Below are 144,179 nucleotides of genomic sequence, written 5' to 3'. Positions count from 1 at the left end.
ACCGCAGAGGTGATCAAATACCACCAAAAGAAAGCTCTATTTGTGGGGAAAAAAGGAAGCCAATTTTGTTTGGGAGCCACGTCGCACGACCGCGCAATTGTCTGTTAAACCGACGCAGTGCCGAATCGCAAAACCTGGCCTGGGCATTTAGCTGCAAAATGGTCCGGGGCTTAAGTGGTTAACAGATACACTCACAGAATCGGCTGTGTTAGATGAACCAACAGTCAGCCTTGACACCGAGATACTGGCATTGTCTTAAAACGTATTACCAGTCAAGGGTAAATAATCTGTGAGTAGGGATAGAGGGTGGTTTAATGCAGCATTCCAGCAACACATATAACCGTAAACAATACAGTACATGTGGGGCTGGCCCTTCCCGTGCCCCTGATTGTAATTTAGGCATCCTTGCCCCCTATTTTTTGGGCTGCACAGCGCTGCTCTTCCTGTGTCTCTCCTTGACCGGAAGTGTGGCTATTGACGGAGGCCCGGGTTGACTTGCTTACCCTAAGGGCTCCGCCTCTGCTGCCGCTGCATTGGCCGGTCGCCTGAAGAAGCGTTCCTAGACGCGTAACATGTAGCGACAGCAGAGGCGGAGCCCTTAGGTTAAGCAGGTCACCCCGGGCCTCCGCCAATTGCCACACTTCCGGTCAAGGAGAGACACAGGAAGAGCGGTGCTTAAGTGACTTGGTAACTGGTCGCGGGCCATAATAAGTGGAGCGGACGGAAGACAGATCCGTGTCCACTCTGTATGTGCAGAGCGGACACGGACATGGGCACAGCCCACTCTACTCTGTGGGCCCTCCCATCTGATCCAACCAAATGGGAGGGGACGGATCCCCCTTCTGTTTTTTGTTTTTGTGTGGATTGGAGGTAGGTGGGTGCAAATGGACACAAGTCCGTTTACATCTGCCACTCCATAGGGACGAATGGAGGGTCCACGTGGGTTGAACCAATTATGTAAAAGGGGACTAAGGCCTCGTACACACGACCGGATCTATCCGCTGGGATTGATCCGCGGATCAGTTCCAGCAGACAAATCTGGTCGTGTGTAGGCCCGAGCGGACATTTTTCGGCGGAGATTTCTCCAGCCGACGGATTTCCAGCGGATAAAAATTTCTTAGCATGCTAAGAAATCTATCCGCTGGAATCCTGTCCAGCTGACTGATCCGGTCGTCTGTACAGAATCACCGGATCAGTCCCTCCGTTCCCCTCCCTCGCTTGTGTCGTAATGATTCGACGCATGCGTGGAAGTAGTTGCCTTCCAGGGTCGCGCACGTCGCCGCGTCATCGTGTGTACGGGGCCTGAGGCTGCTTCCACACTGATGTGCGGCAGTTTTCCTGCACTGCGGGTGCAGCACAGTGGCTTTCCTGCAGGTTAGCTGTACTTTGCCATCAATGTCTATTATATTCTGCAGGTGTGGCGCACTTTCTGAAAGCGCACCAAACCTGCAGTTTTTTGTGATGAAGTAAAACAACGTTTTTCATCATGAAAAAAAACGTCGTTTTTCTAACTTCATCATAAAAAACGACGTTGCCCACACACCATCGTTTTCTGAAAATACTCTAGCAAAGCGCGGTTATGTACAACACGTACAACGGCACTCTGTTCCATTCAAGCTCCCGTCTCATAACTTGCTTCTGAGCATGCGCGGGTTTAAAACGTAGTTTTAGCCCACTTAGCCCACACACGATCATTTTTTATGACACAAAAAACGACATTTTGAAAAACGACATAAAAAATTTAAGCATGTTCGAATTATTTTTTGGTCTTTTTTTTTTAAGACAAAAAACGATGTGAAGCCCACACACGATCATTTTAAATGACGTTTTTAAAAACGTTGTTTTATTTCATCACAAAAAAAACGACCGTGTGTACGCGGCATGAGTGCAGGTAACCCGAAGGTAAACTGCGCTGCACCTGTGGATCGGTTTGAAAGCAGCCCAGTAACCACTGCAGAACAGATATGCCCATATATACACTGGCCCAGATTCAAGAAGCAATTGCGCCTGCGTAACCAATGCAATTGCTTACTTGCGCCGGCGTAACGAATGCTCCTGATTCAGGAACCTCGTTACGTCGACTGCAGCCTAAGATATGCGTGGCATACGGCCCTTATGCCCGCATATCTTAGGCTGCATTCTTGAGATGGCCGCTAGGTGGCGTTCCCGTTGTGCTCAGCGTATAGTATGCAAATTGCATACTAACGCCGATTCACTACGGTACGCGCGCCCTGTGTACGCAGTTTACGTTGTTTGCGTACGGCGTGTTTAGCGTAAGGTTGCCCCTTTCTAATAGCAGGGGCAGCCAATGCTAAAGTATACCCGTCGTTCCCGCGTCGCGAAATTTGAAAATGTACGTTGTTTGCGTAAGTGAATCGTGAATGGCGCTGGACGCCATTCACGTTCACTTTGAAGCAAATGATGTCCTTGCGACGTCATTTACCGCAATGCACGTTGGGAAAGTTTCCCGACGGAGCATGCGCCCTACGCTCGGCGCGGCAACGCGCCTAATTTAAATGATTCCCGCCCCCTACGGGATCATTTAAATTGCGCACGCTTACGCCGGGCATTTTGCCGGAGCGCACACGCAATTTACGGAGCTACTGCTCCGTGAATTGCGGGTAGCGCAGAAAATTTGCGGGGGCGCAGGGCAAAAACGGTGCCCTGCGCCTACGTAAAAAAAGCGCAAGACTACCTGAATCTGGGCCACTGCTTTTAGTAATAAACTTACCTTTAATAACAGTCTTCCATTTAGGTATCGCCAGCTTTCGCAGTCCCAGGTAGAGAGCATTTGGTATCACTTTGCTTGTAAAAGGAGCCGGCACTATACAGAAAGCATCGTCATATGTGGCTCTGCTGCCTCCGCAGCCGCTTGCTTCCTCTACCGCTGGCTTCATTTAAAACGCTGATGCTCAAGGATGGCGGGTTGTTAACCCGCGATCTGGGCTTGAGAACCTGCTATCCCAAAGAAGGAGGTCGCGGGCCACATCAGAAGGCTCTGCGGGCCACATGTGGCCCCCGGGCCACTGGTTGGGCACCCCTGCTTTAAAGGTTTGATAAAACTGCAATAATTGCTATTGAAGGTATACATAGAAAAGATGATATTAAAGTGGAGTTCCACCCTAAAAAAAAAATACACCAAAATCCTGCAAAAAAAAAAAAAAAAATAGTTTTACTTACCAGATAGGGCAGTTGCTATGCGGAAGTTCCTAACCTGCCTCTTCCCATACCGCGGCAGGTCTTACTCCTCGTCTGATCCCACGTTGTCTTTTGGGGAATGGGGCGTGCTGCCTTCTGGGAACTGTGTGTATCCCAGAAAGCAGCCGCCCATTCACAGAAGTGCTGTGTGACTCGCGCATGTGCAGTAGGAAACGGGCAGTGAAGCCGCAAGGCTCCACTGCCTGTTTCCCTCAGTAAGGAGGTATGCTCAGTATGGAGGTGCCGGGAGCTGCCAGGATCGATCGATCGGCCTCGGGGGAGCCAACACCGCGGGCGCTTAGGACAGGTAAGTGTCATTATTAAAAGTCAGCAGCTACAGTGTTAGCTACAGTGTTTGTAGCTGCTGACTTTAAAAAAAAAATTGCGGGTAGAACCCCACTTTAAAAATCAAACAGTACCACTGGTGACATCTGGGTGGAGAAGGGTTAAAACCACCATGTTGGGACCTTTTCCATGTTTGACCAGCAAGCCAATGGGATGGTTTTAACACTTCTCCACCCAGATGTCACCAGGGCCGCATTCCAGGCCTCGGACGGCAGTGGGTGCAGGGGCGGCACTGTGGCTGAGAGGAGAGGACACTTTCACCGCTTTCACTTTCATTTTGGGGGCTCCCCCCTGTCATGTCACGGATGGTGAGAGGAGAGAAAACTTAGGGAAGAGGAGGTGAGCACCCCCCGCTTCTCAATGCAATTTCTCAGTGTCCTGCCAAAAAAGTCCCCTGGCGGATAATGTCCTCCCTGTACTGCGGGGGCGGCATTGAAGGACCCGGCCTTGGGGTGGCAAAGGGAGTAAATCCGGGCCTGGATGTCACCAGTGGTACTGTTTGATTTTTAATATCATCTTTTCTATATATACTTTCAATACTAATTATTGCAGTTTTATCAAATATTCTTTGTTTGTTTGGCCCACAGTGCAATAAACATGTTCCTTCAATTAACTAATGTAGCACTACCCCCGAAGGAGCTGCTGGTTAGTTTTGGGTGGCATGTTACCTCTTTTCCTCCGCCGTCTAGGGTATACGATGAGAGCGGAGAAGAATTGCAATGCCCACACTTTAGATGTCTTTTTCTGTGCTTTATTACCCAACAGGGTAAACTAGTAAAAATAGTAGTAGCTGAAGAGGTAGAAGAGATAAGAAGCAGTAGGTTCAGGCATATAACTTGGTTCGGAAACAATCCTGCTTCCAGCAATAAACTTTCGTTGCCACTCTAGCCAGAGCGGGTATTGTCTCACCAGCCTAGCAGCCAGAGTGTCACACGGAACTTTTAGCAAAGTCTCTGCCACAGACCTTCCCAAAGATGGAGATATTCTCGGTCCAGAATCCTTCTTAACACAGGATTAAGCACCCGGATCTCTCTTGAATAAACTTGGGTAAATTCAGAACTGACAGGCGACCATCATCCAGCCTCTCAGTAATGGTGCATCCTTCGATGAAGTCTAAGGCCTCTCCTGAGATACCAGCCTCGTGCTCGGTATTCCCCCAGACAGGTTCTTCATCGGGCGGCTTCCTCCCTCAGGACGGACAGCACAGGACCACTCAGCAACTGTAGACCCAGTCTAGCTACTAGGCCTACAAGGTAGATTACTGCAACGGACCAACGTGGTTCTGGAGCCAGGAACACTCGAACACGCACCCTCGGCCATGAGGGCCACACACGGGGGGTGGTGGGACAACAGACCCGCAATCAACGACCGCAAACCAACGATGTCCGCCCCCCAAGCACTCTCCCCCAGCATGCACAGCAAGGCGACCAACCCCCACCGACTGGCCACCGAGAAAAAACACCCATCACACCCCGACCCGACCGCCGCCACCCCTGGCCTGGGATGGCACAGGCACCCCAGGCAGCAACAGCGGCCACTCACAGTACAGCCATGGCTGGAACAGAGGCCCAAATTTGGACAAAATAACATTGTCAGAGGTAACTAAATCTCTGACCACCCTCTAAATTTGAAGCAGCACCAGCTATGAAAGTAGCAGGGCGCTACACTAATGTTTTCCATATGTAGGTTTTGGATTTAACTCATAGAGCTCTGCTCCGAATCATTTTTTTCCCTGTTTATCCAGTGTTCCAGTGGTTAGGGCTGTACTGGTTTTTAGTCCATCAAACCTTGTAAGTTTATGACACCTCTATACATGGCTTTTAGTGCTTAAGGACTTTGCTGTTGTTTCTGTATGTTCTAGGAAGCATCTAGGAAGCAGGCACATTAATGATGCAGGTGTGTGCTGCGTTCATCTTAGAGCCAGGCTTAGCATTCAGGGCCCCACCCTCCCGAGGGGGTCAGTGTGTGAAGGGAGAGACTATGGGCCAGATTCTTAAAAGGCTTACGACGGCGCAACGCCATTTGCGCCGTCGTAAGTCCTAATCTGGCCCGGCCTATCTATGCGACTGATTCTTAGAATCAGTTACGCATAGATATCCCTTAGATCTGACAAGCGTAAGGCTCTTACGCTGTCAGATCTTAAATGCAATTTTTTTCCCACCGCTAGGTGTCGCCTCGTCGTTTTCCCCGTCATCTATGCAAATTAGCTATTTACGCCGATTCCCGAACGTACGCGCGGACGACGCAGTAAATTTACGACGTTTCCGTAAGCGTAAACTTGCCCCTGCTATATGAGGGGCAAGTTTACGTAGGTCCGTCGTATGCCATGTTAAGTATGGCGTCGAGTCAGCGTCGTCTTTTTCCGTCGTTTACGTTGTTTTCATAAGTCGTTCGCGAATACGACTTTACATCAATGACGCTCACGTCGGCGATATTGACGTTTTCCGTCGTGAGCTGGAGCAATCGCACTGGGCTATTTTTATGCCCGGCGCATGCACAGTTCGATCATCGCAGAGCGCGCTTAATTTAAATACAAGCCGCCCCCTTTGAATTACGCGGCCTTATGGCGGGCCATTTACACTACGCCGCCGCAAATTACGGAGCAAGTGCTTGGAGAATACGGCACTTGCTCAAGTAATTTGCGGAGCCGTAGTGTAAATGCCTTACGCTACGCCGCCGCGGATTCTACCAGAATCTGGCCCATAGAGACTGATATGCACCATATTGTCCAGGACAGGACAGGTTGAGGCACGAGGCTGAGAGAGAGACAGTCTGGGCCAGACGTAGCAGCTTGGACACTGCACAAAAGACACAGAGCTGAGGTACAGCGGGTGTGCACGAGCACTGGATGTGTTTGATGGTCAGGAAGATCAAAACTACTAAAATTGGAGGAAGTCAGTTGTATACGCTCAATCCAGGTGACTTCACTTTCAACACTGCTCACCTCTGCACCTCCTGTTCCCATCTTCCAGCACTGCTTACCTCTGCACCTCCTGTACCCATCTTCCAGCACTGCTCACCTCTACACCTCCTGTACCCATCTTCCTGCACTGCTCACCTCTGCACCTCCTGTACCCATCTTCCAGCACTGCTCACCTCTACACCTCCTGTACCCACCTTCCAGCACTGCTTACCTCTGCATCTCCTGTTCCCATCTTCCAGCACTGCTCACCTCTGCACCTCCTGTATCCATCTTCCAGCACTGCTCACCTCTGCATCTCCTGTTCCCATCTTCCAGCACTGCTCATCTCTGCACCTCCTGTACCCATCTTCCAGCACTGCTCATCTCTGCACCTCCTGTACCCATCTTCCAGCACTGCTCACCTCTGCACCTCCTGTTCCCATCTTCCAGCACTGCTCACCTCTGCACCTCCTGTACCCATCTGCCAGCACTGCTCACCTCTGCACCTCCTGTTCCCATCTTCCAGCACTGCTTACCTCTGCATCTCCTGTTCCCATCTTCCAGCACTGCTCACCTCTGCACCTCCTGTATCCATCTTCCAGCACTGCTCACCTCTGCATCTCCTGTTCCCATCTTCCAGCACTGCTCATCTCTGCACCTCCTGTACCCATCTTCCAGCACTGCTCATCTCTGCACCTCCTGTACCCATCTTCCAGCACTGCTCACCTCTGCACCTCCTGTTCCCATCTTCCAGCACTGCTCACCTCTGCACCTCCTGTACCCATCTTCCAGCACTGCTCACCTCTGCACCTCCTGTTCCCATCTTCCAGCACTGCTCACCTCTGCACCTCCTGTACCCATCTTCCAGCACTGCTCACCTCTGCACCTCCTGTACCCATCTTCCAGCACTGCTCACCTCTACACCTCCTGGTCTCATCTTCCAGCACTGCTCACCTCTGCACCCCCTGTACCCATCTTCCAGTGCTGCTCACCTCTGCACCTCCTGTACCCATCTTCCAGCACTGCTCACCTCTGCACCTCCTGTATCCATCTTCCAGCACTGCTCACCTCTGCATCTCCTGTTTCCATCTTCCAGCACTGCTGACCTCTGCACCTCCTGTTCCCATCTTCCAGCACTGCTCACCTCTGCACCTCCTGTACCCATCTTCCAGCACTGCTCACCTCTGCACCTCCTGTTCCCATCTTCCAGCACTGCTCACCTCTGCACCTCCTGTACCCATCTTCCAGCACTGCTCACCTCTGCACCTCCTGTACCCATCTTCCAGCACCGCTCACCTCTGCACCTCCTGCACCCATCTTCCAGCACTGCTCACCTCTGCACCTCCTGTACCCATCTTCCAGCACCGCTCACCTCTGCACCTCCTGTACCCCTCTTCCAGCACTTCTCACCCCTGCACCTCCTGTACCCATCTTTCAGCACTGCTCACCTCTGCACCTCCTGTTCCCATCTTCCAGCACTGCTCACCTCTGCACCTCCTGTTCCCATCTTCCAGCACTGCTCACCTCTGCACCTCCTGTTCCCATCTTCCAGCACTGCTCACCTCTGCACCTCCTGTTCCCATCTTCCAGCATTGCTCACCTCTGCACCTCCTGTTCCCATCTTCCAGCGCTGCTCACCTCAGCACCTCCTGTACCCATCTTCCAGCACTGCTCACCTCTGCACCTCCTGTTCCCATCTTCCAGCACTGCTCACCTCTGCACCTCCTGTTCCCATCTTCCAGCACCGCTCACCTCAACACCTCCTGTTCCCATCTTCCAGCACTGCTCACCTCTGCACCTCCTGCACCCATCTTCCAGCACTGCTCACCTCTGCACCTCCTGTACCCATCTTCCAGCACTGCTCACCTCTGCACCTCCTGTACCCATCTTCCAGCACTTCTCACCTCTGCACCTCCTGTTCCCATCTTCCAGCACTGCTCACCTCTGCACCTCCTGTTCCCATCTTCCAGCACTGCTCACCTCTGCACCACCTGTACCCATCTTCCAGCACCGCTCACCTCTGCACCTCCTGCACCCATCTTCCAGCACTGCTCACCTCTACACCTCCTGTACCCATCTTCCAGCACCGCTCACCTCTGCACCTCCTGTACCCATCTTCCAGCACCGCTCACCTCTGCACCTCCTGTACCCATCTTCCAGCACCGCTCACCTCTGCACCTCCTGTACCCATCTTCCAGCACCGCTCACCTCTGCACCTCCTGCACCCATCTTCCAGCACTGCTCACCTCTACACCTCCTGTACCCATCTTCCAGCACTGCTCACCTCTGCACCTCCTGCACCCCTCTTACAGCACTGCTCACCTCTGCACCCCCAGGGCCTTGGGCAATAGAGATTTCCAAATTTAGAAAAGTTACCAAGTTTACCAGATATCATTATCAGTTTACTGATTGTAATTTATGTTTTCTGCAATTTCCTTTTAACTTTTAGTCATTATTGATTTCAATGAAATTGTTAGTTTTGTGGGATGTGGCCAAATTGGGATTTCAGAACTGTTATGTGTAGTTTGAAAACCTCTCAATATCTTGCAGTCCTGACATTGAAGAGTATAGAAGCGTCTTGGCGATGATCATTGCTGTAAATGAGTTAAATGAGAACCCCTATTTTCTGCCCAATATTACCCTGGGCTATCGTATATTTAGTACATGTAATGATCCAATGAAAACTTTGGGATATGCCGTAAAGATATTGTCTGGAGAAAAAGAAGCTCCTAACTATTACTGTAAAGGACATGGAGATGTAGCTGCTTTTATTGGTGACACCACATTCAGTTCAAATCAGGCGTTGGCCCGGTTACTCAGTCTGTATCGGTATACACAGGTAAGTGATCACTTCAGTATATTATATATGGAACATCAAGGGTCCAATAGATGGCTTAGTACAGTCTAGGTCAGTGGTTCTCAACCTTCTAGTGCCGTGACCCCTTGATAAAATGTCCCAAGTTGTGGGGACCCCTAACAGTAAAATTATTTGAGTAGCGTGGGTTGTCAGCACCCAAGGCAAGACAAGTAATTTGCGCCCCTAACCCACGGACATTTAGCGCTTCCTGATCTCTTCCTCTCATACATTATTAAAACCTCTTATGGTACATTTTAGGATGTACCACTCTTTGTTCTCCTTTTTTTCCCTTTCATCTCTCTCATTCCTAATTTCTTGTCCCCCCCCCCCCCCATCCCTCTCTCTAGCCGTCTTTCTTGTTCTTTCTCTCCCCTTTTCTTTGTTCCTCCCCCTCTTTTCCTCTTCCTTCCATGTATTCAATATTTTATTTATTCTCTTACTCCTTGGTGGGGGGATGGGGGGAATGGGATGAGAGGCAGTGCTGGTGGGGGGAATGGGATCAGTGGCAGTGCTGGTGGGGGGAATGGAATCAGTGGCAGTGCTGGTGGGGGAATGGAATCAGTGGCAGTGCTGGTGTGGGGTGGTATTAGTGGCAGTGCTGGTGGGGGGAATGGGATCAGTGGCAGTGCTGGTGGGGAGAATGGGATCAGTGGCAGTGCTGGTGAGGGGTGGGATCAGTGGCAGTGCTGGTGAGGGGTGGGATCAGTGGCAGTGCTGGTGAGGGGTGGGAACAGTGGCAGTGCTGGTGAGGGGTGGGATCAGTGGCAGTGCTGGTGGGGGGTGGGATGAGTGGCAGTGTTGGGGGAAGTTCTGATCAGCCAACTTAGGTTTTCTTGATTAAGGTCATCTGATCTGAGAGCTGTAGTGGGGACTTTTAATGGGCAACTATAATCACAGGTAGTGTTACTCACTGTGTCTCCGACTTGGTGGTGTCTCGTAGCCAGGGCAGGACTGGGACAAAAATTTGGCCCTGGACTTCATCCAGACTGGCCCACTTTGACAGGTCTCTCCCATGGCGGCCGGACAACTCCCGCACCCCCCCGCCCACCCAAGCCCCCTCACCCCCTTCACCAGCCACTAGCCGTTCTACTTTATTAGAGTAGAACAGCTGGTACTGGTACTCTTATAGGCAGTACCAGTGGGGAAGCTAGACATTATTTCACTCGGGGCAAAGAATCAGTTCGGTGCCCCCCCTTATGGGACAAGATTAGGCAGAAGTGAGAAACTCCCAGGCCATAGCTGTTGAGTCAGCTGTCTGTTCCCTCCCCCATGCTCCTCTGTCCTCCCCCCAATCCTCTGGTCCTCCCCCTGCTTCTCTGTTTCCCCAGGTGAGCGCTGCGGGGAGGGAGAGGAGGTGAGTGCTGCGGGACGGGAGAGACAGTGGAGCGGAGGGGGGCGGCAGTCCGCTGTCACTGAAGCCGACCCACTGAGCCATCGGCCCACCGGGAAACTCCCTGTAGTCCCAATGGTTAGTCCATCCCTGCTCGTAGCAGTGACACCTATGATGAAATCAGGAGATAGGGTCTCCTCCAGTCCCTAACACTTCACATTCCTCACCAGTCAGCTGACCTCTAGTCTCTGCCCCCCAGCCATGCTGCCGTGAACTGAATGGGTGGCTGCGGGCTCCAGGAACGGCAGCAAAAAGGCGGGCAGGGCGGTGTGGGCTTCAGGAACAGGCCAGGTGACCCCTGGCAAATCATCATTCGACCCCCAAGGGGGTCCCGACCCCCAGGTTGAGAACCACTCGTCTAGGTGGATATTTTGTTGCTTTCCTTTTCTAGAATGAGTGCAGGTCAAAACAGAAATCTGAATATTTCAGGTCCACAGAATATTATAACTTGGGGAATTATTCAGTGATCATTATCCACAAATCCCACTGGCTCCCAGTACTTTACTCAATCATTTTATTTGCTTGAATGAGAAAGCAATCCAGGCGGCTTGAACTCACCATGTTCCTTTGATAGGCTCTTAGAAATATCTTCTGGTGTTTTGGATCCAGTGACCAGAATATTACCCCAACAACCAGGAGCTGGAAGAAAACAAGCTGTGCCATGTGTTTAAGTCTCATTTAAGTGGATGCTTTTAAACTGGCCAGCTGTTCTGTCTCTCCAATCTAAGCATTAAGAGCCGGTTCACACTGGGGCGACCTGTCAGGTGACTCAGCCGCCTGACAAGTCGCGGTCCACAGTAGTTAATGGAACCGTTCTAATAGGAGCGACGCAAGTCGCTCCGACTTAGAAAAAGGTTCCTGTATGACTTTGAGGACGACTCGGGGTGACCTGCATTGACTTCAATACTGAAGTCATTTTGCAAGTTGCCTCTCAAGTCGCCTTGAGATCGCCTTCCCGAGTCGCCCCCAAAGTCGTGCCGCCTGTGTGTGAACCGGCTCTAAGGCTCCATGCACACTGGGCTTAAATAAACGTCTGTTCTTTTTGGAGTAAAAAACGTTCATGTAGAGCATTTTTTGTACAACGTTTAGACGAGTTTAGGAGAGTTTTAATTTTTTTCTGCCAGTGAGCTCCAATCAGAAACGCGAATGAGAAGGTTTTTTTTTTCCTGCCTCTAAACGTTGTTCTAAAAAATATGCCTGTAAATGTCCTAATGTGTATGGACACAAAGGATAACATTGAGTTTCTTCTACAGGCAGAACACAAAACTCCTGTAGAAGCAACGTTTTTTATTCCAGTGTGCATGGAGCCTGAAAGTGTGATCTCTGTAACTTACAGTTAGTTGTGTTGAGATGTCGATAACCCCAATCTTATTTGGATAAACAGACAGTGACTCGATCCAGACGACACCTTGTTGATCTTGTGAAGTTTAATCCATAAACTGTAAGGATCTTACAACAATGAGCATCGGATAGGTCAAAAAATCATAATGTGATGCAGTCCACATGTGCTGAGATGCATTACTGGGAAAAGGGGGTGGGGCTAACTATACAGGATAAGCTCAGATACAGGAAGGGGAGGAACCAGGGACAGAATAATACATATAACATTTAATGGCATATCACAAAGCATGTGAAACATGACACCAGCACTGTATGTATCTGGACACCTGCCAACAGTACTGTTTTATAGTTGGACGATCTGTACAGGAAATTGTTTAGCTCTATAGAGTAGTCAGTGACTACCTTCACAATTAAGTATCCTCACCAGGTGCCACCATCACTTCCAATTTGGACACTCACAATCAGTGGCGTCTCCAGCTTTCATATTTAGGGGGGGCACATGGGGGGACAGGGACAAAAGTAGGGGGGCCAACTATAAAATGCAATTATATATATATATATATATATATATATATATATATATATATATATATCCTGGGGCCATTTACTACGATCCCATTATGGGCCCTTTCACATGTTCTGCAGTGAGCTCCCTTCCTACTATACTGGGGCCCACCAGGGTGGCAGAAAACAAGAGATATATGTCACCAGCACACCAAGAAAATATAAGGGTCCAAAGCAGTGGGAGAACTATCATTGTTGCAAAGGTTGTCTTGCCACCGGGCCCTGGTGTTCTGCCACAGTGGGAATCCCCAGCTGTCCTGTCCCTGCTATTTACAGCGCTGGTCTGGCATCTGTCTCCTTGGCAGCGGCGGCAGTCTATTAGGACCTAGTGCTGGTGACATTATGGGTGCATGCAGGGGAAGGCTGGCACTATTGGTTAAAGAGAGCCGAGCCCCCAGCTGGTCACCTAGCAGCAGTAATGCTGTATAACCTTCTCTGTTGACATGCTGATCGGCATGTGATCCAGGTGATGCTCCCAGTCAGATCTAATAAACACAGTATTTATTAGCATCAAGAGTACAACCACATAAATATAATCAACCGTATGATCAGCAGCCATGTGGGCTCTATGCCTGTAAAGTGTGGGCTTTGATCAATAAAATCTCTGATATTTATGACTAGGATTTGACTAAGAGCATCACCTGGATTGCATCCCGATCAGCATATCAGAGAAGGGTCCACTGCTGCTAAGCAACCTGCAGGGAGCTCAACTGTCTACAACCAATAGAGATGGGCTCGGGTGTGTTTGAAATCCCACATCCCCGATTACGCCAGGAAGCCGACACTCCACAGTGCTAATCAATGTATGGGCTGCCTAAGAGCTAAGACCAGCCATAGACAGTTTAAATCTCAGCTGGTTCAGCAGAAACTGGCTGAGATTTGAACCATTAATGAGCAGATTCTCTTATAATTATCACTAGTGGTTGCTGTATAGCCACTGGTGATAATCACTGTTTGTCGGGAGAATATAATTGCTGGGCAGGAGGGATATTCCCCTGTCACCACTGTCTGTTGATGGGGGAATCATGCAAGTTTCTTTCCTGCAATCTGTGGATGCAGGAAAGAAATTTGCACCGTATATTATCTGCCTAACTGAAAGTGAAAGTAAATTGTGAATGTTTTGAAAGAACAGGAGAGGGGGAGGGAGACAGATGGGGGGAGAGAGAAGGGATGGAGATAATGTAGTTCAGTGATTACAGTGTACTGCAGTCTGCAGTGCATACACTTAAACACGGTCCAGGCTAGAATATCTGGTTGTGTGAGCGCTCGCATTATGCAGTGATGGCGAGCAGAGGGAGGGGGAGGAACCCCCCAGCAGAGCTGACTGGGGACGCTCTCCCTCTCGGGGAGCAAAATACAAAAATTGCAAAAAAATTTTTTTGGGGGGGGCACATGGTGGGGCACAGCATGATGTTGGGGGGGTCAGGGCCCCCTCTGGCCCCCCCCTAGGGACGCCCCTGCTCACAATCAATGGTTTATGTAGTTCAACCAATAAAAAAAAACACATAGGCCGGGATTCAGAAAGGACTTACGACGATGTATCTCCAGATACGCCGTCGTAAGTCTAAATGTGCGCCGTCGTATCTATACGCTTATTCAGGAAAGCAGACACGCCTGAATTTTGGCAAGATACGACCAAAGTAATTCTCCTACGCCGTCGTATCTTGGGTGCATATTTACTTATTTGCAAATATGTAAATGAGCTAGATACGCCAATTCACGAACGTACTGGCGCCCGTCGCAGTAAGCTACACCATTAATGTAAGGTGTACGTCCGGCGTAAGTTTACCCCTCATAAGGCAGGGGTAAGTCATGTTAAGGTATGGACGTCGGAAACGTCGGAACAGCCGTCGTATTTTACGTTGTTTACGTAAGTCGTATGTGAATGGGGCTGGGCGTAGGTTACGTTCACGTTGCATGAATAGACCCGGCGTATCTTAGGGAGTAAATTCAAAGTGATTCTGAGCATGCGCACGCAAGCGCCGTTCGTTCGGCCATGCATTTACATGGGGCCATGCTTCATTATAATACAACACGCCCACTGCCTTGCTACTTTGAATTACGCTGGCTTACGCCGGCCCATTTACGTTACGCCGGTGTAAATATGGGGGCAAGTGCTTTGTGAATGCTCAGCTTGCCTCTCAATGTTACGTCATCGTAGCGCATATGAGATGCGCTACGCCTATCTAAATATGCGCCGATCTCTCTGAATCCCGGCCATAAATCGGAAATCTCCATATACACTAACCTATACCCACAGTTGATCCAGAGGAAGTTAAAAAACAATAAAGCATGATCCACTTCACTCCAGTGGGGGGGAAAAATCCTTCCTAATGCCCCAGGAGACAATTACTCCCTGGATTAATTACCCCTGGTGTTGTTACCTCTAAAAATGAGTATCCAGTTATATTCTGTGCATTTAGGAATGCATCCAGCTATTTTAGACCAATTTACTGAGCTGGCCAGAACTAGTTCTTGAGGGAGTCTATTCCACATTTATATAGATCCTAATGCGAAGAAGCCTTTCCATGTGTGAAGGTCAAATCTCTCTTCTACCAGATGTAAGGCGTGTCCTTTGTATTCTGTAATGACCTGAAAGACACAATACAGCTGACCAGAGTTAGAATGTGTAAAATGAGCTACCAGTGATGTGAGCATAGCCATACATTTCCCTGTTATATGCACACATAATGACATCTCTAGGTTTGCAGCCTCGCTTTTTTAACATGCAATGGTGTTTGAGCACACTATGTAAGTTTTTGTCACATTGTAAAATGTGTTGGTGGTGTTGGGTAATCTTCCTGACTTTGTTGGATAAATCAATTAAATGACAGAAAAAAGGGACTCTGCCTGTCTAAACATTTCTAGGTAAAGTAGTTGTGGATTTATGATGGGCTTTGGCAAGCACCATATCAAATACATGAGCAGGGTATTTGCAGTTAAGAATTTGTGTGCATCTCACAGGCCACAGGATCAGAACAGTTTTGCAGAATTCTCTAAAAAAGTCAACTAAAGCCTCGTACACACAATCAGTCCATCCGATGAGAACGGTCCGAAGGACCGTTGTCATCGGTTAAGGAAAAAAGGGATCACCGTTTATTAGATTTTAAATGTATTAATATTTATTATGAATTAAAGGTTTCTGAAGCATTGATTTAAACATGGTAGCTTTTAAGGACAAGGTCAGTATAGGATGACAGAACAGCTGTTATAGCGTAGGCCACATCTATTCTTGAAACTCCTACGTCAAGAAAGAGGTTGGAGATGTTACTTAAAAATACATAAATGGGTGTTAACGATCATCACAACCTTCCATGGAGATAATCTATATATGAATTATCCTAAGTTTGGCTTTTAAATCAGTATATAAGAACACGTGGTGAGTGTAGTGAGCTAGGAACTTCAGGGTCACCCGACCCGACGGAAGCCTCAGGGTCATTGGACTCTGCAGAGAGATGGGGGTTGGAACCCAACCTGTTAGGAGGGACCCTCTCCCAGGAGAAAGATCAAACCATCGTAACATCTATTTGATCCTTCTGTAACTTTCTGAGATGCCTCTGCCATTGATGTTCTTACCAGCTGTAATGATGTAAGCATAGACTGTCTGTTTGCTGTCATATCTTTGGAAAAATAAACATTGTATAATGAAGGGAACCTATGTCTGTATTTTGGGAACCAAGAACGCCTGGAGAAGGAGAGTTTGAAATATCGCATGACACATGTTAGAGGAATATGTCCCCTCTGTCCTCTGTGTTCTATCTCTCTCATCTCTCCCCCTTCCCCCTACATTCAACACCGCTCCAGGTGGAACTTTGCAGACTGATGGTCCGTCGTGCGTACACACCATCAGTTAAAAAACGATCGTGTCAGAACGTGGTGACGTAAAACACAAGGACATGCTAAAAAAAATGAAGTTCAATGCTTCCAAGCATGCGTCGACTTGATTCTGAGCATGTGCGGGTTTTTAACCGATGGTTTTCCATACTAACGATCGGTTTTGACCTATCGGTTACTAGTCCATCGGTTCAATTTTAAAGCAAGTTCTCATTTTTTTGACCGAAGGTTAAATAACCTATGGGGCCTACACACGATCGGTTTGGACTGATGAAAACAGTCCTTCAGACGTGTGTACGAGGCCTAATTGTCAGGGACACAATGACTAAATCTAATGGATAGAAAAACTATTCAAAAAAGAAATAAATGTCATCTTTATATCTCCACTAGGGATGAGTGAATCTGCACAGGTTAAATTTCTTGAGTTTTCTGAATCCTGTTAGTGTTACTAAACCCAAAAATATGAAAATAGTTTATCCTCCCCCCCTGCAGTGCCCACAGCTTATAAAACTTTGGTTTACATTAAAATACTGCCACTATATACATCACATAATAAACTACAGAGTTTGCCTGATTGCTGAGTATTCAGGTAGGAGGAGATTTCTACTAAAGCCTCATGCTGCTATGAGAGGCCGATGATCCATCAATCAAGATTTGTTAACCACTTCCCGACCTCCTCATGTACATTTACGTCGGCAGAATGGCACGGACAGGCACAATCACGTACCTGTACGTCCTCTGCTAGACGTGGGTGGGGGGTCCGATCGGGACCCCCCCGGTACATGCGGAGGTCGGGTCCGCTCGGGGAGCGATCCGGGACGACGGCGCGGCTATTTGTTTATAGCCGCTCCGTCGCGATCGCTCCCCGGAGCTGAAGAACGGGGAGAGCCGTGTGTAAACACGGCTTCCCCGTGCTTCACTGTGGCGGCGCATCGATCGGGTGATCCCCTTTATAGGGGAGACTCGATCGATGACGTCATTCCTACAGCCACACCCCCCCTACACTAGTAAACACATACACAGTGATCCCTAAATGTTACAGCGCCCCCTGTGTTTAACTCCCAAACTGCAACTGTCATTTTCACAATAAACAATGCAATTTAAATGCATTTTTTGCTGTGAAAATTACAATGGTCCCAAAAATGTGTCAAAATTGTCCGATGTCGCAGTCACGAAAAAAATCGCTGATCGCCGCCATTACTAGTAAAAAAAATAAAAAAAAATAAAAATGCAAAAATACGATCCCCCTATTTTGTAAACGCTATAAATTTTGCGCAAACCAACCGATAAACGATTATTACGTGTTTTTTTTAACAAAAATAGGTAGAAGAATACGTATCGGCCTAAACTGAGGAAAAAAAAAATTTATATATGTTTTTGGGGGATATTTATTACAGCAAAAAGTAAAAAATATTGCATTTTTTTTTCAAAATTGTCGCTGTATTTTTGTTTATAGCGCAAAAAATTAAAACCGCAGAGGTGATCAAATACCACCAAAAGAAAGCTCTATTTGTGGGGGAAAAAGGACGCCAATTTTGTTTGGGAGCCACGTCGCACGACCGCGCAATTGTCTGTTAAAGCGACGCAGTCCCGAACTGTAAAAACCCCTTGGGTCTTTAGCCAGCATATTGGTCCGGGGCTTAAGTGGTTAATATCTCCTAAACTTGCAGGAGTGACGTAATCACGCCCCTGGGCACTCATGTGGCTGGAGGCCACAAACCTGTAAGGAAGACGATGCATACTAGGACATTTTGAAATGAATTTCTGTCAGTAGATTTGAGATACTTAGAAGTGACAAATTCGTCACCCCTGACAGAAATTTTGAGGTCTAAAAAATGAATCTCCCCACAATTTGCCTCATGGCTGAGGTAGATCCCCCTATTATTGGTATTCAGTGAGCACATGAATTCCAAAAGGTCCGCCTCACTGCCATCCCACATTCTGTCTCCAAGCATTATTTAACACACAATGGAGACCCCAGTAACGCTATATGTTTTGGGATAAACAAATATAGCCCCCATTGGAGGGGTATCATTTATAAGCTTGAGATGTCTTGGATCTATAGGATTAAATCCTACGTTCCACATGGGTTGAACGTTGATGTAGATATCAACGCATGCATTGATAATTCCTAATCGATATTATATGTGGTCAAAGGGCTTTGTAAACTTGATCTGAGTCGCAGGTATAATTTTACATCTTCCATATTTTTACAATTAAGCTATTAAGATCCAATAGTGGGTCTTTATTCACCATCTGGAGTCCAGGTAATATTTGGTACCACCACTAGGGTTCGCTCCATAGTGGTACCCCTTAATCACCTCAACCCCGTAAGAATTTACCACCTTTCTGACCAGAGCACTTTTTGCAATTTGGCACAGTTTAACGCTGTATAGTTCTGGGCATTACTGCAAGTTTAACGCCATATAGTTCTGTGCATTATGCCAAGTTTAACGCTGTATATTTCATTGCATTATTGCAAGTTTAACGCCATATAGTTCTGTGCAAGTTTAACGCCATATATTTAATCGCGTTACTTCACGTTAAACACCATAAAACTCAGTGCATTACTGCAAGTTTTTAACGCTGTATAGTACTTTCCATTACTGCAAGTTTAACGCCATATAGTTCTGTGCGTTATGCCAAGTTTAACTCTGTAAATTTCATTGCGTTACTGCAAGTTTAACGCCATATATTTAATTGCGTTAGTGCAAGTTTTTAACGCTGTATAGTTCTTTCCATTACTGCAAGTTTAACGCCATATAGTTCTGTGCGTTATGCCAAGTTTAACGCTGTATATTTCATTGCGTTACTGCAAGTTTAACGACATATATTTCATTGCGTTAGTGCAAGTTTAACGCCATATAGTTCTGTTCATTGCCGCAAGTTTAACACCATATAGTTCTGTAGATTCTTGCAAGTTTAACGCTGTATAGTTCTGTGCGTTACTGCAATATTATAGTGTATCCGTGGAGTGTGTCTGTGTCATGAATACTCAAAATAAAGTACATTAAACACCATTGATTAAATTTCATCCACGTTCACATTTACACATCTTTATTACCTTTGTTTAATAAGCACCCCCCCCCCCACTCCCCCATCATGTCTGGGAGGACAGCAAGGAGAGGCAGATGTTCCCTTGGCACTAAAAGGGGGCCAGCAGCGTATGTGTCCATAGGAAAAGGTGGACATGGTCAGTCCTCAGGCAGGTCATAATTTCCTCTGTTTAGTGATGTTGCCCGTGATATACAGCCACATCATGCAGAAAAGGTGGTGGACTGGCTTACTAAACCGTGGCAAAAGCTGCCTCCTTGTCCACAGCTCTGCCTGGGAAACACAGATAGTGCTGATCTGTGAGAGCAAGGAGGATATTACATGTAAGGCAGCTGTTGCCTGGGAGCCTCATAAACCTCTGTCCATTGAAACAATTACTGTGGCTCCACCAAAAGCCCATGAAGTTAGAATTAAGATTCTTGCCTCTGGTATTTGTGGATCAGACAGCAGTGTACTGAAAGAAATTATTCCTTCCAAATTTCCAGTGATTTTGGGCCATGAAGCAGTTGGAATTGTTGAAAGTATTGGGGCGGGAGTAACTTGTGTAAAACCAGGTGACAAAGTAATCCCACTTTTTGTGCCCCAGTGTGGATCTTGTAGAGCCTGTAAAAGTTCAAATAGCAACTTCTGTGAAAAAAATGATCTTCACTCCTGGGTTCAACGCATGAGTGTGTTCTGGCTAAGGACTACCCATTGTTTCCATCTGGTGTGGAAGAACCTAGCTGGGGAACGGAGGTTATCTATCAGATTCAGTACTACATGTGATTTATTAATTGGTGTTCGGTAAGCAGAATATTTACTTGAGGTGGAGGTGCTTCAATCAGCTGTCTTACACTTATTGTGGATTTTCTTTCCAACACAACTCGGTGCTTATATGAAGATTTGTTACGTTTTATCATCTTCTAGCTGATCACAGCTATATGGACTATATATATTTTTGTGCACTATCTCACTTTGTATTTTTTAGCACATAAGCACTTTTTTTCTTGTGATGTGTATAATGTTTACCTTATCATGTCAGTAATGATTTACACACACTTACCATATTAGCAGCGCAGCAGTTATTCTCTTTACACTCTATATTATTTGTTCATCTAACACTTTTTTTTGCTGCAGCAGCCGCACACATTAATATATTTTTTGACATCACGTCATTATTTATTATATTCATAGACCTGCGCTGTATTCCTCACATATATTCCTGATATAGCCCCAGCATCAGGCATGAAGGAGTAAACACAGCGTCAGCCACTTGCTCCTTGACGATGCACAGCCATTACTCGATTCAGATGTTGGTTCTGAGTCTGAGGTTGAGGAAGGCAGGGACATAAGCCTACAGAGAGAGAACACTGGTACACAAATTGGCAGTTATGTTCCCCCAGCCGCAGCATATTGCTAAGTTGTCTCCAGTGGTAATGATGAGGATGGAGGAGATGATGATGATGAGGTCACTGACACAACTTGGGTGCCAGATAGAGCATAGGAGGAAAGTGAGGGGGAGGCACAACCCCAACGAGACAGCCATTATGGAAGAGTACAGAACAGCCACCCTATTCCATCACATTGTGGAGCTGTTATCTAACGGCCCACTTCCAACAGCTCAGCTGCCTGGGCCTTTTTTAGTATATGTTCAGCCGATCGCACTGTTGCTGTTTGCAAACTTTGTCTAAAGCGCATCAAGCATGCCAAATACACAAACCATTTGGGTTCCACATGCTTGATAAGGCATTTAACCTTCCACCACTCAGCCCATTGGCAACAGCACCTAAAAGCCACACAAAAGGGGCACAAATCTGTCCCTCCTCCTTACTCACCTCAGTCTATCCCTGCTATACCTCATGACCTCTCAGCAGCCTCCACTGACAGGGACGATGGTATAGCACAGGGTGTCCCAGGTAGTTGCAGCACATCTGCCAGCAGCACACCACCAGCTGTAGACTATAGCCTGTAATACTGCAGATGCACATGCAGAAGAGGACCGTCAACGTGTACCTGTGTGAGTATGGGACAACGGCAGGCTCAGGCTGGCTTGGCTTTTTTCCCTACACCAATGGCTGCTCATAAAGGATGCATGCACTGTACTGTCACCATTTGAGGAGGCTGCAAGGATGGTGAGCTGTGACAATGCATGCATCAGTAACACAATCCCTGTTGAGTTCCTGCTGGAGCAGGCTCTGTGTGGCATTATGGACAGGGCACTCGAGGCTGAGCAGTGGGAGGAAGAGGAGGACTTCCTTTCCTCTCAAGGCCCACTTTATGCAGACACCATTATTCCTATGCCACAGAACACACAAGAGGAGAGAGAGGAGGAGGAGGAGGATTCCGGCAGTTTTTGAGGCATTGAAGCAGAAGAAGACATACATCAAACAGTAAGATATGGTTTTCCTTCAGCAGAACCCTTGGGAGTAGTATGTGGTTAGGAGGAGGCAGTTCCAGATACTCTAATCCTCAGTGATCCCGAGGACTCTGCTTCTCATGCCTCGCAGATTTGCAGTGCATGGGCTCCCTTATTCTTCAAAGCCTGCAAAAGGAATATGTGCTGTAAAGGTGAAGGAGAAATATTGGGGCGCGGTTCACACTGATATGACAATCGCTCAGACTTTGGAGAATTTGTTGCATAGAAGTTGGTCCCCATTCTGTGCAATGGAACCACTCAAATCAGTACAACTACTTTTGGTCTGACTTTGTTACGACTTGCATTGACTTCTGTTACAGAAGTCGCATGCAAGTCATGCCAACTTTTCACTGCTGTCCGACTTCAAAGGCCCTCAAAAGCCATATGACTTTGAAGTCAGGTGCAGTGTGAACCCAGCCTTAAAGGGGTTGTAAAGGTTCATTTTTTATTTTCTAAATAGGTTCCTTTAAGCTAGTGCATTGTTGGTTCACTTACCTTTTCCTTCCATTACCCTTCTAAATGATTTTTTTTTCCTTGTCTGAATTTCTCACTTCCTGTTTCTCCTCAGTAAGCTTTCCACCATCATCCGAGCTGTTCTGGCTGGGGGTTAGTCAGCTAGAACAGATTACTGAGGAGGAACAGGAAGTGAGAAATTTAGACAAAGAAAACAAAGAAAAAAAACATTGAGAAGGGAAATCGAAGGAACAATGCACTAGCTTAAAGGAACCTATTTAGAAAATAAAAAACAAACCTTTACAACCCCTTTAAAGACTGGATACGAGGCTGGAGAAGGTAAGTAGGCATTGTGTGCTGTCATAGACTTAGATCTCTGTGATAAGAATTCTGACAAGATAAGAAAGAAAGAAATGACCAGATAAGATTGTGTGACATTTATATATTACATTTCTCATATTTTTATGTGAATAATAACATCTTATCCAGTAGACATGTGCATTTGTTTTTTGTCCGAATGCATTTTCGTCCGAACAAACAAAAACGAACGCACATAATACGAAAACTGAAAGATACGACATAAACAAATGCTTTATTTTCGTTTTTTCGCCGGTCGAACGTGCCTAACCTTAAATCTATTAGTCCAAGATTATTCTACATTATAGAGAGAAAAGATTCAACATTATAGCGAGAAAAGATTCGACATTATAGAGAGAAAAGATTTGACATTATAGAGAGAAAAGATTTGACATTATAGAGAGGAAAGATTTAACATTATAGAGAGGAAAGATACGACATTATAGAGAGAAAAGATTTGACATTATAGAGAGGAAAGATTTTCTGCTAGAATTGGGTGGGGCAAGTAAAATAAAAATAATGATGATGATGAATGTTATTGGCTCTATTAGTCCAAGATTATTCTACATTATAGAGAGAAAAGATTCGACACAGAGAGAAAAGATTCAACATTATAGAGAGAAAAGATTTGACATCATAGAGAGAAAAGATTTGACATTATAAAGAGAAAAGATTCGACATTATAGAGAGAAAAGATTTGACATAGAGAGAAAAGATTCGACATTATAGAGAGAAAAGATTCAATGTTATATAGAGAGAAAAGATTCAACATTATAGAGAGGAAAGATACGACATTATAGAGAGGAAAGATTCAACATTATAGAGAGGAAAGATACGACATTATAGAGAGAAAAGATTCAACATTATAGAGAGGAAAGATTCGCTGCTGGAATTGGGTGGGGGAAGTAAAATAAATATAATGATGATGATGAATGTTATTGGCTCTATTAGTCCAAGATTATTCTACATTATAGAGAGAAAAAAATTGACATTATAGAGAGAAAAGATTTGACAAAGAGAGAAAAGATTAGACATTATAGAGAGAAAAGATTTGACAAAGAGAGAAAAGATTAGACATTATAGAGAGAAAAGATTCAAAATTATAGAGATATGAAGATTCGACATTATAGAGAGAAAAGATTCGACATTATAGAGAGGAAAGATTTGATATTATAGAGAGAAAAGATTCGACATAGAGAGAGGAAAGATATGACATTATAGAGAGAAAAGATTCGACATAGAGAGAAAATATTCAACATTATAGAGAGAAAAGATTCAACATTATAGAGAGGAAAGATTCAACATTATAGAGAGAAAAGATTCAACATTATAGAGAAGAAAGATAGGACATTATAGAGAGAAAAGATTCGACATTATAGAGAGAAAAGATTCGACATTATAGAGAGAAAAGATTCGACATTATAGAGAGAAAAGATTCGACATTATAGAGAGAAAAGATTTGACATTATAGAGAGAAAAGATTCGACATTATAGAGAGAAAAGATTTGACATTATAGAGAGATAAGATCGCTGCTGGAATTGGGTGGGGGAAGTTAAATAAAAATAATGATGGTGATGAATGTTATTGGCTGATTGTAACCAAAGAGGAGGAGCAGTAAAATAGCTAGAACTAACTTGACATTTTAACATGAACAACGAAGATTCAGCAAAGCATCGAAAAACGTCAAATCTGTCATTGAAGGCTTATTGTGTCTGTTGATAGTTCTAAGAAGATTCGACGGAGCAGCTAAACTGTACAACACCACAATCATACATTTCCGGTCAAATGCTCGGCCCATAGGCTATAGAAAAATTCTATTGTTGGTTGACTAGTAATAATAATTAATAAATATAATTATTACTAGTGTCATACAACATTAGAATTCTACTATAGCTTGTAGGCGGAACATTGAACCGGAAAAGTATGATTGTGGCGTCGTACAGTTTCGCTGCTCCGTCGAATCTTCTTTGAACATTCGACAGGCAGTTAGACACCATAAGCCGTCGAAGACAGATTCAACCTTAATTCGTTGGGATTTTCGGACTAATGCAATTTCCAACGAAAAACTAAATGAATAAAAATGATTTTCGGGAGTAACTAAATACATTTAATTTTTCGGACGAAAACGAAAATCCAAAACAAAATATTTCAGAGTGCACATGTCTATTATGCAGATCTGTTATCAAACCATTCACACTCCCCTGAGTGATGGGAAAATGCATCCAACTTTCTTCCGTATGACACCAGACAACCGGGCCCGTTATGCAGCTATTTTTAAATTATTGCAGCATTTAGGGTGGAATTGGGTTGGAATATTATCCTCGGATGATGACAGCGGGGTTGAGGAGTCCCAAGAACTGAGTAAGATGATGAGCCAACATGGGATCTGCACAGAATATATCATTCCACTCATTAGGAATATTAAAACAGATATTCAGAAACTTAGGATCATTTGTGAATCCACATCTAAAGTTGTCATAGTGTGTGGAACTTACACATACTTATTTTTTGAGCTTGTTTCTCGTATACGCTCTGTTACAGAAAATATCACATTTATTTTTCCACCATCGTGGAGTAGAATATTTGCTCTGTATGACATTGACCATTCAATAATCAACTGCAGCTTCATATTTTTATGGTCATCAGTAGCGATGGTAAACTATGATGATTATGGTCACGGCAACATCTCTAGCTGCTTATATGACCCGATACTGGAAGATATTTGGATTGTATGGTTTTGGTGCCGATCCCCAAACCAATACAAAAATGTACTTTTTGAACAAATTCTTGAGAAGTCTTTACCTCCTTGTCCAGATTTAACAGATTGGTCATCCATATTTAATATTCCTACACCTATACCTTCTTATGCATACATGGCTGTACATTTTCTGGCCAGTGCTGTACATGACATGTACATGATGAAGAATAAACCTGAACAAGATAGATTCCAGCACATAGTAAGTAGTATAATAAGTGTTTATATTGCTATGATCCTATCCTATATTATATAAGGATTATGTGAATGAGGTGAGATCACTCGTAATATCCGGGAGATCAGGAAAACGGCAATCACTTTTTCTGGGAATTTTTTATTTTACTAATTGCTTTTTATACACCATGTTAGAAGACACATTCAAATAGTCCAGATTCACGTGTACTTTATATGCATTATATATATTTATTATACAGTATATTCTTCATGACAGTGTTTATAGTTTTGTAGCTGCTCTATGGTGAACTCTATGTCTTTTCTCTGAATAAAGCGTCCTGTTTGCAGAAAAGCAGTAGTTAAAACATGTAGACTGTACACCTATCCGTAATTCTACACAGTATTCCTACTGCGATTTCTCCTGTGAGATCCATCCTCCAGTACACACATTAGATCTGATCACCGGAACACAGAATGATCTCCCTGGTGAGATCCCACCTCCAGTACACACATTAGATCTGATCACCGGAACACAGATTTATCTCTCCAGGTGTCCCGTACCTGGTTATGGAGCCCAACGTGCAGGGAGCGGCCTCTCGTAAGCCTCCGACTCAGGAACCCCTGGTAGAGTGGACAGAGGGTCAAGAGTCCGGAGGGGCACAAGTGCCTGATGGTAAGCTGGGTAGCGGACCAGAAGTGGCAGCAGGCAGGTGTAAGCAGGTCCAGGTGGAGTACCAGCAGCAGGCAGAAGCGGAGGTGTGGCACTTGTGGGCACAGGAATCAGGCAGGCGTGTAAGCCGGGCAAAGCACCGGTAAGAGGTTCGGACAGTAACAGAGCCGGGGGTTGAGCAGAGGCGGTAGTCAGACGAAGCCGGGGTCAAAGGCAGGTTGCAGACAAGGAGGGTCACAGGAAGCTGGGTCAGGTAAACAGGAGATCAAACAGGTAACAGGTGCAGATTCTCAGGGTAAACGCTGTAGACTGGTCAGCAAGATGGAGAAGCACCAGGCTGTTTAAATAGCGTCCTTTGGCGGCAAACGCTCCCACCGCGCGCGCGCTTCCGCTGCGCGCACCAGGCACATTGATGCACGCATGCGCGCGCAAACGCGCGCCAGCGCTCATGCGTCGGGGCAAGATTTCGCTGCTGCTACTATTGGTAGCAAGACTTCTGGATCGTCTTTCGTGACATTGCCCCCCCTCTACGGGCAGCCTCCGGAAACCCAACTGGGCCAACTTCCTTGGGTGAGTTCTCTTAAAAGCCAGGATCAGTCTTTCTGCATGAATATTGGTCTCTGGCTCCCAGGAATTCTCTTCCGGGCCATAGCCCTTCCATTTCACCAGGTATTGGACCTGGTTACGTCTCTTCCTACAATCCAGAATGGATTCCACTTCGAATTCTTCTTTACCGTTAATAAGTACCGGTTTAGGAGGACCGGTATTCCGGTTGATGAAGGGATCCGGGACAGTGGTTCTGAGCAATGCCACGTGAAAAACTGGGTGAATCCGATAGGAGGCAGGTAGCTTCAACTCGTAGGCCACTTCGTTGATCTTCCTGAGTATCGGGAAGGGACCCACAAACTTGGGACCTAGTTTCTTGCATGGACAAGCCAATTTTAAATTTAAGGTGGACAACCAAACTTGGTCTCCTGGTGCAAGGTCAAGTTCCCCCCTCCTCCTCCTGTCAAACACCTCCTTATTGCGTTCTTGGGTCTTTGCCATTGTCTCCTGAAGTAACTTATTATTAGTAGAGAAGAAGTCCAGAGTTTCTTGGACAGCCGGTACTGAGCATTCTGGTATGTTATCGGATAGGAACAGAGGGTGAAAACCATAGTTAGCAAAGAATGGAGACTGCTTGGTAGCGGAATGGACAGAGTTATTGTAGGCAAATTCTGCAAGGGGCAATAGAGAGGCCCAATCGTCCTGAGCAAAACTAGAGAAGCAGCGCAGATATTGCTCCAGCGTCTGGTTAGTGCGCTCGGTCTGACCGTTGGACTGCGGATGGTATGCGGATGAGAAGGACAGACCAATTTCCAGGGCTCCACAGAGTGCTTTCCAAAATCTTGAGGTGAATTGCACCCCCCGGTCAGACACAACATTTGCGGGTACACCATGGAGTCTCACTATCTCCTTGATAAAGATTGTTGCCGTCTCAGAAGCGGAAGGTGTTCCTATCATAGGTAGAAAGTGGGCCATCTTGGTCAGTCTATCCACCACCACGAAGATGGTGGTGTAATCTTCTGATGGCGGTAGCTCGACAATAAAATCCATGGATATTATCCTCCATGGTTTCTCTGGAACAGGCAATGGTTTTAGTAACCCCCAAGCTCTGGTTCTACTGCCCTTGTTTTGGATACAGGTGGTGCAAGATTCCACATAGCTTCTGCAGTCCCGAAGTAACTGTGGCCACCAGAAGGTACGCTGGAGGAGGTCTGACGTCTTGTGTATCCCGAAGTGTCCGGCTAATTTGTGGTCGTGACAGGATTTGAGAACCGCTACCCGTAGTTGCTGGGGCACAAAGTTCCTATCCTTATTCCACAACAGTTCGTCTTTTAGCTGTAAAGCTGGATCCGATGATAGAGGGAAATCTGAGGAAGCCTGTTTAATCTGGGACAGGAGGTCCTCCTGTAGCATGAGGAAATTGCCGGGAGCTAGGATGGTGTCTGGAGATGAAGAGGCTTCAGGCCCATTAAACATCCGGGAAAGTGCGTCCGGTTTAGTGTTCTTAGATCCAGGTCTATAGGTGATATGAAAGGAAAACCTGGTGAAAAAGAGTGCCCACCGGGCCTTCCGTGGCTTCAGTCCTTTAGCAACCTTCAGGTACTCTAAATTTTTATGATCTGTATAGATCAAAATAGGAAGTGTCGCGCCCTCTAGGAGGTACCACCACTCCTCAAGGGTGGCTTTAATTGCCAAAAGCTCTCTGTCTCCGACATCGTAGTTTCTCTCAGCTTCCGATAATTTGCGTGAGAAGAACGCAACTGGATGTAATAAGGACTTGGGTCCCTGTCTCTGAGAAAGCACCGCTCCGACAGCTACCTCGGAGGCATCAACTTCCAGGATGTAAGGTAAGGCCGGGTCGGGGTGTTTCAGGATAGAGGCCGAGATGAACAGACCCTTCAGAGTAGCAAAAGCAGCTTGGGCTTCAAGGGACCACTGGAACCGAGTACCCTGTTTGGTCAGACTTGTGATGGGAGCGATGATGGAGGAAAATGAACTTGCGGTAAAAATTTGCAAAACCCACAAAGCGTTGAACCACTTTCTTGTCGGTGGGAGCAGGCCAGTCCTTAATAGCTGTGACCTTTTGGGGGTCCATTCTGACGCCTTCTACTGAAATTATTAGTCCTAGGACAAATTCGCATTTTTCGGCTTTGGCGTATAGGCTGTGTTGGCGGAGTCGGGCTAATACCTTTTGGACATGCTTCTGATGGTCTGACAGAGAGGAAGAGAAGATCAAGATGTCGTCTAAGTAGATTATAACGAACAAGTCAAGGTAGTCTCTGAATATGTTGTTTACAAAATGTTGAAACGTGGCCGGGGCGTTGCAAAGGCCGAAGGGCATAACTAGATACTCAAAATGTCCGAATCGAGTGCGGAACGCAGTTTTCCACTCGTCGCCATCTCTAATACGGACAAGGTTGTAGGCCCCGCGGAGGTCAAGCTTGGTGAAAATAACAGCGGTTCCAAGTCTCTGGAACAGTTCGGGAACCAAAGGAAGTGGGTACCTATTTTTGATCGTGATTTTGTTCACATCCCGGTAGTCTACGCAGGGGCGTAGAGAATGGTCCTTTTTCTCCACTAAAAATATTCCAGCTCCAGCGGGGGATGTGGAAGGTCGTATGAAGCCCTTTTCTAGATTTTCATCTATATAAGACTTAAGGGTGCCTAGTTCCAGTTCGGTTAACGGAAATATTTTCCCAAATGGGATTTCTGCCCGGGGGAGAAGTTCAATTGGGCAGTCATAGGGCCTATGTGGTGGTAAAGTCTTGGCGCCCTTTTGACTAAACACGCCCAAGAAGTTATGGTATGACTCCGGGACTAACTGGCGGCTTTCGGTTTCGGTCTCCAGGCATAGCAAAGGGGAAGAAGAGGCTGCAGATTCTTGGAGACAATGTTGGTGGCAATAGGAAGAAGAGAAGTGGATCTTTCCAGACTCCCATTCAATCTGAGGGTTATGAACCCTCAACCAGGGCATGCCCAAAATGATGGGAAACATTGGGGATTCAATAATGTCCAGGCATAGTAACTCCCAATGGTTGTTGAGGATGAGGGCGTAGAACGGAACCGTCTCTTGAGTAACAGGGCCAGATCTAATGGCGGATCCATCGGCTAGATGGACGGCGAGTTCCTGATGCCTGGGTCGAAGAGGAACTCCATGTCTGATGGCAAAGGATGCGTCCATGAAACCGCTGCAGGCACCTGAATCAATGATAGCGGGGGCCCGGACGTTCCTTCCTGGGAGCTGCAGAGAAATGGAAATAGCCAGGTGAGTATTATTGTTACACAAAGTGGAAGAGAGAGCAGATGGGAGGATTGAAGACTTACGGAAATTGGCGGGGCAAGTCCTTACGTAATGTCCGGATTCCCCGCAGTACAGGCAAAGGTTATTGGCTCGGCGCCGTTGGCACTCTTCCGGGGTCAGTGATGGCCGAAATACGCCCAGTTGCATGGGCTCTGAGGTATCGGCAGAGGCTGGTACAGGATTTGGAGGAGGCGGATAAGGAGAATTTGATACTCGTGGCATCATCCATACTGGGCGTGCGGGGCCGGATGTGCGCTCAGCCCGCCATTCCCTTAAACGTCTGTCGATCTGAACCGATAGGAGAATTAAGGCTTCCAGTGTTGCGGGGATGCCCACTCGGGCCAGTTCATCTTTTAGTGGTTCTGACAGACCCATACGGAACTGGTGGCGCAGGGCAGCATCATTCCAGTTAGTATCGGAACTCCATTGTCTGAATTCTGCCACATAGTCCTCCACTGCCCTGCGCCCCTGTTGCAGCGCGCACAAAGCTGCTTCTGCGGAGGCCGCTAACTGGGTATCCTCATAGATGAGGTCCATGGCCTGGAAGAATGTACTCAGCAGGTTAAGGCTTTCTTCCTTACGTTCCAGGAGACGGTGTGCCCAAGTTTGGGGCTCGCTGGATAGCAGGGAAATGACGAAGCCCACTTTTGTGGATTCCAGTGAAAAAGTCCTGGGTTGCAGGGCAAAGAACAGTTGGCAGGCATTGCGAAAGGCCCTGTACTCGCTGCGGTCCCCAGAAAATCTTTCTGGAGTGGGGACCCTGGGTTCTGGTGGCAACATTACTACTGATGGAGAAGCGGAGGATCCGGATGCTGCGGGGCTGCCGCAGCCAGGGTCTGGACACGTCCTTCCAGACGGGTATATCCCTCCTGCAGGTTCCTTACGGCAGCGGTGAGGCCATCCAGATGGCGGCATAAGTCCTCCATGGGAGACGCTCCCTGCGTGGGCTCAGACATGGCTGACCAGTACTGTCACGTACCTGGTTATGGAGCCCAACGTGCAGGGAGCGGCCTCTCGTAAGCCTCCGACTCAGGAACCCCTGGTAGAGTGGACAGAGGGTCAAGAGTCCGGAGGGGCACAAGTGCCTGATGGTAAGCTGGGTAGCGGACCGGAAGTGGCAGCAGGCAGGTGTAAGCAGGTCCAGGTGGAGTACCAGCAGCAGGCAGAAGCGGAGGTGTGGCACTTGTGGGCACAGGCGTGCACAGGCAGGCGTGTAAGCTGGGCAAAGCACCGGTAAGAGGTTCAGGAACCAGGGCAAGTCCAGAGAGTAGTCAAAAGTCCAAGCTGGGTCGGTATCACAGGCGGACAGTAACAGAGCCGGGGGTTGAGCAGAGGCGGTAGTCAGACAAAGCCGGGGTCAAAGGCAGGTTGCAGACAAGGAGGGTCACAGAAAGCCGGGTCAGGTAAACAGGAGATCAAACAGGTAACAGGTGCAGATTCTCAGGGTAAACGCTGTAGACTGGTCAGCAAGATGGAGAAGCACCACGCTGTTTAAATAGCGTCCTTTGGCGCCAAACGCTCCCACCGCACGCCACGCACGACGCCGCGCACGCCACGCACGCCGCCGCGCACACCAGGCACATTGATGCGCGCATGCGCGCTCAAACACGCGCCAACGCGCATGCGTCGGGGCAAGATTTCCCTGCTGCTACTATTGGTAGCAAGACTTCTGGATCGTCTTTCGTGACACCAGGTGAGATCCCTCCTCCAGTACACACATTAGATCTGACCACCAGCACACAGATTGATCTCCCCGGTGAGATCCCTCCTCCAGTACACACATTAGATCTGACCACCAGCACACAGATTGTTCTCCCCGGTGAGATCCCACCTCCAGTACACACATTAGATCTGACCACCGGAACATAGATTTATCTCTCCAGGTGAGATCCCTTCTCCAGTACACACATTAGATCTGACCACCGGAACACAGATTTATCTCTCCCGGTGAGATCCCTCCTCCAGTACACACATTAGATCTGATCACCGGAACATAGATTTATCTCTCCCGGTGAGATCCCACCTCCAGTACACACATTAGATCTGACCACCAGCACCCAGATTGTTCTCCCCGGTGAGATCCGTCCTCCAGTACACACATTAGATCTTATCACCAGAACACAGATTTATCTTCCCGGTGAGATCCCACCTCCAGTACACACATTAGATCTGACCACCAGCACCCAGATTGTTCTCCCCGGTGAGATCCGTCCTCCAGTACACACATTAGATCTTATCACCAGAACACAGATTTATCTTCCCCGGTGAGATCCCTCCTCCAGTACACACATTAGATCTGACCACCAGCACCCAGATTGTTCTCCCCGGTGAGATCCGTCCTCCAGTACACACATTAGATCTTATCACCAGAACACAGATTTATCTTCCCCGGTGAGATCCCTCCTCCAGTACACACATTAGATCTGACCACCAGCACACAGATTTATCTTCCCCAGTGAGATCCCTCCTCCAGTACACACATTAGATCTGATCACCGGAACACAGATTTATCTCTCCCGGTGAGATCCCTCCTCCAGTACACACATTAGATCTGATCACCAGAACACAGATTTATCTTCCCCGGTGAGATCCCACCTCCAGTACACACATTAGATCTGATGACCAGAACACAGATTTATCTTCCCCGGTGAGATCCCTCCTCCAGTACACATATTAGATCTGACCACCAGCACACAGATTGATCTTCCCCGGTGAGATCCCTCCTCCAGGATACACTGATTGGTCTTTCCATAATGAGAGCCCACCCCCCACACACACCTCCAGTACAAATACTTTGGTCTTCTCATGTATGTTTTCCACAGCTTATGATCTCCAGTTCCCCCATTATATGCTCCTCACTGTGTACCCACAATCCACCACAATATTTGTCCATGTCTTCCCCATAGAAATTGCTCAATGAGAAGGTACACAAAGTCTAGGGGCTTAGCACCAGTCTATGCCCCCCTCCGCCCCTCTGCAGAAAGAAAGTTTCGTATTGCTTTTTCTTGGAAGGCTTTTATTCCTTCTGGCCGACTTCAATGTAATCTGTTAGCTTTCATAAAGAAAAAATATTACTGTATATGTTTTAATAAAGTTTAAATAACAATTTTAAATGCTAATATTAGTTTAATGACAGGCCCCTTGCTACAATGACTTTGCTGAAAACATTGGTGGAACAATGTCCCCAGAATGTGTTGTTAGAATTCCTTGGAAGGTCATCCAGTACAGACAATCCATCACCTAGTATTGGACAGAGAAGCATTTCAAGCTGATAAGATGTTCCATACTTTCTTGTAATACGTGTGGCTTGTGCAAATTCTTAATGAGTAATGTGTAAAATGTTGAGTTTTATGGAGGTCCTGTGTGACAATTGCTTTGGAAGCTTGTGCTTCTGTAAGGATGGGTGGTCCTGATCCACTGTCTATGCCAGATCTCCAGGGCCAAGCTAATCTAGTCTGTAAATGACTCCAATGTCCTCACGAGATGTAAAACCATAAAAGGTTTTATTTTTCTCTTAAATTGCAGGAAAGTAGAAGGATGAAGCCGGAAACTGTAATGATGGAATACTACACAATGGAATTTCTATAATGGATGTTTTTTTTAATGATATTTTAATAATTTTTTTTGCAGCAATCCTTCGACTTTTTTCTATATACAGTTGCAAGAAAGAGTATGTGAACCCTTTTGGAATGATATGGATTTCTGCACAAATTGGTCATAAAATGTGATCTGATCTTCATCTAAGTCACAACAATAGACAATCACAGTCTGCTTTAACTAATAACACGCAAAGATTTAAATGTTACCATGTTTTTATTGAACACACCATGTAAACATTCACAGTGCAGGTGGAATTAGTATGTGAACCCCTAGACTAATGACATCTCCAAGAGCTAATTGGAGTGAGGTGTCAGCCAACTGAAGTCCAATCAATGAGATGAGATTGGAGGTGTTGATTACAGCTGCCCTGTCCTATAAAAAACACGCACCAGTTCTGGGTTTGCTTTTCACAAGAAGCATTGCCTGATGTGAATGATGCCTCGCACAAAAGAGCTCTCAGAAGACCTACGATTAAGAATTGTTGACTTGCATAAAGCTTGAAAGGGTTATAAAAGTATCTCCAAAAGCCTTGCTGTTCATCAGTCCATGGTAAGACAAATTGTCTATAAATGGAGAAAGTTCAGCACTGCTGCTACTCTCCCTAGGAGTGGCCATCCTGTAAAGATGACTGCAAGAGCACAGCGCAGACTGCTCAATGAGGTGAAGAAGAATCCTAGAGAGTCAGCTAAAGACTTACAAAAGACTCCCTGTTAGCAAATCTACGATATGTAAAACACTAAACAAGAATGGATTTCATGGGAGGATAGCACAGAGGAATCCACTGCTGTCCAAAAAAAAACATTGCTGCACATTTACAGTTTGCACAAGAGCACCTGGATGTTCCACAGCAGTACTGGCAAAATATTTTGTGGACAGATGAAACCAAAGTTGAGTTGTTTGGAAGAAGCACACAACACTATGTGTGGAGAAAAAGAGGCACAGCACACCAACATCAAAACCTCACCCCAACTGTGAAGTATGGTGGTGGGGGGGCATCATGGTTTGGGGCTGCTTTGCTGCGTCAGGGCCTGGACGGATTGCTATCATCAAAGGAAAAATGAATTCCCAAGTTTATCAAGACATTTTGCAGGAGAACTTAAGGCCATCTGTCCACCAGCTGAAGCTCAACAGAAGATGGGTGTTGCAACAGGACAACGACCCAAAGCATAGAAGTAAATCAACAACAGAATGGCTTAAACAGCAGAAAATATACACCTTCTGGAGTGGCCCAGTCAGAGTCCTGACCTCAACCCGATTGAGATGCTGTGGCATGACCTCAAGAAAATGATTCGCACCAGACATCCCAAGAATATTACTGAACTGAAACAGTTCTGTAAAGAGGAATGGTCAAGAATTACTCCTGACCATTGTGCACGTCTGATCTGCAACTACAGGAAACGTTTGGTTGAAGTTATTGCTGCCAAAGGAGGTTCAACCAGTTATTAAATCCAAGGGTTCACATGCTTTTCCACCTGCACTGTGAATGTTTACATGGTGTGTTCAATAAAAACATGGTAACATTTAATTCTTTGGCTTTCTAGAAAGCCATCTAGTACATTAAATCTCATAACTGTATTTTTTGCAGCAGACTTTTATTTCAGAACTCTTATAACTGTATATAATAATGTGTGTATTTCTGTCTTCCATAAAAAGCTGCACAAATATGTGAGAAATATTGAATATGAGCCCCACGAGGGATACAAGATCCACTTTAATGAGAAGTTAGAAATGCAAATTAATCTTTATTTAGAAAGCTGGTTTTATCAAGATGATACAAGTTTTTCGCCTATCACAATTTCCGTTATCCAAGGCCCAGACTATGTGCCTAAAACATTTCCCAATATGAGTCATCCTCGCCTCTGGAAAACCGGCAAAGTAAGAAATGACTTGATGTTTTCTCTTTATATTGTTTGCTGAGGAGGTCCATCATTTGGATCTATATAGCCGGATTCACGTAGAGCGGCGCATCTTTAGACCGGCTTAGCGCATCTCATTTGCGCTACGCCAACGTAAATCAGTGAGGCAAGAACAGTATTCACAAAGCACTCGCTCCCAAACTTGCGCCCGCCTAATTCAAAGTAGGAAGGTAGTGGGCGTGATCTATTAAAATAAGCCGTGACCCATGTAAATGAAGGGGCGAACGAACGGCGCATGCGCGCGCATGCTCAGAATCACGTCACATATACTCCCTAAGATACGACGGCTCAATGCGTATGCTTACGGACGTACGCCTTACGTAAACGGCGTAGATTACTGCGACGGGAGTAAGTACGTTCGTGAATCGGCGTATCTTGCTCATTTACATATTCAACGCGTAAATCAATGGAAGCGCCCCTTGCGGCCAGCGTAAATATGCGCATAAGATACGATGGCGTAGGAGACTTACGTCGGTCGGATGGAGCCAAAATTCAGGCATATCTTATTTCAAGAATCAGGCGCAGAGATACGATGGCGCATCCATGAACTTATGCGGCGTATCAGAAGAGTCCTTCCTGAATCCGGCTAAACAGGATTTTTATCCGTGTTTTAAGATATAATAGCAAATGTGGAGGTTCATGAAAAGGGTCATTTTTGGAGTCGGTGAAGGTTGTTGATTGCGGCAATTATGTGCGTGTGGAGAATTTCTTATACGATGTGTATTTTCTATTTTGTGTATTTATGTGTTATGGAATAAAGTTGGCATAGAAGGTAATGGGGGTCGTAAATCTTTAATAATTATATCCCATGTCACATCTATCAAAGAAACACAGCAGCACTGAAATCAAGAGATTGTCAGTAATACAGCCAATGGGGCCCTCAAGAAGTTCAGAATATCTTCACAACATGTCCTTAGTCCTTTTTTAAATATAAAAAAGGAAATATAAATGAAAGAAAATAAATTTAAATGGGTGCCTCTTTGTGTTGTCCATGTCTGAGGTTGGACTTGATGGACTTTTGTCTTTTTTAAACCTTCTATGTAACTATGTATAATGTTGCTGGTCATCATAAGTCTTGTAGGAACCTGCAGAACTCCTAGAGGTGTCTTCTGAGTAAATCCTGCCTGATCTAATGTGACCATACAGGAATACTTTGCGACTTAGGCCCTGTACAGATGACCGAACATGTCTGCTGAAACTGGTCCGCGGACCAGTTTCAGCAGACATGTTCGGTTGTCTGTACAGCCGAGCGGACAGGATTCCAGCGTACATTTGCCCGCCGGGCCTTTTTCGAGCGGGCAAATATTTCTAAACATGTTTAGAAACATGCCTGCTGGAATCCTGTCCGTCGGACATGTTCGGTCGTCTGTACAGACCTACCGTACATGTCCGAGCGGCCGCCATCCCTCGCATGCGTCAAATTACTTTGACGCATGCGTGGAAGCATTGAACTGCCAGGGCCGCGCACGTCGCCGCGTCATCGTCGCGGCGACGGCGCGGCCTCGTCGCCACGTATCGAGTACGTATCTGTATGATGGTGTGTACAGCCATCATACAGAAATCTCCGGGCAGACATGTACGCTGAAAACGGTCCGGCGGACCGGTTTCATCGTACATGTTTGCCCGTCTGTATGAGGCCTCAGTGACAGATAACATAAGTGACATTATTAGGTGTGATTTACTAAAACTGGAATTTAGTGCAGCTGTACATGGAAGGCTGTCATGTGCCTGGGTGATTTTGAACCTAGATCTGGTTTTGGTCCTGCAGCTTTTCTCACACTGCCATGGTAAGATCGGAGTCTTTGCAGCATATACTGTTCTTAGTGATTCTGATCCTTGGACTCTTTAGCTCTTTAGCTGACCCAGACTGCCTGACTATGCTAACGCCTCAACCCTCAGACTAAGCGCCACTTCAGACTCTACCCTTCTACAGGTACCTTACAGTAACCAATCAGCTTTTAACTTCAGCTTGTTCAATTAAGCTTAGACAAAAAACCTGGAAGATGATTGCAAAATCTTGTGCAGTTCTGCATAGAAACCACTTTCCATTTTAGTAAATCAACACCATTGTATTCAGTGACATCAGTTATTATTATTATACAGGATTTATAAAGTGCTAACCGTTTGTGCAGCTCTTTACAACATGGGGAGTCAACTAACTCTCAGACTACCCTCTAAATTTAAAGCAGTGCCGGCTAGAAAGTAGCAGACCGCTACACAATCTAGAATGACAGTTCATGGGAGATTCTGAGCAGTGACTGGTGCTATTATGGGATAGATTGAGATACAGTGACCCCAGACACTTGTGAGAGCCAACCTGTCATGAACCTAGTGCCACCAACACTAATTTCCCCTCTAATTGCAGACTGAAGGAAAGCCACGACATTGCACCACAGTTTCGCTTTATTTCCTCCACCATGCACAACTAACTTCACATCTCTGGTGCCTTCCGGCCGATCACCGCATATTATGCCAGCCCACCTCCTTTGAGCAGATCTGCCTAGATGGACAACTGCTGTTGCACTCCTTATCTTATTTTTTATGCTCTTTTAATTGACTCAAGCGGTACACCGGAACTCTCTTTCTTACATCAATGGGAATGGGATCTCAACATCTCCTTTTTGCAGGATCAGAAGGAGAAAATCATTTGCTTCTCCCATTAAGCTTTCCTGGCCAGTAGATACCAGGAGGGGGTCTATAAGATCCTTACATGGTGGTATACAACTCCAGCAAAACTGAACCATGTGTTTCCCTGAGGGGACTCTTCTTCATATCTTCTAGGAGTGCCCAAAATTAAAGGACTTCTGGGATGAAGAGTAAAGGACTTCTCTCCTCGACTACTACAACTCCCTTCTCATTGGATTACCTTTACATACACTACCCCCCCCCTTCAGTCCATAATGAATGCTGCTCTAAGACTTATCCACCTTACCAACCATTCAGTGTCCTCCACCCCTCTCTGCCAATCCCTCCATTGGCTTCCACTCACCCAACAAATAAAATTCAAAGTACTAACAATAATTTACAAAGCCATCCATAATGCTGCCCCAGCTACATCACTAACATAGTCCCAAAATACCAACCAAGTCGCTCTCTTCAGTCCTCCCACGACCTCCTGCTCTCTAGCTCCCTTGTCACTTCCTCCCATGGAACTCCCTACTCCAATCTGTCGGGCTGTCCCCTAATCTATCCATCTTTAGACAATCCTTGAAAACCCTTCTCTTTAAAGAAGCCCATCCTGCTTCTAATTAACACTGTTTTACTTCCTCCATCAGCTCATCCTCCACAGCTATTACCTTTTGTATTAATTGACCCTCCCTTTTTAGATTGTAAGCTCTAATGATCAGGGCCCTCTGATTCCTCTTGTACCAAATTGTAATGTAACTGTAATGTCTGCCTTCATTTTGTGTTAGCGCTGCGCAAACTGTTGGCACTATATAAATAAAAAATAAGGTAGAAAATGTGATTCAGACACTAACGGCAATGACTCTTAACAAAAAGCCGACTGTCGGGGGCGTGGTGACCGGACTCCAAGATGGATGCTTAAACCTGGAGCTCCGCTTGTTCTGAGATAACTGCAGCCACCAGAGCCCACCGGCACCCCACACACCACCATACGAGCCCTGAACCTCCGCTGCCTGGACCGGAGATGACCAGGAACCGCCACACGCACCCGGACCAGCTGAACAGCATAGAGGCAGCGGATCACCTCCTAACACAACCCGCCAGGCTGCGGCGCCCAGCGAATCCTCCTCCAGGACATCCAGCCCCACAATGCAGAGCCCGGCCAAATCCAGGCCATGGAGAGACTCCACAGCTAGGCCCCGGATGGATCCCAGCATGGAGGGGAGCGGGCTGCACTCTGACACTGATAACCAGCACACCCAGGGAGGAGACCCGATCTCAGAATTCCCCACGGCAGACAGACCAGTGTCTGTTACTGTCTTGAAGGACATGCTCCTCTCTCTCAGAACCTCCCTACAAAATGGCATGTTTAGAGGGATCACTGAATGCCAAAAAGAAGTACAGGCCATGTGGCACAGGGTTCACAATATAGAATCCAAAATGAAAGAACACACATCTGCATACAATCTGATGGTGGAGGCCCACACAGGGGGAGGATATAGCTTGGATCAAGGACAAATTAGCAGACCTTGAGGACAGATCCAGGAGGAATAACCTCAAACTGAGGAGGGTCCCCGAATCTGTCCCCCCTAATCAGCTCCTATAATTTGCCCAGACTCTGTTCTCCACTTTGCTGCCAGAGGTGACGGCTCAGGATCTCCTCATCGACAGAATCCACAGAGTCCCCAAACCCTCGTTCCTCCCTGAGGAGGTTCCCAGATATATACTGATGAGGGTACATTTTTACCACATCAAGGATCGCATCTTACAAGCGTCACACATGCCAGGGAACATTCCACCACAATACTGCCTGACTTGTCCCGGCACACTCTACAACGCCGACGCAACCTACTGACGATTACTAAAGCTTTGCAGAACCATAACATACCACACAAGTGGAAGTACCCGGCTACCCTTTCCATCACCCATAACGGAGTCACCATTTCAGTCTCCAAACTGGTGCAAGGGCTGGGAGCCTTGCGCCAATGGGGTATACTCCCCGATCAAGTCACTCAACCACACCAACCCGTGGGCTTGCAACTAATGAAAAATGAATGGCAGGTGGTATCCCACAAGAGATCTGGTAAGAAAAAAAACAGTGGAGCTCAATAACCATGCACCAATATCACCCACGATTATCTCAGGCGTACAAGGTATTACTGTTGGATACTCTTCTACACCCTTCACTTGCATTAACAGCTACGACTGCACGAGGATCAGTTTTAGGATCCATTTATTGTGATGAACCTATCCGTTTTTGTTCTTTTACCCCTGTTTTTTTTTTTTTTGTTCTCTGTGTTCATTTTCTCGACATACACAGCTGCGATCGATGCAAACTGTCTTCCACCACTGAGGAAGATAAACAACAGCTGATGACTAGGGTTGAGCTTTACAGTTCGGGTTCGGTACGGACTTTGTTTTTTTTTTGCTCTCGAACCCGAACCCGAATAATTGGAAAAAGTTTGGGTTCGGGTTCGGAGTTCGGCTATTTTATGGCGCGCTGCATGGCAGCCAATCGCTATTTGTTATACTAGAGTTACTAGGAAGCCATCACAGCCATGCTTACTAATGGCATGGCTGTGATTGGCCAGTGCAGCATGTGACCCAGCATGTGACCAGCCTCTATATTAGATAGAGGCACACAGCACAGATCGTCACTCTGCTTTAGTGTTGATAGGAGAGGTTGCTGCCTAGCTGCTTTAGGGAACAGTGTCAGAGAGGTGTATTCCTGCTTTCAGAAATCTAAACAAGGCACTTCTTATTTTCTTGGAGATCTGACATCATCTATGGTTTTATGGCTCGCACTCTGCTTTAGCTATGGTAGGGACAGAGCTCCTGTTTATTGAGGGACAGTGTCAGAGAGGTGTATCCTGCTTCAGAAATCTAAACAAGCACTCTTATTTCTGTGACATCTGTTTCATATAGTTTAGGAATTTTGTTCAGCTATAGGGACCAGCAATCTCTAGGTGACTTTTCAACAGTACTGCACTGCCACCACCTGTGCACCTGTGATATACTGTGTGTGTCCAGTACATAGTTCAGGGACAGGTTCCAGAAATGTTCCTATAGGGACAGCAATCTATAGGGTGACTCTGTATATTTCAACAGCACTGCACCTGCCACACCTGTGCACCTGTGATATACTGTGTGTGGTCCAGTACATAGTTCAGGACAGGTTCCAAATTTTTCCTATAGGGTACAGCAATCTATAGGTGACTCTGTATATTTCAACAGCACTGCACCTGCCACCACCTGTGCACCTGTGATATACTGTGTGTGTCCAGTACATAGTTCAGGGACAGGTTCCAGAAATTTTCCTATAGGGACAGCAATCTATAGGTTTACTCCTGTATATTTCAACAGCACTGTACCTGCCATCACCTGTGCACCTGTGATATACTGTGTGTTGTCCAGTACATAGTTCAGGGACAGGATCCAGAAATGTTCCTATAGGGACAGCAATCTATAGGTGACTCTGTATAATTTAACAGCACTGCACCTGCCACCACTGTGCACCTGTGATATACTGTGTGTGTCCAGTACATAGTTTCAGGGACAGGTTCCAGAAATTTTCCTATAGGACAACAATCTATAGGTGACTCTGTATATTTCAACAGCACTGCACCTGCCACCCCCTGTGCACCTGTGATATACTGGTGTGTGTCCAGTACATAGGTTCAGGGACAGGGTCCAAAAAGTTTCCTATAGGGACAGCAATCTATAGGTGACTCTGTATATTTCAACAGCACTGCACCTGCCACCACCTGTGCACCTGTGATATACTGTGTGTGTCCAGTACATAGTTCAGGGACAGGTTCCAGAAATGTTCCTATAGGGACAGCAATCTATAGGTGACTCTGTATATTTTAACAGCACTGCACCTGCCACCACCTGTGCACCTGTGATATACTGTGTGTGTCCAGTACATAGTTCAGGGACAGGTTCCAGAAATTGTCCTATAGGGACAGCAATCTATAGGTGACTCTGTATATTTCAACAGCACTGCACCTGCACCACCTGTGCACCTGTGATATACTGTGTGTGTCCAGTACATAGTTCAGGGACAGGTTCCAGAAATTGTCCTATAGGGACAGCAATCTATAGGTGACTCTGTATATTTCAACAGCACTGCACCTGCCACCACCTGTGCACATCTGATATACTGTGTGTGTCCAGTACATAGTTGAGGGACAGGTTCCAGATATTTGCTATAGGGACAGCAATCTATGGTGACTCTCTGCCTATTTCACCAGCACTCTACCTGTCCCCTGTGATATACTTTCTGTGCAGTACATTGTTTAGGGCTGGGTTCCTGCTTCTTGCTATAGGTAGAGAAATATATAGGTGAATCTCTGCCTATTTCACCAGCACTCTACCTGTCCCCTGTGATATACTGTCTGTGCAGTACATTGTTTAGGGCTGGGTTCCTGCTTCTTGCTATAGGTAGAGAAATATATAGGTGAATCTCTGCCTATTTCACCAGCACTCTACCTGTCCCCTGTGATATACTGTCTGTGCAGTACATTGTTTAGGGCTGGGTTCCTGCTATTTGCTATAGGTAGAGAATATATAGGTGAATCTCTGCCTATTTCACCAGCACTCTACCTGTCCCCTGTGATATACTGTCTGTGCAGTACATTGTTTAGGGCTGGGTTCCTGCTTCTTGCTATAGGTAGAGAAATATATAGGTGAATCTCTGCCTATTACACTTGCCATGCTGTTCCCGACAAAATGATTTTTTTAATGTTATTTTGAGTTATTTCCCTATCCACATTTTTTTCAGAGTACTTGCCTTGCTCTTCCTGACATTTTGCTGCCATTGCAGCCTCCAGCCCTTTCCCTTAGTTTTTTAGAGACATTTTTGTAGTCAAAAATCCGGGTCCCCATTGACTTCAATGGGGTTCGGGTTCGGGTAAAAGTTTGGTTTGGGTCCCGAACCCGAACTTTTTTTTCAAAGTTCGGGTTCGGGTCCGAACCCGAACATTCAGGTGTCTGCTCAACTCTACTGATGACCCCTCACAATGCCGACGCACCAGTGGAACCCCCTATGGAACTGTAAGTACATGCACCGCTTCACCATACTTCAAACTGCAACTCCAATAAAATGACAATTAAAGTCTTATCCATAAACGCCCGGGGACTGAATCACCCAGCTAAACGATTCTCCTTGTGGAAGGAGGCTGGCGTGCAAAAAGCTGACATTTTGTGTGTGCAGGAAACACATTTCCAACTACACAAAGCACCACAATGCTCGCACAAAGATTACCCGTTCGTCTACATGGCTTGCACGCCTAACAACAAAAAAGGGGGGTCCTATTGGTCATCAAGACCTGTCTCTCATTCCAACCCAAGGACATTGCTCTTGATAAAGGAGGCAGATATGTAATTGTCACGGGTGACATCAATTCCAGACCGTACGCGATTGTTTCGGTGTACGCCCCAAACTCACACCAAATTTGCTTCCTCAAGAAAGTCTTTGCCAAAGCACAGGCTATGAAATATGGCAACCTCCTGAATTGCGTAGACTTTAACATAACGACAGATCCACTTCTGGATACATCCTTAGGCAAAGCCAAGGGATCCTTATCCTTGCAGTCGGTGCTACACAACGAGGAACTCTTTGACGCATGGAGATGTCTCCACGCTAACGAACAAGATTACATCTTCCTCTCTACTAGGCATGGCTCATATTCTCATATTCTCACATAGATATGTTCTTAACGGACCTAATGCTGGGCATACGCTTTCTTTTATTGTAACTGCGGATGGAGAAGTCTCCCCCTACAGCGCTGCAGGCACTGATGTATGTATTCTGACAGCAGCAGCACCCTGCTGCTGTCAGAATACACAGATCAGTGCTGTAGATGATTGGCGTTCCTGCAAAGCAAACATTAACAGTTAACAATAACACACAGTAATAATATAACATTAACTCAATGAAACAAAATCTTTTTTTTTTTTATTATTTACTGCGGCTGGTCGGCAAGCGGTTAAAGTGGAGGTTCACCCTAAAAACGATGTTTTAACATTAGAGCCAGCATATTAAGGGCATATACTTTTGGCAGTTTTTTTTTTCTCCGTACTTACCTTTATATTCTGATTTGGTCCAGGGCTTCCGCGTTCTGATGACTCCGGGACTGGACGTTCCTATCCCTGCCTCAGGGTTCCGATGACTACGGGACTGGGCGTTCCTATCCTTCGGTTCGATGATTGACGGCTTGAGAAACAGGTGACCTGTCGCACAATGCACGTCACCAGATTTCCGGAAATAGCCGAGCTGCGAGTCGGCACTATACGGCGCCTGCGCCCGCCGCGTAGAGCTGACTGCGCAGGCGCCGTATAGTCCCGACTTGCAGCTCGGCTATTTCCGACATCTGGTGACGCGCGTTGTGCGACAGGTCACCTGTTTCACAAGCCGTCAATCATCCAACAGAAGGATAGGAACGCCCAGTCCTGCAGTCATTGGAACCCGGAGCCCTGGACAAACACAGAATATAAAGGTATGTACAGAGAAAAAAAAAACGCCGAATGTAAATGCCCTTACTATTCTGGCTCTAATGTGTGTAAAATTAATTTTTTTTTTGTTTGGATGAACCCCCGCTTTAAGTTCAACTTCTCTATTTAAATGGATACCCCCCTTTTTCTCCAGTTACAATATTCTTAAAATGACCTTTCTCACCTATTTCACATATTAAAGAGAACTCTGCTAATTACTTTACACCTCAGAGGGATTATTATGATTTCTTCACATCTTAAAGGGACTTCATCCTTCAATATGTGGGCCCCAATTAGGCCGGCAGAAGAACCCAATACATAGTTTAGTTGTGTCGCATTGTTCCTTTGCTGTACTAACTCATTTATTAGAAGTTTTGGTGAACTGTGGACTTTGCCTGCCATACTATTCTTTGATCTTAATACAACCTAATCCTTTATTTTTTAAGTGTGTGCGTATTTTTCTTTGTGTGACAGTCGGGGAACTACCTAGCCGAGTTACTTTGCATCAAGGTTAGTGAACCCAAATATTCTGGCGGCTCATGCGGGGTAGTGCTACACAAAAATAAGAAAATTATTTCTGAAAACACCAAAGCACTACCCCTGAAACTAAAACCTTCTATTTTATCAAGGGAAGCCAGGCACTGAAAAAGTGTAACCTAAAATAGAGGCCCTATCAACATATAATGGAAATCAATAACCACCCCCAAATGAATGAAAACCCCAAATAACTGCCCTCTGAACGGATCTGCAGAATCACCTTGAACCCATGGGAGAGGAAAACCGATCCTCATTCCTATTTGTAACACTTAGGCCCCGTACACACGACCAAACATGTATGCTGAAACTGGTCCGCGGACCAGTTTTCAGCATACTGTTTGGTCGTGTGTAGGCGCGAGCGGGCCGAATTCAGCAAACATTTGCCCGCCGGCCTTTTCCCAGCAGACAAATATTCCTGGACGTGTTTTAAAACCGTCCGCTGGAATCCTGCCCGCTCGGACATGTACGGTCGTCAGTACAGACCTACCGTACATGTCCGAGCGCCCGCCGTCCCTCGCATGCGTCGAAGTCATTCGACGCATGCGTGGAAGCCTTTAAATGGCAGGCCCGCCCACGTCGCCGCGGCATCAACGCGGCAACGACGCGGACACGCCCCGCGTATTGTTTACCGCGCGGACTTCTGTACGATGGTTAGTACAGCCATCGTACAGAAGCCCTCTGGCAGACATGTACGGTGAAAACGGTCCGACGGACCGGTTTCATCGTACATGTTTGCCCGTTAGTACCCGGCCTTAGATTGTATAGTCTTGTATGTGGACATTTAACCACTTCCCGACCGACGCAACCGCCGATTTACCGCCAGCAGAATGGCACGGGCAGGCAAATGGATGTACCTGTACGTCCCTTTTAAATTTGTATTTCTGATCGCTGTATAAATGGTCCCAAAATAGTTTGAAAACTGTCCGATGTATCCGTCATAATGTCGCAGTCCCGATAAAAATAGCAGATCGCCGCATTACTAGAAAGAAAAAATAATATTAATAAAAATGCCATAAATCTATCCCCTATTTTGTAAACGCTATAACTTTTGGGCAAACCAATCAATATACGCTTATTGCAATTTTACCAAAAATATGTCGAGGAATATGTATCGGGCTAAATGAAGGAAAAAATAAATAAAAATGGGGTATTTATTATAGCAAAAAGCAAAAAATATATATTTTTTTCAAAATTGTCGCTCTTTTTTTGTTTATAGCGCAAAAAAATAAAAACCACAGAGGTGATCAAATACCACCGAAAGAAAGCTCTATTTGTTGGGAAAAAAGGACATTAATTTTGTTTGGGTACAACGTTGCACGAAAGCGATGCAGTGCCGAATCGCAAAAAATGCTCTGGTCAGGAAGGGGGTAAAATCTTCCGGGGCTGAAGTGGTTAAATAATAATAATGATAATATTAGACGACATCAATTTTATGACGAAACATACAACGGGAAGGTGATGTGCTGACGTATGACGTGACGATCCGAGTGGAACGGGCGTTCGAGTAAGCCCGGCCGGCTTTACAAGTTTTTATGCTCTATTCATCTGTTTTTCTGACATCAGAGTCAGCAGCTGGTCCATACAAAGGCCCTGGCTAGGGTGTATAGCCACAAGCTCATAACACTTGGCTTCTGGTAAGCCTTCAATTTACTAGGTGATCTGGTGGTGGTGGCACTCATTTCAGTGACAATTATATTTGTTTATGTTTGTTTTGCAATACTTCACTATGCATACCTATTTTTTGACACACATAACCTGCTGACGATCCATTTGGAGGTTCCCTCAACTGGTTCCTACCCGGTGCAGACTTCTTAAAGGCCCAGACTGGCGTTTACAGTCGCAGGCTCGTTATGCTTGCCTTCTGGTAAGCCTCCATCTTCTAAGGTGTTATCTTTGGTGGTGGTTGTTTATACTGGTTATTGGACCTCCAATCAACTTGGACTGGTTTCAACACATGATTTGTTTTCACAAAATCTTTTCAATTGGGAGCATAGCTGCAAACCTTATTGGCTTGCCTTTGCCACTTGAACTTTATTTTCACTATTGGACTTTTTTACATTTCTTTAAAAGGGGGATTTTGTTTACACATTGGGCCAAATCCACAGCCAGCGGCGGAAATTACGTTTTTCAAAACTTATGTCATTTAAGTTACGGCGCCCTAAGTTGGTGTCGTAAGTGCCGTATCCACAGCGCATTTGCGCACAAAATAGCGCTTACGTAACTTAAATTCCGAGGCGTAAGGCGGGGTTATTGCAAGTGGGAAGGAAGTGGGCGTGCTTCATTGTAATGAGCCGTGACCCCATGCAAATGAAGGGCCAGCCGTACTGCGCATGCACGCACAAATCTGCTGCTCACTGGGCATGTGCAGAACTTTGCTCGGCGCAATCAGTGAGATAGGTAAAAGGCCAAGCATACTTAGTTTGAGGATCGCCCTGTGTGTAAATAGCCCCAGTCAAACACACTTCCCTTGCAAAAGTATTTCCCTGTGTTCCCTTCCTAGAGCAAGTTGCTTCTGCTCTGAACGTTTGTCAGTGTTTGTTGGTGAGTTGTGTGTGATAGAGAAGTTTTGGAGGAGTATTAGATTGTAGTTGGTGTTTGTTTCTGATAAGTGTATTTTTTGTTTGATTGTTTCTGCTAAGTGTTTTTTTTTTTTTTTCTGCTTGGATTTTGTGTTTGTTTTGTGTGTGTTTGTTTTTGACTTTGTACTAGCTGTCTGCTTGTGTGTGTATTTTTGTTTGTTTGTTGTGTGTGTATTTTTGTTTGTTTGTTGTGTGTGTATTTTTGTTTGTTTGTCCTGTGAGTTTCTTGTTGCTGAGTGGTGTCTGTGATGGCACCCAAGCGCAGGAAGCTTAATTTTACACATGTGGAGAAGCAAATCCTTGCTAGGTCCATCGTCCTATATGGGCGCTATTACATGGGCCTGAGAGCCGGAACACTCCCCGGCCCAAAGGAAGAAGATATACCAAAAAATTACAGATCAGATAAATGCGGCGGGGGGGGGGAGACGAGGACCCCCGCTGGCATCCAGAAAAAGATTAATGATCTGAGGAGCGTGGTCCGCAATAAGGTGGCAAAGCTCACTGCCCATAGGAGGGGCACTGGAGGAGGGGGACCATGCCCCATCCGGCTGACTGAGGAGAATGGGCAGTGGCCCGGTGTTTCCAGCCAGAGCAGGTGGTGGGCCTGCGTGGCTTTGACTCTGATGTTCCTGTGAGGCCAGGTAAGTTTTTGTTTTTCTATCTGGTGATTAGCATGTGTGGGTGGGGGAAGGGAAGATGTGCCAAGTGTGTGGATCCTCAAACCTGTGATTGTTTGGTGTCCTCCACAGATGACCAGGAGATTGCTGGCCCATCAGGCCAGGAGGATGCTGGGCCCAAGCTGCTGAGGAGACCCCAGGGGAGGGGAGTGGCCAAACCTCCCCTCATGAGGAGGATGAGGGGGGAGGAGGATGAGGGGGAGGAAGATGAGGGGGAGGAGGATGAGGGGGTGGAAGAAGAAAATCTGCAGCTTGGCAGGGAAATCCTTCTGGCCTCTGAGCTAATGACATTTGAGGATACCCTTGAGGCTACCCCAGAGCCTACCCCAGAGGCTACCCCCAGAGGCTGGCAGCAGTCAGCCACCATCAGGGGTAGCCCCTCCCACTCCTCCCCCAACAGGCTGCAAACCACAAGGGTCACTCTCTCCCCTCCTCCAGAGCCACAAGCCTCAGGGGCAGGCAGGATGGCGACCCAGGAGACCAGGGGGGTGTTTGAGCGTCTGCCGGCCAGTCTGCAGAAGGACAATGCCCGGCAGACCCGCACTCTGGGTGAGATTCAAAAAAATCTGACCAAGATGGAGCACAGCCTGGGTGCAATGAGGGAGTCACTCGGTGATGTGGCCACAAACTCTTTGGGGGTCATCACATGTTTGTGGGACCTGAAGACCGCCACAACAGGTGTGGCCCAGGAGTTGACTGCCCTGACCCAGGCAAGATCCTCCAGTTGGCCGTGCCCGTGCCCTTGGGCAGCCCAGACGGAGCACTCGCCGCCGGAATTAATTAGCAGGGGTACTTTTGATTTTTTTTTTATGATTTTGTTTATTATACTGTACTTATGATTTGGTTTATGTGTGTGAATGATGTGTGAATGTGGGGGGGTGGCATTCCTGATAAAATAAGGGTGTCACCCTCAGTTTTGGTGGAGAAGGGATCCCCAGGACCAGGGAGAAGTGATCCCAGGTTCCTGAATGGTGTATGAATGCACAGTGACATAATTGGAGCCGTGGCGTGGCGTTACTGCTCCCAAGTACCAAAGGGGGGGGGGGGGGGGTACTTGGATCTAATCCAATTTGATGTGCATGTGATGTGTCTGTGCTAGGGACCACAGTGGTGTGCATTCATGCATTCTCATTGTGACATTATTCATGTGCGTTTACTGTGAAAAGAAACATTCTCATTGTGACATTATTCATGTGCGTTTACTGTGAAAAGATACATTCTCATTGTGACATTATTCATGTGCGTTTACTGTGAAAAGATGCCTTCTGCGAGGCGTCTCCTGGCTGCTGTGCCCTCAGCAGACCGGGTAGAGTGGGTTAGGGGGGGGATTGCCTGGGTCAGCACGTATGTCAATCTCCAGTCCCCTTCTCATGGCAAAGTTGTGCAGAATACAACATGCACCGATGATCTGGCACACAAAGTCTGGGGAATACAACAATGTACCCCCAGACTTATCCAGGCATCTGAAGCGGGACTTCAGCAGCCCAAATGTGCGTTCCACAACTGCCCGGGTGCGTATGTGAGCCTCGTTGTAGCGTTGCTCTCCTGGGGTTTGGGGTTCCTGAATGGGGTCATCATATGTGGTCCCAGGGCATATCCAGAGTCACCTGGAAGGGAAAAGACAGGAGGATATTAGTCATGCATGTGCCCCTCGTGATGTCTGCATCATGGGGGGGGGGACATACCTGACACCCATGTCACTCACCAATCAGCCAGCTGTCTCCATACATGTTCAGTTCCAAATCTCTGGAGATTTTGGTCTGCCGGAATATATAGCTGTCATGGCAGGATCCAGGGAATTTTGCACAGACGTGCCAGATGAGGCCATGGGCATCTACGATTACCTGGACATTTATGGAATGCCAGTGCTTCTGATTCCGGAACAGGTGCTCTGTCTCATGGGGGGGCTGTAGTGCCACATGGGTACAATCAATGGCCCCGATGGTCCGTGGGAATCGGGCAATGTGGTAAAAGTCCGTCATGGTTTGCAATCGCTGGTCCTCCTGGGTGGGTTTTTGAAATTGATTGGCCATGCATCTCAGTATTGCCAGGGACTACTTGATGGACACACCTGCTCATGGAGGATTGTGCCATCCCAGCCAGACCTCCACATGTGCGTTGGAAAGACCCAGTGGCAAGGAAATGGAGTGTTGCCATTACTTTGATGAGAGGTGGCAGGGCATGGGATCGTTGGGTTGGGGTGGTGAGATCATCCTGCAGGATTCGGGTTAATTCAAGGATGGCTTCCCAGTTAAAACGGAAGTTGCCATAGACCTCAGAAGCAGGCATGCCAAAGAGATCTCGGCGTGGGCGGTATACCCTCTCCTGTGCCCTCCTCCTTCTTTGCGCCTCTAAAGTAGCGAGTGCCGTTAGGATCATGGCTGGGCCGGGCAATGTTGCAAGACAGATTGAAGTCCAGCAAATATGTGTGCTCAGCTCTTCCTCAATGCTGTTGCTTCAGCAGACCTTTACACAGCATGTGTAAAATTAGGGCTGCTTTTATAACGTGTAAATTTGCGCAGGGAAACTAACAGGTGCGCACAGGGCGTAATCTATGGCGCACACACTTAATTATGTGGATCGCCCTATCTCCCTCATTTGCATCTTTGCCTATCAAAAACAGCGGCGTGACTAGCGTAATTTGCGTCCGAGGATGCGCCGGTGTAATAATTTTAGGTAGGACGGAAAATCCGGATTTTAATGCGTAACTCGTTTTGAGGATCGGGCGCAAAGACACGCGCGGAGTAAAATTAGAAATCTCAAGTTAAGTCGGCGCATCTGCTTTGTGGATTTGGCCCAATGTTCCTTAATAAATTTCTTAGTAGTTTAGTATCGTTATTACTTAATCACAGCGCAACTCCATTTCCCATTTCAATGATAATATCTGATTTCAGGTTCCGGTATCTCGGTGCTCAGATCCTTGTCTACCTGGCAGCAGAAAAAATGTTGGATCATCAAAGCATAAATGCTGCTATGAGTGCGTCTCGTGTCCAGAAGGAGAGATCGCCAACATTTCTGGTACAGTTTGTATTCGTTAGTAAATTATTGTTGGACTGGTCGGAAGTTACCGCTGTAGTAAGTGTGTGTCAGGAAAAAAATATATGAAGTACCTCTCCGTAATGTGTGCACATTTCCTCATGTTTTATCACTTAAAAGACCCTGTAAGTTCAGAAAGATGTTTAAAAAGGAAAAAATTGTGCTAACCACGTGATAAACTGTCGAAAAGGGGCAGAGTTAAATGATGCCCCCCTCTGAAAAAAGTTCTGCGGTCTCCCATGAAGACACCCAATACTGGGGAAGAAACAACACCTCAGTCCTATCAACCACATTGCTAAAAAAATTTAAAACAGTAAAATATAAAAAACTTTATTTTTCTCCAGATATAAAGAGTGTCCTCTTGTCCTCTGTAATGACCTGAAAGTGAACAACTCAACACCAAGGTACCGTATTTTCCGGCGTATAGGACGACCCCCTATTTTTCCAGGAAAAATTTTGGTTTTGGGATATACTCACCATATAAGACTACCCCCTTCCTACTAGTCTTTCTGGAAGCTGAGGGGTAGCCAGAACAACCGCTGACAGGAACAACCAGTGACAGAAACAGGCTTTTTTCAGATCTCACTGTGCCATTCCATTCCATTACATGCCTCACTGTACCATTCCATTACATGCCCCACTGTGCCATTCCATTACATGCCTCACTGTGCCATTCCATTACATGCCTCACTGTGCCATTCCATTACATGCCCCACTGTGCCATTCCATGCCCCCACTGTGCATTCCATGCCTCCACTGTGCCATTCCATGCCCCCACTGTGCCATTCCATGCCTCCACTGTGCCATTCCATGCCCCCACTGTGCCATTCCATGCCTCCACTGTGCCATTCCATGCCCCCACTGTGACATTCCATGCCTCCACTGTCCATCACATGCCTCCACTGTGCCGGCCAAGATGATCTCCCTACCTTACTTTTTTGCTGCGGACATCCATGTTTCAGGCTGCGGGCATCCATGATTCAAAAGCCACGCCTCCTCCTCAGACTGTTCCGTGATAGGCGGAACACTAATTTTCCCAGCGGGGCCTCTGTTCAGTGTTCCGCCTATCACGGACGTCCTCTCGTCCGAGGATGAGAAGGAATCCGTGATAGGCGGAACACTGAACAGAGGCCCTGCTGGGAAAATAAGTGTTCCGCCTATCACGGAACAGTCTGAGGAGGAGGCGCGGCTTTTAAATCATGGATGCCTGCAGCCTGAAACATGGATGTCCGCAGCCTGCCGGAGACAGATCCGGCGTATAAGACGACCCCCGACTTTGGATGCATTTTTTTGCATCCAAAAGGTTGTTTTATACGCTGGCAAATATGGTAACTATATGGACCCCTTATGCATTTATATTCATATCCCACCTAACCACTTCAATACAGGGCACCTTTACCCCTTTTCTGCCCAGGACAATTTTCAGCTTTCAGTGCTGTCGACACTGATTTATTTCTTATTAAATATTTTCTTCTTTTTTTTTTTTTTACAATTTTTATTGAACACACTGACCAGAGTAGAGTGTTACCATGATAATATTGTACTACTCTGGGGAAATGTTCAGGATTTTTTTTTTTATACATTATGATTGGCTTATAAACCCAAAAGTACTGAATAGTGGCCCTGCCTATTAGTACAGCCTAGCGCTTATGCCACGTACACACGATCGGTTCGTCCGATGAAAACGGACCGATGGATTTTTTCATCAGATATCCGATGAAGCTGAATTTCATCAGTCTTGCCTACACACCATCAGTTAAAAATCCGTTTGTGTCAGAACGCGGTGACGTAAAACACAACGACGTGCTGAGAAAAAGGAAGTTCAATGCTTCCGAGCATGCGTCGACTTGATTCTGAGCATGCGTGGATTTTTAACTGATGGACTTGCCCACAGACGATTTTTTTTTCTATCGGTTTTTTAACCATCAGATAATTTTAAAACAGGTTCTAAGTTTTTTCACCGATGGGACAAAAAAAAAAACGATGGGGTCCACACACGATCGGTTCGTCCGATGAAAACGGTCCATTGGACCGTTTTCATCAGACGAACCGGTCGTGTGTACGCGGCATTAGGAATATGCTACAAAGGTATCTTATCACAACTGGTCAGATGTCAATATCAAAACAAAGCAGCTGCACACGTCACTTCCGGTTTGGTTGATGGGGAGTCCCGCTCTGACGCGTTTCGTCATTTCCTGACTTCGTCTGACGGTGTCACCATAGACGGTGGAAACGGATGTGTAAATTAATGCTTTTTGGGATCTGGTGAGTGGATCACCTGAAGGGGACTTATCCCCCCACGTGGTGAACATCCCTTGGTGAAAGGAGCACTTATCATAAGACCATTGAACAATCACACTGTCATTGCATGTGGACTCTACATGGGAGTTTTTAATATTTCTGCGTTTTTTTGGATATGATTGGCTTATACCAGTGAATTTAATTAGTATAAGCAACCCTTTTAATTGATTCATCCAGGTTGCATTTTTGTGATTGGCTGCCCCAGGCCAATTTTCAGCTTTCAGCACTGTTGCATTGTGAATGACGATTACATGGAAATGCAACACTGTACCCATATGAAATTTGTATAATTTTTTCCATAGATTTCTTTTGGTGGCATTTTTTTTTTTTTTTAAAGCAAAAAAAGCCTGAATTTGTTTTTTTAAATCCTTTTTTCTTTAATTTCTTTTAAAATGTTGCAAATAAATAATCTTTCTCCGTGAATTTAGGCCAATGTATTGTGCTACATGAAAAAAGGAAGGGTTCCCCAGTGGGGTTTTTAGGCAGCAAAAATTATATAAACAATTATAAAGACGTACCAATTTGTTGTAAAAAAGTAAAAAAATGTATTTAATAAGTACAAAGTCGTAAAATAATGAACTCTGGTACAGTTTATGCTGAGGACACATACATATGAGAATATAGCACCAAAATTACATGACACTGATCAACATGAATGGCTGATCTTCAGGTCAAGTTGCTCCTGACGCGTTTCGACCCCCACATATGGGTCTTCTTCGGAGGAAAGGGTATATGATGCAAACTATAACAGAGAGTAAATATATGGTAATAAAATACATAGATACATAGTACAATTTAAGTAGAAAATTAATTTAAAGTATATAGTTATCAACTCACAGATTGTGTTTCTCAGTTCTATTTGGACCAGAGTAAGGTTATAATCCTGAGGATCCCTAGTTACTTTTCTCCATACGGGTGGTTAGCACCCCCAAAAAGGCCTCAACGATGCCCCACAAGAGTGGCCTGCAGGGACCCACAGTATAACTGGGAAAAAATCCAAAAGTCCAGTCAGAGAGTGCGGGCCGGACAGGTGGAGGGGGAGCCCAGCAAAGCAATTGCCAGAGTGATGCCTATTAAGAAATTCAAATATAAAGTAGTTTTAATACCAAAAACTATATGTTTAAAGTATAAAGATTGATTGACTTGTTGTACAAGTAGATGGCGCTAGACATGCACATTATGCTCATTATAATGATGCATATATAAAATGGGACTGTGATATGTCATAGGAATTTTAAATTAATATAAATATGCACAGGATATTTTAAATGTTATATGAAATCATGAATTAAGATTAATAACAATATCAAAATTATATAGAATGGTGAATTCAAAGAGAATTATATGTGTGACAGGGCGATAAAGATTACAATATAGGACTAATAGTGGGTTGAGGTGCCAAAAAATATATGATAATTATAATTGAATAGTGAAAGATATATATAATTAGTATAATATAGTGAATATAAATAGTTAATTCGTTGAATAAAAAAAAAAAAAAAAAAAAAAAATAATAATAATAGTGTGTAATGGATGGGTGTGAGTAAGCATGTGCTAAAATAATTAAATTCATGTGAGAATAATTGTATATAATGTGATAAAATAGTAAGAATATTGGGATTAGTGCCAATGGGGTGAATAATGTTAGAAAAAGACAATGTAAAGGATAGTAAAAAATACCTTATTAAATGTTTAGAATATGAGTATGGAAGCGATCTCCAGAGAGAGCAAGAAAAAGCGTATCTGGAGGGGAAATATTATTGTTGATTAGATTTAGTAGGCATAGGAAGGATAACTTTGTGCAGGATTTGAAAGTGCAGCCTTACCCTATGTGTGGTGTGTCCAGCATAGTATTAAGATAGGATCACAGGCAGGTGTCAGGTATACACCCAGTCTATTTAAATATGTGCATGTCAGGTGTCAAGGATTTGGCAATCACTAATTGGCAAATGAATGCTTTGCTTGGGACATCCCCTCCCACATCTAGAAGTCCGCCCCCCCTATCCCAGCTGGAGCAAAGAATTAAGGTCAGATGACCCTCCCAGCTGTGGGTTCCTCAGCGTCAGTGAAGAAAAAAAAAAAAAAAAAAAGAAAAAAAAAAAAAAAAAAAAAAAAAAAAAATATATAAACCCCCAGCCCTCTGCTGCGGTCGCGAGTGCCGCAGCAGCGTCACAAGCGCGCGCAATGCGCATGCACGCGCGGGACGCCCACGGCACCAGGGAACGTCACTGACGCCGTCAGTGGGGAGGAAACATCTCCACAGTGGCGAGAGTGTCGCCATCTTGTGGAGGGTAAAGAGAACACAGAGCCCTGAGTCTCCCCCTCCCCACTGAGAGGCCATAGAGGGAGCATGATAAAGAGGTACCTAGCGGGGAAGCGCCACCCAGCGGAGCTGTAACAAGGTCCTACAGGATAAAAGGATTAAACAAAAGATAAATAATAAAAATTGGTATATATAAAGGTGGAATATAAGTAATGCTAGAAATGGACATATATATGCCCATTAGAGCAAAAAGTGTATATATAATTGTTTATAACCAAGCAAACAATTGATAACAATAAATACCAAAAGGTATATATGGAACCCATGTTGGATATATGGTTATAGAGATTTCATGAGTATTTGGCAGTGCAGCAGTGGGTAGATACGCAATATGCTTAAATATTTTGTTACGGGCATTTGTCAAACCCGCATGAACAAAAACAAGCAAATGCTAAGTACAGCCACACAGTGCCAATGCTCATATATTATACTTTCCTATGTCCATAGGGGGGATAGAATAGGTGTTTAACCACCGGAAAATTATGTAAATGAAGGACGGACACAAAGGGGGTAGGGAAAGTGCTGCTCACCCCTGTAAAGGTAATGAAAAAAGGAAGGGTTCCCCAGTGGGGTTTTTAGGCAGCAAAAATTATATAAACAATTATAAAGACGTACCAATTTGTTGTAAAAAAGTAAAAAAATGTATTTAATAAGTACAAAGTCGTAAAATAATGAACTCTGGTACAGTTTATGCTGAGGACACATACATATGAGAATATAGCACCAAAATTACATGACACTGATCAACATGAATGGCTGATCTTCAGGTCAAGTTGCTCCTGACGCGTTTCGACCCCCACATATGGGTCTTCTTCGGAGGAAAGGGTATATGATGCAAACTATAACAGAGAGTAAATATATGGTAATAAAATACATAGATACATAGTACAATTTAAGTAGAAAATTAATTTAAAGTATATAGTTATCAACTCACAGATTGTGTTTCTCAGTTCTATTTGGACCAGAGTAAGGTTATAATCCTGAGGATCCCTAGTTACTTTTCTCCATACGGGTGGTTAGCACCCCCAAAAAGGCCTCAACGATGCCCCACAAGAGTGGCCTGCAGGGACCCACAGTATAACTGGGAAAAAATCTAACATTATTCACCCCATTGGCACTAATCCCAATATTCTTACTATTTTATCACATTATATCACATTATTATCACATTATATACAATTATTCTCACATGAATTTAATTATTTTAGCACATGCTTACTCACACCCATCCATTACACACTATTATTATTATTTTTTTTTTTTTTTTTATTTTTATTCAACGAATTAACTATTTATATTCACTATATTATACTAATTATATATATCTTTCACTATTCAATTATAATTATCATATATTTTTTGGCACCTCAACCCACTATTAGTCCTATATTGTAATCTTTATCGCCCTGTCACACATATAATTCTCTTTGAATTCACCATTCTATATAATTTTGATATTGTTATTAATCTTAATTCATGATTTCATATAACATTTAAAATATCCTGTGCATATTTATATTAATTTAAAATTCCTATGACATATCACAGTCCCATTTTATATATGCATCATTATAATGAGCATAATGTGCATGTCTAGCGCCATCTACTTGTACAACAAGTCAATCAATCTTTATACTTTAAACATATAGTTTTTGGTATTAAAACTACTTTATATTTGAATTTCTTAATAGGCATCACTCTGGCAATTGCTTTGCTGGGCTCCCCCTCCACCTGTCCGGCCCGCACTCTCTGACTGGACTTTTGGATTTTTTCCCAGTTATACTGTGGGTCCCTGCAGGCCACTCTTGTGGGGCATCGTTGAGGCCTTTTTGGGGGTGCTAACCACCCGTATGGAGAAAAGTAACTAGGGATCCTCAGGATTATAACCTTACTCTGGTCCAAATAGAACTGAGAAACACAATCTGTGAGTTGATAACTATATACTTTAAATTAATTTTCTACTTAAATTGTACTATGTATCTATGTATTTTATTACCATATATTTACTCTCTGTTATAGTTTGCATCATATACCCTTTCCTCCGAAGAAGACCCATATGTGGGGGTCGAAACGCGTCAGGAGCAACTTGACCTGAAGATCAGCCATTCATGTTGATCAGTGTCATGTAATTTTGGTGCTATATTCTCATATGTATGTGTCCTCAGCATAAACTGTACCAGAGTTCATTATTTTACGACTTTGTACTTATTAAATACATTTTTTTACTTTTTTACAACAAATTGGTACGTCTTTATAATTGTTTATATAATTTTTGCTGCCTAAAAACCCCACTGGGGAACCCTTCCTTTTTTCATTACCTTTACAGGGGTGAGCAGCACTTTCCCTACCCCCTTTGTGTCCGTCCTTCATTTACATAATTTTCCGGTGGTTAAACACCTATTCTATCCCCCCTATGGACATAGGAAAGTATAATATATGAGCATTGGCACTGTGTGGCTGTACTTAGCATTTGCTTGTTTTTGTTCATGCGGGTTTGACAAATGCCCGTAACAAAATATTTAAGCATATTGCGTATCTACCCACTGCTGCACTGCCAAATACTCATGAAATCTCTATAACCATATATCCAACATGGGTTCCATATATACCTTTTGGTATTTATTGTTATCAATTGTTTGCTTGGTTATAAACAATTATATATACACTTTTTGCTCTAATGGGCATATATATGTCCATTTCTAGCATTACTTATATTCCACCTTTATATATACCAATTTTTATTATTTATCTTTTGTTTAATCCTTTTATCCTGTAGGACCTTGTTACAGCTCCGCTGGGTGGCGCTTCCCCGCTAGGTACCTCTTTATCATGCTCCCTCTATGGCCTCTCAGTGGGGAGGGGGAGACTCAGGGCTCTGTGTTCTCTTTACCCTCCACAAGATGGCGACACTCTCGCCACTGTGGAGATGTTTCCTCCCCACTGACGGCGTCAGTGACGTTCCCTGGTGCCGTGGGCGTCCCGCGCGTGCATGCGCATTGCGCGCGCTTGTGACGCTGCTGCGGCACTCGCGACCGCAGCAGAGGGCTGGGGGTTTATATATTTTTTTTTTTTTTTTCTTTTTTTTTTTTTTTTTTTTTTTTTTTTTTCTTCACTGACGCTGAGGAACCCACAGCTGGGAGGGTCATCTGACCTTAATTCTTTGCTCCAGCTGGGATAGGGGGGGCGGACTTCTAGATGTGGGAGGGGATGTCCCAAGCAAAGCATTCATTTGCCAATTAGTGATTGCCAAATCCTTGACACCTGACATGCACATATTTAAATAGACTGGGTGTATACCTGACACCTGCCTGTGATCCTATCTTAATACTATGCTGGACACACCACACATAGGGTAAGGCTGCACTTTCAAATCCTGCACAAAGTTATCCTTCCTATGCCTACTAAATCTAATCAACAATAATATTTCCCCTCCAGATACGCTTTTTCTTGCTCTCTCTGGAGATCGCTTCCATACTCATATTCTAAACATTTAATAAGGTATTTTTTACTATCCTTTACATTGTCTTTTTCTAACATTATTCACCCCATTGGCACTAATCCCAATATTCTTACTATTTTATCACATTATATACAATTATTCTCACATGAATTTAATTATTTTAGCACATGCTTACTCACACCCATCCATTACACACTATTATTATTATTTTTTTTTTTTTTTTTTTTTTTTTATTCAACGAATTAACTATTTATATTCACTATATTATACTAATTATATATATCTTTCACTATTCAATTATAATTATCATATATTTTTTGGCACCTCAACCCACTATTAGTCCTATATTGTAATCTTTATCGCCCTGTCACACATATAATTCTCTTTGAATTCACCATTCTATATAATTTTGATATTGTTATTAATCTTAATTCATGATTTCATATAACATTTAAAATATCCTGTGCATATTTATATTAATTTAAAATTCCTATGACATATCACAGTCCCATTTTATATATGCATCATTATAATGAGCATAATGTGCATGTCTAGCGCCATCTACTTGTACAACAAGTCAATCAATCTTTATACTTTAAACATATAGTTTTTGGTATTAAAACTACTTTATATTTGAATTTCTTAATAGGCATCACTCTGGCAATTGCTTTGCTGGGCTCCCCCTCCACCTGTCCGGCCCGCACTCTCTGACTGGACTTTTGGATTTTTTCCCAGTTATACTGTGGGTCCCTGCAGGCCACTCTTGTGGGGCATCGTTGAGGCCTTTTTGGGGGTGCTAACCACCCGTATGGAGAAAAGTAACTAGGGATCCTCAGGATTATAACCTTACTCTGGTCCAAATAGAACTGAGAAACACAATCTGTGAGTTGATAACTATATACTTTAAATTAATTTTCTACTTAAATTGTACTATGTATCTATGTATTTTATTACCATATATTTACTCTCTGTTATAGTTTGCATCATATACCCTTTCCTCCGAAGAAGACCCATATGTGGGGGTCGAAACGCGTCAGGAGCAACTTGACCTGAAGATCAGCCATTCATGTTGATCAGTGTCATGTAATTTTGGTGCTATATTCTCATATGTATGTGTCCTCAGCATAAACTGTACCAGAGTTCATTATTTTACGACTTTGTACTTATTAAATACATTTTTTTACTTTTTTACAACAAATTGGTACGTCTTTATAATTGTTTATATAATTTTTGCTGCCTAAAAACCCCACTGGGGAACCCTTCCTTTTTTCATTACCTTTACAGGGGTGAGCAGCACTTTCCCTACCCCCTTTGTGTCCGTCCTTCATTTACATAATTTTCCGGTGGTTAAACACCTATTCTATCCCCCCTATGGACATAGGAAAGTATAATATATGAGCATTGGCACTGTGTGGCTGTACTTAGCATTTGCTTGTTTTTGTTCATGCGGGTTTGACAAATGCCCGTAACAAAATATTTAAGCATATTGCGTATCTACCCACTGCTGCACTGCCAAATACTCATGAAATCTCTATAACCATATATCCAACATGGGTTCCATATATACCTTTTGGTATTTATTGTTATCAATTGTTTGCTTGGTTATAAACAATTATATATACACTTTTTGCTCTAATGGGCATATATATGTCCATTTCTAGCATTACTTATATTCCACCTTTATATATACCAATTTTTATTATTTATCTTTTGTTTAATCCTTTTATCCTGTAGGACCTTGTTACAGCTCCGCTGGGTGGCGCTTCCCCGCTAGGTACCTCTTTATCATGCTCCCTCTATGGCCTCTCAGTGGGGAGGGGGAGACTCAGGGCTCTGTGTTCTCTTTACCCTCCACAAGATGGCGACACTCTCGCCACTGTGGAGATGTTTCCTCCCCACTGACGGCGTCAGTGACGTTCCCTGGTGCCGTGGGCGTCCCGCGCGTGCATGCGCATTGCGCGCGCTTGTGACGCTGCTGCGGCACTCGCGACCGCAGCAGAGGGCTGGGGGTTTATATATTTTTTTTTTTTTTTCTTTTTTTTTTTTTTTTTTTTTTTTTTTTTTCTTCACTGACGCTGAGGAACCCACAGCTGGGAGGGTCATCTGACCTTAATTCTTTGCTCCAGCTGGGATAGGGGGGGCGGACTTCTAGATGTGGGAGGGGATGTCCCAAGCAAAGCATTCATTTGCCAATTAGTGATTGCCAAATCCTTGACACCTGACATGCACATATTTAAATAGACTGGGTGTATACCTGACACCTGCCTGTGATCCTATCTTAATACTATGCTGGACACACCACACATAGGGTAAGGCTGCACTTTCAAATCCTGCACAAAGTTATCCTTCCTATGCCTACTAAATCTAATCAACAATAATATTTCCCCTCCAGATACGCTTTTTCTTGCTCTCTCTGGAGATCGCTTCCATACTCATATTCTAAACATTTAATAAGGTATTTTTTACTATCCTTTACATTGTCTTTTTCTAACATTATTCACCCCATTGGCACTAATCCCAATATTCTTACTATTTTATCACATTATATACAATTATTCTCACATGAATTTAATTATTTTAGCACATGCTTACTCACACCCATCCATTACACACTATTATTATTATTTTTTTTTTTTTTTTATTCAACGAATTAACTATTTATATTCACTATATTATACTAATTATATATATCTTTCACTATTCAATTATAATTATCATATATTTTTTGGCACCTCAACCCACTATTAGTCCTATATTGTAATCTTTATCGCCCTGTCACACATATAATTCTCTTTGAATTCACCATTCTATATAATTTTGATATTGTTATTAATCTTAATTCATGATTTCATATAACATTTAAAATATCCTGTGCATATTTATATTAATTTAAAATTCCTATGACATATCACAGTCCCATTTTATATATGCATCATTATAATGAGCATAATGTGCATGTCTAGCGCCATCTACTTGTACAACAAGTCAATCAATCTTTATACTTTAAACATATAGTTTTTGGTATTAAAACTACTTTATATTTGAATTTCTTAATAGGCATCACTCTGGCAATTGCTTTGCTGGGCTCCCCCTCCACCTGTCCGGCCCGCACTCTCTGACTGGACTTTTGGATTTTTTCCCAGTTATACTGTGGGTCCCTGCAGGCCACTCTTGTGGGGCATCGTTGAGGCCTTTTTGGGGGTGCTAACCACCCGTATGGAGAAAAGTAACTAGGGATCCTCAGGATTATAACCTTACTCTGGTCCAAATAGAACTGAGAAACACAATCTGTGAGTTGATAACTATATACTTTAAATTAATTTTCTACTTAAATTGTACTATGTATCTATGTATTTTATTACCATATATTTACTCTCTGTTATAGTTTGCATCATATACCCTTTCCTCCGAAGAAGACCCATATGTGGGGGTCGAAACGCGTCAGGAGCAACTTGACCTGAAGATCAGCCATTCATGTTGATCAGTGTCATGTAATTTTGGTGCTATATTCTCATATGTATGTGTCCTCAGCATAAACTGTACCAGAGTTCATTATTTTACGACTTTGTACTTATTAAATACATTTTTTTACTTTTTTACAACAAATTGGTACGTCTTTATAATTGTTTATATAATTTTTGCTGCCTAAAAACCCCACTGGGGAACCCTTCCTTTTTTCATTACCTTTACAGGGGTGAGCAGCACTTTCCCTACCCCCTTTGTGTCCGTCCTTCATTTACATGTATTGTGCTACATTTCCTTGGTGAAAAGAACCCAAATCAGTGTATCTTATTTAGTTTGTAGGAAAGTTAAAAAAGCCCACAAACGATGTTATATGCAGCATATATATGAAAATTGATCAATCCCGATCTACTGACGGCCTATCTCATTTCCTGAGGCCCAAAAATTCTAGGAAAGTACAAATACCCCCAAATGATCCCTTTTTGGAAAGTAGACATTATGATTTATTTAGTAAGATTCGTGGCAAGTTTTTTGAAGTTGGAATTTTTTGTTGCAATTGTTTGGAAAATAAGGAAAAAAAACAAAAAAAAATATGTAAAAAATGTAATTGTGAGGAAAAAAAGTCACCAGTGCATCATATATCTGTTGTGTCGGTGACCAGGGACACTGATTTATTTTTTATTACACATTTTCTTCTCTTTTTTTTACAATTTTGTTTTAACACACTGGGCCAGATTCATCAAGAGATACGACGGCGGATCTCCTGATCCGCCGTCGTATCTCTGAGATCCGACGATCGGATCTATGCGACTGATTCATAAGAATCAGTTCCGCATAGATCTCCCTTAGATCCGACTGGTGTAAGTGACTTACACCGTCGGATCTTAGGCTGCAATCTCCCGCCGGCCGCTAGGTGTCGCCTCGGTCTTTTACGCGTCGGATATGCAAATGAGGAGAACCGCCGATTCAGTAACGAACGCCCGCCCGTCGCTTTTTTTTCACGTCGTTTGCGTTCAGCTTTTTCCGGCCCATAGTTACCCCTGCTGTAGCAGGGGTAATTGCGCCGTTTCCTATGTTTAGTATGGCCGTCTTTCCCGCGCCGAGTTTTACATTTTAACGTCGTTTGCGTACGTCGATTCAGAATTCGGCCCGACGCAGGTTACGCTCACGCCAAAACCACTGACGTCCTAGCGACGTCAGTGTGAGCAATGCACGCTGGGAAATTTAGCCGGCGGCGCATGCGCATTTAATTCGGCGCAGGGACGCGCCTGATTTAAATACTACACTCCCCCTGGCCGCGGAATTTGAATTCCGCCGGGGGAGTTACGATCCGCCGGTGCAAGTTTCGAGGTAAGTGCTTTGTGAATACAGCACTAGCCTCGCAAAAGTGCACCGGCGGATCGTAAATCACATAGATTACGCGGATCTAAAGATCCGCTAATCTATGTGAATCTGGACCACTGTCACCAGAGTGATACAGTGTAACCATGATATTTTTGTACTACTCTGGGGAAGTGATCAGGATTTTATTTTGTTTTCACATTCTGATTGCTTATGCCAGTGAATTGAACTGGTATAAGCAATCCTTTTAACTGAATGAAACTGATTTGTGATTAGCTGCGATTGGTCCTGTCTGTACCTTTGATAACTGTGACCAATCACAGCTAGCAAAATAATTGTACACAATGGATGGCAGGAATCAATGCCATTCATTGTTTAAAATTGTCATGTGATCTGTTGTGATTGATCACAGTGATCACATGGTACTGGCAGCAGGCCGCTACTCATCAGATTGTGGCACCGTGCGGGCGTGCGGCGCATGCACGGTGCATTCCAGGAGGAAGTCCGTCCATCTGGAATGATGAAGGTCCTGCCCAGCCATCATTTGACAATAGACTGGACAGGAAGTGGTTAATCTGCTCTTCTCAATAGAGAATAAACTTGGTTCAGCTAATCTTTCCTCATAGCTGAGCTCCTCCATGCCTCAGTTTGGTTGCCTGTGTATTTTACTAGTTTTAAAGGGGTTGTGATGGTATTTTTTTTTAATAACAAACATGTTATATTTACCTCCACTGTGCAGCTTGTTTTGCACAGAGTGACCCCGCGCCTGGTCTTCTGGGGTCCCTCAGCAGCTGTCTCGGCTCCTCCCCGCAAGAACCAACCCCCTTTATGCGAGCTCTCTCCCATGGGGATAGTTCTTGCGGGCTCGCTCCCGTGATACAGCTGGCGGCCATAGCCACAGACTGTATCACTCGGCCCCACCCCCCGGCATGGCGCTTTATTGGAGGTGATTGACAGCAGCGCGAGCCAATGGCTGCACTGCTTTCCATCAACCAATGAATGAGCCGAGAACCCAGCCAAGAAGCCAGCGCGTTCACGGCGTGGGACTTTCGAGGGGTCAGGTAAGTAAACAAGGGGGCTGGGGGCCGCTAATCCTCGCATGTGCCTTTACAACCCCTTTAAAAATGATATATTGGCTTTGCATGTTGTTATTAAATCGATGATCCACCAGAACACCCAGATCCTTCTCCTCCATTGATTCCTCCAGCTGTTCTCCTCCTAGTACTGTATCTATGATGCATGAATATTCCTAGCCCCCAAGTGTAGAACTTTACATGTTTACAACATCAAACATAATTTGCCACATAGTTGCCCAATTATCTAATGCTTTGAGGTTGGCTTCCCAATCCCTCCACTGGCTTCTGATTGCCCAGAAAATAAAATTTATGCCAACAAAAAAATGGCAATAACATATAAGGCCATCCACAACTCTGCCCCAAGCTACATCATCAATCTTGTCTCACCAAAATTGTCATCTCCTCTGCTCCCATGACCTCCTGCTCCCATACTCATCTCCAGGATTTCTCCAGAGCCTCTCCCATACTCTGGAACTCTCTATCTCCATCTGTCTGACTATCTCCTTCTCTAGTCACCTTTAGGTGATCCCTGAAAATTCACCTCTTCTGGGAAGAGTATCCCACCTCCACCTAACAACTGAACTTTTACTTCTTCCATCAGTTCCTCCCTCACAGTTATTCGTTTTTGTTCCACTTGTCCCAAACTATTCGATTTTAAGCTCTTATGAGTAGGTCCCTCATAACCCTAAACTGTACTGTCTCCCTTTATATCAGTGGTTCTCAACCTTTTTAGTGCCGTGACCTTTGATAAAATTTCCCAAGTTCTGGGGACCCCTAACAGTAAAATTATTTTTGTAGCGTGGGTTGTCGGCACCCAAACCAAGACACGTCATTTGTGCCCCCTTACCCACAGACATTTAGCGCTCCCTGAGTCCCTTCCACTCGCACAGTATTAAAACCCGCTTATGGTACATTTTAGGATTAGGATTTAGGATCTTATGACTAAGGCCTTATAGGCTGAAACATGTCAACTGTTCTCATTTGCATTTGTTCATTGTGGCTTTTTTTAAAGAGCAACGACCGGAGTGCAGATCATTTTTCCTCATTACTATACTCAGCCAGCGACTGTGGATCAAGCACCTGGGAGCTCTGCTATCTATGTGGTGTATGGGTAGTAGCACTGACTTTTCTGTTTATACATTTTAGGATGTACCACTCTTTCTCTTTGTCCTTTTTCTTTGTTCCTCCTCCTTTTCGTCTCCCTTCCATGTATTCTCTACTTTTATTTATTCTCTTACTCCTTGGTGGGGGAATAGGATGAGTGGCAGTGCTGGGGGGAGTTCTGATCAGCCAACTTAGGTTCTCTTGGATCAAGGTCATCTGCTGATCTGAGAACTGTAGTGGGGACTTTTAATGACAACTATATTCACAGGTAGTGTTACTCACTGTGTCTCCAACTATGTGGTGTCTTGCAGCAGTGACACCTTTGCCAAAATCAGGAGATAGGATCTCCTCCAGACCCTCCCACTTCACATTCCTCACCAGTCAGCTGACCTCTAGACTCTGTCCCCCAGCCATGCCGTGAATTGAATGGGCGGCTCCAGTTACAACCCTGCTGGGTGGCAGTAAAAAGGCTGGGAGAGCAGTGCAGGCTTCAGGAATAGCCTAGGGTTTGGTGACCCCTGGCAAATCCTCATTTGACCCCAAAGGGAGTCCCGACCCCCAGGTTGAGAACCACTGCTTTATATTGTAAAACGCTGCACTAGACACAACACAAGACAATTTATTTCCTCAGAAGCTCTGACCCAGATACTCATTGTGTTTGTATTCTTCTTCCTGCAGACAGTGAAAACTGCGTAAAATGTCCTGATGATGAATGGCCAAATGAGAAGAAGGATCGGTGTGTTCCAAAATTTGTGGAATTTCTCTCCTATACGGATGATCCAATTGTTGCAGCATTTTCAACTGTCTCCATCCTCTCTTGTCTTCTGACTGGTTTAATATTGGGGATATTTATACATTACCGGGACACCCCCATTGTTAAAGCTAATAACCGGAACCTGAGCTATCTTCTCCTGGTCTCCATCATGCTGAGCTTCCTCTGTGTCTTCTTGTTCCTCGGACGTCCAGTAGATGTGACCTGCATGCTGCGTGTAACCTCTTTTGGACTCATCTTCTCAGTTGCTGTCTCTTCTCTACTTGCCAAAAGTATCATGGTGTGTATTGCTTTTAAAGCCACCAAACCTGGGAGTCCCTGGAGGAAATGGATGGGAGGCAAACTGCCCAATTGTATCATTTGTGTCTTCTCACTGGTTCAAGTAATAATCTGTGTCTCTTGGATGTCTATTTCTCCCCCCTTCCAGGATCAGGACACTCACTCTTATCAGGGAAAGATCATCATTCAGTGTAATGAGGGTTCAGTTATCGGCTTCTACTCTGTCCTGGGATATATGGGGCTTCTGGCAGCTGTGAGCTTCATTATAGCTTTTTTAGCCAGGACATTACCGGACAGTTTTAATGAGGCCAAGTACATCACCTTCAGCATGCTGGTGTTCTGCAGTGTCTGGATTGCCATGATCCCGGCCTATCTGAGCACCAGAGGGAAATACATGGTGGCTGTGGAGGTCTTTGCTATAATGGCATCAAGTACTGGACTTCTTGGCTGTATATTTTTCTACAAATGTTACATAATTCTGTTCAGACCTGACCTGAATACAAAAATAGTTATCCGCTAATATTTATGGAGGAACACTGGGTTACCAGAAGTTATATCTTTATCTCTATTATTGTTAATTTTAGTATTTTGTGAGCTTATTCAGAATGAAGATTGTTACCACTAAACTTTTAATAATTACCTCTCCGGTAGATGGTGAGTCTAATTTTCGTTCTTTTGAAGAACTAAGGACACCGCCAGTATCTGACACTTTGAGTTTGATGGAAACCTCGTCCCCTGCTGGGTGTAGTGGTTCCTCCCACCGACTGTTACATCACTACAGAACAAAGTCGTCACTTAGTAAGGAGGAACCACAGAGTCCAGAGGGGAACAAAACCATCACAAAGTGTCAGATACCAGCACCACCCATCACTCTTGAAGATGGTAAAACAACTCACTCACCTTCCAGGAAGGTAAATACTATTCATGTTCTTTTATAAGCTGCTTGTAATTGTCATTTTTTGTGTCAGTGTCACTTGGATTAATATAGCTGGATACATCTGCATACAATAATAAATATAACTTATTTGGCTTGGGGTATTCCATAATAATTTGTAACATTAGTTGAAGTTGATGAGATCATGTTCTCAGTAAGTTCACATTTTAAGTGGTAAGTTGTCTTCATTTTCTTTCCAATAGTTTTTATTGACTTTATAAAACAGTAGAGGGGTACAGAAGGATGAAGCCGTACAAATTACAGCACTACAGAACAAAGTAGTCACTTAGTGAGGAGGAACCTCGGAGCCCAGAGGAAAACAAAACCATCACAAAGTGTCAGATACCAGCACCATCCATCACTCTTCAAGATGGAAAAAAATCTTACTCACCTACCAGAAAAGTAAATATTAAACATGTTTGTAACAGCAATCCAAGGATGCAAGGGGTTAACGTTGTTTAGGATATTCCATTCCCGAACACCAAGGCAGCTACTGACAATCCAGTCAGGCGAACAAGACCCATAAGAATAATTCTCCCTCAATAATGAGACAACACTCTGTCTTGAGGTTTAAGCAGGACTGACAATCTTTATTGAAAAACTAAAAATGTTATACACCAAAAGAGTAAGTTCTTACATTCTCCTCATTTTACTCTGAAAATACAACTTTGACCAGACCTAATTTACATGAGTTAATTAACTAATCCCCCTTACAGCAGCTGAGTGAGTGAGTGAATGCGAACTGAATCGCCTCAAGGCACTTGGCATTCATTTTCCTTCTATATACCCTTCTGAAAAGATGGGTCTTGAGTTTTTTCTCTTCCGTTTGTATATGAGATGGTAATGCGTTCCAAAGTCGAGGTCCTTGGACTGCAAATCTTCGTTTTCCTTTGCTCTTGTAGCGGGCCTGGGGGATTTGTAGTAGATTTTGGTTAGCTGATCAGAAAACGCGATTGGGGTTGTGGTATTTTATTTTCTCACATAGATATTGGGGGGCGATGCCTTGTACACATTTGTGTGTCAGGCAGAGGGCCTTGAATGTGATTCGGTCCTTGACGGGCAGCCAATGGAGGGACCTCAGGGTGGGGGAAATTGATTCCCAGGGTTTTTTAGCCTGTTACCAGTCGGCTGCCGTGTTCTGGACGACTTGCAGACGGGCAATCTGGTATTTTGGGAGACCTAGGTATAGGGAGTTAGCATATTCGAGCTTGGAGTTTATTAGTGTTCCTACTACTACTGCGGTGTCTTTTTTCGGAATGAGGGGCACGAGTCTTCTTAGTAGACGCAGGAGATGGTGAGACCCGCTGACTACTGACCCAATTTGAGCAGCCATTGTCTGATGACATTAGCTGATGACTCAGAGACCTGACCTTTAGGCTAGACTTGGTGTCTGTGTCAGAAGACACAATCAACATTATCACAAATACACCTTCACACAATTGCAGGGTTCCTTACCACAAGTAACAATGAAAAGATCTTTAGAAGTTAGTCTGGATTCATTAACATTACATAGGCAGACAGGTGGTGGAAGTTGAAAATTGACCTGTTGAGTTCAGAATCAACAAACAGTAAATAGTCTTTACAGATATCCTGGAGTATTGTGGATACATATTACTGTCCCATTTTAGGTAGTCCAAGATATATTTTCTCAGTCACCCTGTGCCCCTATTAGAGACACAGGGTACATTTTAGACATAAGAGGTGCATGAGGAGCTGAAGCAAGCGTATCTCATACTTTCTAAAGCCCTGTACACACGATCGGTTTGTCTGATGAAAACAGACCGATGGACTGTTTTCATCGGTCAAACCGATCGTGTGTGGGCCCCATCGGTTTGTTTTCCATCGGTGAAGAAAAATAGAACATGTTTTAAATTTTTCCTATAGATAAAAAACCGATAGAAAAAAACGATCGTCTGTGTGGAAGTCCATCGGTCAAAAATCTACGCATGCTCAGAATCAAGTCGACGCATGCTCGGAAGCATTGAACTTAATTTTTCTCAGCACGTCGTAGTGTTTTACGTCACTGCGCTTGGACACAGTCGGATTTTTGACCGATGGTGTGGAGGCAAGACTGATAAAAGTCAGCTTCATCGGATATCTGACGAAAAAATCTATTGGATTAGATTCCATCAGATATCCGATCGTGTGTACAGGGCTTCAGGGATTCTGGGTTCCATGGGCCCTCCCGTTACAATGTTCTTTTATAAGCTGCATATATTGTCATGTTTTGTGTGTCAGTGTCACTTGAATTAATATAGCTGGATACATCTGCATACAATAATAAATATAATTTATTCGGCTTGGGGTATTCCATAATAATTGTTAATATTAGTTGAAGTTGATGAGTCGTGTTCTCAGTAGCAATTCTGTCCTTTACTGGCAACTAGTGAAGAGTTCTCAACGAAGGTGAGATTGATTCCCATGTTTTTTTCCCAGTCACAAGTCTGGCAGCCTTATTTTGAACGACTTGCAGACGAGAGATTTGGTACTTTGGGAGTCCGAGGTAAAGGGCATTTGCATAGTCCAGTCTGAAGTTCACAATTGTTCCCACCACGACTGCTACGTCTTCTTTGGGAATAAATGGAATAAGTCTGCGTAGTAGGCGCAACAGATGGTGAGATCCGCTGACTACTGACCCTATTTGTGCATCCATTGTCATGTAGGTGTCGAAGATGACCCCGAGACTTTTGACTTTGGAGCTAGGGTGATGATTTGGCCCAGAATGGGCGGGGGTGTCCAGGTTGGTGCCAGTTGACTCTTGCGGCTGGTGTGAAACATGAGAAGTTCTGTTTTAGAGCTATTGAGTTTAAGATAACTCTTAGTCATCCAGTTTTCTATCAAAGAGAGACATTTCTCTAAACTGAGATGATGATCCTTTTTGTTGCAGATGTGGAAATACAATTGCGTATCGTCTGCATATGAGGTGATAAAGTAGTTGTTGGCTACTGATGATTTCAAAGAGAGGGCGAAGATAGATGTTGAAAAGCACCGGCGACAGGGGGGACCCTTGGGGGACTCCACATGACACCGTGCGTTTTTCAGACGTGAAAGATCCCAGTTTCACTGTTTGTGATCGGTTTTCTAGAAAGGAGGAAAACCATGGTAAATCACCTTCTGCGACTCTGGCTACCTCAGCCAGCCGCGTCAGTAACAGTTTATGGTCTACCGTGTCAAAGGCTGCGCTTAGGTCCAGCAGAACCAGGAGACAGGATTCTCCTTCGTCTGCGGCCTCAAGAGCGTCGTCCCATATTTTAAGTAATGCTGTTTCCGTCCCGTGACTGGGACGGAAACCTGATTGAAATGGATCGAGTAGATTATGGGTATCTAGATGCTGTTGCAGCTGTTGTACCACTACTTTTTAGAATTAGTAGACTGGAAATAAGCTTACAGCCAGTAGTGTTGGTATACAAATGTCTTCATCCTGGGGATGTAGGAGAAAAGGGGGAAGGGGGTATACTGTAGGTGTTGTGGACATTTTATGAAGATGTATTTAATATGTATTGTCATAGTGTCACCCAGTGTTAGTACTCCTGCAGCCCGCTCTAAAGATCTGACTGGGCAGACTGACACTGGTTGAGTCCCGTCTGGTAGTGGAAACCTTCCCGGGGTTGGAGAGAGGTATTTGCAAAGAGGGAATATGTCTGCCAGAGAAAGGGCCCCTGTGTGTCAGCACAGACATTCATCTGGAGGGGATATGTTCACTCTGCAAGGATATTATCGGTTATAGGAGAATGTACGCTCTTGTCTCTACTGTGTCTGATCAGCACAGGTCAAGATTTGTAGCATACACCTGCCTCCCATCCCCAGGAACGGTAGTATAATCCGGGTTTGCGTTGTTCACTGAAATAACGCAAAATAAGGATTCCTATCAGCGGTAATACGGGAGCTTATGAATTGTCATGGTCAGGGAGATCGTCCATGTTGAAAGCCAGGTGGCTTATTTTGTTAAAAACATACAGACACGCTAAAAACGACATTCAGAGGCAGTTGAGAAGGAAGGGTTTCACCATGTCAGATATGCCCAGTGTCGTGGCCACATCCCTGGGTTGAATAGAACAAGAAAGGATCCCCCTAGAGTGGGACTTTAAAAGCCACAGACACTGGTGTGTATCAAAAAAATATATATCGTTTATTAATACATATAGGGATAAAAAACAAGCGTTTGGTACAATGTAAATGTGACAAAAAAAAACATAAAACAAAGTATAACAATTCATAAAATTTACAATGTTACTCTCGGATAGATGATGGTCCCAAATTTCTGACGCATTTCCAGTTTCACACCTTTGTCAGGGGTATATAGGATGGGGAACAGTGTAGTCATAAATTGTTTCGCTCGGTTAGAGTAATATCACAGAGAATGTGGCAAAGGCAGTTGTCAAAAAACGAAATTCTAGAGGACGCCAGCCCAAAAGTATAGCCCATATATATGTGGGTATATTCCTGTATGTGGCGTTTCTCCTCTTGGGAAGCCTGTTCAAAGGCAGTTGGACACTTTTTCAACTGCCCCTGAACTCATTCAATGGTATCTTATGTGTACATGTACACAGGTTTGTTTACTGTTGTTTTTAGACAGTTACGTTTTATAGGCCTTTTTTGAAGGCAAAAAAATCAGATGCCGAAAGTTTCCGATGTTTCAGATGCCAAAGGAACACTTTGAAAACATATCAGATCTCAACGGGCAAAAATCTCATGCTCAATATCTATACTGATATGGACTGGGTAATGTGTTAGGAATGAAAGGATGGCACATCATTTGATGGAAATGAAAATGATCCACCTACAGAGGGCTGAATTCAAAGACATCCCGAAAATCAAAGTGAAAAAATTATGCAACAAGCTCGTCCATTTTGATGAAATTTCATTGCAACAACTCAAAATGGTCCTCAGTAGTTTGTATGGCACCACAAGTGCTTGTATGCATGCCTGACAACATCAGGGCATGCTCCTAATGAGACGGCAGATGGTATGCTGGGGTATTTCCTCCCAGATCTGGACCAGGGCATCACTGAGCTCCTGAACAGACTGAGGTGCAACCTGGCGGCACCAGATAGACCGAAACATAATGTCCCAGAGGTGTTCTTTTGGATTTGGGTCAGGAGAGCGTGGGGGCCATTCAATGGTATCAATTTCTTCATCCTCCAGGAACTGGCTGCATGCTCTCGCCACATGAGGCTGGGCATTGTCGTGCACCAGGAGGAACCCAGGACCCACTGCACCAGCGTAGGGTCTGACAATGGGTCCAAGGATTTCATCCCAATACCTAATGGCAATCAGGGTGCCTTTGTGTAGCCTGTAGAGGTCTGTGCGTCCCTCCATGGATATGCCTCCCCAGACCATCACTGACCCACCACCAAACCGGTCATGCTGAACGATGTTACAGGCAGCATAAAGTTCTCTGCGGCTTCTCCAGACCCTTTCAAGTCTGCCACATTATGCTCAGGGTGAACCTGCTCTCATCTGTGAAAAGCACAGGGGGGCACCAGTGGTGGACCTGCCAATTCTGGTGTTCAATGGAAAATGCCAATCGAGCTCCACAGTGTCTGGCAGTGAGCAGAGAGCACACTAGAGGACGTCGTTCCCTCAGGCCACCCCCATGAAGTCTGTTTCTGATTGTTTGGTCAGAGACATTCACAATCGTGGCCTGCTCTAGGAAGAGGAGACTTAAAGGATCTAATAGACCCCCTGATATCTCCATAAAGAGAACCTAAAATATAAGAGTGTAAATAAATAAATAAAGAGTGCTGCGTTGCTGTGATATACCAGTGTGTGCAATGAAAAATACTATATACCCAGCCAAAAAGTTAGAAGAAATTAACTATTTAAATAAAGTACTTGTAGCGCCCCCTTACTTTCAGTATGGGCACTACGCTAAAGTTAGTGGGGAATGGGAGAGTTTTTTTGCTAACATTCACAATTTGGTAAATTGCAGGGCTGCTGTCCTTTCAGAGTCACTTTTGCCCAGCAGCCAATTAGAGGAGTTTTTCCCTCGCTAGGCATGCTGGGGAAGGGTATATCTAGGGCAGACGCCATTGATTCTAGGTCCTTTTCGCGGGGTCCGAGTTCCAGGTGCAGCATCCACCTTTAGGGTGCACGCATCCATGGACCCCGCCACCGTGGCCTACCTGGCCGGAGTTGCGCACCATGCGCAGCTTCATCCTGATGATGAGAGGGGCCCCAGCGACTCGCTGGGTCCCAACCTTTGCTAAGAGGATCCTAAGCTGAGAGCTGTGCGGTGGGGAATCGGCTCAGGGAGAACCCAGAGAGAGGTTATTCAGGAGGCCTGAACGAACCATCGGGGATCTGGTCACCACGATACTGACAGGTACATTGCAGCTGTCAACCGGTGACCTTAACTGAAGTTTACTGGGAGGATTCGCTCAATCCAATTATTGCACCCTAAATCGCTAGGCCTGTGGCAGAGGTCCAGAGTCAGGCCTGTGGCAGAGGTCTGTTCCTCCCAGCGATTTACAAGTGACACTTCGGCTGCCAGGCTTGTGGCAGAAGTCTGTCCGGGGGCACTTTACCCACTCTGGCTGGAGTGGTGATGAACTGATCTCATTATTACTAAGAGCAGGACTGCTCTTTTCATACCCAAGGCCTGATACTAAAGTTGTTCTCATGCTTCATCAACCTTTCCTATCTTGTCTTATGTTGATGTTGGCCATGTTGGGCCTTTGAATAAAGCATTGAAGAAAACCCAATTGATGACTGGACCTACGCTCATTGCCTCAACTCACTAGTATCACCCCTAGACACCCTGCAAGGTAACTCAATACGCCGATCCCACAAACAACCAGCGGCTCCTGCGGGGGTAGCGCTACATACTAATACTCCTAAAAAACTCCAATGAGTTTCTCAACACACACAGACTAGCCAAAATGTTTACCAAGCTCATCATTTTGCTGGCATGGATGCGGCGCCATGGGTAACATCATGCACATCCTATGGTCTTGTAAAAACATCCGCAGTCTTTGGTGTAAAACGTTTCAAATAATATCAGAAATCACTGGCATCTTAACCCCCACCAACCCTGCATCTACACACAGATCACACAGAGTGCAGCGATCTGTGAACAGTGCACCAAGCACCAGCTGACACAGTGGGCCAGATTCATGAAGCACTTACACCGTTTTTTTGGTAGATGCACGGCGTAAGTGCAGATTTGCGCCGGCGGATCGCTGCGCCTTACCCAGAGAACCAGATTACGCCTCCAAATAGACTTCATCGCCTCGGTGTAACCTTTCCACGCCGGCGCGGCGTTGGCGCAGATTTACGCTGGTCGGATCTGGCGTGGCCATGGTTTTTGTGTTTTAAATATGCAAATGAGGTTTTTGGGCCGATTCATCAACTTAAGCTTGACCGGCGCAGGCTACTCCCGGTGAGCGGAGCTGAAATTTCCGGTGCAAAGTTACACCTCATAAAAGCAGGGGTAACTTTGCACCAAACTTGCAGAGGTCAGCTGGAGAGCAGCTAAAGCAGCAGCGTTACAAACGAACTGAGCAACAACACTTGCTGGACAACACATAGAGGCGGTCCCCATGTTGGGAGAGGCCCTCAATAATTACAGCCCTCTTCTCTGGGCTGAAATTGGTCATCCGCCCACCTGAGGATTCCTCATCAGCCATAACTGCCCCACCACAATGCAAACGACCTAGCTTAGAAAAAAAAAAACTTCAGTACATTTGCACCTGCAGGGCGGAAGTCTGGGCTGATTCATGGACTGGGCTTTGGTAGTGGGTCGGCGTAGCTCAAGGATCACGCCGGGGCGCAGTTCTGAGCATGTGCAGATTGGGGCATTTACCCCTGGATCTCACTGAGCATGTGCGGTCTAAGATGCGCCCCGGTGTGACCCCTGCGCCACGGTTGGCACTTCATTAGCATAGGGTGACTCCCAGTTGGCCTTACCCCGCCTTACGCCGTCTAAAATCCGCCCCGCTGGGGCATCGTAGACAAAAAAAGTTTCTTGAATCACCTAACTGCCTCTCCGCGCTGGACCGGTGTAGTCTAAAAATGATGCACCACGCCGGTGCAAATCTGCACCATTGTACATGAATCTGGCCCACTGTCCCAGTGTCCCATCAACGTCTGTCACAATGTACCAGTGTCCCATCAACATCTGTCACAGTGTCCCATTGCAACATCAACATATGTTGGTGTCCCTAGTGGACCGTCAACATCTGTCAGTGTCCACCAGTGGATGATAAACATCTATAACAGAGTACCAGTTCACAAATAAATGTCTCAGTGTACCAGTGTCCCATAAACATCTGTCACAGTGTACCAGTGTCCCATAAACATCTGTCACAGTGTACCAGTGTCCCATCAACATCTGCAATAGTGTCTCATTGCAACATCATTTGTCAGTGTCCAAATGCATTTGTCAATGTCCCAAGTGGATCTTTAGCATCTTTCCCACTGGACCATAAACATCGGTCAGTGTCCCAGTGGACCATCAACATCTATCAGTGTCCTCAGTGAACTGTCAACATCTGTCAGTGTCCAAGTGGACAATCAACATCTGTCAGTTGCCCTAGTGAACTATCAACTTCTATTGGTGTCCTTAGAGGACCATCAACATCTGTCACAGTGTCCCAGGCCTGGTACTAATAATGGGGTGTCCGCCATGAACTATGGCCCATACCACACATGTATCACCATATTCGGGAGGAGTAGCAGAATGCGTTTTGAGGTGTAATTCTAAGTATGCCTGTGCTGTGTGATAGAAACATCTTAGGAATTGACAACTTTGTGTAAAAAAAAAAAATCAAATTCCCTAAAAGCTTGTGGAATGACTTGTTCAAAAGTATCATATCTCATAGAAAATATGTTGGGATGTTTGCTGTGCAAAATATGATAATTTTGTTAGTGTTTCCACTGTCTCCAGATCCTCCAAAAATGTGACAGGTAGTTAGAAAATTAAATGTGTAATTTATGCCCCTATAACCACTTCAGGACCCGCTAATGTACATCTGAGTGGATGGCTACCCCTATTATCAAAACCTTCTTCAAGGCCTCTAACTTTTCAACACTAAACGCTAAACAACTTAAGGGAATTATCTCAACCATTTACAATACAGGAAACTCAATCCATTAATAAGTTACTACCAAATCATAAAACCCCAGGCTGCAATTGCTTTTCAAATGAGTATTATGACCATTGTGAAGGCTTACAGTGCCTTAAAAAAGTGCCAAGCATAATAGGTGAGTTTGAAGCTCTGGTGCATCAGGAGAGCTATGATGTAATCGGTATTGCTGAAACTCGGCTTCATTCCTCACATGACTGGGCTATTAATATTCCTGGCTATGCACTCTTTCGGAGAGACAGGGTAAAAAGAAATGGTGGTGAGTTCTGTCTCTATGTGAGAAGTGACCTCAAAGCAAGCGTGAAAGAGGACCTGGTTGATGGAGATTGTGACGAAGCAGTATGGGGGGAACTGCATACAGATGTGTGTAGTTCAAAATTAATCATTGGAGTTTGTTATAGACCACCCAATGTTAATGAGGAGGTGGAGACTCAGCTCCTTGCACAGATAGAAAGGGCTGCAAGGGCTGGGACGGTGATAATAATGGGGGATTTTAACTACCCAGAAATTGACTGGAGTAATGGCCCTGCTGGGACAGTTAAAGGGCAACAATTTACAAACCTATTGCAGGACAATTTTATGGTCCAGCTTATTGAGGCCCAACTAGGAATGATGCTCTGTTGGATCTGATAATCTCAAACCATGCAGAGCTTATTACTGATGTTCAGATAAAGGAACACCTGGGTAGCAGTGATCATAACATGATTTAATTTGATGTTAGCTGTAAGCAAGTAATACATACGGGAAAGATAAAAACACTCAATTTCAAGAGAGCAAATTTTCCAAGGATGAGGGCTGCTCTCCAGGGAATATTGGCATCAATGGGCACAGAACAGAAATGTGAATTCTTCAAAAAGACTGAAAAAAATAAATAAAGTGACTGCACCCTCTTAAAAGTGTCAACAGTATTAACAGCGCTAAATGAGCATGTATATACTCCTCTAAACAATAATCATAAACAATGAATCACAAAGTGCAAATAATAGTGCAACATTATAAACACAAAATATGCAAAGTGATTAATGAATACATTTCTATAAATGAACCTGTGAAAAACTAAATGTGAAAAGCAAAAAAAGTTTATGAATATTGAGCGATCCTGTGATCTTCAAAGTCTTCCACCACACCACAAGTGTTCAGTGATTTCCTTCACCCATCAAATTGGCCACTCTCCAGATCAATGGGCCAGATCCACAGCCAGGCGGCGCTGCGGAACGTAACCTGTTTAGGTTACACTGCCGCAAATTTTCGGGCAAAGTGCCCGATCCACAAAGCACTTACCTTGAAATTTGCGGCAGTGTATCCTAAATCCGGCCTGCGCAGGGCGGGCCAATTCAAATGGGGCGAGTCCCATTTAAATTAAGCGCGCTCCCGTGCCGGACGTACTGCGCATGCTCCGTTTCCGAACTCCCGCCGTGCTTTGAGCGCCGTGACGTCATTTTTTCGAACGGCGACGCGCGTAGCGTAATTCCGTATTCCCGTACGGCTTACGCAAACGACGTTGATTTTTACATTTCGACGCGGGAACGATGGCCATACTTTAGACAGAAATACGCTTGCTGACTAAAGTTAGGGCAGCAAAAAAAAAGTGTAAATTTGCGACGGGAAACTATACTAGCGGCGATGTAGCGAATGCGAAAAACCGTTGTGGATCGCCATAACTCCTAATTTGCATACCCGACGCTGGTTTACGACGTGAAATCCTCCCAGCGGCGGCCGCGGTACTGCATCCTAAGATCCGACAGTGTAAAACTATTACACCTGTCGGATCTTCTGCCTATCTATGCGTAACTGATTTTGTGGATCAGTCGCATAGATAGAAACAGAGATACGACGGCGTATCAGTAGATACGCCGTCGTATCCCTTTTGTGGATCTGGCCCAATATGCCAAACACTCGCGTGCTTTGGCAAACAAGCTTAGTAAAACCTCTCCAATGAGTATATACAGGATTCCGTTTTCAATAGAGTGATCCAAATGACTGCCAGACCCCCCTCCTCTCTGCCAGACCCCCCCTCCTCTCTGCCAGACCCCCCTCCTCTCTGCCAGACCCCCCTCCTCTCTGCCAGACCCCCCTCCTCTCTGCCAGACCCCCCTCCTCTCTGCCAGACCTCCCTGTTCTCTGCCAGACCCCCCTTATCTCTGCCAGACCCCCCTTATGTCTGCCAGACCCCTCTCCTCTCACAAATAAAGCTTTCTTTTGGTGGTATTTGGTCACCTCTGCGGTTTTTATTTTTTGCGCTATAAACAAAAATAGAGCAACAATTTTGAAAAAAAAAACAATATTTTTTACTTTTTGCTATAATAAATATCCCCCAAAAATATATAAAAAAACATTATTTTTCTTCAGTTTAGGCCGATACGTATTCTTCTACCTATTTTTGGTAAAAAAAAAAAATCGCAATAAGCGTTTAACGATTGGGTGCGTTTATAAAATAAGGGATAGTTTTATGGCATTTTTATTAATAATTGTTTTTTTACTACTAATGGTGGCGATCAGTGATTTTTTTTCGTGACTGCGACATTATGGCGGACACATCGGACAATTTTGACCCATTTTTTGGGACACTTGTCATTTTCACAGCAAAAAGTGCTAAAAAGACTGAAAATGCATTGTTTACTGTGAAAATGACAATTGCAGTTTAGGAGTTAACCACTAGGGGGCACTGTAGGGGTTAAGTGTGACGTCATGTGTGTTTCTAACTGTAGGGGGGCGGGGCTGGATGTGTGACATCATTGTCTGTTCCCTGATATAGGGAAAGACAATCAATCAATGACACTGCCACTGTGAAGAACGGGAAAGGTGTGTTTACACTCACCTCTCCCCGTTCTTCAGCTCCTGTGACTGATCGCGGCAGTGGTCACAGAGCTTCGGATCGGGTCGCGGGCGCGCGCCCCATGGCTGGGCTCTTAAAGGCGACGTACCTGTACGTGCCTGTGCCCAGCCGTGCCATTCTGCCGACGTATATGTGCAGGAGGCGGTCCTTAAGTGGTTAAACTTCAGAAAAAAAATCAAAACCCATCTTTTCTGAGGGCAAAAGTACAGTAGGGAAGGGATACTAAGCGCCCAGAGGCGATTAATTTTGCATGTGTTGCGCTATGTAAGTTTCTCACTCACTCACTCACTCAAACTAGGATTACTTCCCACCAGGTCAGAAAACCCAACAGTTACTATATCACACAAAAGTTTGGTGCCAAAATTAATTTATTTAAATTTAATTAAATTAACCTAATACCTATTCATCTCTGCAGAGGATCAACTTCCATATTGACCTACTGCAACAATTCATCGCTAAGCTGCACCTTTCCATTGGAAACACCAAGAGTCTCACTTTATTAAGACAACTATTCTGGGAAACGACTTGCGACTGGGAAAAAAACATGGGAATCAATCTCGCCCTCCCTGAGATCCCTTCATTGGTTGCCAGTAAAAGACAGAATTACATTTAAGGCACTTTGTCTGACACCTAAGTGTGTTCAAGGAAGTGCCCCCCAATATCTGTGCGAAAAATTAAAATGCCACAACCCCCATCGCGGTTCTCCGATCCACCAACCAAAAACTCCTCCAGATACCCAAGGCTAGATATAAGTCCAAAGGAGAACGAAGATTTGCAGTCCAAGGACCTAGACTGTGGAACGCTCTACCAACCAGCATCCGAATGGAGGTGAATCACCTGGCCTTCAGAAAAAAACTCAAAACCCATCCATTCTGAAGGCAAAAATACAGTAGGCAATGGATACTAAGCGCCCAGAGGCGATTCAGTTTGCATGTGCTGCGCTATATAAGTTTTCTCACTCACTCACTCATTCTCTATCTAAGCATTTAACACGTTGAAAACATTATCCGCCAAATATAATTTACTAACATGAGACTATTTTTTCATAAAAACCCTCTCCCTCCATACATTAAACCACCTTCCTCGGTATATTCATTGTTCTATGATCATAAGCGTCACAAAAGAAAGTACCGTATTTATCGGCATATACCGCACACTTTTTTCCCCTTAAAATAAGGGGGAAAACGTGGGTGCGCGATATACGCTGATACCCGCTTCCCGCGCTCAGTTTGAATGCCTGCAGTACACTCGGCTACATTCGGCCAGGCTCGGCTTCACTCGTGCTCACACATACACGTCACAGAGCGTGAGCACGAGCGAAGCCGAGCCTGGCCGAATGTAGCCGAGTGTACTGCACTTGGTATACGTCGGCGGAGGCGTTCAAACTGAGCGCGGGAATCGGCGATTCGATGGGGAGACAGCGCGGGAGAAGCCAGGAGGACACCACCGAAGCCGCAGACGGACGCCGGACCCAACGAGGCCGCCGATGGACTCCATGCAAAAGACACCAAAACTGTAAGTACTAAAATGTTTTTTTTTACAGGAATTGCGGGTCCACATTAGGGGTGCGCGCTATACGCCGGAGCGCGCAATACCCCGATAAATACGGTAATAGCGCTCTTTTACAGTCTTTTGAACTAAAATACCTCTTTTTCCAAACCGATACTATGCAAAATTGGAAATCGAAGTAGGAGGTCAGCTCAAATACATTACCAAAAAGCATTCCATCATTGGTACCTCACCCCCTTCAAGTTAACTCAATTCTAACCGACATGATTCCCTATATATCGAAGACTATGTGGAGAAACGGGATCCCTTTTCCATATTTTATGGCTCACTTACTGGACCTCCATCTAATATTATAGGCACTCTTACCTCAGACCTTACCTGACCCTACCTTTGCATTACTGCATTTATGTATTAAACAAATAACCCCTAATGCTAAAATCAGGGTTCTGTACCTACATTTTAATGCTAAGTATTGTTAGACTTTGGAATTCCCTTTCAAAACCCAGTGTAGTTAGTTGACACTCTTAGAAACTTAAACTACCCGTGTGAAATAGTAAATAAAATATGAGAATAAACCAAATTACTAGTACAAAAAAAGATGCTCATAGCCCATATGGTTAAATAACCAAAAATGTACTGTATACGATTGATGACATGTACTTACAATGCCTTCTTGTTGCTGATTGGATCTTTTTCCTTGTTTCATTAGTTCACCCCCTTGTTTGATTACCCTCCCCCCCTTCTATCCAGCCTTACCCCCAATCCTCTATCCTCCCTCTCTATACCCACTTCCCCCTTTCCTCCTACATCCCCAGGATGAAGACATTGGTTTTACACCAACACTAAGGCCTTGTACACACGATAGGTTAACCGGAGGACAACGGTCTGATGGACCGCTTTCATCGGTCAAAACCGATCGTGTGTGGGCCCCATAGGTTATTTAACCATTGGTTAAAAAAAAGCCAACTTTCTTTAAATTTAACTGATGGATTCCTAACCGATAGGACAAAACCGATCGTTAGTAGGCACGACCATCGGTTAAAAATCCACGCATGCTCAGAATCAAGTCGACTCATGCTTGGAAGCATTGAACATCGTTTTTTTCAACACGTCGTTGTGTTTTACGTCACCATGTTTTGACACGATCGTTTTTTAACCTATGGTGGGTAGGCGCGACGGACCATCAGTCAGCTTCATCGGTTAACCGATGAAAACGGTCCATCGGTCCGTTCTCATCGGATGGACCAATCGTGTGTACGCGGCTTTATGGCTGTAAGTTTATTTTCAGTCTATTAATTCTATCTGACCTCACCTGCTGATTGAATGATTGTTTTTCTTCATAATTCTGCTCTTGTCATTCATTCTGCTGTAATTTGTACGACTTCATCCTTCTGTACCCCTCTACTGTTTTATAAAGTCAATAAAAACTATTGGAAATAAAATCAAGTCAACTCATCACTTAAAATGTGAATTTACTGAGTACACGATCTCATCAACTTCAACTAATATTACAAATTATTATGGAATACACCAAGCCAAATAAATTATATTTATTATTGTATGCAGATGTATCCAGCTATATTAATTCAAGGGACACTGACACAAAAAAATGACATTATACGCAGCTTATAAAAGAACATGATTAATATTTACCTTTCTGGAGGGTGGTGGGTGAATTTTTTTCCATCTTGAAGAGTGATGGGTGTTGCTGGTATCTGACACTTTGTGATGGTTTTGTTCCCCTCTGGACTCTGTGGTTCCTCCTCACTAAGTGACTACTTTGTTCTGTAGTGATGTAACAGCCGGTGTGAGGAACCACTACACCCAGCAGGGGACGAGGTTTCCAACAAACTAAAAGTGTCAGATACCGGCGGAGTCCTTAGTTCTTCGAAAAAGCAAAAATTAGACTCACCATCTATCAGAGAGGTAATTATTAAAAGTTTAGTGGTAACAATGTTCATTCCCAATAAGCTAACAAAACACTAAAATTAACAATAATAGAGATAAGGCTAAAACCCAGTGTTCCTCCATGAATATTAGTGGATAACTATTTTTGTATTCAGGTCAGGTCTGAACAGAATTATGTAACATTTGTGGAAAAATATACAGCCAAGAAGTCCAGTACTTGATGCTATTATAGCAAAGACCTCCACAGCCACCATGTATTTCCCTCTGGTGCTCAGATAGGCCGGGATCATGGCAATCCAGACACTGCAGAACACCAGCATGCTAAAGGTGATGTACTTGGCCTCATTAAAACTGTCCGGTAATGTCCTGGCTAAAAAAGCTATAATGAAGCTCACAGCTGCCAGAAGCCCCATATATGCCAGGACAGAGTAGAAGCCGATAACTGAACCCTCATTACACTGAATGATGATCTTCCCCTGATAAGAGTGAGTGTCCTGATCCTGGAAGGGGGGAGAAATAGACAACCAAGTGACACAGATTATGACTTGAACCAGTGAGAAGACACAAATGATACCATAGGGCAGTTTGGCTCCCATCCATTTCCTCCAGGGACTCCCAGGTTTGATGGCTTTAAAAGCAATACACACCATGATACTTTTGGCAAGTAGAGAAGAGACAGCAACTGAGAAGATGACACCAAAAGAGGTGACACGCAGGATGCAGGTTATATCTACTGGACGTCCGAGGAACAAGAAGACACAGAGGAAGCTCAGCATGATGGAGACCAGGAGAAGATAGCTCAGGTTTCGGTTATTAGCTTTAACAATGGGGGTGTCCCGGTAATGTATAAATATCCCCAATATTAAACCAGTCAGAAGACAAGAGAGAATGGAGACAGTTGAAAATGCTGCAACAATTGTATCATCGGTATAGGAGAGAAATTCTACCAATTTTGCAACACACCGATCCTTCTTCTCATTTGGCCATTCATCATCAGGACATATCATGCAGTTTTCACTGTCTGCAGGAAGAAGAATACAAACACAATAAGTATCTGGGTCAGAGCTTCTGAGGAAATAAATTGTCTTGTGTTGTGTCTAGTGCAGCGCTTTACAATAGAAAGGGAGACAGTACAGTTTTAATACCATAAAATGCAAGAGTGTTATGAGGGACCTACTTATTAGTGTTGCTCACGAATATTCGCATTGCGAATATTCGACTCGAATATAGCATATTCGAGAAATCGCGCTATATTTCGAAATTCGCGGTGAATATTCGCAATTCCGAATATTCGATTTTTTACAATTTTTTTTTTGAATCAGATCACATCCTAGATATCTCCATCGACGTCTAAAAGCATTGCTGGTATAATTAGAGACCCTGGGCCGAGTAGCTGAAGCGTTCATTGAATTTTCCAGAAAGATCGCAATGCGATTATTCGGCAAACGCAATATCGCGCGATTATTTTCCTCGCCCCGATCTTCCGCATCAGAGCGATTTTTACAGTTTCATTTTTAAAACAGATCACATCCTAGTGATCTCCATAGACGTCTGAAAGCATTGCTGGTATGATTAGAGCCATTGGGCCGAGTAGCTGAAGCGATCATTTTATATTGCCGAATATTCGCATTGCGAATATTCGGCAATAGGAATATTGCGCGATTATTTGCTCCGCCCTTTTGCATCAGAGCCAATCAGAGTTCTCCTTCCACACTCGTCACAGGTTAGCAACCAATAGGAACCTGCCTGCATGGACATTATATAAGCTCACTCCCAGCACCATTTCATTGCAGATTCAGAAGCTTGCTATAGAGTGTGGAGGCTGTTTCTGTGTTCCTGGTTTCCTGGTTTCCTGTGTCTTTGTTCTTGATTGATTTAGATCATCACCAGCATTGCTATTTAGTGATTCCAGTGGATCTTTTCCAGTATATCAACTGCTTTTTTCAAAGCAATAGACCCAAGAGCTTTTTTCAAAGCTACGTTTTGTGCTGTTTTGTGCTGTTTTTTTCATTTGTGTTACTGTTTGATCCTGCAATCCTCCCTGTTCAGTTATATTTGCAAGAGATTTCAGAACACATATTGATCTGAGCTTTATAAAAGAGCTTTTCTAAAAGCTAAGTTTTGTTCATCTTGTGTTACTGTCAGATCTTGCAGGTTCACTGTTCAGTGATATTTGATAGGCATCTCAGTTCAAATTTTGTTTAGTTTTCCCTAAAGAGCTTTTATAAAAGCTAAGTTTTGTGTTCAGTTTAGTTAAATTTTGTGTAGTAAGTGTACACACTGTTAGTGTACATTTATTTCATCTAGCTTAGCTTAGTGTGTGTTTAGTGTCTGTGTTTAAAAAAAAAAAAAAAAAAAAAGTTAGTGTTTGTTTAGTGCTTTTTTTTTTTTTCTTTAATTTTGTAGTCCTTGTCTGGTGTACTACTTTTCTTATAGTTTAGTAGCTGTCTGTGTACGTCTTTGTCTGCGTGCCTGTCTTGTAAAAAAAACACAAAAACACATTTTGTTCACATTTTCCCCCCCAATAAAGTTTAACCCCCCCACACACATATCAGCAATTATGAGCGGCATCCGTGGCCGTGGCAGTAGGGGTAGGGGAGTTACTCCCAGTGCTGGATCGCTGCCAGCACGGGGTACCTCTCGTGCCCCTACTAGTGGTAGAGGATCGGGTGCAAGGGGAGTACGCCTGATCCGGGAGTTCTTCCCATCGGGCAGCCGCCCGATATTGCCATCTCAGGCTCAAGTAGTGGTGGACTACATGGGGCACAGCAGTGCCACTGAGTCGTCGGTCCCGACTCACAGTAGTACCACCATTACACCGTTGCCTGTACTACCCCCCCCCAGCCCCCAAGAGTCCAGCATCTTACTGTTCGACAGCGACAGTGATAGGGATCTCTTGGGGGAGGCCATGCATCAGGCAGACCTCCAGCTCTGTCCTGATGGTCAGGACCTTTTTGAAGGGATGGATGAGGAGGATGGGATACCTGCTGGCAGTATCCCAGAGACATCCCTTCAAACTGGTGCTGCTGTTTTGGTGCAGGAAACAGCAGCACCTAGTCAGACCCAGGCGTGGGTGAGGGGACAGCGGAGCCAGGCTAGAGGCTCCATGTCACGTGGTTCCCTCAGACCAACACATCTCAGCCCTTGGTCTGACATCTCTGGGGGCGAAGAGGGTGACCCATCATGGTTGCCATCTGACGCGTCGGCTCACTACGTCAGTGACGACGGGGAAGGTAGGCACCCTGGTGAAACGGTGCGCCAGGTCACCACCAGGGAGACCATCGTCAGGGTCTCCACTGGTGGTGGCAGCAGGAGGTGTCAGGAGGAGGAGCAGCAGCAGCAGCAGCAGCAGCAGGCAGCTCCACCTGTGCGCACCGAATCCCAGCAGGTGCAAGTAAGCGTCACCCCATCTGACAGGAGGGCGGTGCTGAAGTCACCTGTCTGGAATTTCTTTACCCTGGTGGCAGACAACCCTACCGTGGCCATCTGCCGGATTTGTAAAGTGAGGGTGAAGAGAGGGAAGTGTTTGGCTCGGGTGGGTACCACAGCCCTGAACCAGCACCTCAGGATAAACCACTGGGCGTTGTATGAGGAGATGAAGCGTGGTGGTGGTAGCAGCGCCACCACCACAAGTGAGCAGGGTACAGCAGCCCCTGCCACATCTTCATCTGTTTCCAGCAGGTCATGCCCCCCCGCTCCCTCTAGTAGAGGTACTGGTACCGGCAGCCAGACCTCTACTTCCACAGCACCCTCCACGTCTGTGTCCCGCACTGCCGTCCGGCGCCAGGCGTCGATTTCAGACGCCTTTGACCGCACCACTCCCTTCCCCCCTGGAGACCGACGTGTGCGTTCCCTCAATGGGCTCCTGGCAAGGGTTATTGCCCAACATCTGCTGCCCTTCAACATAGTTGACAGCAACCCCTTCAGGCAGATGTTGGAGCAGGCCCAACCCCAATGGCGTGTCCCCAGCCGCCATTTCTTTGCCAGGACTGGTGTCCCTGCCCTACACCAGCACATTGTTCAGAATGTAACCCTGTCGCTGGATCACGCTGTCAGCGACAGGGTTCATCTGACAATGGATGGCTGGACCAGCAGGCATGGGCAGGGACGCTACATCAGCTTCACGGCCCATTGGGTTTCCCTCCGAGGCGTCGGTGAGGGATCGTCGGCAACCGATCTTGTGGTGCCGCCCCGGGGTGTCCAGGGGAGAACTGCTGGTCTCCCTCAAGCCACTGTCTCCGCAGCTGCTGAGCCTCCCAGCAAGCGCCCCCGTAGCTACTCAAGTGTGGGGCACGTGCGCTGTCAGGCCGTGCTCCAGCTTGTTAGTTTAGGGGACCGGAGACACACTGCAGAAGAAGTGCTGAAAGCACTTCAAGCTCAGGTCCAGAAGTGGCTGACACCCCGAAGGCTCCAGCCAGGTATGGTTGTCTGCGATAACGGCAGCAACCTACTCGCCGCCCTCCATGCTGGCAGTCTGACGCACGTGCCCTGTCTGGCACATGTCCTCAACCTGGTGGTGCAGAAGTTCCTGCGCACTTATCCAGGGTTGAGTGACATTGTGGCAAAGGCGCGTAGGATTGCCAGCCACTTCAGGCGCTCCCCAACCGCTACCGCGTCCCTGTCCAAATTGCAGCGGAAGTACAATCTGCCCCTTCACAGGCTGATTGTGGACAGTGTGACGCGGTGGAACTCCACCCTCCACATGCTGAAGAGGTTGTGGGAGCAGCAAAGGGCGGTGAGGGAGTACCTGATGGAACTAGGCACTCAGAGGGCTTCACCACAACTCCCTTTCATCGCCTGTGCGCAGTGGGGGCAGATAAACCAGGTCTGCCAAGTGTTGTCCTCCTTCGAGCAGGCGACCAAGATGGTCAGCAGTGAGCAAATTGGCCTCAATAGCGTGCTGCCAATACTGTTCATGCTGGAGAGGACACTAGATCGCCTGCTCGAGGCTGGGGAGAGTGCCTTGGTGGAGCAGGAGGAGTCAGCAATGCTCCACCGAGACCAGGGCCAGGACCAGGAGGAGGAGGAGGAGGAGGAGGATGATGATGAAGAGGAGGAGGAGGTGGTTGCTGGTGTCGTCCCGGAGTCAGGGCCTGGTCAGGAGGGAGAGCCGGTGTTGGGGGCACCGATAGTCCGGGGGTTGGGCATGTCTGAGTTTGACCAGCAGCGCCTCAGGGAAGAAGAGTCGCACCTCATTCACCTGGCCAGCATTGAGGAGTCACAGCGGGCTGTGCTCTTCCCCATGGCTGCCCACATGCTCAGATGCCTCAGGAGGGACCCCCGGGTTAAGACCATCAAGACGAGGGATGATTTCTGGATGGCCACCCTTTTGGATCCCAGGTGCAAGGGGAAACTGGAGCAGTTCATCCCAGCCAGCCGGAGGCAGCACCGGATGGAGGAACTGCAGGCAGCCATTGTCAGACGGTTGGAGCAGGCAACTCCCCGGCCTCCAGTTGTCCCCCCTCATCTCACCCAGCAGGTGGCTGCACCCAGCTGCAGCCGAGCAGGGGACCTAATGGAAGAGATGAGGATGTTCTTCCAAACCGAGCGACCCAGTACCACCACCAGCAGCAGCAGCAGCAGTCACCACCAGCGGCTGGCCCACATGGTGGCAGACTACATGGCGTCCGTCGGTGCTTCTGACAGTATGAGCACCGACGACCCCATGGAGTACTGGGTTGCCAGATTGGACACCTGCCGCGAGCTCGCTCAGTATGCGCTGGAGTTATTGTCTTGCCCCCCCTCCAGCGTACTATCTGAGCGGACATTCAGCGCGGCAGGTGGGGTGGTCACGGACAAGAGGACCCGTCTGTCCACAGAGTCCGTGGACAGACTCACATTCATAAAGATGAATGAGTCCTGGATCGGCGGTGACTTTCTGGCACCCGTCGTCGGTTCAGGGCGCTGAAGGGTCCCTTGCCATGCATTCCCTGATGAAGCCCCGGACCTGATGTATTTACAGTGCTGAATATAACTATTTCAACATCAGAGAAAATCAATGTTAATATTTGGTACAGTAGGCTTTCTTTGCAATTACAGCGGTCAAAAATTTCTTTTATTTTTACACCAGCTTTGCACACACTGGAGGAGGGATTTTGGCCCACTCCTCCACACAGATCTTCTCTACATCAGTCATGTTTCTGGGCTATCGCTGAGAAACACGGAGTTTGAGCTCCCTCCAAAGATTCTCTATTGGGTTTAGGTCTGGAGACTGGCTAGGCCACGCCAGAACCTTGATATGCTCCTTACAGAGCCAATCCTTGGTTATCCTGGCTGTGTGCTTTGGGTCATTCTCATGTTGGAAGACCCAGCCTCGACCCATCTTCAAAGCTCTAACTCAGGGAAGGAGGTTGTTGCCCAAAATCTTGCAATACATGGCCCCGGTCATCCTCTCCTTAATACAGTGCAGTCACCCTGTCCCATGTGCAGAAAAACACCACCAAAGCATGATGCTACCACCCCCATGCTTCACATTAGGGATGGCGTTCTTGGCATGGTACTCATCATTATTCTTCCTCCGAACACGGTTAGTGAAATTATGATCAAAAAATTATATTATAGTCTCATCTGACCACATGATTTTCTCCCATGACTCCTTTGGATCAGTCAAGACAATTATGTCAGCAGTTATTTCACACCCTATATACTCTTATTAAGACTGCTGTACATCATGGCAACTCCTGCCCATGTGATATGACTCTGTATCAACTACTACTGTTAATACTACTACTGATGCTTCTGCTGCTGCTGCCGCCCAGTCAATACACCTATGTCAGCAGTTATTTCACACTCTATATACTCTTATTAAGACTGCTGTACATCATGGCAACTCCTGCCCATGTGATATGACTCTGTATCAACTACTACTGTTAATACTACTACTGCTGCTTCTGCTGCTGCTGCCGCCCAGTCAATACACCTATGTCAGCAGTTATTTCACACTCTATATACTCTTATTAAGACTGCTGTACATCATGGCAACTCCTGCCCATGTGATATGACTCTGTATCAACTACTACTGTTAATACTACTACTGCTGCTTCTGCTGCTGCTGCTGCCGCCCAGTCAATACACCTATGTCAGCAGTTATTTCACACTCTATATACTCTTATTAAGACTGCTGTACATCATGGCAACTCCTGCCCATGTGATATGACTCTGTATCAACTACTACTGTTAATACTACTACTGCTGCTTCTGCTGCTGCTGCCGCCCAGTCAATACACCTATGTCAGCAGTTATTTCACACTCTATATACTCTTATTAAGACTGCTGTACATCATGGCAACTCCTGCCCATGTGATATGACTCTGTATCAACTACTACTGTTAATACTACTACTGCTGCTTCTGCTGCTGCTGCTGCCGCCCAGTCAATACACCTATGTCAGCAGTTATTTCACACTCTATATACTCTTATTAAGACTGCTGTACATCATGGCAACTCCTGCCCATGTGATATGACTCTGTATCAACTACTACTGTTAATACTACTACTGCTGCTTCTGCTGCTGCTGCTGCCGCCCAGTCAATACACCTATGTCAGCAGTTATTTCACACTCTATATACTCTTATTAAGACTGCTGTACATCATGGCAACTCCTGCCCATGTGATATGACTCTGTATCAACTACTACTGTTAATACTACTACTGCTGCTTCTGCTGCTGCTGCCGCCCAGTCAATACACCTATGTCAGCAGTTATTTCACACTCTATATACTCTTATTAAGACTGCTGTACATCATGGCAACTCCTGCCCATGTGATATGACTCTGTATCAACTACTACTGTTAATACTACTACTGATGCTTCTGCTGCTGCTGCCGCCCAGTCAATACACCTATGTCAGCAGTTATTTCACACTCTATATACTCTTATTAAGACTGCTGTACATCATGGCAACTCCTGCCCATGTGATATGACTCTGTATCAACTACTACTGTTAATACTACTACTGCTGCTTCTGCTGCTGCTGCTGCCGCCCAGTCAATACACCTATGTCAGCAGTTATTTCACACTCTATATACTCTTATTAAGACTGCTGTACATCATGGCAACTCCTGCCCATGTGATATGACTCTGTATCAACTACTACTGTTAATACTACTACTGCTGCTTCTGCTGCTGCTGCTGCCGCCCAGTCAATACACCTATGTCAGCAGTTATTTCACACTCTATATACTCTTATTAAGACTGCTGTACATCATGGCAACTCCTGCCCATGTGATATGACTCTGTATCAACTACTACTGTTAATACTACTACTGCTGCTTCTGCTGTTGCTGCTGCCGCCCAGTCAATACACCTATGTCAGCAGTTGTTTCACACTCTATATACTCTTATTCCTACTGCTGTTCATCATGGCAACTCCTGCCCAAGTGATATGACTCTGTATCAACTACTACTGCTAATACTACTACTGCTGCTGCTGCTGCTGCTGCTGCTCAGTCAAGACAACTATGTCAAAAGTAATTTCCCACTCTATATACTCCTATTACCACTGCTGTTCATCATGGCACCTCCTGCCCAAGTGATATGACTCTGTATCTACTACTACTACTACTACTGCTGCTGCTGCTGCTCTGTCAAGACACCTATGTAAAAAGTTAATTCCCACTCTATATATACTCCTATTACCACTGCTGTTCACTGATACCACTGATAGTTAATTTATCCCTTAACTACCCCCATTTGTGAGGGTCGGGGTTTTCCTTTAAAGTCCCATGCAAATCAATGGAAAATGTATGTTCCCACATAACTTCTGTACGCCTGGAGATATTTCAATAATACCCGCTATACATATTACTTATATGCCAAATAAAAATATATAACAGTTAAATTAACCCTTACCAACACCCTTATATAAAAGATGGGTATATTTATATTACTATGATTTTCCTCCCCAAAAGGTTAAGATAGGAAGACCGGGCAACGCCGGGTATTCAGCTAGTAATAGTATAAAATGTTTTCGGTTATTATTAAGCTAGATGTGTTGATGTTGATGTTGATGTGTTAGATGTGAAGTTAGATGTGAAGTTAGATGTGTTTAAAAAACTAACAATTTCAATAAGAAATGAAACCTTTGCAAAATATAACATTTTTTATTAAAAAAAAAAAAAAAAAATTAGGACATTAACTTCTGAAGCTCTGTCACCTCATCCATGTTTTTCGCCAGTTGTTGCACCAGTTGTTGATTTTGGCGCATCAAAAACAGTATCTGATGCTCATTTGCCATTACTCTCTTCGTGAGGTTTTTCATGGCAGCTTGCTTCACCTCTAGCTTTTTTAGAACTGTTAGGATATAAGAAAAAAACATTTGGATTTCAAAGACCGTTACGAAAGATTATTTTCAGCCATAAAAATAATAAAGTCTGACTTAAGAGACTCTATGAAAGAGGATCTGGCAGAGGCAATTCTCTTCCTTAGAACTCTACATTGCATTTATTTGCATTTGCTAAGCCTAGAACTACATTTCAAGATTAATATAAACCATTTCTAGGTTTTTCATATTTTTTTTTTTGGGTTCATTATAGATAAGCTTTGTTTTGGTTCTAAAACAGCCAAATAATGTGGTCTGTATTTTTGAACTGTTAAAGATCATGTTCCTGATGTTTAAGCCTGCTGCTACTATCCAGTCACTTGATTGTTTTCATTGTGTTTGTCTTTTGCTTAAACTGTGCAATACAGTAGACTGTTGGCTTCCCAGCCAGTAGTCCTGTGGTAGTTTGCGTTTCTTTCCCTCAAGGAATCTATAAAATACATTCGCATATTAATACAGAGGAGTCGGAGTCGGGGAGTCGGGGAGTCGGAGTCTGAAGTACATAAAACTGAGGAGTCGGAGTCGAAAAATGTATCTACCGACTCCACAGCCCTGCTTTAAATGCTGTCCATTTTTAGAGCTACATTTTATTGTTGAAATTTTATTAATATATGTGCACATATTTACCCTCCTGATTGACGGTATAATTAACCGTCTCATCCTGCTCCTCTTCCTCGTCACCCACTACTCCACCAGAAGTTTCGGGGGGGGGGTGCAGCTCCTCCTCTTGCTCCTCCACAGGAACTGGGGGTGGTGATGTGGATGGCCCTGGCTGCTCCTCCTCATCCCTCTCCTCCTCTTCCACATCCTCCTCCTGCTCCTCCTCTGCGGCCTGTCGCCTTGTGCGCTTGGGGCGCACAGTTGGTAGCGGAGCTCCTATAATAACACAATGTTCATATATTATAAAAATGTTTTCTAATGACGTATGCAAATTCTGTGTACTCTACTGTATTGTATATGAATACAAATTAATTTATATAGACAGTTAACCAATGGGACAATGTTATATTAAAGGGTCTTGTGGGCACTACAGGGGACTGAGCGTGAGCTGGGCTGCCACCATGGTAAAATGAGCTGTTTTTGTCTCCTTTGTTTTGTTCAGACGATCTCATGTTAAAAAAAAGTACTTGATGGAGTACACAGGATTACTATAACAACCCCACGCCTAACACAGGAATTTAGTGGGAATCTATATATATAAAACTCAACGTGTGTGTGCATGTATGTATGTATGTTCCACCATCACGTCCAAACGGCTAAAGATATTTACATGAAACTTGGCACACAGGTTACTTATATGTCAGCCACAAATATAGGATTGGTGGTTTAACCCATACCCACCCCCATTTGCCTTGGTCAGGGTTTTTCTTTAAAGTCCCATTCAACTCTATGGGAAATACATGTTATTTCATAACAGCTGTAGATATTTCGATAACACTTGGTCACATGTTATCTATACGTCCACTTAAAGTATAGGATCGTTAATTTATCCCTTAACTAACCCCATTGGTGAGGGTCGGGCTTTTTGTTTAAAGTCCCATGCAAAGCAATGGGAAAAGTATGTTCCCACATAACTTCTGTGTTCCTGTCTGCTGTCCCATGTTTTTTTCCAACAGTACTATGAATACCTTGGCTGGTGGTGATATATGTTACAACAACATGGCGTCTTGGTTAACAACATCTGACCTTACATTAATTACATATGACCTTCCATAACTGTCCCCAAGGGACCCGGGCTGGCTCAACGCGATTGCCACTGCGCTGACAAGCCATTCACCTCTGCAGCTAGGGGTTCGGATCCCGCTCTCGGCTACATGTGAATTGAGTTTGGTGGTCTCAGCTCGGCCCCCGGTGGGTGTGCTATGCGAGGTAAGCCTGCGCTTAGTATGCCCACCTCCCTCCCACAAAAACCACCACACTTACACACGCACTCGCAATTGGGTTAACATGCACGCACTCTGACCATGCGGTCTCTAAAAAGAGAGGCGAAGGACTAACGGGGCTGGTTGAGCGGGCAAATCCTCTCACTCCCTTATAGGGAGTCCCTCTGCCCCGTGGGGCTTCGAAGCGGAGCAGGTAGGACGGTCTGTGTGGGAGGACCCCCTCACACCCGCCATTGCCACCCGGGGCATGGAGAAAGGTGGCAGATTACCTCTGGGGGAGGCCTGCCTACTCCCAACTCCTGCAGTCCGGCTCCTCTCTCGAGTACACGCACAAAATACACTTTAGGGAAAAAAAAACATAACTGTGACCAATAACTTACCAGGATGATATTTATTCCGGATACGCCTGACCCGGTTCATCTGGCGCCTCTTCAGGTCGGACCACTTTTTGAGGATCGCCATGCGAGTGTGTTCTTCGCCTAGTTCCTCAATCAGGGAGCTTATAACTCCCTGTTTTTCTTGCTGCCTCCGCAGCTCATCGTATCCTGTTTCCAGGAACTTCTGCAAGATGAAGAACAAAGTATATTGTAATACTTTTGTTGACAGCCTTATGGATATATGACATAAATGTATGCTATTCAACAATTGGAAGCATTCTCGCCTTATTAATCAATGACAGGGGTAACATGACAGATTTTATATACTGCCATTTCCGTCGCCACCTTTTTTACATAAATATAGCAGCCATTATCATTTGCATAATTATGAATATATACTAACTTTTAAACTAGACTAAAATGCAGTTGAAGATAATGAAATAACAGTGGTCAAAATACTTACACAAATCAGCAACTTTTCCTCAGATACAGTGAAATTACTTCCAACCATCTTGCTCTGCGATTGCGTTGCGATCATAAAGTTGGAAACTGGCAAGGGTCCAGGAAATGGTCGCGTGTTGTTCGCGTGTTGATTGCGCTGCTTGGACCGAGATGGGTCCATATGGCTTCGGCTGTATGGACCACAGTAACTCTTTTCCCTGTCAGGAGCCTAACGCCCCGGGGGGTCAGAGACGGGACCTTTTCGGAGGACCACTGACGTATGCAACCGTCGCAGTTTTTTGTGATGTCACTCTTTAGGTGTGTGCAAATTTTTCCTTGCACCGGGTGGAGTTTTTGGGTTGTGTTTTGCACGCCACAGGCTTTTCAACAGAAAATAACCAGCTGGAGGCAGAATGGTTGCAAAACACTACGGGTTTGTTACCTAACTCTGGGTTTCAAGACCAGTCCACCTCCAGCTGTTGCAAAACTACTACTCCCATCAGCCACGGTCTGTCAGTGCATGCTAAGAATTTTACTTTTGCTGCATCTAGGGTGCCACAGTTTAGAGACCCGTGCATAAAGGCCTGAAAAATGTGGGCCTGCAGAACTTACAATACTAGAAGTGCCAGCATTCCCAGGCATGCTGGAAGTTGTAGTTCTGCAACATCTAAAGGGCAATATGTATTCGAACGTCCTTGGGCCTTGAGGACACTGAAGTCAGGACGTTCGCATACGTCCTATGTCCAAAAAAATTTTAAATTCATTATGCTAAATAACAAGGAAAAGTGCCTAAATACACATTTGCCAACCAGGGTGTCTGCAGCTGTCCAGGCATGCTGGGACTTGTAGTTTTGTAAAAGCAGGAGACACATTTTTGGTTAAATACTAATATCTGATCATATATACTAACTTTTAAACTAGACTTAAATGCAGTTGAAGATGATGAAATAACAGTGGTCAAAATACTTACACAAATCAGCAACTTTTCCTCAGACTTTGAGAAATTGCTTCCCACCATGTTGCTGTAATATTGGGAAACTGGCAAGGCTCCAGGAAATGGTCGCGTGTTGTTCGCGCAATTGCGCATGCGCGATCGAAAAATCGCAATCGCAATATGTATTTTGGTTAAAATATCATACATATTCGATTTCAGAGTGCTGCTACAGCAGTTTTCGAAATATCTGCAATAAATTTCGCATTCGCATGTTGCGATATTTCGATAAAATATCAGGAATATTCTGAGCCAATCAGAGCGCTCCTCCAGCATATCTCGAAATTGCGCAATAAATATCGCATTCGCATGTTGCGATATTTCGATAAAATATCAGGAATATTCTGAGCCAATCAGAGCGCTCCTCCAGCATATCTCGAAATTGCGCAATAAATATCGCAATCGCATGTTGCGATATTTCGATAAAATATCACGAATATTCTGAGCCAATCAGAGCGCTCCTCCAGCATATCTCGAAATTGCGCAATAAATATCGCATTCGCATGTTGCGATATTTCGATAAAATATCACGAATATTCTGAGCCAATCAGAGCGCTCCTCCAGCATATCTCGAAATTGCGCAATAAATATCGCATTCGCATGTTGCGATATTTCGATAAAATATCACGAATATTCTAAGCCAATCAGAGCGCTCCTACCGCAGTTATTAAAAAATCGCAATTATTTTCGCATTCGCAATAGCGAAAAATCGCATTCAATTAATTTCGATAAAATATCACGAATATTCGAATTTAGCGAATATATCTCGAATATTCGAATATATATTCGAGATATATCGCGAAATCGAATATGGCATATTCTGCTCAACACTACTACTTATACAGTACGTGCTTAAAATCGAATAATTTGGGACAAGTGGAACAAAAACTAATAACTGTGAGGGAGGAACTGATGGAAGAATTAAAAGTTCAGTTGTTAGAAGAGGTGAGTTTTTAGGGATCACCTAAAGGTGGCTAGAGTAGGAAATTGTCAGACAGATGGAGATAGAGAGTTCCAGAAGATGGGAAAGGCTCTTGAGAAGTCCTGGAGACGAGCATGGGAGCAGGAGGTCTTGGGAGCAGAGGAGATGACAAATTTGGTGAGACAAGATTGGTGATGTTGATTGGGGCAGAGTTGTGGATGGCCTTATATGTTGTTGGCATTTTTTTGTTGGCATCAATTTTATTTGCTGGGCAATCAGAAGCCAGTAGAGGGATTGGGAAGCCAACCTCAAAACATTAGATAATTGGACAACTATGTGGCAAATTATGTTTGATGTTGTAAACATGTAAATTTCTACACTTGGGGGCTATGTATATGCATGCATCATAGATACAGTACTAGGAGTAGAACAGCTGGAGGAATCAATGGAGGAGAAGGATCGGGGTGTTCTGGTAGATCATAGATTTAAAAACAACATGCAAAGCCAATATGTCATTTTTAAAACTAGTAAAATACAAGGGCAACTAAACTGAGGCATGGAGGATCTCAGCTATGAGGAAAGATTAGCTGAACCAAGTTTATTCTCTGTTGAGAAGAGGAGATTAACCACTTCCTGTCCAGTCTATTGTCAAATGATGGCTGGCCAGGGGCCTTCGTCATTTCAAGTGGACGGCAAATGGCTTCCCCGAAATGCACCTCACATGCGCCGCACGGCCGCACTGTGCCACAATCTGATCAGTGTAGCGGCCCGCTGCCAGTACCATGTGATCACTGACTTTTCAATGGGGTTAAACCCATATGCTAAAGATGGTTTGCACTTGAATGGAAGGGGGTCTGCTGTGCTGGGGGAGAGGTTTATGGGAAGGGGTCAGACATTTATAGAGAGTGGAATGGGGATAGATGGGGTTATGGCAGGTGACAAGAAAGTTCCCATGTTGCAAACAGCCATTGGAAACTATAGTGCCATTTGTACTACTAAAAATGATATGAAAAACACTAGAGAAAAATGTAATAATACATTAAAGTGTTTGTTCAGCAATGCCAGAAGTCTGCCAGGCAAAATAGGTGAGTTGGAAGCTCTGGTGCATGAGGAGAGCTATGATGTAATCGGTATTGCTGAAACTTGGCTTCAATCCTCACATGACTGGGCTATTAATATTCCTGGCTATGCACTCTTTCGGAGAGACAGGGTAAAAAGGAAGGGTGGCGGGGTCTGTCTCTATGTGAGAAGTGATCTTAAAGCAAGCGTGAAAGAGAACCTGGTTGATGGAGATTGTGATGAGGCATTATGGGTGGAACTGCATACAGATGTGCGTAGTTCAAAGTTAATCATTGGAGTTTGTTATAGACCACCCAATGTTAACGAGGAGGTGGAGACTCAGCTCCTTGCACAGATGGAAAGGGCTGGTGATAATAATGGGGGATTTTAACTACCCAGAAATTGACTGGAGTAATGGCGCTGCTGGGACAGTTAAAGGGCAACAATGTACAAACCTATTGCAGGACAATTTTATGGTCCAGTTTATTGAGGCCCAACTAGGAATGATGCTCTGTTGGATCTGGTAATCTCAAATCATGCAGAGCGTATTACTAATGTTCAGATAAAGGAACACTTGGGTAGCAGTGATCATAACATGATTTCATTTGATGTTAGCTGAATGAATGAATGAATGAATGACTTGAATGACTACACATGCGAATTGAATCGCCTCTAGATGCTTTTTGACATGCTAGGGACACACAGTCGTACACACATATATACATATATATACTGGGCCAATTTGGCCAGGATCCAATTAGCCTACCAGCATGTCTTTGGAGTGTGGGAGGAAACCGGAGTAACCGGAGGAAACCCACGCAGACACAGGGAGAACATGCAAACTCCAAGCAGATGGTGTCATGGTCGGGATTCAAACCAGCGATCCTTTTGCTGCTAGGTGAATGTGATAACCACTACACCACTGTGCTACAAGCAAGAAATACATACAGGAAAGATAAAAACACTTAATTTCAAGAGAGCAAATTTTCCAAGGATGAGGGCTGCTCTCCATGACTTGGACTGGGAGAGAATATTGGCATCGATAAACACAGAACAGACATGGGAATTCTTCAAAAAGACTGTTTGTGAACTCACCGCAAAGTATATTCCCATGGGCAATACGTTTAAAAGTCTAAGAATAAAACCTATCAAAGTTAAAAAAGCTATAAACAATAAGTAAAGAGCTTTTAAAAAATATAAAAATGAAGGAACACTAGTGTCGTTTAAATGTTACAAAGAATATAACAGAATATGTAAAAAGGAAATCAAGGATGCAAAAATTCAAAACGAACGACAGAGTGCAATAGATAGTAGGACAAACCCCCAAAAAAATCTTTAAATACATTAATAGTAAAAAGGTCAAGTCTGAGCATGTCGGCCCTTTACAAAATAATCTAGAGTGGGTGACTGGGGACAAAGAGAAGGCTAATTTATTAACTACTTTCTTCAGCTCTGTGTATACAATGGAGCATGGGGGAGGGGCTCATGTCCATAATGGGTGTGGTAGTGACAAAGCCCCAAATCCACAATGGCTCAAAAGTGATATGGTCCAGAAATATTTAGACAGAATAAAGGTGGATAAAGCACCTGGATCAGATGGCATCCACCCACGGATCCTAAAATAATTGAGCTCTGTAATTTCAAAGCCACTGTATCTAATATTTAGGGACTCATTAAAGACAGGAATAGTACCACTGTATTGGCGCAGGGCCAATGTGGTGCCCATATTTAAAAAGGGAACACAGTCTTTACCAAGTAACTATAGATCAGTTAGTTTAACTTCTATAGTTGGGAAGATATTGGAACGTTTAAGAAAAGACCACATGGATGAGTTCTTGCTGGAAAAAAACTATTTAAGCAGCAGACAGCATGGATTCATGAAAGACAGAAGTTGTCAGACAAACCTGATTTCTTTTTATGAAGAGGTAAGTAAAACCCTGGACAGAGGGGTGGTGGTGGACGTGGTATACTTGGATTTTGCAAAAGCGTTCGATACAGTTCCCCACACACGGCTCATGTGTGAGGTAAAGTCTACAGGATTGGAAATATCAGTTTGTAAATGGATAGAAAACTGGCTAAAAGACAGAATTCAGAGAGTCGTGGTTAATGATTCTTACTCTGAATGGTCAAAGGTTATCAGTGGTGTACCCCAAGGTTCAGTGCTGGGACCCTTAGTTTTTTAATTTCTTTATAAATGATATTGGGTCTGAGATCAAAAGTAACATTTCTGTCTTTGCAGATGACACCAAGCTATGCAGTGGAATAACGTCCTTACAGGATATCTCCAATTTACAAGCCGACCTCAATGCTCTGTCTAATTGGGAGACTAAGTGGCAAATGAGGTTTAATGTTGATGAATGTAAAGTTATGCACTTGGGGGCTAAGAATATGCATCATACATACCAGGGGGAGTACAACTGGGGGGGTCTGTAGTGGAGAAGGATCTGGGGGTTTTGGTAGATCATAAGCTCAATAATAACATGCAATGCCAAGCTGCGGTTTCCAAAGCGAGCAAAGTCCTTTCTTGTATAAGAGAGGTATGGACTCCAGAGACAGAGATATAATTTTGCCCCCCTGTACAAATCATTAGTAAGACCTCATCTGGAATATTCAGTTCAGTTTTGGGCACTAGTTCTCAGAAAGGATATCGGGGAACTGGAGAAAATGCAGAGAAAGGCAACCAAACTGATAAGAGACATGGAGGAGCTCAGCTATGAGGAAAGATTAGAAGAACTGAATTTATTCTCTCTTGAGAAGAGGAGAATTAGGGGGGATATGATCACCATGTACAAATATATAAGGGATCCATATAGTGAACTTGGTGTTGAGTTATTCACTTTATGGTCAGCACAAAAGACAAGGGGGCACTCTTTACATCTAGAGGAAAAGAGATTTCATCTCCAAATACGGAAAGGTTTCTTCACAGTAAGAGCTGTGAAAATGTGCAACAGACTCCCTCCAGAGGTGGTTCTGGCCAGATCAGTAGATTGCTTTTAGAAAGGTCTGGATTCTTTCCTAAATGTACAGAATATAACTGGGTACCAGTGGCGGCTGGTGCTCAACATTTTTGGGGGGGCTCAAACGTAAAAAAAATATTGCAGCCTCACTGTGCCCATCAAATGCAGCCACTATGCCATCAATTGTCACCACTGTGCCATGCCATCAAACGCAGCCACTGTGCCATGCCATCAAACGCAGCCACTGTGCCATCAATTGTCACCACTTAATTGTCACCACTGTGCCCTTTAATTGTCACCACTGTGCCCTTTAATTGTCACCGATGTGCCCTTTAATTGTCCCCACTGTGCCCATTGTCCCCACTGTGCCTATTGTTGCCACTGTGCCCATTGATGTCGCCGCTGTGCCCTGTAAAGTGCCCCTTTCCCCCCCCCCGCTCGGCACTTACCTTTACTGGAGCCAGCCATCCACATCCCTCGATGTCTTCTACCGCCCTCGATGACTGACAGGCGTCTCAGCCAATCAGGTTACCGGTAGCCAGAATAGGCCAACCTGATTGGCTGAGACGCCTGTCAGTCTTATACAAGGAGCGCATCCCTAGTGCGTTCCTTGTATAAGCTTCCGAGACCTGAGGGCTTTACTCGGAAAAGCCTATCAGAGCCGTTGGGGAAAATCTGATTGCCTCTCGGGGGATCAAGAAGGAATTTTTCCCCTGCTGTAGCAAATTGGATCATGCTCTGATGTTTTTTGTTGCCTCCTCTGGATCAACTGTGGGTATAGAATTGGGTATATGGGAGGTACGATATGTTTTATTTTATTTTTTTATTGTTTATGGTTAACCTGGGTGGTCTTTTTTCAACCTGACTAACTATGTAACTGTGATCAGTCACAACAGATCACATGACAATTTTAAGCAATGATTGGTATTGATTCACGCCATCCATTGTGTACAAGTGTGTGGCTAGCTGTGATTGGTCACAGTGATCACAGGTACAGACAGGACCAATCACAGCTAATCACAAATCAATTTAATTCAGTTAAAAGGATTGCTTATACCAGTTCAATTCACTGGTATAAGCAATCAGAATGTGTAAACAAAAAAAAAATGCTGATCACTTCCCCAGAGTAGTACATGGTGACAGTGTATTAAAACAAAGTTGTAAAAAAAAGATGAAAAAATGTAATAAAAAATAAATCAGTGTCCCTGGTCACCACCAAACCAGATATATGATGCACTGGTGACTTTTTTTTTTCATCACAATTTTATTTTTTACATACTTGTTTTTTAAATTTTCTAATTTTCCAAACAATTGCGACAAATAATTCCAACTTCAAAAAACGTACCATGAATCTTTCTAATTAAATCATAATGTCTACTTTCCAAAAGGGGTCATTTGGGGGTATTTGTACTTTCCTGGCATTTTTGGGCCTCAGGAAATTAGATAGGCCGTCAGTAGATCAGGATTGATCAATTTTCATATATATGCTGCATATAACATAGTTTGTGGGCTTTTTAAAATTTCCTACAGACTAAATAATATACACTGATTTGTGTTATTTTCACCAATGAAATGTAGCACAATACATTTTGGCCTAAATTCACAAAGAACGATTATTTATTTGCAACATTTTAAAACAAACAAAGAAAAAAGGATTTAAAAAAAAAAAAAAAAAAAAAATCAGACTTTTTTGCATTTTTATAAAAAATAAATAAAAATAAGCGGTGAATGAATAGACATGTGCACACTGAAATATTTCGTTTCGTAATTTAGTTCGAAAAATAAATGTATTTAGTTACTCCCGAAATTCGTTTTTATTTATTTTGTTTTCCGTAAAAAGAAATGCATTCATCCGAAAATCCAAATTAAGGTCGAATCTGTCATTGAAGGCTGGCTTATGGTGTCTGTCGAATGTTCTAAGAAAAAAAAAAAAGAAGATTCAACAGAATCTTTAACCCCTTAACGCCCGCCGCACGACTATTTACGTCCGCAGAATGGAACGGACAGGCAGAAGGACGTATATATACGTCCTTGCCTTCTAGCGGGTGGGGGGTCCGATCGGGAGCCCCCCCCCCTGCTGCGTGCGGCAGACGGGTTCCCTCGGTGAGCGATCCAGGACAACGGCGCGGCTATTCGTTTATAGCCGCTCCGTCGCGATTGCTCCCCGAGGCTGAAGCACGGGGAGAGCCGTATGTAAACACGGCTTCCCCGTGCTTCACTGTGGCGGCGTATCGATCGAGTGATCCCTTTTATAGGGAGACTCGATCGATGACGTCAGTCCTACAGCCACACCCCCCTACTGTTGTAAACACACACTAAGTGAACACTAACCCCTACAGCGCCCCCTGTGGTTAACTCCCAAACTGCAACTGTCATTTTCACAATAAACAATGCAATTTAAATGCATTTTTTGCTGTGAAAATGACAATGGTCCCAAAAATGTGTCAAAATTGTCCGAAGTGTCCGTCATAATGTCGTAGTCATGAAAAAAATCGCTGATCGCTGCCAATTGTAGTAAAAAAAAAAAATTCATAAAAATGCAATAAAACTATCCCCTATTTTGTAAACGCTATACATTTTGCGCAAACCAATCCATAACGCTTATTGCGATTTTTTTTTACCAAAAATAGGTAGAAGAATACGTATCGGCCTAAACTGAGGAAAAAAAATAATTATATATGTTTTTGGGGGATATTTATTATAGCAAAAAGTAAAAAATATTGCATTTTTTTCAAAATTGTCGCTCTATTTTTGTTTATAGCGCAAAAAATAAAAACCGCAGAGGTGACCAAAAGAAAGCTCTATTTGTGGGGAAAAAAGGACGCCAATTTTGTTTGGGAGCCACGTCGCACGACCGCGCAATTGTCTGTTAAAGCGACACAGTGCCGAATCGCAAAACCTGGCCTGGGCATTTAGCTGCAAAATGGTCCGGGGCTTAAGTGGTTAAAAAAATAAAAATGTTTTTGACTCTTCATGTCTCTCTATGTCGAATCTTCATGTCTTTCTATGTCGAATCTTCATGTCTCTCTATGTCGAATCTTCATGTCTCTCTATGTCGAATCTTCATGTCTCTCTATGTCGAATCTTCATGTCTCTCTATGTCGAACATTCATGTCTCTCTATGTCGAATCTTCATGTCTCTCTATATCGAATCTTCATGTCTCTCTATATCGAATCTTCATGTCTCTCTATGTCGAATCTTCATGTCTCTCTATATCGAATCTTCATGTCTCTCTATGTCGAATCTTCATGTCTCTCTATGTCGAACATTCATGTCTCTCTATGTCGAATCTTCATGTCTCTCTATGTCGAATCTTCATGTCTCTCTATGTCGAATTTTCATGTCTCTCTATGTCGAATCTTCATGTCTCTCTATGTCGAATCTTCATGTCTCTCTATGTCGAATCTTCATGTCTCTCTATGTCGAATTTTCATGTCTCTCTATGTCGAATCTTCATGTCTCTCTATGTCGAATCTTCATGTCTCTCTATATCGAATCTTCATGTCTCTCTATGTCGAATCTTCATGTCTCTCTATGTCGAATCTTCGTGTCTTTCTATGTCGAATCTTCATGTCTCTCTATGTCGAATCTTCATGTCTCTCTATGTCGAATCTTCATGTCTCTCTATGTCGAATCTTCATGTCTCTCTATGTCGAATCTTCATGTCTCTCTATGTCGAATCTTCATGTCTCTCTATGTCGAACATTCATGTCTCTCTATGTCGAATCTTCATGTCTCTCTATGTCGAATCTTCGTGTCTTTCTATGTCGAATCTTCATGTCTCTCTATGTCGAATCTTCATGTCTCTCTATGTCGAATCTTCGTGTCTTTCTATGTATAATCTTCGTGTCTCTCTATGTCGAATCTTCATGTCTCTCTATGTCGAATATTCATGTCTCTCTATGTCGAATCTTCATGTCTCTCTATGTTGAATCTTCATGTCTCTCTATGTCGAATATTCATGTCTCTCTATGTCGAATCTTTTCTCTCTATGTCGAATCTTCATGTCTCTCTATGTCGAATCTTTTCTCTCTATGTCAAATCTTTTCTCTCTATGTCAAATCTTTTCTCTCTATGTCGACTCTTCTTCATGTCTCTATCATGATGAATCTTTTCTCTCTATGTCGAATCTTTTCTCTTTATGTAGAATAATATTGGACTAATAGAGTTAAGGTTAGGCACATTCGACCGCAACGAAAACGAAAATAAAGCATTTGTTTATGTCGGATCTTTCGGTTTTCATTTTCTGTGCTTTCGTTATCGTTTGTTAAAACGAAAATACCTGAAATTCGGACGAAAATGCATTCAGACGAAAACGAATGCACATGTCTATGAATGAATACCACAAAAATAAATCTCTAAACTCTACCGGAAATGTTGGAGATCTCTCCTTCTGGACACGAGACGCACTCATAGCAGCATTTATGCATTGAAGATCCAAACTTTTTTCTGCTGCCAGGTAGACAGGGATCTGAGCACCGAGATACCGGAACCTGAAATCAGATATAATTATTATTATTTAACCACTTCAGCCCTGGAAGATTTTACCCCCTTCCTGACCAGAGCAGTAGATCCCTGTCATGTCACTAGACAGAACAGGGAAATGCGTTGTTTACATAGGCATCTCCCTGTTCTGCCTTTCCTCATCGCAACCGCGGGCCGCCGGCGAACATCTAGTTTGTGGGACCCGCAAGCACACTCCCACGGCACTAGTCTGCAAATTCAAGGGGACATACAGGTACGTCCAATTGCCTGCCCGTGCCATTCTGCTGACATAAATTGGCGTGCGGCAGTTGGGAAGTGGTTAAATGTCCATATACAAGACCATACAATCTAAATGTTACAAATAGGAATGAGGTTTGGGTTTTCCTCTCCCAAGGTGAATTCTGCAGATCCATTCAGAGGGCAGTTATTTTGGGGTTTTCATTCATTTGGGGTGTTTATTGATCTCCATTATATGTTGATAGGGCCTCTATTTTAGGTTACACTTTTTCAGTGCCTGGCTTCCCTTGAAAAAATAGAAGGTTTTGGTTTCGGGGGTAGTGCTTTGGTGTGTTCAGAAATTATTTTCTTATTTTTGTGTAGCACTACCCCGCATGAGCCGCCAGAATATTTGGGTTCACTAACCCTGATGACACCACCAAAGTAACTCGGCTAGGTAGTTTCCTGGCTGTCACACAAAGAAAAATACGAACACACTTGAAAAATAAAGGATTAGGTTGTATTAAGATCAACAAATAGTATAGCAGGCAAAGAACACAGTTAACCAAAACGATCAATAAACGAGGTAGTACAGCAAAGGAACAATGCGACACAGTACAGTACCCATTTAGGACAAGCAGGCCCGTCCTTCAGGACTGAAGGTATAAACGATAGCTCTTAAGCCGTGTACACACGATCGGTTTGTCCGATGAAAACAGACCGATGGACTCTTTTCATCGGACAAACCAATCGTGTGTGGGCCCCAACGGTCTTTTTTCCATCGGTGTTAAAGAATAGAACATGTTTTACATTTTTCCTATGGATAAAAAAAACGATAGAAAAATCTGATTGTCTGTGTAGAACTCCATCGGGGAAAAATCCACGCATGCTCAGAATCAAGTCGGAAGCATTGAACTTAATTTTTTTTGGCTTGTCGTAGTGTTTTACATCACTGTGTTTTGGCCTGGTTGGATTTTGACTGATGGTGTGTAGGCAAGACTGATGAAAGTCAGCTTCATCGATATCCGACGAAAAAATCCATCGGGTTAGATTCCATCAGATATCCGATCGTGTGTACAGGGCTTTAGGTCAAGAGAGGACTGACAAAACACAAGGCTAGCTTCAGAAAGTTTGTCAGGGTTAACACCCACAACTAAACCATGTATTGGGTTCTTCTGCCGGCTTGGTTGGGGCATGAAGTGAAGGATGAAGTCCCTTTAAGATGTGAAGAAGTCATAATAATCCCTCTGAGATGTAAAGTAATTAGCAGAGTTCTCTTTAATATGTGAAATAGGATTAGAAAGGTCATTTTAAGAATATTGATTTGTAAGAGAAAAGGGGGGTTGTAAGGTATATCCATTTAAATATAGATGACCATAGATGGCTTGAACTTGTGTTAAAGTAAATACAAAGTTCTGCCTGGCAGGGGATGGCAGGATTAATTCAGTCAGATAACCAGCAGGCAGTATTTGTCGAAGCAGTTAGGAGTATTGCATTCGAATGGCAGGCTACTGTTTAGCAGTAGATGGGTTATAAAACTTGTATTGATTGCAGAGGCCTGTACTATACAGTGTCCTTAACTTGAACCCTCTCAATTAGTCCCTATGCCAGTGGTTCTCAACTCCTGTCCTCAGGACCCACTAACAGGCCAGGTTTGCAAGATAACTGAAATACATCACAGGTGATATCATTTAATGCTAAGTAATTGCAGTATTCTAGTCTGCATCTCCCCAAGGTAATACTTAAAATCTGGCCTGTTAGTAGGTCCCAAGGACAGGATTTGAGAACCACTGCCCTATGCAAAGCACAGGAAATGTCATGACCTTGCAGTAATACTTTCATGACCCGTCTGTCTCTTACCTTGTCTGTGTATCAGCCTTAGGGCTTGCTCTCTCACACCTGCATGGTTAAGTAATCTTCCCTCAGTGTGGCTCCACCCTAGCCTCAACAGGAACCACTATTTAACACTGTGTTCTCCAAGCCTGCCTTGCACAATTGTGGGTTTGGTTTGACTCTGTTACCGATTTTGTTCCCAACCATCCCCGCCTGCTTGTGACCATGACCTTTGACTCGTTCTCGACTATCCCTGCCTGCTTGTGACCCTTGACCTTTGTCTTGTTCTCTGTTTATCCTTGTCTGCTAGTCGCCTCGACCTTTAGCTTATCCTCCCATAGCCTACCGTAAACCGTGAGCTGGGAGACCCTGGGGGCCGCGGCCTGGAGTCAGCTGCAGTGTAGTCCATCCTCACTACTAGAGGCTCTGGTGAACACCTGCTGGCTCTTTGACTCCGCACCCTGGGGAATCTTATGTTCTAGCTCCCTGTGGGATCCAAGTTGGTGCCCCAGTAGACCTGCCTTCCTGCACCACCCAGGGTTCAATCCGCAGCAGTCAGCCGTAGAGTCCACTATCATAGCGGTGCACTCCTGACCCCAACAGTGTGCATCTGTCACCTGCCCTCAGGTGACCTGACAGTTTGCATGGCCATGGACCCAGCTGATGTGCCACTACCTGACGATGATCAGCTGCAGGGCATAGTCCGCAGACTCGAGACCCATGAATCGAATCAGACCCAGGTGATGCGATTCCTTCAGGATTTGGCTTCCCGCTTTGAACAACTTCAAGCCTCCTTAGAATCCCTGGTTTGACAACTTAAACCACAACCTTCTGCCATATCAGCTCCACCTACCTACCTGTCGCAGCCGCTAACCTGTTGCACTTACCTGCTCCGTCCCATTACTCTTGGGATTCCAAGGCCTGCAGAGGGTTCCTTAGCCAGTGTATTATTCACTTCGAACTCCAGCCTCAAAACTTCCAGTCTGATCGGGAAAAGGTGGCCTATATTATTTCTCTCCTGTCCGGCGAGGCTTTAGCTTGGGCTGCCCCTGTGTGGGAGAGGAACGACCCAGTGGTTTCCAGCCTGTCTAATTTCTTGAAACTCTTTCGGAATATCTTCGAGGAACCAGGTCGTGTCTCTTCAACGGCCAGCGCCCTTTTACGTCTCCGCCAAGAGTCTGCTTCTATGGGACAGTATGCTCTTTATTTCCGCATACTGATGGCTGAGTTGAGCTGGAACAATGAGGCTTTAGTCACAAACCTTTCTGCATGGTCTTTCTGATAGAGTGAAAGATGAATTAGGGGGAAGAACCATCCCCACTGATCTGGACAAAGTTATCTCCTTGTGTAATCAGATAGATATTAGTTTTCAGGAAAGGACCCTAGAAAAGCAACACCAGCACTCCTTGGTCCTTAGTCAGCCTGAGCTCCCCTCTCTTCAACCAGTGGAGCATCTCCTGCCGGCTGAGGAACCCATGCAGCTGGGTGGGACCAGGCTATCCCCCGAGGAACGTGCTAGGCGCAGAACACTGGGCCTGTGTTTCTACTGTGGGAGCAAAGGTAATTTTCGTGACTCATTCTCATTTCGTCCGGGAAACTCTTGGGTCTAATACATCTGGAAGGTGGAGTATTGGACCCAGAAAAGTCACCTTCTCGTCTCATTCTTTCAGTATTTTTTTATGTTGGCGCTTCCTCCCACTCAGCCTTGGCTTATCTGGATTCCAGAGCTGCTGGCAACTTTATGGACTGGAGAACTGTATCTTCCATGAACCTTAGAATGAAGGGAGGGAGGTTACCGCTCCAGATGGATGCAATAGGCAATCAGTGTCATCTCAGAAACCATGGGTGCTGGCAATGCACGAAGCAAAACTAGGAGGAAAATGTATGGATAGCCGCACACCAAAAAAACCCCTCAACACTCCATTGGTGGTCTTTGCGATTGATGGCACTATTCTTCCAGGGGGCCTTATTCTCTTCCAGACCCTTCCTGTTAAGATGTCGGTAGGGATACTCCACCAGGAGTGGATATCCTTCCTTATCCTTCCTAAGGTCTCTACCCCTATCGTATTGGGGCTTCCTTGGTTGCAGCTCCACTCTCCACACATTGATTGGACTTCTGGGCAGATCCTGGCTTGGGGTCCCTCTTGTTTCTCATCCTGCCTACTAAAGGTTGCCCCTAAAGAGAGACTTCCCATGGCCACCACCTCAGTATCCTCTGCCCTTCCTGCTGCATATAGCAATTTCCAGGATGTATTCTGTAAAAAGTCAGTTGAGGTGCTTCCTCCTCACAGGTCCTTTGACTGTGCCATTGACCTTGTACCCGGAGCAGCTCTGCCCTGGGGTCGTACCTACCCCTTGTCCATCCCAGAGACCGAGGCCATGTCTGAGTATGTTGTGGAAAATCTACAAAAAATATTCATCTGGAAATCCTCATCGCCTGCGGGAGCAGGGTTCTTTTTTGTTGATAAAAAGGATGGTACCCTAAGACCCTGCATTGACTATCGAGGCTTAAATGCAGTAATGATCAAAAATTTATACCACCTACCTTTAATATTGGATTTATTAGACAGGTTGAAAGGTGGCTCCATTTTACCAAGTTGGATCTCAGGGGTGCATACAATTTGATCCAAATACGGGGGGTGGGGTGAATGGAAAACTGCATTTAACACTAGAGATGGGCAGTACGAATACTTAGTCTTGCCCTTTGTTTTTTGTAATGCCCCAGCGTGTTCCAAAACTTTGTTAACAAAATCTTCAGGGATCTGCTTTACCAATTTGTTGTCATCTATCTGGATGACATTCTCATCTTTTTGGATAATCTGTCTGTTGACAGAGACCATGTCCGGATGGTACTTCAGTGCCTTCGAGAAAATAATCTGTATGCCAAGCTCGAGAAATGTTCTTTTGAGTTTTCTGAAGTCCTGTTTCTGGGATGCTTCGTCTCTAGCTTCGGTCTTCGTATGGATCCTGGAAAGGTCTTGGCCATTACAATCTGGCCTCTTCCTGCCGGCCTCAAGGCCACACAACGCTTTCTTGGGTTCACCATTTTTTATTGAAGTGGACGCTTCCTCAACTGGTGTGGGAGCTGTGCTTCTTCAATCCTTTGGAAATAAATGTCAACCATGTGCGTTTTTCTCCAGAAAATGTTCTCAGGCGGAGAAGAATTATGCCATTGGTGATCGGGAACTTCTTGCGATTAAATTGGCATTGGAGGAGTGGCGTCATCTCTTGGAGGGTTCCCCACATTTCATAACAATTTTCACTGTCTCCATAAAAATCTGCAGTACTTACAGAATGCCAAATGATTGAATCCCAGACAAGCCAGGTGGAGTCTCTTCTTTTCCAGTTTTAACTTCACCATTACGTTCAAACCTGGTTCCTGCAACAGTCGGGCTGATGCCCTCTCTAGGTTTTTTTGACATTCAGGATGAGGAGCCTACCATCGCGCCAGAGCCGATCATCCCAACCTCATGCATCCTTGTCCATTCTACCACCCTGGGAAACATACGCTACTTTACAGGCATACGATAGACACCCCCAGGTACAAAATTTAAAGGAATATTTCACTTTTATTGTTTCACTTTAAGCATTATTAAAGTCACTGCTCCCGAAAAAACTTTAGTTTTTAAAACTTTTTTTTTTTGCATTGAAACATGTCCCCTGGGGCAGGACCCAGGTCCCCAAACACTTTTTATGACAATATTTTTTTTTATGCATATTAACCTTTAAAATGATCACTTTTGATTTTTTATGTTTGTGTCCCATAGCCTTTAACAGTGTTCAAACTAATTTGTTGCCTATTCTGCATGTTCTGCTGCGAACCAAACTGGGGGGGGGGGGGGGGGGGTGTTCGGCTCATCCCTACTGGTATCTACTGTAAAGGAAAGCTTACTGGGAGAAGCAAATTATTTTCTTCTTCTGATCCTGCAAAAAGGAGATGTTGAGATCCCATTCCCATTGATGTAAGAAAGAGGCCTCGTACACACGACCGAGTTTCTCGGCAAAAAAAAGCAAGAAACTAGCTGGGAGATATTTTTTTGCAGAGGAAACCGGTCGTGTGTACATTTTCGTCGAGTCTGCAATTAGAGGGGAAATTAGTGTTGGTGGCACTAGGTTCATGACAGGTTGGCTCCTACAAGTGTCTGGGGTCACATGTATCTAAATCTATCCCATAATAGCACCAGTCACTGCTCAGAATCTCACATCATTCTAGATTGTAAGCTCTAACGAGCAGGACCCTCTGATCCCTCTGTATTGATTTGTATTGTAAGTGTACTGTCTGTCCCCATGTTGTAAAGCGCTGCACAAACTGTTTGCGCCATATAAATCCTGTATAATAATAATAACTGATGTTGCTGAAAACAATGTTGATTTACTAAAATAGAAAGTGGTTTCTATGCAGTATTGCACAAGATTTTGCAATCAGCTTCCAGGTGTTTCGTCTAAGCTGAAGTTAAAAGCTGATACTGTAAGGTACCTGTAGAAGGGTAGAGTCTGAAGTGGAGCTTAGTCTGAGGGTTGAGGCGTTAGCATAGTCAGGCAGTCTGGGTCAGCTAAAGAACTAAAGAGTCCAAGGGGCAGAAGCACCAAGCACAGTATATGCTGCAAAACTCAGATCTTACCATGACAGTGTGAGAAGAGCTGCAGGACAGGCACATAATAGGCTTCCATGTACAACTGCACCAAATTTTGCACTCTCCAGTTTTAGTAAATCACACCTACTAATGTCACTTATGTTTTCTGTCACCAAGTCGCAAAAGTATTCCTGTATAGTCACATTAGATCAGGCAGGATTTATTCATGAGACACCTCTAGGAGTTCTGCAGGTTCCTACAAGACTTATGATGACCAGCAACATATTACATAGTTACATAGAAGGTGAGGTTGAAAAAAGACAAAAGTCCATCAAGTCCAACCTATCAGGCCTCGTACACACGACCGTTTTCCTCGACAGAATCCATCAAGAAACTTGGTGGCAAAGCTTTTTTGCCAAAGAAAATGGTCGTGTGTATTTTTTTTTGTCGAGAAAACTGACGTAGAACTCGACGAGAAAAAAAGAGAACAAGTTCTCTTTTTCCTCATCAGAAGTTTCAATTTCCTCGTCGTGTTTCCCGTCGGGCTGGTTTTCGACGAGAAACACGTTTGTGTGTATGCTTAGAAACCCGCGCATGCTCAAAATAAAGTATGAGATGGGAGCGCTCCTTCGGTAAAAGTAGGGTTTGTAATGGAGATAGCACATTCGTCACGTTGTAACAGACTGAAAAGGGCGAATCGTCTCTCACCAAATTTTTACTTAACACGCAGTAACATGAGATTAGCAAAAGCAGCTCCAAGGGTGGCGCCAGTGGAATCGAACTTCCCCTTTATAGTGCCGTTGTACGTGTTGTTCTTAAAAAATTGGAAAAACACTGCGCTAAACCAGAGATCGTGGGAATGCTGCTAGTACCAAAAATATAGATACATATATTGGAAGATATTGGTAAAAGGTGAGGTACAGCGCAAAACCAATATACGTGAAAATTCTGATAATAATCCAAAATTATAAATAAATGAATAAATAGTGTAAGGCAAACACTATAAACCAATTCATGTGAACATGATTGGCTGTGATGAATATAAATATATAAATCAGAAAAAGTGATGCTGACAAATACAAATAAAAACAAGCGAATAATGCAGTACTAACTACTGCGTGCCAAGGATGGCTATATAAAATAAATATGTCAAAAGATGTATCGTGACCATCTAATATTTAACTACCCGTGAAAATAAATAAATGAGTAAAAATACAATTAATACAAAAATATAAAAAAATATAAAAATATAAAAATTAATGACTTTAAACTCAAATAAAAACAATGGTGAATGTCCATAGAGAAATCCCAAATATCTGAAAAAAAATTCGTGAAAAGTGAACTCCAAAAAGTCTTCCAATAGAGGGTATTCTAATATTGGCACCACCTTCCACCAAGAACAACGAGATTTTGTCTTGACAGTGTGTACGCAAAGAAAGCTTGTCAAGATTCTCGACAAGCCTAACAAGGAACTCGACGAGGAAAATGATGTTTCATTTACGACGAGTTCCTCGGTCGCGTGTACGAGGCCTGACCTGGACAACACAAAGAGGCACCCAGTTAAATTTTTCTTTTATTTATATTCCCTTTTTTTATATTTAAAACAAGGATTAAGGACATGTTGTGAAGATATTCTGAACTTCTTGAGGGCCCCATTGGCTGTATTACTGATAATCTCTTGATTTCAGTGCGGCTGTGTTTCTTTGACAGATGTGACATGGGATATAATTATTAAAGGTTTACGACCCCCATTACCTTCTATGCCAACTTTATTCCATAACACATAAATACACAAAATAGAAAATACACATCTTATAAGAAATTCTCCCCATGCACATAATTACTGGAATCAAAAATCTTCACCGACTCCAAAAATGCCCCTTTTCATGAACCTCCACATTTACTATTATATCTTAAAATAAAAATCCCTATAGATTCAAATGATGGACCTCCTCAGCAAACAATATAAAGAGAAAACATCAAGTCATTTCTTACTTTGCCGGTTTTCCAGAGGCGAGGATGACTCATATTGGGAAATGTTTTAGGCACATAGTCTGGGCCTTGGATAATGGAAACTGTGACACGCAAAAAACGTGTATTATTTTCATAAAACCAGCTTTGTAAAAAAAGATTAATTTGCATTTCTAACTTCTCATTAAAGTGGATCTTGTATCCCTCGTTGAGCTCATATTCAATATTTCTCATATATTTGTGCAGCTTTTCATGGAAGACAGAAATACACAGAATATCATATACAGTTTAAGAGTTCTGAAATAAAATTCTGCTGAAAAAAATACAAAGTTATCAGATTTAATTAGACATGTGCACAACAAAAAATTTCGTATTTTTTTGTTTCGTTTTGTCTCGTTACGTAGATTCGTAAAGATTTGTAATTTCGTAAGATGCAAGTTTTCCTATTCGGACTCGTTCGTATTTCGTAAGACGCAAGTTTTCCTATTCGGACCCGTTCGTATTTCATAAGACGCAAGTTTTCCTATTCGGACCCGTTCGTATTTCGTAAGACGCAAGTTTTCCTATTCGGACCCGTTTGTATTTTCGTAACAGTTTTATTTTCGTTTATACTGAATGATTCGTAATTCTGTCTAATTTATTTTCGATTATTTTAGATAATAATTTTCGTTTAATGGATTCGTAATTTTGTACTTTCGTAAATACATCGCAACACGCGGCTAATCCATATTAGGATAGACTTTCTCTTAAGCCCCGTAGACACGGTCGGACTTTTTGCCAACAAACATCAAAATTTGTGTTTTCCAAAAAATCCGACCGTGTGTATGCTCCATCGGACAAACTTTTTCGGTTTCAAAAGTCCGACCAACTCCCTTCAGACAAAAATCACCGGAAAATTTTGTTTGAAGTCCGATCGTGTGTACAAGGCTTTACACTGTCCAAAGTGACTCAGCACAATAGAGATAAGCTAAGATATTAAGTAAGATAAGTAAGTAAGATACATCACTCTAACTACACTGCCCAGTGCCCATTCGAAAGAACAATACAAGTACACAAATTTACGAACAGACAAAGAAACTGATTTACAAAACACACAAATGAAAATACGAACATACGAATGAAAATACGAACAGACAAAGGATTTAAAATACGGAATGCAAATCGTTCGTTATAGATGTCATTTTCGTTCTTTTGCTTTTTCGGTGTTTCGTATTTTAGTAAGATTGTCCAATTGTACGTTCGTATTTTCGCTTGTTCGTTATTTTGCTTATTCGTAATTCCGTAATTTTCGTATTTTGGTTCTTTCAGCTTTTCGGATGTTCGAATTGATCCGAATGTACGAATACTAACAAATTTGTTCGAAAATCCATTTGTTACGAACAGGAACGCACATGTCTAGATTTAATGTACTAGATGACATTTCTAGAGATGTGAATAGGAATGATTGGATCAGGAGAATCACTCATTCTTTATTTTTTGATTCTCTTACAATGCTTCCATCTACATCTCTCTGCTATGAAAAGAATCCCCGGACCCAATAATCCATATAATCAATCATTCATTTTATTTTCAGATTGGGCTAAATTTGTACATACAGTGTGTATATATATATATATATATATATATATATATATATATATATATATATATATATATATACAGTACAGAAAGTACAAAAGTTTGGACACACCTTCTCATTTAAAGAGTTTTCTTTATTTTCATGACTATGAAAATTGTAGATTCACACTGAAGGCATCAAAACTATGAATGAACACATGTGGAATTATACATAACAAAAAAGTGTGAAACAACTGAAAATATATTTCATATTCTAGGTTCTTCAAAGTAGCCACCTTTTGCTTTGATTACTGCTTGGCACACTCTTGGCATTCTCTTGATGAGCTTCAAGAGGTAGTCACCTGGCGCAGCACCCCATCACTCTCCTTCTTGGTCAAATAGCCCTTCCCCCGCCTGGAGGTGTGTTTGGGGTCATTGTCCTGTTGAAAAATAAATGATGGTCCAACTAAACGCAAACCGGATGGAATAGCATGCCGCTGCAAGATGCTGTGGTAGCCATGCTGGTTCAGTATGCCTTCGATTTTGATTAAATCCCCAACAGTGTCACCAGCAAAGCACCCCCACACCATCACACCTCCTCCTCCATGCTTCACAGTGGGAACCAGGCATGTAGAGTCCATCCGTTCACCTTTTCTGCGTCGCACAAAGACACGGGGGTTGGAACCAAAGATCTCAAGTTTGGACTCATCAGACCAAAGCACAGATTTCCACTGGTCTAATGTCCATTCCTTGTGTTCTTCACCCCAAACAAGTCTCTTTTGCTTGGTTTCCTAGCAGATATTCTACCATGAAGGCCTGATTCACACAGTCTCCTCTTACCAGTTCTAGAGATGTGTCTGCTGCAAAAGGTGGCTACTTTGAATAATCTAGAATAGGAAATAGATTTTCAGTTGTTTCACACTTTTTTTTTATGTATAATTCCACATGTGTTCATTCATAGTTTTGATGCCTTCAGTATGAATCTACAATTTTCCTAGTCATGAAAATAAAGAAAACTCTTTGAATGAGAAGGTGTGTCCAAACTTTTGGTCTGTACTGTATATGTTTTGATCAAAAACAGGTGAACAACACTCGGCAAGGCTCAATGTGCTGTACAATCAGACCATCCTACTGGTCATATATGAAGAAAAGTCAAAGGATTGCTGCACAATCATTTATTGAAATATCATTAAAAAAAACATCCATTATAGAAATTCCATCGTAAAGTATTCCATCATTACAGTTTTGGGCTGTTAGCAATAGCGCCCTTTTTCAGATGAGAACACTCCTAAATATATATTTCCTGCCAGACTCCATCGCAACCTACGTGTGGGTTAAAAAATGAATAAATAAATATATACGTGAAATAAGTGCGAAAAAAATATATAAATTAATGTATATGGTATATCCAAAAACGTGCTCTTTAAATATTCCAAGACATGCTCTACCCAAGATACAAATCATTTAAAACCAACATAAAAAAAACAATAATAAGAAACAAACAAGTGTATGTTGCAGTATCAACAGACCACAATTAATATGGCGAAAAAATGAATAAATAAATATATACGTGAAATAAGTGCGAAAAAAATATATAAATACATGTATGCGTCAGGAGAGGTTCCTACATAGATCCTCTTCTCTTAACTAGAAAGAAAAAAGTCCCAATATAATAACCAAGTGCTTTTAATCAATATTCCTCCTGTGGGGTATTCAAATGCAACGTGATTTCACCACTTCCGTGATCTTCCCATCACTGTGCTAAATGGCCACTCACCAGATCCTATTCAGTAAAAGCCTTCGGTTCATTCCCAGGATAACCAAAGGCTTTTACTGAATAGTTCATAGTTCCAGGCTGGATCGGGAGCATACTGTGGTGGTATCGTATACATCTATACACATGGCAACAGTGTTTGTATTTGTTTTCTCTTGTCCCCGTCATTTTCTAGCTCTATGGCAGCTGGAGCGCATCTGCGTTTCAGTCCGCCGCCTCTTCTGGGGTGTCTGCGCATCTGCGAGCCTCGTCCAAGATCAAGGCTTGGTTCGCACGTGCGCAATTCCGGAATACGGCGGTGATCGCGCATGCGCGCGAGCTCCGCTGAGCTCCGTCGGCTCCGTTGTACGAATGCCAGGGGGGGCGCGGTGACATCATCATCAGCGCCAAGTTTAAATAGCTGTCAGATACAACTATCACATGGGATGTCCTGCAGGCTAAGACAGCAGCTTCCTGGTGTTTGCGCTTGAAGTGGTCAAGGTAGGAGGCTATGCTGCTACTGTTGATGATGTTTAGCTGAGACTGGTTTTACTCTAGATTGATTTTGGGGTTTTGGTCTTTTTAGCTACCAAGCTTCTGCTATGGATGTGTCACCGCCCCCCAGTATCCAACACTTGCGCTGCAGGTAGGAATATTTCCTTCTGCGAGCCTGTTAATTTCCTTTTTTTTCTCAGTCCCTCTAGGTCTGAAAATAGGCATTCAGCACGCAAAGATAATGACAATTCTAAAACTCAACGTCATCACTCCTCATCGAGTTCTAGATGTCCTGGGCACCACTCTGTCTGCCATTCCAGCAACTCAGGAAAGAGAGTCTGCTGGGGATGTAGAGCTCAGGTCCCGGAAGGTAAATCCCTCTGTGAGCCATGTTATTCCCGGGTCGTAAGGGAAAGAGGGGATGGAGACCAACAAGTGGAGGCTCTGGTTAGAAGGGTGGTCCAGGAGTCCCTAAACAAATCTGACTCCAACCGTACCGTCGTTCCTCCAGTTGACCCAGCACCAGTCCTCGTACAGGATGACGCTGAAGCTCTGGGTCCTTCTCGGCATATCTGCTCCTCAAGTGAATCCTCACTATTAACAATGCCACAGGGTTTACATTTTCTTTAGTTCCAAACTTGGTTAAAGCAGTTAAAGATGCTTTGAAATGGGAAGAACCAGTAGAAGCACCTTCTAAACAGAGGAAGTACTTCAAACAACTCAAAAAGGAGCACCCAAATTTCCCCTTTTTGGGTGAACTTGGGGATTTTATTATAGATGAATGGGCTGAAGTGAAAATGAAAAACTCATTACTTTCTAAAGTGGCAAAAAAGTATCCATTCAAGAGTGAGGATGTGAAACATCTTGAATCAGCCCCTCTGATTGATGCAGCCTCAATGAGGTTGGTAAGACACGTTACACTCCCTCTGGAAGATACTGTTTCCTTCAAGGACGGATTAGAGAGAAAAAAAGATACTGATCTCAAACGTATATATATTACGGCGGGCATGGCCTGTAAGCCAGCCTTGGCCCTTGCAGCTCTGTCCAAAGCAATGGAGGCCTGGTCAGATGAAGTAGATTCTTCCATGGCAAGCATCTCTAAAGAGTTAGCCAGAAGCATGCCGCTCCATGAACTAAGAATGGCGTTGGTCTTTTTGGGTGAAGCTTCTCTCGATATTATTCGCCTGGTGGCACGTGTCATGCTTTCCTGTGTAACAGCTAAACGGGCCTTGTGGCTACGTCCTTGGGTAGCTGATCCTGCCTCTAAACAGGCATGGTGCAGGATTCCCTTTAAAGGGTCTTCCCTTTTTGGGAATAAGCTTGACAGTGCTATCACCCGTGCCACAGGTGGTAAGTCAGGGTTCCTTCCCCAGGATCATCGTCTTCTGGGTCAAAGAAGAGCTCAACCAAGACAAGATCAGGATCGTGCAAGAGATGCTCATCGTTACAAACCTGGTCGCGAGTTCAGGAAGAACTGGCTAAAAAAACAGCCTTCTGGTCAAAAATCCACAAAGGAAGCTTCTTCTAAGCCTTTTTGATATAGGGTCGGCTGAGACGGAACAAGTTGGAGCTCGGTTACTTCAGTTCCGACACGTCTGGGCAGCCTCGATAAAATATTTTTAGACTGTCAAAACAGTCTCTTCTGGTCATTCTTGGACGTTTGTCAATCCATCCACACTTCAGTTCATACCCACAGTCCTACCCTGCTCAGAAGAGAAGAGACAAATCCTTCTATCATACACAAACTCTCTCATGGCCCAGGGCACCGCCATACAAGTACCAACAGCCGAAAGATTCTAAGGGATGTACTCACCCTTGTTCATGGTTCTAACAAAGACCGGCTCCTGGAGGCCAGTGATAGATCTGACACATCTAAATACCTTTATCAAAAAGGAAAAATTCAAAATGGAGTCACTGCTCACAATACGTCAGACGGTTCAACCAGGCGACTGGCTTGTGTCCATAGACCTGAAGGATGCCTATTTCCATGTCCCAATAGCGGTAGAGTTTTAAAAGTATCTTCGGTTTGCAGTAGACAGTATTCACCTCCAGTTTACATGTCTCCCGTTCGGGCTTAAAACATCGCCTCGGGTATTTTCGAAGCTCTTACTGGCTGTCACAGCTCTGATCAGAACCAGAGGTATCCGACTACATCACTACCCGGACGATCTGCTATTACTTTCTCAAAGTAGGGAGCAGCTGTTAATACATCGGTCTCAGGTCATCTCCACTCTGACCGAGTTCGGTTGGCTGTTGAACAAAGAAAAGAGTCATCTAGAGCCTACACAATCTCTTTTTTTGGCGCTCAATTCGATACAGTAGAGAGTACCATCTCCTTGCCCCTGAGGAAAATTCCAGTAATTTGTGACAGAATTCATCTTGCAATGGCTTCTCCTCTCCTCAGAGTCTCGGAGTGTCTCAAGATAATAGGCACCATGGTGTCCACAGCCCCCATGGTGAAATGGGCACAGTGGAAGATGTGGCCCTTTCAGAAGGGTTTTCTCCAGCAGTGGGATCCGGGGTCTCGGGATCATTTCATACGGATAACCCTGTCTATGCAGGAAAGCCTTCTCTAGTGGCTTCTGCGGAAGAATCTCCTCAACTGCCATTCCATAGCTCCCGTCTCATGGGTCACAATTACAACGGATGCCAGCAACAGAGGCTGGGGAGCGCTCTGCCTGAAGGAAGTAGCTCAAGGAAAGTGGGACTTCCCGTCCCAAAGGATAGTATCCAATGTCCTAGAACTTCGAGGAGCCTTTTGTGCTCTACAAGCCTTTCGACACTTGATAAAGGGGGCCTCAGTTCTCCTAAGGCTGGACAACACATCAGCAGTATCGTATATCAAAAGGCAGGGAGGCACTCGTAGTCTATCCCTACTGAGGGAGGTAGATCCAATCATGTCATGGGCGCAGACATATTTGACAAATCTGACAGCTGTATATCTTCCTGGAGCTCAGAACCTACAGGCGGATTTTCTCTCAAGAACGTCACTCGACAACAACGAGTGGTCTCTCCACAACAATGTCTTCAATTGAATTCTGTCCCTGGGAATTGTACCAGAAGTGGATCGGTTTGCGTCTCCGTGCAACTTCAAACTGGAAAAGAACTACATCAGATGTCGTTGCCCCCAGGCCTTTGGGGTGGATGCCCTGACGGATCAGTGGAGGTTCCACAGATCAGATGGTTTCCTTTGCTGTTACAACTGAGCTTCCGGGATCCAGTTCCGCTCCCAGCCAGACCAGATCTCCTGTTGCAGGGAATAACCCCTCACCCATGCCCAAGCCATCTACATCTGATGGCTTGGTTTTTATAAAGGGGAAGGCTGGAGGCATTAGGTTACCCAAGCAGGGCAATCTCTACTTTATTGAATGCTAGGAGACCTAGTACCAACAAAGTCTATCAAAGAATCTGGTCAAAATTCTCAGGCCGGGTACACACGGACAAACATGTATGGTGAAAGCGGTCCGTCGGACCGTTTCCACCATACATGTCTGCCAGAGGGCTTCTGTACGATGGTTGTACACACCATCGTACAGAAGTCCGCGCGTAAACAATACGCGGGGCGTGTCCGCGGTGTCGCCGCGTCGATGACGCGGTGTCGCCGCGACAATGACGCGGCGACGTGGGCGGCCCGCCTTTAAAATGCTTCCACGCATGCGTCGAAGTCATTCGACGCATGCGAGGGACGGCGGGCGCCTGGACATGTACGGTAGGTCTGTACTGACGACCGTACATGTCCGAGCGGGCTGAATTCCAGCGGGCTGTTTTAAAACAAGTCCAGGAATATTTGTCTGCTGGGAAAAGGCCCGGCGGGCAAATGTTTGCTGGAATTCGGCCCGCTCGCACCTACACACGACCAAACATGTCTGCTGAAACTGGCCTGCGGGCCAGTTTCAGCAGACATGTTTGGTCGTGAGTATGGGGCCTTAGACTACATTTCTACCATTGAAGATTCTCCTATTGATCCCAGAATACAGGATGTCCTAGGTTTTCTTCAAACAGGCCTCGATCTATCCTTATCAAGTAGCTCCTTAAGAGTTCAAGTTTCTGCTATCTCTGCCTTCACAGGTATTCCCTGGGCTAGACACACTCTTATCAGGCAATTCTTTAACCACTTAACCCCCGGACCATATTGCTGGTCTAAGAACAGAGCACTTTTTTCGATTCGGCACTGCGTTGCTTTAACTGACAATTGCGCGGTCGTTCGACGTGGCTCCCAAACAAAATTTGCGTCCTTTTTTTCCTACAAATAGAGATTTCTTTTGGTGGTATTTGATCACCTCTGCGTTTTTTAGTTGTTGCGCTATAAACAAAAATAAAGCGACAATTTTGAAAAAAAATTATATTTTTAACTTTTTGCTATAATAAATATCCCCGAAAAATATATAAAAATACTTTTTTTTCCTCAGTTTAGGCCGATATGTATTCTTCTACATATTTTTCTTTAAAAAATCGTAATAAACGTTTATTGATTGGTTTGCGCAAAAGTTATAGCGTTTACAAAATAGGGGGTAGTTTTATGGCATTTTTATTAATATGTTTTTTACTAGTAATGGTGGCGATCAGCCATTTTTTTTCGGTACTGCGACATTATGGCGGACACTTCGGACACTTTTGACACATTTTTGGGACCATTGGCATTTTTATAGCGATCAGTGCTGTAAAAATGCATTGGATTACTATAAAAATGCCACTGGCAGGGAATGGGTTAACACTAGGGGGCGGGGAAGGGGTTAAGTATGTTTCCTGGGTGTGTTTTAACTGTAGGGGGGTGGCCTCACTAGGGGAAATGACTGATCGCTGTTCATACGTTGTATGAACAGACGGTCAGGCATTTCTCCCCTGATAGGACCAGGAGCTGTGTGTTTACACACACAGCTCCCGGTGAGTGAGTGAGAAACTTATATAGCGCAGCACATGCAAACTGAATCGCCTCTGGGCGCTGAATCGATTCCATGCGTAGAGCCCCTTTGACCTCAGAAGAGATAGGTTTTAATCTCTCTCCTGAAGTCCAAGTGATTCACCTCCAGACGAGGTCCCTGGACTGCAAATCTTCGATCTCCTTTGGACTTGTATCTGGCTTTGGGTATCTGGCATAGATTTTGATTGGTGGATTGCAGAACGCTATTGGGGTTGTGAGCTTTTATTTTTTCGCATAGATATTGGGGGGCGTTTCCTTGAATACATTTATGCATTAGGCAGAGTGCCTTAAAAGTGATTCTGTCTTTTACTGGCAACCAATGAAGGGATCTCAGAGAAGGTGAGATTGATTCCCATGTTTTTTTCCCAATCACGAGTCGAGCGGCCGTATTTTGAACGACTTGCAGCCGAGTGATTTGGAATTTGGGGAGTCCGAGATAGAGGGCATTCGCATAGTCAAGTCTGGAATTAATAATTGTTCCCACCACGACTGGAATGTCCTCTTTCGGGATAAAGGGAGTGAGTCTGCGTAGTAGGCGCAGCAGATGGTGCGATCCGCTGACTACTGACCCTATTTGTGCATCCATTGTCATGTTGGAGTCGAAAATGACTCCAAGACTTTTAACTTTGGTGCTAGGGATGATCACTGTACCCAGAATGGGCAGGGGTGTCCATGTTGTTGCAGGATGATTTTTGCGGTTGGCGTGGAACAAGAGAAGTTCTGTTTTCGAACCGTTGAGTTTAAGATAACTCTGTGTCATCCAGTTGTCTATCAAAGTTAGACATTTCTCTAGTCCTAAATGATGATTCTTTTTGTTGCATACGCGAAAATACAGTTGTGTGTCATCTGCATAAGAATGATAGAGTAACTTATGGTTACTAATGATTGCGAAAAGTTATGTAATGAGCAATCGCCAGGCACACGCACAGGAGTCAGGGACGAGTGGGGGCATGCGTGCGCACGTGCCCCTAGTGGCCGCTTAGAGAGCCGACATATAGCTACGGGCTCTTGCGCAGGGGAGCCGACCTGCCGCCGTATAACTGCGGCGGCTGGTCGGCAAGTAGTTAAAGGAGCTATAAGGCTGAGACCTCAAAGAAAACCGAGATTCTCCAAGTGGGACCTTCCCCTGGTCTTGGATTTTTTCTCAGAAAGAGAAAGACAGCACACGGATCAACTACTGTATCTATCAAAGATCTCTCCCTTAGGCCCCGTACTCACGACCAAACATGTCTGCTGAAACTGGTCGGCAGACCAATTTCAGCAGACATGTTCCGTCGTGTGTACAGCCGCGCGGACAGGATTCCAGCAAACAATTGTCTGACAGACCGTTTCTGAGCAGACAACTGTTTCCCGGACTTGCTTTAAAACAGTCCGCTGGAAACCTGTCCGCCCGGACATGTACGGTCGTCTGTACAGACCTACCGTACATGTCCTGCCGCCCGCATCCCTCGCATGCGTCGAATGACTTCGACGCATGCGTGGAAGCATTTTCAAGGCAGGCCGCCCACACCGGCGCGTCATTGTCGCGGCGACACCGCGTCATCGACGCGTCGACACCGCGGACACGCCCCGCGTATTGTTTACGCGCGGTCTTCTGTTCGATGGTGTGTATAGCCATCGAACAGAAGTCCCCGGGCAGTCCCCGGCCAGACATGTCCGATGGAAACGGTCTGCAGACCGTTTTCATCGGACATGTCCTGCCGTGAGTACTCGGCCTTAAAGTTGTCTTTCTTGTAGCCATAACATCGGCTAAGAGGGTTTCCGAAATTGGTTCTCTGGGATCCAAGGAACCATTCCTTACTTTCTTCCTGGATCATGTAGTAATGATTTCTATGCTAGGATCAAATCCAAAAGTAACATTGGTATTTCATGAGAATCAGGAAATTGTTCTTCCTACCTTTCCATCATCTGAGAACTCTAAGGCCCGGTACACACGAACAAACATGTATGGTGAAAGCGGTCCGTCGGACCGTTTTCACCATACATGTCTGCCAGAGGGCTTCTGTACGATGGTTGTACACACCATCGTACAGAAGTCCGCGCGTAAACAATACGCGGGGCGTGTCCGCGGTGTCGCCGCGTCGATGACGCGATGTCGCCGCGACAATGACGCAGCGACGTGGGCGGCCCGCATTTAAAATGCTTCCACGCATGCGTCGAAGTCATTCGACGCATGCGAGGGACGGCGGGCGCCTGGACATGTACGGTAGGTCTGTACTGACGACCGTACATGTCCGAGCGGGCAGGATTCCAGCGGACGGTTTTAAAACACGTCCAGGAATATTTGTCTGCTGGGAAAAGGCCCGGCGGGCAAATGTTTGGTGGAATTCGGCCCGCTCGCGCCCACACACGACCGAACATGTATGCTGAAACTGGCCCGTGGACCAGTTTCAGCAGACATGTTTGGTCGTGAGTATGGGGCCTAATACTCCTAATACGCCTTTGGATGTCGGAAAAGTTTTAAAGCAATACTTGCAAGCCACAGCTTCTTTTCGACCAATCTGATCATCTGTTCATTTGCTTTCATGGGAAAAACAAAGGATTGCATGCTTCCTCCAGAACCACTGCAGCATGGATCGTTCAAGCCATCCAAGGGGCTTATAAAGCAAAGGATTTGGCTCCTCTATAGGCGGTGACCGCTCATTCTACTAGGAGCATTTCCACATCATGGGCGGCTGCCCGTCATGTCTCCCCGGAAGTGATCTGTAAAGCGGCCTCATGGTCGTCGTTAAACACATTTATGATGCATTAATTCGTAGAACCGGCTTCTTTGTCTTCAGTTCATTTTGGTTTACATGTTTTGTCTGTTAACGGTGTCAATTAAACATTTTCTTTAACCAGCAATTGCCCACCCGGGTGTGTATGGCTAGTCATTTCCCACACGTAGGGTGTCATGGAGTCTGTCAGGAAAACTGAAAATTTATATCAAATACTTACCCTAATTTTCCTTTCCTGATGGACTCCATGGCAGCAGGAGTTCCCTCCCTTAGCTGGAGTAGGCTATATTACGAAACACGGTCTCTGACTAGAAGTAAAGATTTATGGGGGTAGGGTCCTTTGAGGTATGAGAGGCGGGATTAACCTACACATAGGCTGCCATGGAGTCCACCAGGAAAGGAAAATTACGGTAAGTATGATAAAAATAAATCCGTTATATTTAGGAGAATCAAAAGATTGCCACTTTTCACACAACCGGTTTTCCCGTTGGAATAAACTCGAATGGTTTTTCAGACGGAATTCCGCTCAAGCTGTCTTGCATACACACGATCACACCAAATACCGACCGTCAAAAATACAGTGACGTAAGACACGTGCGACGGCAGTATAAAACAGAAGTTCAATTCCAACTACGCCACCCTTGGGCTGCTTTTGCTGATCTTGTGTTAGTAAAAGTTTTTCTAATCTTCGTGCTTTCAGATCATTGTTTCATGCTTTAACCCAAGCTCAGTCCATGAACAGGGTGGGGAGGATTTCATGGACTAATAATTGGTTGCTTCAGCGAGACCAATTCTATCACATGCCTTTGCTGCGGGAGATCCAGGAGAAAAATCCTGATGATTTTAGGATTATCTCCGAATGACGGACCCCGTTTTTCATTATTTGTTGGCTTTGCTGTTCCCTTATTTTACGAAGCAGGACACCTGCATGCGGCAAGTCGTCACTGCCGAGCAAAGGCTAGTCGCCACGTTGAGATACCTGGCGACTGGGAGAAGTCTGCAGGACCTCAAGTTCTTGAAAGGCATCTCCCCACATCTCCATTATCCCACAGACCTGTTCTGCCATCATACAACTTTATTATTCTAGCATTATAAAGAACAAAAGAATGCATTACAAGATCCCAGAATTTGCAGCGTGACGAATGTGCTATCTCCATTACGAACACTGGTTTTACCAGACAGAGTGCTTCCGTCTCGTACTTGATTCTGAGCATGCATGGTTTTTAGTGCATCGGACAGTTTCCGATCGGAAAATCTGACCGTGTTTATGGGAGATAAGCAGAGGACTGAGAAAGATTCATATGAAGTGATTGCCACTGATTGTTGTTATGAATTTTCAAACCCATCATTATGTATCGTTCATTACTCATCACAATGTTACCTCCTTTGTCTGAGGGTTTTATAGACCATCCCTCTCTTTTAGACTTCTAATGCCCCGTACACACGAACGGATTTTCCATCGGGCTAAACTCCGACTGATTTTTCAGACGGAATTCAGTTCAAGCTGTCTCGCATACACACTGGGCCAGATTCTCGTACATCCACGTAAAATTGTGCAGGCGTAACGTATCTGATTTACGTTACGCCTCCGCAACTTACACGGGCAAGTGCTGTATTCTCAAAGCACTTGCTCCGTAAATTGTGGCGGCGTATCGTAAATCGGCCGGCGTAAGCCCGCCTAATTCAAAATTGGAACAGGGGGGCGTATTTTTTTTTTGTTTCATAAAGTTTTATTAGGTGAATATGAAATCAAACATAGCAACGTATAGATACATCATATAACAGCATGTTTTAACAATAGTAGTAAATAACCAAAATCGTGATGCTACAGATTACAATCTTATGCCAAAATATAGTCATCAATCGGGTAAAGTAATTGAGAGAGTCATAAATGAGAGAACGTTAAATAGCATAAGGAAAAAAAAATACAATAAAGGAAAAAAAAAAAAAAAAAATTCACCAAAGAGAACTTTTTGTTGTACCCATCTCGACCTGTAAACAGGTTATTCAATTGTATATTTTTTTCGTGGTCAAGATAAGTGGAGAAGGGGGTTAGGGAGTGAGGGGAAGGGGGAGGAAAAGAGAAAAAAAAAATTGGGGAGGGGGAGCTTATTGAGAGTTGTCTGACTTAGGATAATTTACCAGTACATTCCATCCATTTTATCGAAATGTTTAATAGCCTTGCAGAGGGCGCTATTGAGTTTTACTGAATGATTGTTTTATATGTCTGTGAGTCTTTGAAAACCATCCAATTATACCATGTTGTCGAAAAATTCTTTATTCTCTCCTGAGAAATACTTATGAGTTCTTCTATTTTTTCTATGTTGTTTATTCTTCTAAACCATTCTGTTTTGGAAGGAGTGATATTTGTGCGCCAATGAGCGGGGATACATTGTCGTGCAGCATTAATCATAAACATTGGGAGTGATTTCAGATAGCGTTTTCTTGGGAGGGAGTTGAAGTGCAAGAGATATTGTGCTGGTGTAAAGCCAAGGTTTTCCGATGTGACTAAAGAAATGGTCTCGTGGACTGATGTCCAAAAGTTATATATCAATGGGCAGGTCCACCATATGTGGAGCATCGAGCCTTCTTCTTGTTTACACCTCCAACATCTGTCAGAGAGTATTGGTGAGAATTTGTGAAGAACAGAGGGTGTTCTGTACCATCTGGTGATGATTTTAAAGCTGCATTCTTGTGTGGCTATGTTTAGTGACCCTTTATGTGCATACGTGAAGATTTTTTCCCAGTTCTCATCAGTCAGAGAGGTATTTAAATAATTTTCCCATTTTTGACATGAGGAGCTGGAGAAGTCTGTCTTATCCTCAAATAGTGAGTTGTACAAAGATGATATGATATGTCTGTGTGGGGTTTTTTTTGTGCAAAGGTCTTCTAATTTTGTGAGTGGTCTTGTCCAGCAGTGTGCAGTGTCGGTCTTGGTCAAGTAATGTCTAATTTGGATATAATTCCAAACCGGAATTAAGAAGGGCTTATTGTCATTGTTCAGGTCCTCTCTAGATAATATCTTCTTGTTTTTAAAGAAGTGCCTGGATAGAATTTGCTCGTGAGGCCAATGATGCTTTAAAAAGTTTTTCTCAAGTCCTGGGGGAAAATCTGGATTATTTCTCAAAGTTGTTAAAGGGCTAAGCCAGGGGGTAGTATTTGAGGGTTTAAATGTGCTGTGGAAGATTTTTAGAGTAGGTCCAACGAGGGGGTGCTTCTTAATAATTTTCAAGTGGTATTTAGGGTGGATCCATGGTAGGGTACTAAGATCTTGGGTGAACTGTATATGTTCCAATGATACCCAGTCTGTTGCATTTAATGAAGGAATGAATGAATGAATGAATGAAAAACTTATATAGCGCGGCACATGCGAACTAAATCGCCTCTGGGCGCTTGTTGTTCCTGTCTCCTTTAATATCAAAAGAGATGCGTCTTGATCTTTCTCCTGAATGCTAAGTGTTTTTCCTCCAACCGAATGCTGGTTGGTAAAGCGTTCCATAGTCTGGGACCCTGAACCGCAAATCTTCTTTCTCCTTTGGACTTGTAATTGGCTTTCGGTATCTGGAGCAGATTTTGGTTGGTGGATCGCAGAACGCGATTGGAGTTGAGAGCTTTTATTTTTTCGCACAGATAATGGGGAGCGGTCCCATGGATACATCTATGTGTTAGACAGAGTGCTTTAAAAGCAATTCTGTCTTTTACTGGCAACCAATGAAGGGTTCTCAGTGAAGGTGAGATTGATTCCCATGTTTTTTTTCCAGTCACTAGTCTGGCGGCCGTATTTTGAACGACTTGCAGACAAGCGATTTGGTACTTTGGGAGACCGAGGTAAAGTGCGTTTGCATAATCTAATCTGGAGTTTACAATCGCTCCCACCACGGCCGCTATGTCTTCTTTGGGAATAAAAGGAGTAAGTTTGCGTAGTAGGCGCAGCAGATGGTGAGATCCTCTGACTACTGACCGTATTTGTGCGTCCAATGTCATGTGAGAGTCGAAGATGACCTCAAGACTTTTGACTTTGGCGCTAGGGGTGATGATTTTGCCCAGAATGGGCGGGGGTATCCAAGTTGTTGCAGGTCGGTTCAGACTCTTGGCGTGAAACAGGAGAAGTTCTGTTTTCGCTCCGTTGAATTTAAGATAACTCTTCGTCATCCAGTTCTCTATCAAAGAGAGGCATGTCTCTAGATTGAGATGGTGATCCTTTTTGTTGCAAATGCGGAAATACAGTTGCGTGTCGTCTGCATAAGAGTGATATAGTGGGGCGTGTCCAAGATGGCGACCGGACTGGACGCTTAGTAGAGGAGCTCCGCTGCCATACCCGCTAAACATCCTGTTTCCCTGCGGATTATCCTGATTTAGGCGACCTGGATCGTTAGCTGAGTGCCCCCTGGACTGGTATGCCCTATAAGCGGAAGAAAACCGCTTACCAAAAGCCGTCTCCACCCCGTGTTAATCCCGGCGGCGGGAAGGCCACACTTCTCGTGGTGTCCAACATGGCGTCGCAGACCGAGGACGCAGACCCGGCGATCCAAGACCAGGACCACTTTGCTGCCCTGATGCAAGCCATCTCGACCTGCCAGTCCACGCTGACCGAAAAAATTGACACCATGCAGCTAGAGATGGGCTTCATCCGGAAAGACATGGACAAGGTCAGGACCCGGCTGACAGAGGCTGAGCACCGGGTGGGTGATGTGGAGGAAGTGCTGGGAGATCATGCCTCCTCTCTCCGCACCCTTACCACCAAGGTAAGAGCCCTGGAACATCGTGCGGAAGACGCGGAGAACCGCAATAGGAGAAATAATCTCCGTGTTATCGGCCTCCCTGAGCGAGCGGAAGATCCAGACCCCACTGCTTTTACCGAGCGCCTTCTCCGCCAACTGCTCCCCCAAGCTGCCTTCTCCCCATACTTCGCCGTGGAACGGGCCCACAGGATGCCGGCGGCTCGCGGCCCCCCCGGAGCCCCCCCGCGCACATTCATCCTTCGTCTCCTGAACTTCAGGGACAGAGACGCGATACTGCGGGAAAGCAGGAAGATCGAGACGCTGCGCTTCGAGGGGACCCGCCTGATGATCTTCCCCGACTTCTCTGTGGAGACGCAGAAGCAGCGAAAGTCCTTCGACCATGTGAAGCAAGCCCTGCGCCAGCGAGGTTTGAAATATAGCATGCTATTCCCCGCCCGTTTACGGGTCCAAGATGGAGAGACCCATCGCTTCTTCACGGTGCCGGATGAGGCGGCCGTGTGGCTGGAGACTCTCCCGCGCCACTGATCTCCTGGGGCCGAAACCGTTGTTTTGTTCTTCATTGTTCCTATGCCAGCTTAGTCCCCTTACTTGGCTATCCCTGTTCCTGCCTTGTGCACACCCAGCACCCTGTTTAGATGAACCCCCCCACCCCCCCTCCTCCTTTTTCGTTTCTGGACGGATGGGGCTGCAGCCTCTGTTCCTGTTGTTGGCTGTGGAAGGGGTGCTGCCTGGATGTCCCCCTCGCTGTGGAATGCCCTACATACACTGGGGCTGCTGACCGGGACTCACCTGTGAGTATGGGGGTACCTGGGGGGGGTGGATGCTTAGGCACCTACTGCACCCTGTGCCGGGGAACAGGGATATTTTCCTTTATCCACTTGGGGAACTAACTCTGTTATGGCATTATTGTACAAGTTACTGAACTTGCTGCTATAAGACTGTGCCCCCAGTATCTTCTGGGTGATTAACTTCCTCCGCAGGGAAAACGATAATAATAACTGACTCTCCGACTTTTTATTTTTTTCTTTTATTTTTTTATTTTTACACTTGCTTACTGAAGCGGGTGGCAGAGATGCTGGTCCGTCTGGCGAGCATACTCTGCTGGGCCTCCTAGGCGCCCTGTTGGTGCACTGCTTCCCAAAGACTGATAGTCATGCATTGTTTGGGTTACAAAACGCGCCTAAGTTTTGGGGGTTGCGTGGGGAGGGGGGGAGGGAATTTTACTTTTCATTTTCATTTTTTTTTCTGTTTTTGGTACAGCTATGGATTGTTCAATGTTAAGTATGGTCAAATGCACTGCCTTTACATGCTACTGCTGATGGGTGTGGAGTGGCTGCTGGGGGGAGGGACTCTGTTCTTTTTGCTGGGCGGGGGTCCGGATGACGACGGAGCAATGCCTATTTTCCCATGGTTGTCATGGCCCCCTTGAGAGTGTTGTCTTGGAATGTGCGCGGGTTAAATTCTAAATTTAAAAGATCCCTAGTGTTCTCCTACCTGAAGAGATACCACCCACACATTTGCATACTGCAGGAGACCCACCTCACTGGGTCCAAGGTCCTCGCGCTCAAGAAACCCTGGGTGGGATCCTATTTTCACTCTACCCACTCTACTCATTCCCGTGGGGTGAGTGTTTTAATTCATAAGGCGCTCCCGTTTGTTCTTCTGGACCTCCGCCTGGACCCGGATGGGCAATATGTCATTATTCATGCTCTCTGTGATAGACTAGAAATAGTGATTATTGGTCTGTATCTAACCCCCACGACAGGTATGACAGTACTTCGTAGGGCACAAGCTGTTGTTGCCGACTTCCCCTCGGCAACTGTAGTCTGGGCAGGGGACTTTAACATGGCCCCCAATCCCAGCATTGACAGATTGAACCCCGACCAGACAACTGACTCGGCGCTCTCTCGTTGGGCGGAGATATATGGCTTGAGTGATGTGTGGAGGTGGAAGTATCCATACGACAGATATTATACGTGTCACTCTGCAACTCATGCGACCATGTCTCGGATAGACTTGATCTATGCTACCGACCCTGTCTTGTCCAGGGTGGTGGCGGTGTCTCATTTGCCGCGGGGGATATCGGACCATGCACCGGTTATGTTAGACCTCTCCACCGACTCCGCTGCAATGCAGGGCCTGTGGAGACTATCCAGATACTGGATCACTGACGACAGACTGGAACCTTTAATGCTCACGGAGCTTAGAGACTACTGGGTCCATAATGACCACTCAGCCCCCCCTGAGGTGACATGGGATGCCTTTAAAGCTTACGCCAGGGGCAGGTATCAATTCAATATAGCCAAAGTACGGAAGGAAGCTAAATTGGAACTATCAGAGGCTGAGAGGCGAGCTGCGCGACTGGAAAATATGTACACAAACTCGCCTGACCAAGGCTCGCACGCTGACATGCTTACTGCCTACAGGGAGTTGGCACTCATCCGTGCTGCCTCATGCCGTCACTTCCTCCTTGCTCAGACTCAGCGAATATTTGAGCAGGGGGAACGAGCGGGTAGGTTACTGGCCTGGCTGGCGACTGAGAGATCGGGTAGCTCGTGTATAGCCAATATAAGAGATGAGGATGATGTCTTAATTTCAGACCCACTATTGATAAATGCCAGGTTTGAAAGATACTACCAAGACCTCTACGCGTCCAGGGCGTCATACACCCTGGATGAGCTAGACACATTCTTGCTCTCCCTAGACTTTCCCTCCCTGACCTCGGCGGCCAGTCGGACGCTTGAAGCTCCCATTACGCTGCAGGAGGTCCAGGGAGCTATCAAGTCTCTACAGGCAGGTAAAACCCCTGGTCCCGATGGACTCCCCACAGAGTTCTACAAGTCTAACCTCGAGGTGGCAGGCCCCCACTTCTACTCCACGCTCACCGCAGCACTGGAGCGCCTCAGCCTTCCGGCCTCCATGATGGAGGCGGTGATCGTTGTCATACCTAAACCTGGGAAGGACCCGGAACTGTGTTCATCCTATCGGCCTATATCTCTGCTCAATGTGGATGCCAAAATCCTGACCAAGATCCTGGCCAATCGGCTGAACACTGATCCTTACGCTGGTACATGGCGACCAGACGGGATTCATGCCAGGGAAGGGCACGGATATAAATATCCGCAGGCTCCACACCAATATTGCAATTTTCCGCGAGCAGAATACTACCGGGGCTGTGGCCTCACTCGACGCAGAGAAGGCCTTTGACTCAGTTGAGTGGGCCTTCCTGTGGCGAGTGTTGACTAAGTTTGGGTTCGGTCCTAAATTCATTGCCTGGATCAAATTGCTGTATGGGTCACCCACGGCCAGGGTGCGCACGGGGGGCAACATCTCAGCCCCATTCCGTTTATGCAGGGGGACGAGGCAGGGCTGCCCACTGTCTCCGGGGCTCTTTGCCTTGGCCATCAAGCCCATGGCTATTATGCTTCGCTCGACGCACGAGGTGAGGGGCCTGGAGGTGGGACCACTGACCGAAAGGGTGTCACTGTACGCGGATGACACCCTTTTGTACCTTGGTGATGACTCTCAGTCCCTAGTGGCAGCCCTCAAAATTGTTGATAGGTTCGGCGGGTTCTCCGGGATTCGTGTTAATTGGGGCAAATCTAGTTTATTCCGCCTGTCCGACCTTGCCCCCCCCACAGCGGACCTGACGCCGCTGAGTAAGGTCTCCAAATTCCGCTATCTTGGAGTGGACATTGACAACAATCTAGGTCAATACTTACATGACAACCTATACCCGGTCCTACAGACTCTAATTGCAAAATGCCAGGCCTGGAAGACACTACCCCTTACTCCGGTGGGGCGGGTGAACCTGTTAAAAATGGTGTTCCTCCCCAAGCTGCTCTACATATTCCGTAACACTCTGGTCCCTATCCCTGCCTCTTTTTTTACTAAATTGGATAGCGTAGTCTCCTCATTCATCTGGGGTGGGGGAGCTCCCAGAATAGCGCAACGCAAGCTTCAGCTACCTCTGTCCTCAGGGGGTCTGGCCCTGCCCTCCTTCAAAAAATACTACTGGGCGGCAGTGCTAGTAACGGTCCGGTGGTGGTTCCAGCAGACTAGGTCCAACCCAGCAGTAAACCTGGAGGCCGCAGTTATGGGCTCCTACTCAGCCCTCACCAACCTGGTCTATAGAGGACCCAGGGCCGCCCCGCAGGTTACTCTCCCGATGCGCACCACGATTCAGGTTTGGGATAAGGTCACTGCAGCGGTCGCGAGCCCTGACTCCATCTCGCCTCACGCCCCGCTATGGGGCAACCCAAGACTCTCACATTTCAGGTCCATTCCGGACCCTAGTGTCTGGGCCAGATATGGAATAGTGAAGATACAACATATTATGCCCGCTGGGGCGCTGCTCCCCTTTCCGGAGCTGTGCGCAGCGTTTGAGCTCCCCTCATGGATGCTGTTCAGGTACTTACAATTGAAACATGCGGCGCAGGCACAGTTCTCGAGGACAACTACGGTTGAGCCACATAGGATAGAGAGGTTCCTTATATCCCGTGGAATTGATAGAATAGTATCCTCCATCTACCTCCGACTTACATGTGACGACTCAAAGGGGGACTCTCCCCTCCACAGAGTCTGGAAGGCGGACATTCCCGACCTCTCGGAAGAGGATTGGGAGTCTGCGCTGGTCCAATATATACCGACGACCATATCTGCTAGAGACAGATTTATCCAATTGAAGTTCTTACACAGGGCCTATTACACCCCCCAGCGCCTTGCCAGGATATTCCGTACCCAGTCAGACCGATGCCCTAAATGTCAGAGAGAGACAGGAACGTTCTATCACGTTGTGTGGGACTGCCCGGTCGTGCGGGGATACTGGGAAGGGGTGGTGGAGAAAATTAACGCTGCTACTGGCCTCCGAGTGCCGCTGGACTCCAAGATTCTCCTTCTCGGTATCACAGAGGGCGTGACACAGTCTACTCACGCCGGCTTGCTACTATTCTTTCTCTGCTTCTATGCTAGGAAAACACTGCTACGACAGTGGAAGCTGGCGAGCCCCCCTACAGTGGCTCAATGGCTTACACTGGTGGACTCCGTTCTGCCTCTCTACAAATTGACCTACATGGGCCGCAAGTGCCCCCAAAAATTTGACAAAGTTTGGGGGTCATGGGTGGCAGCTAGGGCACTGCCTGTTTGAGAATGCTCTTGTATGCTCCATGGATTCATAGTGCTTCTCCTTTAAGCGTGTGGAAGAGGTGCACTCCCCCCCCCCCGGGGTTTGGGACATGACTCACCGTCCTGCAGCCTGACTAGCTGACCCTCACCCTATTCAGCGATCCAACCTAGACCCATTCAGATCTATCTCTAGTGTGTTGCCCTGTACCTGTCATGCTGATTGTATGTATGTGCTAATCCGTACAATGTCAAACCTTGCTGTACCACAGTTTGTCGATTTGCTTTTTGTTTTGTTTCTTTATTTTATTAATAAAACTTTTCTGTTAAAAAAAAAAAAAAAAGAGTGATATAGTAGTTTTTGGCTACTAATGATTTCAAAAAGAGGACGAAGATAGATGTTAAACAGCACCGGCGACAGCATCGATCCTTGAGGAACTCCGTACGATACCGTGCGTTTCTCAGAAGTGAAAGGTCCCAATTTCACCATTTGTGATCGGTTTTCCAAAAAAGAGGAGAACCAATATAAATCACCTTATGCGACTTTGGCTACGTCAGCTAGCCGAGTTAGTAACAGTTTGTGGTCTACCGTGGCGAAGGCTGCGCTTAGGTCCAACAGAACCAGAAGACAAGATTCTCCTTCGTCTGCGGCCTCGAGAGCGTCGTCCCATATTTTGAGCAATGCTGTTTCCATCCCGTATCCGTGACGGAAGCCCGATTGAAATGGATCAAGTAGATTATGGGTATCTAGATGCTGTTGCAGCTGTTGTACCACTACTTTCTCCATTACCTTGGAGAGAACGTTTAGGCCTGTAATGGGACGGCGGTGAAGTGGGTCCTTGGGGTCTAGGGTGGGTTTCTTCAAGATGGGTTGAATTATGCCTTCTTTCAACTGGGAGGGCACTAAGCCTTCCTTGAAAGACTGGTTTATGAGCTGCGTGATAGGAGGTGCCAGGATGTCGGCACATTCCTTCAGCAGTTTGGTGGGGATGATATCATTTGGTGCTGTGCTGTTTCGCAGAGAACCGATGATATTTTTTATGGCATCGATAGAGATGGGTTCTAGAGTGAACTTTCCTGATTGCGGTGAATTTCTGTGGGTATTATGTGAGTAATTGCGGGGAGGGGGGGGTTTCGGGGCTATTGTTCTGCTGAATGCTTTCCCGGATTCCCTAAATTTTATTAATGAAGTAATCTGACAATTCATTGCAGAACTCCTGGGTATCTGAATTGGGGGGTTCAAGACAGACGGGATTCATGGTCTGAGTGACCATCTTGAAGAAAAATGGAAAAATAGTTTTTCTTGGCTATGAAGATTTCTTTGTGGTATTTTCTTGTTATTGCTTTGTAGCTGGTGAGGTTTTCTTCTGAAGAGCTTCTTTTCCAGGCGGCTTCCGCCCTTCTGCGCTCTTGCTTCAGTAACGACATCTGGTTGTTAAACCAGCTGGAAGTGTTTTTCCGAATGCAGGTTTTACGTTTCGGCGCTATTAAGTCGGCTGACTGTAATAGGGCTGTGTTTATGGCATCTAGTGTTTCTAAGGCTGTTTGATGGGGTTGAATTGTTTTAATTTTTTCCCTTAATGTGGTTTTGAAGATTTCCGAATGGAGCTTCTTCTGACATCTAGTCCAGTGTGTTGTCACTGGTTTTGATGTTTTTGTTAAGGGGGGGATTTTGGAGATTATGAATTTAATTGCATGGTGATCTGTCCATGGCAACGGTTCATTTTCCAAAATGTTTATTTCCAGATCTTGTCTGAAAATAAGATCAAGCGGTTGAAATCCCAGAGCAGCAAAAGGTGTTTGCTGTTAAGGGTGTAAGTGGAGATAAAGTCTGTCAATGATGATGTAAGCTGCGATTTTGGACCAGGTGGTCTATAGCAGAGTAGAATACGAACGGTCTCCTGGGAGTTTATTTGCAGTTGTAGAGTAAGGGTTTCCATGAATGGAAGAGGGTTTTGAAGGACCGGTTTAGTGATCGCAAGGTGATTCTTGTGGATAACCACCAGGCCTCCTCCTCTTATTCTGTTTTCGATTATAATACGATAGTTTTCTGGCACCAGTTCTCCGAGAATGGTGTTACAGTCGGCTGTGAGCCAGCTCTCTGTAATAAAGAGGCAGTCTAAATCGTATTGTCGAATGAAATCGTGGATTTCTAGTCGGTGTTTTACTGCCGATCTTGTGTTGATCAAAGCACATAATATGTGCTTAGGCTGGGGTAAATGGCTGAAATTTTTGACAGTCGATCATTGATTGATTCTCATTAATCGTTCAATTCTTAGGGCTTTTTTGGTGATGGCTTGGTAGTATTGCGGCAAAACGCCTCAAGCCCCAAATGGTTTCTGCAGAATATTGCAGATTAATCATGGTCCTAAACAACCAGGGGGGGGGGGTGTTTAAGGGTGATGGAGGGAAGATTGGCTTAATCTTCTCTCTTAGCTTGGTCCAGAGGAAGGCAAAAAAAACCCTGGCCGAGCTGTGCCAATATGCTGCGGCAGGGAAAAAAATCCTTCCTGACCCCTAGAGAGGCGATCAGGTAAAGCCCTGGATCAAGTTATTAATTGTGATTAAGAAGGGGGGGAGTGGGGATGAGGGGTGCCCTTGTTGCTGGGTGTAGCAAGATGGCCGCAGGATCCAGGCTGGGGACTGTCTGTTGGGATCGGTGCTGCCAGGGAAGACAGGATGGGTGGCCGGGAGAGCCAGGTATCCGTCTGGGGTATGGGGGGGGTTTTCTGGCCGTTTGGAGTAGATTTCCGGGGGAGGGGAGCGACACGCCGCTAGGCCGCGGGTGAATCCGCGGTCTTTCCTAGATCGCGGCTACCGCGGCTCTCTACAGGCCGACGCGGATGTCTGGGGAGACGCCAGAAAAAGGCCGGCGATTGAGACGAAGAGTTGGTGGGGGGATGTCTAGCGTGGGGATGGTAATGTGGGGGTAAGGAGACGGGGAGAGCCGTGATGTTGAGATCATTTGCGGCGGCTTGTCCTGAAAAGGACGGCCGCCAACGGTGCTGGTGTGGTGGATGGACCTGGGAACAGGGGCTTACCTGCAGGCTTCCCTGGAGAAGGGAAGAAGTAGAAAGCCAGGGGACGTCAGGCTAAGCCGGGGGAAGCTATGTGGTGAAGTCTGCGGAGGAAAGCCAACAAGCAGATGCCGGGGAGAGCAGAACAGTGAGACAGGGGGGGGGGAGAGGCTGAAGCTGGGGGTGGAAAGCCCTGCCTGTCTGGCTCCAGGAGCCGTACGTCCTACTGCTAGGACCGCATGCCGATTACTACTGGAGCTCAGTTCTAGCCCTGGGGAGGAGTCACTCTTTCAGACTCAATCCTGGAGAGCAGGAGATCAGCAGTGTCAGGTAGTAAGAGTTCTGTCCTGTCTCTCAGCTGCCAACTTAGCAGTTAGTACCGTATTTTTCGCCTTATAAGACACACTTTTTCTTCCCCAAAACTGGGGGGGGAAAGTTGGTGCGTATTATACAATGAATATACCTTTTTTTAACTCACCGATTCGACCGATCCGCGGAGCGCACCGCCGCCGCGGTCTTAGGAAAGGCCGCGGCTTTGGCCTAGCTCCGGAGCGGTCGGCCATCTTGGTACACCCGGCCACGGCGGCGGTGCGCGCTGAGCAGAGCAGAGCAGAGGGCTTGCGTGGGATCTTCTATTCCTACCAGATCGATCTGCAACAGTGAGTTGGGGGCAATGTTACTGGCTACTATGTGGGGGCAATGTTACTGGCTACTATGTGGGGGCAATGTTACTGGCTACTATGTGGGGGCAATGTTACTGGCTACTATGTGGGGGCAATGTTACTGGCTACTATGTGGGGGCAATTTTACTGGCTACTATGTGGGGTCAATGTTACTGGCTATTATGTGGGGTCAATGTTACTGGCTACTATGTGGGGGCAATGTTACTGGCTACTATGTGGGGGCAATGTTACTGGCTACTATGTGGGGGCAATGTTACTGGCTACTATGTGGGGGCAATGTTACTGGCTATTATGTGGGGGCAATGTTACTGGCTACTATGTGGGGGCAATGTTACTGGCTACTATGTGGGGGCAATGTTACTGGCTACTATGTGGGGTCAATGTTACTGGCTACTATGTGGGGGCAATGTTACTGGCTATTATGTGGAGGCAATGTTAGTGGCTATTATGTGGGGGCAATGTTACTGGCTATTATGTGGGGGCAATGTTACTGGCTATTATGTGGGGGCAATGTTACTGGCTATTATTATGTGGGGGCACTGTTACTGGCTATTATTATGTGGGGGGAATCTTACTGGCTATTATTATGTGGGGGCAATGTTACTGGGTATTACTAATGTGGGGGCAATGTTACTGGCTATTACTAATGTGGGGGTGGTGTGATGGTGATGACGAGTGGGGGGCAAATATTTTACTACAGTATTTGGTTCAGAATATTTTTTTTCTAGATTTTCCTCCTTTAAAATTGGGTGCGTCTTATATTCCGGTGCGTCTTAGGCCCGGTACACACGGGCAAACATGTACGATGAAACCGGTCTGTCGGACCGTTTTCACCGTACATGTCTGCCAGAGGGCTTCTGTACGATGGCTGTACTAACCATCGTACAGAAGTCCACGCGTAAACAATATGCGGGGCGTGTCTGCGTCGTCGACGCGGCGATGACGTGGCGACGTGGGCGGGCCTGCCATTTAAAGGCTTCCACGCATGCGTCGAAGTCATTCGACGCATGCGAGGGACGGCGGGCGCTCGGACATGTACGGTAGGTCTGTACTGACGACCGTACATGTCCGAGCGGGCAGGATTCCAGCGGACGGTTTTAAAACACGTCCAGGAATATTTGTCTGCTGGGAAAAGGCCCGGCGGGCAAATGTTTGCTGGAATTCGGCCCGCTCGCGCCTACACACGACCGAACATGTATGCTGAAACTGGTCCGCGGACCAGTTTCAGCATACATGTTTGGTCGTGTGTACGGGGCCTTATACGGCGAAAAATACGGTAAATCGTTAGTGATTTTTAGTAAGGCAGTTTCCGTGGAGTGCTGCGGGGCGAAAGCCAGACTGTAAGGGGTCAAGAAGGTTATTTTCACTGAGGTAGGAGCCAAGACGGTTGTAGACTAGGCATTCTAGAAGTTTAGAGGTGAATGGGAGCAATGAGATGGGCCTTAAGTTGTTCAGGTTGGTGGGGTCCAGTGAGGGCTTTTTAAGTATTGGAGTGATCTGTGCATGTTTTAGAGGGGAGGGGAAGGTACCACTATAGAGGGAAAGATTGAAAATGTGAGTGAGGGAGCATAGGATAGAAGAAGAGGGTAACCGTAGTAGTTGTGAGGGAACAGGGTCCAAGGGACAATTGGTTAGGTGGGCATCTGAGAAAAGTTTTGTAACCTCTTCAATATTAGCCAATTCAAAAGAGGAGAGTGTTGAAAGTGCCGTTAGGCAAGTTGTGTAGTCACGAATTGCATCAATCTTGTCTTTGAAGTGATTGGCAATCTCTTGGGCAGTGAGTGAGTTAGACCCCATTCACATCTAGGCGTTTTTACGCCTGTAGCGCTACGCCTCTGCCGCCAGAGGGCTGGAAATACATGTCCCTCTATGGAGATGGTTCACATCTCCACGCCGAACGCCGGACGCCTGTCGCCTGCGGCGTGAAAAAAGGTCCCGGACCTTTTTTTCAGGCGTCTTCGAGCGTTCGGCTAGGAGATGGCAATCATCTCCATAGAGGGGGTCATCTTGGGACACATCTAGGCGGACAATACCCGCGTTTTGTCGCCGCAAATCGCGGTACAAAACGCTGCTATTTTTACCGCGATTTGCGGCGACAAAACGCCGCGATTTCGTCCGTCTAGATGTGAATGCTTACTTAGTGGGTAGAGGGGGTGGGGGACCAAGCAGAGAGTGAAAGGTTGAGAAGAGCCGACGGGGACTGGATGACAAGGTATTAATAAGAGAGACAACATAGTCTTGTTTGGAAGTATGGAGGCAGCAATTGTATTTTAGAAGGGCAGATTTATATAGGGTGAAGTCCTGCAGGCATTTGGTTTTACGCCACAGTCGTTCAAGAGCACGGCAATGTCTCTTGAGATTTCTAGTGTTGTCAGTTTGCCAGGGTTGTAGCGGTCGGGGCCTGATTCTGCGTGTGGTTAGAGGAGCAAGTGTATCTAGTGATGATGAGAGTGAACTGTTGTAGACAGAGGTGGCCAGAGGTGGCCAGGTCAGGACATATTATATAAAATAGGATAGGATCATAGCAATATAAACACTTATTATACCACTTACTATGTGCTGGAATCTATCTTGTTCAGGTTTATTCTTCATCATGTACATGTCATGTACAGCAGCGCCCAGAAAATGTACAGCCATGTATGCATAGGATGGTATATATGTAAGAATATTAAAGATGAATGACCAATCTGTTAAATCTGGACAAGGAGGTAAAGACATCTTATGCATTTGTTCAAAAAGTACATTTTTGTATTGATTTGGGGATCGGCACCAAAACCGTGAAATCCAAATATCTTCCAGTATCGGGTCATATAAGCAGCTAGAGATGTTGCCGTGACCATAATCATCATAGTTTATCATCGCTACTGATGACCATAAAAATATGAAGCTGCAGTTGATTAATGAATGGTCAATGTCATACACCGTAAATATTCTACTCCACGATGGCGGAAAAATAAATGTGATATTTTCTGTAACAGAGCGTATACGAGAAACAAGATGAAAAAAGACGTATGTGTAAGTTCCACACACTATGACAACTTTAGATGTGGATTCACAAATGATCCTAAATTTCTGAATATCATTTTCAATATTCTCAGTGAGTGGAATGATATATTCTGTGCAGATCCCGTGTTGGCTCATCATCTTACTCAGTTCTTGGGACTCCTCAACACCGCTGTCATCATCTGAGGATAATATTCCAACCCAATTCCACCCTAAATGCTGCAATAATTTAAATATAGCCGCATAACGGGCCCGGTTGTCTGGTGTCATACGGAAGAAAGTTGGATGCATTTTCCCATCACTCAGGGGAGTGTGAATGATTTGATAACTGATCTGGATAAGATGTTATTATTCACATAATAAAAATATGAGAAATGTAATATATAAATGTCACACAATCATATCTGGTCATTTCTTTCTTTCTGTTCTAATGAAAAGAAGTACTTGTCAGAATTCCTATCACAGAGATCTAAGTATATGACAGCACACAACACCTACTTACAGGCCCGGATTTACTCCCTTTGCCGCCCCAAGGCCGGGTCCTTCAATGCCGCCCTCGCCTGCGCAGTACAGGGGGGACATTATTCGCCGGGGGACTTTTTCGGCAGGACACTGGGAAGCAGGGCGGGTGCTGCTGCCGAATATGACATTGAGAGGCGGGGGGGCGCTGCTGCTGTTTTCTCTCCTCTCACCATCCGTGACATGACGGGGGGACTTCCGAAATTAAAGTGTGCTCTCCTCTCAGCTGCAGTGCCGCCCCTGCACCCACTGCCGCCCCAAGGCCTGGCCTTGTTGGCCTTGTCTGGAATCCGGCCCTGCCTACTTACCTTCTCCAACCTCATATCCGGCCCTTAAGGCTGGGTTCACACGGCACCCGACTTCAAAGTCACGTGACTTTTGAGGGAATGGCCACGAATAAGCACTAACTAAGTGTGAAACACGTCGGCTGTTTTTGAATTCTGCTGTGTATTTGCGGTGTTTGCTCATGTTCCTTCAATAAAGACAACTCAAGAGTTCTTTGGTGTGCGGCCGTCCATCCGTCCTTTGCTACTTTCCATTGCCTAGTGCATTGCCAGCACCCACATCCACCTGGACCTATCCACAATTGCACTTGGGATTTCCCTGGAGCGGTGAACCCCACCTCGCTG

The 144,179-nt window shown here is 45.0% G+C and overlaps 2 protein-coding genes and 3 long non-coding RNA genes across 5 annotated transcripts; 3 read left to right on the top strand and 2 right to left on the bottom strand.

Annotated features, from left to right (window-relative positions):
* Positions 1–54,606: 54,606 nt before the first annotated feature.
* On the bottom strand, positions 54,607–55,954 carry LOC120924651. The gene is made up of 3 exons (XR_005746393.1): positions 55,584–55,954; positions 54,741–54,973; positions 54,607–54,645 (listed from the first exon to the last, which is right to left on the bottom strand). It is a non-coding gene; the product is annotated as an uncharacterized LOC120924651 (long non-coding RNA).
* A 3,399-nt stretch (positions 55,955–59,353) lies between these two features.
* LOC120924653 lies at positions 59,354–60,702 on the top strand. Its single transcript, XR_005746395.1, has 3 exons — positions 59,354–59,724; positions 60,336–60,568; positions 60,664–60,702. It is a non-coding gene; the product is annotated as an uncharacterized LOC120924653 (long non-coding RNA).
* A 1,068-nt stretch (positions 60,703–61,770) lies between these two features.
* On the top strand, positions 61,771–63,110 carry LOC120924652. The gene is made up of 3 exons (XR_005746394.1): positions 61,771–62,141; positions 62,744–62,976; positions 63,072–63,110. It is a non-coding gene; the product is annotated as an uncharacterized LOC120924652 (long non-coding RNA).
* A 2,308-nt stretch (positions 63,111–65,418) lies between these two features.
* On the top strand, positions 65,419–68,696 carry LOC120945106 (vomeronasal type-2 receptor 26-like). The gene is made up of 2 exons (XM_040358979.1): positions 65,419–65,435; positions 67,301–68,696. The coding sequence occupies exons 1-2, from the start codon at positions 65,419–65,421 to the stop codon at positions 68,238–68,240; spliced, it is 957 nt and encodes a 318-aa protein (XP_040214913.1). The 3' UTR covers positions 68,241–68,696.
* Positions 68,697–84,121: 15,425 nt separating this feature from the next.
* On the bottom strand, positions 84,122–119,397 carry LOC120945098 (vomeronasal type-2 receptor 26-like). Its single transcript, XM_040358967.1, has 5 exons — positions 119,325–119,397; positions 115,047–115,126; positions 111,249–111,488; positions 106,313–106,436; positions 84,122–85,014 (listed from the first exon to the last, which is right to left on the bottom strand). The coding sequence occupies exons 1-5, from the start codon at positions 119,395–119,397 to the stop codon at positions 84,122–84,124; spliced, it is 1,410 nt and encodes a 469-aa protein (XP_040214901.1).
* Between the last annotated feature and the right edge of the window lie 24,782 nt (positions 119,398–144,179).

The sequence above is a fragment of the Rana temporaria genome, chromosome 1, assembly GCF_905171775.1.
Source record: "Rana temporaria chromosome 1, aRanTem1.1, whole genome shotgun sequence".
Lineage (NCBI taxonomy): Eukaryota > Metazoa > Chordata > Amphibia > Anura > Ranidae > Rana > Rana temporaria.
Note: the sequence above shows the minus strand (reverse complement) of the source record. Positions and strands in the feature narration are given on the sequence as shown.

Coding starts and splice junctions, on each gene's coding strand:
- LOC120945098 (XM_040358967.1), bottom strand. CDS start 119,397: ATGCCGAGAAGGACCCAGAGCTTCAGCGTCATCCTGTACGAGGACTGG. Junction 111,489..115,046: donor GCCTCTGGAAAACCGGCAAA/GTAAGAAATGAC, acceptor TGTGGCCTTGAG/GCCGGCAGGAAGAGGCCAGA. Junction 85,015..106,312: donor AGAGATCTCCAACATTTCCG/GTAGAGTTTAGA, acceptor TTCTTCCTGCAG/ACAGTGAAAACTGCATGATA.